Source organism: Camelus ferus, chromosome 11 (genome assembly GCF_009834535.1).
Source record: "Camelus ferus isolate YT-003-E chromosome 11, BCGSAC_Cfer_1.0, whole genome shotgun sequence".
NCBI lineage: Eukaryota > Metazoa > Chordata > Mammalia > Artiodactyla > Camelidae > Camelus > Camelus ferus.
The window spans coordinates 45,866,708-46,010,886 of NC_045706.1; the positions used below are offsets into that span (position 1 = coordinate 45,866,708).

The 144,179-nt window shown below is 36.5% G+C and overlaps 1 long non-coding RNA gene and 1 pseudogene across 3 annotated transcripts; both read right to left on the minus strand.

Moving 5' to 3' along the window:
* Positions 1–5,994: 5,994 nt before the first annotated feature.
* LOC102511290 lies at positions 5,995–8,963 on the minus strand (annotated as a pseudogene).
* Positions 8,964–12,588: 3,625 nt separating this feature from the next.
* On the minus strand, positions 12,589–120,574 carry LOC116667174. 3 transcript variants are annotated; one of them, XR_004323967.1, is made up of 6 exons: positions 120,513–120,574; positions 120,187–120,408; positions 80,924–81,070; positions 16,017–16,188; positions 13,564–13,745; positions 12,589–12,718 (listed from the first exon to the last, which is right to left on the minus strand). It is a non-coding gene; the product is annotated as an uncharacterized LOC116667174 (long non-coding RNA). The 3 variants fall into 3 exon arrangements; XR_004323966.1 differs by lacking the exon at positions 80,924–81,070; XR_004323968.1 differs by lacking the exons at positions 13,564–13,745; positions 80,924–81,070.
* Between the last annotated feature and the right edge of the window lie 23,605 nt (positions 120,575–144,179).

Here is a 144,179-nt window from a genome sequence, read left to right on the forward strand (position 1 = left end):
TCCGTTTAATTTATACATCAGAAATACTTAAGCATAAAGGTTAAGTTCTTCTCTTCTAAATCTCAGGTGTGATTAAGATCTTCCTTTACAGCAGTTTCTGTTGGAGAGTGCTTCAGCCCTCCTGACATACCAGGATACCATTAAGTAAATTACAGATACCTAGGTGTCATTTAGTTCAGTGAAGCAGCAATTTACCCTCGGGGCCTGGAAGAACATAAGTCTGACTACTGGTCTATCTAAACTGCAAGTGAAGTGCTGGGTAATGAGATATCCCGGAAATGGGTTAGACTACTTTGCAGTAATGTCAGGTTGATAAGCTCATGATGAAGGACATAGACTGGTACTATATATGCTTACTCTTGGAGAAAACATATGGTTATGACTGCACTGTAAGCTACTAGGTCTGAGAGAATTTTTATGAACCTCTTCTATATAGGGATCCATCCTAAACTTTAAGTAAAAAAGACTTACTCAGAAATTAAAACATAAATGTTAGAAGAACCAAGATGTAAAAAGGAGTAATAGTATCTGATTCTGAAGAGCATGAGGGAATGTCAGTAATTTCTTATATTACTAGTAGGGTGTATACATCTATAGCCTTTTTAGGACAATTGGAAAATTGTATCAAAAGCCCTTAAAAAAGGTGCTTTCTCTTTGACATAGAAAATTTGGCTTAGGGGAAATTATCAAAAGGAAGCAGTTATATATGTAAATATAATTGCACTATGATATTCCTAGCAGCCAGTGAAGTGTCCAAAATATATTTTAAAAAAGATTTATTAAATATATTATGTTAAATTTAAACAATAGATTTTCATGTAGTAGTGGAAAATTATGATATATTGATACTGAAACAGTTCATAAAACACTTTTTTAGTGAACATAGTTTAAATAGCTTGTGAAACAGTAAAGTCTGATGATGATAATAAACCAGGGATGATAAACCAAAGATGAAGAGTGATTATCTTTGGGAAATAGTCATATTCATGATTTCTCCCATTATTTTGTATTTATGTGTATAAACAAGTATTAGTAAAAGTGAACTATGAAATGGACACGATACTATATTACTGTAAATCTCAAGTTATGTTAGAAAGATGTGTGACTTTTTACCAAAAGTTCTGAAAAATTAAGCCACAAGTCACCAGTGAACTGTTTTCCAATCTTTTTCTTTTTACCAGAGAACAATTTCGTGTCATGCAGTAAACATGTTGTGTTTTAATAAACAGGAAGCTTTCTCTGCGGTTCTTCACTTCTTGTTCTGAATGACAGTTTAGTTTTGACAAGGATGTATTATTTTGCCACTCTTTTAACAATTATTAATGGATATAATTAGCAGGTTGGCCACTTTAGTTTTAGAAAACCTCTTAGACATTTTCCTTTAGGTTTCATGAAAGGGCATTACATCAGTGACAATAATGAAATTAATAATTCAGAGCTGAAATGGCCAATTCATACAAATAAGTCTCTTGGGTTCTTGTTTTGCTGATAATGTTTTTATGTGAACTGCTTTTCTATCAACTGACAACTGGTTTAGTATCTATATGTTACAGGCTTACTTATTTTACTTAGATGATGTAAAATTAATTTAATTATGCCCCTTAGAAGAATTCTGAAATTGGTATTTGTTCTGGATATTTTAACCAAAACATTTGAGTTCTCACTTATCACCCAGTCTTCTGTAAGTCCTTGATTTCTCCCCTACTTTCCTATAGAAAAGAGAGCTAGAGTTTTCCCTTATTTGAAGAGACCAGGTTGTTTTGTGGTTAGAATATGTGAGATCACTTCATTGGCTTGACTTGAAAAAAATCTTTCTTTTAGAGAACTGCTGGTACCTCCCCCAACCTAAAAACATGCCATTTAATTTAAAATTGCTGTTCAGCTGAGTAAGGGTGACCTGCCTTTCAGTTATGCTGAGTTTCTTTTTTGTTAAAGTGAAAAATGTTGCTAATTGAATCTAACCTGAAAATTAGCACCTAGTACTTTTAATTACTGAAGCCACAGTGTAGGGTACTGACCTGATGGGATCATTCTCACTGCCCTTTCTATCAAGTTCTGTATAAGCCACAAAATAATGAGTAATATCTTTCTCTATTCTTGAGCAAGTTACTAAAATAAAAGACTAAAGGAAGACTAGGAGAAAGATAAAAGATATATTTTATTTCTTTAAAACATATACCAGCAGCAGCTTATTATAATAAAAATACAAGCGTAAAATTTACACAAGGTAGTAAAAAATGAGCAGGAGCAAAATCAGAAACCGCAAGGAAGAAAGGAAAGAAGAAAGTCTAAGATGATTTCCCAAATCAGACTTTATATTTATCCGAATCTTTCTGATACTTGGAAACAAGGAAGCATGACAGATGTTCACTGTCTATTGAAGAGAAGGATTGCAAATTTTCATGAAAGGGAGTTTTGTTTTGCCTTTCAATCTAGGAAAAGTTGTAGTCTTGATCCACATTTAAAGGATCTTGAATAAGTGACCCAATTCAAATGCCACCTTTACCAGGAAGTCTTCTTTGATTTATCTCCCCTCCCTTTCCAGTTACAATTACTTTTTCTTTGGTACTTAATTTATGGTGGTTTTAAAACATTGATAATATTTTGCCTTTAATATTGTTTATGATTATATTTTTTCATCCCTGTTAAGCAGTGATTTATTCTGTTGTCCTCAGCACCACCTTTGTTCAAAAAGTAACTAACATTTGTTGAGTATTTCTTACTATGTGGCAGGTACAGCCATAGCTTTTAGGTACTTTGTCTCATTTTATCTCCACAATATCCAACTTCTATTCTTTTCATTTTAGAGCTTTTATTTATTCTATTTTTATTGAGATATAATTGACATACCAAATTGAATAAGTTTAAGATATACAACATAATGATTTGATATATTTTGAAATGTTTATAACAGTAAATTTAGTTAACACCCATTACCTCACATAGTTTTTTGAAATTTATCAAATTTATTTTTAAATATATCTATTGTTACAACAGAATATAGCTATTCAATAAAAACTTTTTACAAGTATACTCTATTACCATCTCAAAAGACATTGCCTTTTTTTAAAATACAAAACTCAGGCATAAACATTTGTTTAGCTTAAACTTATGACTTTTAAGATTTTAACTCTAGAAAAAATGCTATGGCCAACTAAAAGTCTATACTGATAAACTACATATATTATCAAATTATAATGCAATATTTGTATACAGTAAACTATATATACAGTTCTCTTATATGATTGATGTATAATAGTTACTGTCTTGAGAAATATGGTTTAATGAAGGTTCAAACTGAGTAAAAGATCAGTCTCTTAAATACATTTCTTTCCCTGCTAATTAGAGAGAATCCAAGCATTCTGTGAATATTGAGAAAGTCCCACAAGGTGTTTTCTGGGAATTCCAATACATTTTAGATAGAGAAGTTGACCATGAAGTTCACTGCTGTGCTCGTTGGTAAAGTGGTAAAGTTGGGAGGAGCTCTGGTCCAAAGGAGGAGACTGCGCTCCATCCACTGGCCTGAGTGCAGCTCAGCTGGAGATCTGACCGAGTGAGTGAGTGCATCCTGGCAGCTTGGGAGGCCTGAGTGGAGGGAGGGGAACAGCACGGCTTTAACATGAGGGCCCACTCCTGGGAAAGGGACCATCAGGATTTGGTGCTTGGTCCCCTGGCTCGTTTGTAAAAGCCCCTTGTGATGTGCTGATTCTCATGACCTCCTCTGGGAACTTGAGCACTTTCAGCATCTCCGCCATCTCTTCTTGAATAGACTGCAGGGATCTCTCTTTCTTCAGTTCTTGAATGAGAAAATTGATTTCCTTCCTTGAACTCAGGTTGACCGTCATCAACCTTCTGTAAGCGTTAGCAAGGCTGGGTTTATTTACTGGCTCCTTCGCTAACCTGGCATTCTTTAAAGTTGTCTCCATCCTGGCATACTTCTGTTTAGCCACATGAAGCTGGTCGATGAGGTGGCACTTCTTTTCGACCTGGGCAGCCAGTCTTTCTGCCAGCTGCTTTTCATATCTTTGATAAAGGTGACTTCTAACAGACTGAGTAAGTCTGCAGGTAAATAAGATACCCACCAATGAGGTGAGGACAGGGAGACTCAACACTGCCTCCCACTGGAAGCTCTGGAACATGAACTGAGAAGACAGGCTATAGGGGAGCAGCGACACCAGGACCGCACTCAGCTCCCTCAGGATCAGCACAAAGCCAAGCTCCATGGAGGACAGCAGCCCCTCCGTGGCACTGACCCACCCAGGGCTCTGCCCAGTTACCATGGAGCCACCAGCCACAAGAAGCCGCAGGGGACACCCCAACATTTCACCTGGAATCCAGCCAGCAACTAACATCCCGAATTGGTCAGTTACCCTGTGTGTGGGGGAGGGGCTGTGTCAGAGGGCAGGGTTGTAACCAAAATGTCATTCTCTCCATTACTGTCCAATGGTAATTTTTCTTACCTCTTTCTTTTTGTGTTTATATCTATATACAGTAAAAAATATAGTGAAATGTATCAATGTTAAGTTATTGATTTCACAAATTTTTCAAATTCCTAACCCTCAACAGTATCCAAAAAGTCAATGTATGAACCATATATTTGAATCATATCCATTAACACAGAATATACACCTCTGTCACATTTCAACTGAAATGCACACTCTGACAACATGCATCCATCAGTTTGATAGTGGCTGAGCTTGATAAAAATGAAATAAATTACACTGTACACTTTGATGTCTGTCTCTTTTGCTCTAAGTAATATTTTTAAAGATACATGTTTTTAATTAGATATGCCATTCATTCTGTTTGTAGGGCTGAATAATTCGTTCTTGTAAGATTATATCACAAATTAATCCATTTTCTTCTTTTTTTTTCAAATAGACTTTTATCTTTCAGAGCAGTTTCAGGTTCACAGCAGAATTGAGCAGACAATACAGACTGTTCACACACAGCCCTCCCCACCCACACATACATACTCCCCTACCCTCAACATCCTTCATCAGTGTGGCATATTTGGTACAATCGATAAACCAACATGGGCACATTATTATCAACCAAAGTTCATAGTTTACATTATGGTTCACTCTTTATGTTGTACATTCTGTGAGCTTTGACAAATGCATAATGACATGTAGCCACTATAGTATCACACAGAATAATTTCATTGCCCTAAAAATCCCTTGTGCTCCATCTATTCCTCCCTCCCTCTTCCCACGATCTTTTTATTGTTTCTGTAGCTGTGCCTTTTCCAGAATGTCATTTGGTTGGAATCGTACAGTTTGTAGCCTTTTCAGACTGGCTTTTTTTTTTTAATTTAGAAATTTATTCTGTTTAATCCACAAGCTTTATATAGCTTTAGTTTAAAAAAATCAAAAATAAAACAGTGAAAACAAGACACTATTTCAAGTCTGGGCCCTTCCAGCCTTCCAAATACAAGAGCTCTGAAAGCTGTGTATACCAGTTGGAAGAACAAGACAAAATTATGAATGGAGCCATGACATTACATTAAACAAAATTTTATATAATTGAAGGATCTTTCCTGGGACTAGTTAATTGCCTTAAACAAAAAACACAACAGAAAAGAATGAAATTCCAGTGTTCCAAATCAAGTTGTTACACATGAATATAACCCACAGCGTCCTGGCAAACAACATGCTTTCATTTTCTGTTTCATCCTAGAGCTCGAATCCTGATACATTTCAGCAGAGACTCCACAGGCAACAGGAAAGATTGTGGCATTAAAATATTCATTTATACTTTTGTGGTAGTTCAATAGTGGTCTTATTTCTGGGCAAGCTTGCAAACCATACAAGGTTGGAAGCATCATAACTTAAGCGGGTGCTAGGACTCAAATGAGAGAAAAAAAAAAAAGAAAGAAAAGGTAAAAAGAAGGAAGATAGAAAAACCTCTGGGAATAGCCAGGGGCATTTAAAGGAGCTATATGAATGACAACAATATTTAAACCCCCTTTTTTAAAAGGAGATTTTGGGGGGGGACTTAATATAGTTCACGCTAAATGAATTTATGTCAGCTGTCAATGAAAGAATGTCACTAATACACTGTGGACACCTTTTGCAATGTAAATCCATGCCCTTTTTTTACATGGTGAACTTCAACGTAGCAATTATTACGACAAATGTTCTAGTCTGAAGCTCAAACACATTTTAGCAATTTTGAAATTGAATTGCATACAAACCAAATAAAATTTACATCATAACAAACATTTCCACCTAGGACTGTGGGGACACTTGAGCCTTCCACATTGATCTCAGGGCCTTTTCCCACAGGTGTTTTTCTAAGCCTTCAAGGTTACCTTCAGCCTCACTTTCAGTCTTCTTCTTGGGCTCCGGCTCTGCCTCCGGTTCCTCCTGTGCCAACGCGGTTGTGGGAGCAGCGGTGGCTGCAGGGGCCACAGCTTTCTCCTTCTTGTGTTTTTTGTACTTCTTGTGCTTCTTATCCTTTTTGTATTTCTTGTCCTTCTTTTTCTTTTCACGTCCTTCTGGGTCTGAATTCCTTGCCGGTGATGGACTTGGTGTTGGGCTTTTAACCTTTTTGACCGGTACCGCTGGTGACCAGTTGGTAGAGGGTGACTGAGACTGGATAGGGGATGGAAGTGCTAGGGGTTTTTAGCTGCTGGCTCAGGAAATCCTGAGTCAGATAGGGAAGATGAGACCCTCCCTACTGACTGAAGGCTTGGTGAGGCAGCTTTTTCTATCTTTTTGGGTTCTGGAGTCCTGCAGACTCTCCTAATGGGCCTAGAACTTGGAGATGGGGACTGCCTTCTTTGGGGTAATGACGATGCTCCTCTTCGAACAGGTGGAGGACTTGAGGAGGTCTGAGGTGCTCGAGGCTGTGGTGAGGGTGAATGGCATTTGTTTGGTTGTGGCGACCGGGCCTGCTGGGTAGACGGGCTTGGGTAAGACCCCTTCCTATGCTTTGAAGACAATGAAGGTGAACGTCTCTTGGTGACTGGGGAGCTCCTTTGTTTGGGAGATGGCGAGTGGGAGACCCGACGCTTTGGTGGTGGAGACAGTGATGCCCTTCATTGAGGAGGAGAGGGTGAAGCCGTTCTTCTCTTTGGAGGTGGAGAAGGAGAGTATCTCCTCTGCTTTGGAGGAGAGTATCTTCTTGGGGAAGGTGAGCGCCGACGTGGGGGGAGGTGAAGGAGTCCTTCGTCGCGGTGGTGGTGTGGGCGACCTGTGTTGTCAAGGAGGAGGAGCAGGAGAAGGAGAACGTCGCCTTCTGACGGGTGGTGGGGAGGGACTTCTCTGTCTACCACAAGGAGAAGTCTCTTTCTGGCGTTTTTCAGGTGATGGAGAGGCACTCTGGAAAGGGGAATGTCTCCGCTGCCTGCCTACCTCACCGTTCTTCACATGGGACCTTTTGGGTCACTCACCTTCTGAGGAAGAGGGGGAGCCAGAATCAGATGAAGACTGCTGGTTCTGGCATCTGTGCTGCACAGAATCGGCTGCAGCCATTTTGCCACTTTTATCTTCTGATTCAGATAACTCTACTTTTCTAGGCTTGGGTGCTGGTGAAGGGGGCTCTTTTCTCAGTACCTTCATGTTTTGCCACTTTACCTGAAGTTCTTCCTGGAGAAACAGAAACACGACTTTTCCTTGTATGGTTGGACTGCTGGGGTGTTGGGGAATGACAAGCTTTTGGCGGTGGAGCTGCTGGAGGTGATGGCCTATGCCTTCGCCGCGGAGGACTTGCTGAAGGAGATAACCTACGAGTTTTTCGAGGGGGGCTGGATGTCCTTTTTGGAGGCTTTGGCGGTGACCGGGAACACGATGAAGATGAAGATGCGCTACTCCCAGGCAAGGATGCTGATGAATGTTGCCTTTGTCTCACTGGAGACCTACTCCTTCTATGCCTTGGTGGAGGAGGCATTCGTTTTGGTGGAGTTCTTTGAGGAAATTGCCGGCTTCTTGGGCTTGGCCTCCTTCTAGGTGAATGTGATCTTGATCGGAATCTATGGCGCCATCTAGGTCGAGTATGAGAAGGAGAACGAGAACGTGTCCGGGATCTTGACTTGGAACGTGACTGAGATCTTGGCCTGGTCTTCTCCTTTTCCTTTTCTTTTTTGGAATTTTTCTCTGGAGAAGGTTCTTTAGGCTGTGGTACAGATTCAGGCTTGGGAACTTTCAGAATGTCACTAGTAGAAGTGGCCTCTTGTACTGAAGTTTCTTTTACTTTCACTGATGGTTCTGGGAGCTCTGGAGTTTTTTTCCTTTTTCTTTGGAGGAGGGGATAGACTCCAGCTCTTGGTTCTGTGATGAGGAGATCGAGAATGACTGTGCTTTCTCTCTCTCGTGACAGGGGAAGATCGTCTTCTAGGGGAAGGAGATCTGGATTTGTGTCTTCTTGGATTCTGAGACCGCTCCCTTTTTTCTCTGCTGCTTTCTTTCTCTTCTTTATTCCTCTTATCCTTGTCCACATCTTGCTTTTTCATAGATGCCAACTTTTCTTGTTCAATATGTCTCTGCTTTATTTGTTCTTTCTTTAGTTCTAGGAAAGCAGAAGGGATTCCAGTGATGTTTTCTTGTGCGCTTAAGAGCAAGGGCCACAGATCTCCCATAAATTCTCTAGCATTTTTTCCATTCAAAAACCCAGTCAGGTTGATTTGCATCGTTTTGGAGTCTGGATTCTTCACTTCCAGCTGGTTGAATATAAACTCAATCACAACATCACCTTCGAACCCAAGGATTTCTGTTACTCGTTTTGTTATCCAAGGCTTTATAACCTCCAAATTTATTTTGCTCATATCTACCTTTTTTTTAGGCATTCTGCAAATTTCAGCTGCTTCAGGAGCTTCTATTTGTTGCTGAACCAATTATCCTATTCTGCACTTGTTCAGTGGAAGAATCCCGCTTCCATCTTGCTGCTTTGCTCGGAAATCAGTCCCTATCCTCAGACTGGCTTTTTTCATTTAGTAATATGTCTTTTAAGTTTCTTCCTTGTCTCTCATGGCTTGATAGATCTTTTTTTTTATTGCACATATATTTTGAAAATTTACCTATATGTACTGTTCATTGTTTCTAAGAACATTTAGAGCTTTAGCTTTTTAAACTTCCATAGTTATCAAAGGAATAAAGGCAACCACAGAATAAGAATTAATTCAGAAAGATACATACACCCTGCTATTAACAGCAATATTATTTGTTATTGCCAAGATAACAAAGCATTCTAAGATGTGCACATCAATAGTTGAATAGATAATAAAGATGCAGTGTGTGTATGTGTGTATATATTTTATACACACACACACACATAAAATGGAATACAACTCACCCATAAAAAGAAGGATATTTTACCATTTGCAGCCCTTCATTCACTTTTTTTTTTTTTTTACTTCAAAAACCAGAAATTTTTAACTGGCTAAGACAGTTCTATTACATCAAAAACAACAAAATACCTAGAAATAAACTTTACCAAGGAGGTTACCTATACTCCAAAACTGAAATGACACAAAGAAATGGAAAGATTTCTTGTGCTCTTGGATTAGAATAATCAACACTATCAAAATGGCCACACTGCCTAAAGCAATCCACAGATCCAACACAATCCCATCAAAATATTCATGACATTCTTCACAGAACTAGAACAAACAATCCCAAAATTTATAAGGAACCACAAAAGACCCCAAACAGCCAAAGAAATCTTTTGTAGGTGGTCTGTCTTTTTTTTCCCCTTTCTTCTTTTTGTTCTCTTTTCTTATGGTTTGGTGACTAGAGAAGGTCCTTTAACATTTTTTGTAAAGCTGGTGCTGAAATCTTTTAGCTTTTGTTTATCTGTGAAGCTTTTGATTTCTCCATCAAGTCTGAACGAGAGCCTTGCTGGATAGAGTATTATTGGTTGTAAGTTTCCCCCTTTCATCACTTTATCTATGTTGTGCCACTCCCTTCTGGCCTGTAGAGTTTCTGCTGAAAAATCAACTGATGGCCTTATGGGAGTTCCCTTGTATGTTTTTTGTTGCTTTTCTACTGCTAATTTTAATATTTTCTCCTTATCCTTTGTTTTTGTCAATTTGATGACTGTGTGCCTTGCTGTGTTCCTCTTTGGGTTGATCCTGTGTTGATCCTTACCCAGAAGTGAGATCTAAGCACTAACACCACCTTCTCCTCTAAACAGGTCTCTCTCTCTCTCTGTCCCATACAGTTCCTGTCTCCCACTTGTCCACCAGAATCTTAGCATTATTAGTTAGGTCCACTCAACACAAGTAAACGATTTTTAAAAATCTCTCTGTCCATAGTGAAGTTCGTTGTCCTAAGGACTCCTCTTGCCTCACAGACATGAAGAAAGTTGAGACGTCCAACAGTGACACTTTCTTCACATACACCAGATCCACGGCCGGCGGTAGGAGACAGCACTGGGCCGCCCCTCTCAGCAGAATCTGATGTGCGATCATGGTGCACTGAAGGACATCCCTGACACTGAGGGCAAGAAGTCCTTCTATACCCGGAGCTTTACATCTTGTGACGTTTGCCAAAGCCTTAGACAGAAACAGAATGGGAACAGCACACCAATGTCTACTTGTCATTCTCTGAATAAACTTTAATAGGAAACTACCTGGTATACAGAGAGCTCTCTGAAAGTGCATCCATCAACGGACCAACAGTAAACAGAAAATTCTGGTGAAAATGGGAGAACTCTTGTTTCACACAACTCCAAAAAATGGGTAACGCCTTCTTTGGTCAGGATTTTGTTTCCACTTTCAAACATTCTTTTACGGATACACAGGTGCCAGGATGGGTGACAGAGCCAGCATCCGTTTCCCTCTGACACTGCAGATTCAAACAGATTCTTTAGCTTTGGTAAAACTGGCTTTGTAACATGTATCTGATTTCCTTCAAGAGTTTCCATAATTAAAATACAGTTTTCCCAAAACTTTAGAACCTCATCTTTTTTCCTCTCAGACCAGCAAAACAGACTTGGGCCTGCTGTAGGTCAGAAAGGTGAGGAAATGCAGACTGCTGCAGTGATTTGTGTCACTTCGAAGAACAACGTTGAGATGAGGTTCCCCAGGTTTTTCGGGCTTTCTGGCAGTGACCTCGCATGTGCTGCCGCTCCTGCGGGCCTCCTGGTCCTCCAGTCGCTGCGGAAGAAAGCGCAGTGTCTCCATGCGCTCCGTGGATGCCTCCCCTGCACAGTGCCCCAAGCAGAGCCTGGGGGTCCCGGCTCTGCGCAAGCAGCGCATCTGCGAGCATCCACTCTTTTGCCCCGTGCACCGCCAAGGCCAGGGCAGGCGCCCCCAGAATTTTTTTCTTACAATGAGAACTTTTAAGATCTACTCCTTTAGCAGCTTTCAAATATATAATATAGCATTGTTAACTATAGTCACTATGCTGTACGTTGTATCTCCAGAATGTCTTTATGTTAGAAATAAAGTTTGTGTCTTTGACCCCCTTCACCCACTCACCACCCCCCGCCAATGGCAAATACAAATCTGTTTTCTGTTTCTTTGAGTTCAGATTTTTTTAGATATCACATATAAGTGAGATCATAAAGTATTTGTCTTTCTCTGACTTATTTCACTTAGCAAAATGCTCTCAAGATCTTTCCGTGTTGTTGCCAACGGTAGCATTTCCTTTTTCATAGTTGAATAATATCCAATTGTGCGTGTGTGTGTATATATATGTATACACACGTATATCATATATATAACATGTGTATCATGTATATCACATTGTCTTTATCCATTGTTCCATCGATGGATACTTAGGTTATTTCCATGTCATGGCTATTACATATAATGCTTCAATGAACATGGGGGTGCAGATATCTCTTAGAAATAGTTTTCCTTGAATAATTACCCAGAAATGGAATTGCTGGATCATATGGTAGTTCTATTTTTAACTTTTTGAGAAACTTCTATACTGTTTTTCATAGTGGCTGCACCAATTTACATTCCTATCAGCAATGTGTAAGGGTTTCCTTTTCTCTGCAACCTCACTAACATCTGTTATTTCTTGTCTCTTGGTAATAAACGTCCTAGCTGGTGTGAAGTGATATCTCATTGTTGTTTTGATTTGCATTTCTCTAATGATGAGTGATGTTGCCACAGTACCTCTCCCCACAATACTGTTACTATCGTTGTTTTACTAATAAGCAAACTATGGTTTGAAGAAGCAGAAAATAATACGTGACAGGAAACAACATGCCCCAAATCTCAAATCTGGTAACTGGTAGATTAGAATACATGTTTGATTAATTACAGATTAATTAATTTTGCTTGTTTTTAAGGACTATGTCCAATTCTAGGTAGCGCTTTCATCAGTTTTTTTTTTTTTTAAACAGAACCTATGGAGTTATTCTGTATGTGTATTAAAAAATTAAGTTTTTCATTCCAGACTGCAATTTGTGGTGCTGAAAGGAAGGGGTTTGGACGAAGTAGTTTAGATAGAGGAGTTTGAATGATGAAGTCATGATGAAGTAGTCAACCATCCTGTATTGACTTCATAAAGTCTTGTCTTTGGACTGTCCTTTAGGAATCCTTGGAATACATAAATCAGGATTTTTTTTTTCTTAATGGTCAGATGATGCTAAATTATGCCACAGTTAACAAATGACGTAAAGTCTTAGTAGTTACAACAAGAAAGGTTTATTTTGTGTTTGCACTGAATGTCCCTTGTGGGTTGGCTCTGACTCCACTTGATGTTATCATCATCCCTCTACTCAGGCTGACAGAACAGCTTCTATTTGGGTCTTTGACAGGCTGGGGTAGATAGAAACGAGACATGGTAAATATGAGCTAGCTCTCAAAGTTCTTACCTGGAATTGACATGGATCATTTTTGCCCACATTTGACTGGCCAAAGCAAGTCACATTGACACTCCTGAGTTCAACAAGGGGTGGATATACAAACCCCCTACATGACCAAACCTCATGTCTGTAGAGCAAGATACATAGTCCTCTCTCAGGGAGGTAGACATCAGGGGCAGAAACTTATTTTTTTTTTCATGATAATACAATCTATCATACCTCCCATTGCCTGGGTGTAGCAGGCCTAGGTATTCTTGTTTAAAGGTTTATTTTAAGTGGTGGCAAAGTCATGGCTGTCCTGATTGGGGAGGGCAGGGACTAAAATAAAGGCATGGTAAATAAATTTCACTAAAGAGAATAAAAGAGTGAGCTGAGGTCATCTTTTACTGTTTCTTTCCATGTCTGTCTGTAAACCAACCCAGCCCTCCATGGACATATAATGTACAGGATCTGTACACTGAAGTCCACCAGACCTGGGCTCAAATCCTGACTTTACCACATTCTGACCTGTGAGAACTCAAACAAATCTCTGATCCTATTTTCTCAGATAATCATAACTGCTCAATGACTAGCATTAATTGACATTGTAATACTTTTCCTAGTATCTAATTCCCACATCTCTTATTATAATTTAGCTTATTTCCTTGTGCTCAGTACCAGGGTCATTTTGGTAGCTTTTCACATATTTAGAAAGCATTGTTTTGTCACCCTACCCCTACAACCCCCTCCCCTCAATTCTCAGGTTCTTCAAACCATGGAACCATTAGCCTGTTTTCCTTAATTATTATATTCACTTACCTTCAGATTCTTCATTCTTTGAACAAGTGGTCCAAAGGAATATATAACATACCCAGGAAGATATGAGAAATATTAAGCACAGTGGGGAGATTGTTTTCTTGCTCTGAGGTTGATACGTGTTTACATCAGATTTTGCTAGCCATATTGTGTTGCTGAATTACTATTTTTTGATGTTCCGGTTACTGAAAGTGGGAGGGAGGGGGAGAGGACAGATAAACAGTGTTCAAGAACCAGAATTTACCTCCTTGTTGACAACTGCCTTCTCCCCAGGACTGGGGGCCCCTGGGAGGCCTACCATTTGTTCAGTGGGGAAGTCAATCTGCTTTTTGTTCCCTGTTCAAGAGGAAGTATCAAAGGCTGGAAACACGATTCCTCTGACAACCTGGGGGTTTGCTTATCTTGCTTGGGAGAAGGCTCCTCTTTGTAGATCCCTTGTGTGTTTCATAGAAAGAGTCATATACTGACTTTTCAGTGAGATAGATATTAGATGCAGACAATTCTGTGATTAAACAACCTTTTTCAAATGGACAAGAAATATCATGTCTTAATACTCAGGGGTTTAGAGGTAGGTTGTAATATTTGCTCTGGTTTTTTTTTGTTTTTGTTTTTTGTTTTTTTTTTTTTTTTGGCTGTACATTGCTATATTTATTGAGCAGGTGGGAAAAATAATGTACCCTGAGGTAGATCATCTTTTCTGTTAGCTGGATAAATGAGTGAAATTATGATCCTGGGCCCACTTTGCCGTCCTGGGTCACTAGGCATTCAGTTTAAGGTAGTGTGAGTTGCGAGGGATGGATAATTGTGAAGATTTTTCAGACCATTGAACTAGCAAAATTGGACAAAACATTAAATCTAAGTAGGTAAGAACAGAAAGAAATGTTCATGTATCTGACTGAGCATAAATATAAGCAAGGTGATGTTTTAATGTTTGTCATTGATATGGATCATGTGTCTATAGGGAGTGGAAATGAGAGATTACTGTGGGGAAATAGAAGCAGTTGATGACATTGGTTTGTAAATTGCCTTTGGGGAGACCCAAAACTTGGCCAGTTTTAATGTATACAGGACAGGCATTAAAATTACCTTCTCTAGAAGGCCCCATTAATAAGACATTCCCTGTCTTCTTAGCTGAATTTTAACTCTTTGAGGTCTCTTAAAGTCACTGTGTTCCTGGCTCACAACCCAGTTATCACTGGGTTCTTTTGACAACAGAATGCCTACTAGGCTACAAAATGTGACTGACAAGAAACCTTTGTTTTATTTGAGCTGGTTAGTTTGGTTGGTTTAACCAGTAGTTCCAAATTCAGCTGAAACCAGGGACTTTTTAAAAATACATTCACTGCAGCTCTACCTGGGATTGCTGGCATCAGAGATTCTGAGGCTAGGGAGTTGGAATCTGTTTGTAAATCTTCCTGGGTGATTTTGACATAGTATCTCCATGGAAGGCTTGGGAGCCACTGGAGAAGAGCATGTGGCTAAAGAGATTTCTCTGCTGAAAGACCACTTCATTGATGAATAGAGAATTAGCAAGCAAACCAGTATACCAAAACCCAGTAAAATAGTTCCCTATTTCTGAACTAACACAACTACTACTAAAAGGGAAAGCACTAGCAGAACAAATAGATACATTTTGATTTGTGGTTACTATTGACTATTAAAGAAAAATGACTATCTCTGAACAGGATATTTTGGTTTAGTTGAATATTTATTGCCTACAATTTGCCAGGCACTTTGCTAGTTTCTGTGAAATATAAACATAAGCTTTGATTTTTCCTTTTGTAGAGTTTATAATTTAAGTGCTGTTTTAAGAAGGTCTAATGACACTTCTGGAATATTATGGAGGTGCTGAGGTTATAGGGTCAAGACCTATTTTCTTCAGATAGAATAGGTCAAGTTACCTTATTTGGTCTGAGTGGAAGTAAGAGGGATCAAAAACACATTTGCTAACATAGTTATGACAGACAGTGTGGATACTCAAAGCCATGACCCTGTTTTGTCTGCCTCCCACTCTAGACCCTGGAGAAGAGATATCTCCTGCTGCTGGACATGGCCGTGTGACCCAGTTCTGGACAATGAGAGGTAAAGAGAGATTTTTTTTGAAGGTTTCTGGGAAAGAGGGTTTTCTTACAGATCAGAGAGAACTTCACAAATTGCTCTGCACCACCTCCTGCTTCTTGACTTCGAGGATATTACTTAGAGTTTCTTGCTGCCATCAGGAAAACTAAGAGAACCTCAGAGTCACCAACCCAGAAAGGTGACACTGCTAAACTTCTGAATCAAGGCCAAAAATTGCCTACCTTCTCAGTAAGTAAAATGAATCTTATGTTAAGCCAGTATTTGGTTATTTGATACTTGCAGTCAAAAGAATTCCTAACAGATACAGTATAATTCAAGGCATGTTTCAACTGTTGGCTTTATTTTAACCTTTATGTTTTTAGAGAAAATGTCCTTACCTTCTTTTTCTGGTACAGGATATGGAATAAGGTGGCATTGTGGTGAAATTTGTTGTTTTTGCCTGCTCGATTTCCATTTCTCCTTCTTCTGGTGATGTTATCCTGATTTCTCCTGAGTTGCTGCTCTTCCTCTCACTCTCGAACCTTAGGGTTTAGTGGCACTGACCCCACCCTAACAACAGGATCAAATATGAGTGTTGGGTTTGGCAGATCACTTTTGCATATCAGTGACATTGTGACTGGTTCAGAGATAGGACCAAGAAACAGAGTGAGAGCAGATCCTGATGGCAGTAGTCAAGCCCCTTAATTGAGAAATGCCTGAAGCCTGGTCTAAATCCAGAAATTAATAGATGGGAATATAGATTCTTTTTGGCATGGGTAGTTTGAGTTAAATTTCTGTTACCAGCAACCAAAAGAGGACTGACTTCTAAAACTGTGCCACCAGAGCCACTGCATTTTCATCATCAGTGGCATCTGTTTTGGAATGTTCTAACAGGAGCTTGGTCACAGATCAGGGATGTTATAAAGGGAATTCTAGCTCTGAGTAAGAAGTTAGAGTAAATTACTGTTAAGGTCTCTCGATTCTCAAATTATATGATGCTGTAAACAGCCCATGTCTGTAGGGAGAATATGGCAATGGGAGAATCACAGTGCCTCAAAGGATGGTGAGCAGCCTGCTTTTGTGCAGTACATCCTTGATAAATGCTAGATGAATTAAAAGGACTGGGGATTTTGGCATTTTGGAAATAACACCAGGCTGTTAGTCTAGAAGTGTAGATTCTGATTCCATTTCAGAACTGGGTCCCATTTTTAAACCTTGGCTAGCTAGATTGATTTGAGCAAGTCCGTAACCCATTGGTGACTCAGTAAAATCATTTGTAAAGTGGGAATGTAATTTCATGGTTGAAAGGAAACTTTGGGAGAAGAAAATGTAGTGGCAGGGAAATAATGTTTATTGAGGATCTACCGTGGGTTAAGCTTTGTGATAAATGCTTTATCTTTAATTACTTTGTTTAATTGTTAAACAAACTGCAGCACATGTTATCATCCCAATTTTTCAGATGAAGTAATGGAAACCTTAGGTAGGTTAATTAAATTGAATGGGGTTATACAGCTTATGAATGGATGAACTAGGCTTTAAAAGTTGTTTCTGAGATCAAAGGCTGAGTTCATATTTGCCATACCAGTCTAGTTCAAACTCCTTATTTTACAGACATACTTCAGGCTGAACAAGTGAATGGATGACAAATCTGGTACTAGTCCTCATGCTTCAAGGCTTCCATAGACTCTGATAATGTTATCTGCCCCCCCCCCATTTCATTGAATTATTGTTTGAAATCAGACAATGGCTAGGAAAGTGATTTGAAAGGTGTAATGTGCTGTGTAATATCATTTAGAATCCTGAGCTTGAAAGCTCTTAGGTCTCTTTCTCTCTTTTTTCTCTCCATCATTAGAATTTGCTTCTCTCTGTGGGCTTTTCTCTTTCTTTCAGACCAATTATCTCTGTGAGACGGGCACTACAGCAGCTCATGTAGGCTCATGTCTTCTCAACTTTCTGCACAGAAGAATTGGCTTAAACGAATTTAGAGGCTTAGTTGTCTCACATGACAGGAACTACAGCTACAGGCAACTCCTAGAATTGACTCAGTAGCTCTAGGATGCCAAGGAAAGCATTTCAACGATTCACTCCTGAATTTGTTTAAGCTGATAGTAGTTTTTCTGTTACTTGGAGCTGAAATGATGTTGCACCCGGCTCAAGCTGATCAACTGAAGGACTATAGTTATTGGTCCAGGCGTGGGCACTTGACCCAAGTCAGGATAAACAGAGCCCTCCAGGAACTTTTGAAAGCGAGCTGTAAAGAAAAACAATTTCCTCCATGTCACATGGCTACACTTAGCTGCAAGAGAGGTTGAGAAATGAGTATTTAGCTCTCCAGCCTTTAGGGTAGAAGATGTTGTAGGCATTACCAGTGTCCACTATTACCCAGTTCTCTTCTACCTCCAGGAACACTTCCCTACCTCATGAAGTTAAGTGTGGTCATATTGATAGTTTTTCCCAACAAGGCATATACAACATGTATCATTTTCAGGCCAAAGCATTCAAGAGCTATCGTGTGAATCCCTACGCTCCTTTCCACAACACAGGTTATTCTGGGGTTGCCACAGCACCAAAGCAGCCCTGGATCACTGAGCCCTAGCATGGGTGACAGATGCCTCAGCGGGTTGCTTGGTTGCAGAGAAGACTTGCATAGGTAGGAAATAAGGCTTTCTTATTTAAATCACTGAAATTTGAGGTCATTTGTTATCACAACATGACCAGACTATCCTAACAGAGAAAGCAAGGGAAAGGAAAAGAGGTTTGGAAATACATAATGTATGAGCTGACTTACAGTGTCTGCCAAAGGTGGATCATTAATTAATTAGAGCATGTGTTAGAGTGAAGTAGGGGATGAAGGAATGCGTAGCAGAGATGGGACTACCATGACATTGCTGTGAGCCTAGCTACCACATACTTGAGTATGCTACAGCTGTCCAATGAATTCTCCTTTGTGTTCACCCAGAATATATTAAACATCATTCCAAAGGCTCTTTCTAGGTACTGAGGACATCATGGTCAATAAGGTAGACATAGTCCTTGCTCTCACAGATTTTCTCTTAGAAAACTTGGCTTTTCAGTAATCAATTACAAGTAATGTTAAGTGTATCAAAAATGAAAGTGTTGTTGGATAATGTAGGCTTGGAGATCAAGAATGCTTTCTGGAGGAAATGATATTTAAACAGAAATACAATGAATAAGAATATTAGCTAGTCTCACAAATAGGAATGGGAGAATTCTGTGGGCTGAGGAAACAGTAAAGGTCCAGCCACAAGCTGAGAAACTTTATGTCACATTCAGGAATGGAGTAAAGACCAGTAGGAATAGAATATAGGAAACACAGGGAAAAGAAGGATACATACAGGCTGGTTTTAGTGTTTGATTCATTTGGATATTTTCCTCACCTCCTTACTCATTTCTTGGGCTTCCTCCTCCTGCATCCTGTATTCACCTTCCCCATTTCCCTAGTAAAGCTGTAAGAACCTACGTGCACACACTTTCCTTGGCTGGCTTCCCAGGGTGTATTCAGCCCTAGGCTGCCTGCCTGTTTCCTCACTGTAACTCTTCCATCTCCCTCTCTCTTTCCACCCTTTATTTCCCTCTCTAGCTAGCACAGTATTCTGCCTGGGTCTTTGAATAACACCTCCTTATGTGAATCCATCCAAAAATTTGTGTTCCTTTTAAAGAAATTCCAATCCAAAGAAATTTTACTCAGGGGGCCCTACACAGCCTGCTGGGAAGAGCACTTACTACTGGTGTTGAAGAATAGCTGTGGGCTGCCCTCCTTTGTCTTGTTGGCTGGATCCCTTAATCCTTCCAACTTTACTCTGTTGAAATTCAATAGTGCTGGATGGCTGTAGTCTTTGAACCCTTTTCTCACAATGCCAGATTCAATAACATCACCTGGCAGAGCCAAACCGCCTATAAGCTTGTTTGGGTTCTTTCATTTCATAGCACATATTGCTTCTGTTTGTTTGATTTCTTGTGGAGAATTTAATACCGGCTATAATCTGAATTTTGCAAAGAAAATTGACTGAATTCAAATTACTTGTGTGTAACAAATACTGTCACCCTGCTAAATTGCTATTTACACCAGTAAATATAAACTCAAATGCCTTTGCTTAGGTTGAGTGCAATAATTTTAGAACCCTCACCTAACGTATAAACTAGAGAACTTAAATTGAAAACTGAAACTGTGAGGAGGGTGAGACAAACTGTAATAAGCAACTGCTCAGACTCCCTCTGTTTTCTAAGCAAGAAAATGGTCAATAATACATTACTTGCATCGTCTACATAACATTTCATGAATTGACTTGGCCACTTGATTGACACATAATGGGCTTCCTTGAAGAGAAACTATAGCACCCAACCCAATCGATCACAGTCTCTATTTCACCAGGGGGTGGAGAGAATCTGATATCAGGTTCAGGAAAGAAAAAAAAAGGAAAAAGCCAGAGCTCAAATGCTGTACTCTCAGAATAAAAATATTCCTTGGAAAACAGCATATAAAGGAGTCCCAGTCAACTTCTGTGCCTTATTATAGGAAATCTTAAAGATGTAGGACCTATTTAAAGCCAGGCAGTGCTTCAACCATTTGACAATATTATCAGAGCAAATAAAGGAGAATTGTTCCTCTACTAACAACTTAGGACACCAAATGTTTGGGTTTTCCACACCAAGAAAATTTCTAAGTTTGTGCAGACACCAACTGAGAGTCCTATAATTTAGTTCAATTTGGACACTAACTACCTGGACTTAGTATTAAAACCCGTAGGTTGAGGGCTCATTACTAGAAGATTGCCTCCTACTTCAGACACCAACTACAAGTAGTGGGTCCCCAGGTTACCTTCATTTTTGTCTGACTTGGCTACAAACTGGGGGTTTCCACAACTCCCTCCTCAGGTTCAGCAATGTGCTGTAGTGGCTCACAGAACCAGGGAAATACTTATGTTTACCAGTTTATTATAATGAATATGACAAAGGATACAGATGAACAGTCATATGAAGGGGTACTAGGCTGAAGTCTGCAATGGTCCTGAGCACAGGAGCTTCTCTTTCTGTGTAGTTGGAATGCACCACCCTCCCAGCATGTGGATGTGTTCATTAACCTGGAAGCTCTCTGAACCCCATAGTACAGGATTTTTCATGGAAGTTTCATCACAAGGCATGATTGATTATTAACTTAATCTCCAGCCCTTCTCCCCTCACTGGAGGATGGGAATGGATTGGGCTTTAAGTTACAAGCTTCTAATCATGGCTTAGTTTTTCTGGTAACCAGCCCCATCTTGAAGCTGTCTAGGAGCCCACTAAGAGTCCCCTCATTAGAACAAAAGATGCTCCTCTCACCCAGGAAATTCCAAGTTATCTAGGAGCTCTGTGTCAGGAACCAGGGTCAGAGGTCAAATATATATCTTATTATATCACAGAAGGACATTCTGAATTCTTTTTTGGTCTCACTACCTAAGAAAGTCTTCACTCTGTTTAATCAAATATTCTTACTTTTTTTCCCCCTGTATATTCTTATTCTGATACTGTGGTTTTCAAACTTATTTTTATTTAACTCCCAGTACCCCTACCTTTTTTTTTTTTTTTTTTTTTTTTTTAATGAAGCCTCCTCTGTTCTAATATATACTCTGGTTGGAGTGTGATTGAAGGTCTGGTAGCCGCACTTCCACAGTCCCCTTACCTTTCTGTTCTTGCAGTGGAGTGCTTCATGGAATCCCTAATGTCTAGGGCGGAACATTTTAAAAACTACATCATAAATATGAGTGATTCAACTATCTATTGGCTAAGGGGAGCTTCCTTTCCTGTAGTCTGGAGAGATTACTTGTTTTTCTTCTTTTTGCTCCCACCTCTGCCCAGAGTGTTAAAAATGTGTCTGGAACACCCTGGATGACATTTCTGGTGACATCAAAACACTACTTAGATTCCAGTTTTATATCTTCCTTTTCACGAGCTGGTCAAGTTCTCCTGAGACGTGTTTACCAGAAAGAGCCAAAGGCTGAGTAGCAGTTAAAACCTGACATATTAAAAACCAAAGGAAACTCAGGTAGGAAATGTCAGGGTATTGATTGAGCCTTGAAATTTGTGTGTATATCTTATGTCTAAATTTTTGAAAATAAAGTGAAGGAAATGAAAACAAAGATCTCTTAAAAAAAAAAAAAACAACTGAAAAATTGCCCCCCCATATCAATCAGGGTAATTTTCATCTAGATGTTAAAAAATTCAAAATACTAACAAAATTTTCAGTGTGAACTGGATTCTTGCTTTGTATAATAACCTGATTCCTCTGCACTTGAAAAAATATGAATGAAAACTCTTCATTGCATATCATTGGGACAAATCCTGTCCCATATTGGGAGGGGAGTACTGTATTAAAATTGTGGGAAAGTAATGCAGGGCCATACGCTTTATTTCACTCTTGCTTTTTTTCACTCCTCTCAAAACAAAAGCAGAGCAGTTTGGGGATGATAATAGGTGAATAGGCTTTTCTTTTGAAACCTAAGCTGCCCCTGGGTATTCATTATTCTACTGTACCAGAACCTTGACATCATGGTAACAAAGGTCATTCAGTCTTATAACTTCATTAACTTAATACCTAATGAAGTAGATGAATGTTTTTGGCAGCTTTTGTGTTTTGTTAAGCACTAAACACGGAAGCATCAAAATCCTACTTAGCTTTGTAAGTAATGGCATAGCTGTTCTTTTTCCCAGGATGCAAATTTGTGATTATCTTCTAAACACTCCATCTCAGAAAATATTCCAGTGTGGTAACATCTTATTTTTATTTTTTTAAGTTTTCTTTTTTCGTGCTGGAGAGATTGTCAGTAGTCTCAGAAGGCTAATCGACTTTCTCTGCATGAATGGACTTAATCTTCTGACGTTTAAGCTGATTCCATTCCAGGAAAAACTCTGTTTCCTGTCTACCTCACATTTGGACCTGTATGAAAGATGCAGCCTTGCTGCCAGGAAAAGTTTTTTCTCAAGGTGAATGTATTCAGTGAATTAAGTAAATTCATTTGAGGTACTAAAATAAAATTTTGGTTCATTCATTTTTTTTTTTCATTCATTGAACAGTATGTGTTGAACTCCTGATCATGTGCTAAGTGCACTATAGCATTAAAACAAGGGTATTTTATACCAAAACATAGTTTAACAAAAAATTTCCTTTGCAACTATGTGCATTGTCTTATGATTAAGAGAGTGTTTACATGGAAGACTAGATTAAACTGTGTAAGCATTATGATTAATGTCTAATTATTACATGATATTACCATATTTTTTTGAATGTTTTCTTACTGATTATAAATCAGTTTATGTATCTGACTCCTAATGGTAGAGGATGAAGTACTCTGGTTACAGGACTGATGTTTGGCTGGTTGGCACTTGTATAGTTATGTGGATAGTTCGGTTGTGTCTGTTTTGATTGGTGCATTCTCCTGCCACAGTGAATGTTACATATATTGAATATCATCCCTGACTGTGAATCATTATCTTGGATCAGGAAAAGTGTAAGAGTGATGCGGAAGGCTCTTGGGCCAATGTTAATATAAGGAAGTCATGTTTTATTTCAGGATATTTCCTTTTAATGGCAATTTAGAAGAATGTAGGACAGCCATACTTTTTGAATATTCAGAAGAAATATTAAATCTCACATTGAAAAAAAATAAATTGGAAAATCTTCTGCAAGACTTTTTTCTTAGTCAGACCAGGTTGATTTATTCTGCTTTGTCTGTAAGACCTCTATCTTTATTCTTTCAATCTCCCTTCTGCTCCTTTTTCACCAGCTTTCTTCATTCCTTTCTAGAGAGAAGGACCCTGAACTTGAAAAGGAGAAAGTTTGCCTCTCTGGGCTTCAGTTTCTTCCTCTGTAGAATGGACGTGGATGTTCTAGCTTGGGATTTTATAGACCATAGATTCAGGTTTGCATAGACTATCATTTCATTTTTCTATTAAAAAATTACTTTCCATTTTAGGTTCAGTACCACTTGGTTGAGAAAATTTAATCCCGCCACTTAAGTACTTTGGTATTGTGTCTGTCATTTTATGCTTATAAGTAATGAATTTAAGGTTTTGGTCTCTTCTTCCTCTTCCCAGAACTGGTGGTGGGGTAGGTATTGCTTATGTGCACTTAGGCATTATGAAGCTTGCAGGGGAGAATATAGCTGTTGGCTTTGAGTGAGGTGTTAGCTCATCCTGTCTGTCCTTAGTTGCTGGCATCCAGACAACTCTCAATCAGATTCCCATGGCCTCCACTCTGATTCTTAGTCCACTCCGGCGTCTGTGCCCACTTCCTGCTCGTCTTGACCATGAAGTCTCTTTGGATCCACTCACTCTTTTGGCACCTTCTGTGGACATCGAAGGGTTTTGCTAAGCTACTGTTGATAATTAGAATATAAACATTGACTTTTACCTTCAATATTTTACTATGGAAAATTTCTAACAAATAAAAAATAATTAGAAGAATTTCACACTGAACACTCATGTACTTACTACTCAGATTCTATAATTGACATTTTACTATACTTGCTTGGTCAAATATCTCTCCATTTCTGTATCCCTCTGTGATAGGCAGAGTGCTGGCCAGCCCAAAGATGTCATGGTCTAGTCCCTGGAAGCTGGGAATATGTTACCTTACATGGCAAAAGGAACTTTACAGATGTGATTTTGTTAAGGAACTTGAGATGGGAGATTATCCTGTATTATCCAGTTGTGCTCCTTGTGATCATAAGGATCCTTAGAAGAGTCAGAGAAGGCAAAGTGACAGTGAAAGCAGAGTCAGAGATTTGAAGATGCTATGCTGCTGGCTTTGAAGATGAAGGAGCCAGGAGTCAAGGAATGTGGGCAGAATTTAGAAGGTGGGAAAGGCAAGAGAATGGATTCTCTCTCAGAGCTTCAAGATGGAGCACAGCCCTGCCTACACCTTGATTTTACCCCAGTGAAATTCATTTCAGACTTCTGATCCCTAGTTAGATAACAAATTTTGTACTGTTTTAAACCATTAACTTTTCTTTACAGCAGCAATCAGAAACCAGTACATCATCCATCCCTCCATTTATCCATCAATCCATCTTTTTAAACCTTTTATTCATTTGAAAGTAAATTGCAGACACCAGTACATTTCCTTTCCTAATACTTTCGCATGACTGCCACCACCAAGAGTTCAATATTTGTTAATTGTTAAATATTTTTTCTTTTGAGGTAAAATTACCACACAATGAAATGAACAAAATTTTTTTCATGAGGTCCAAGAAATGCTTAAATCTGTGCAATCCAAACCCCAGTGGTGATAGGGGACATATAACCATCACTCCAGGAAGTTTTGTCTATTTCTTCACAATAAACCCTCCCTCCCCACTTAGGTAACTATTGTTCTTAATTTTTGCCTCTTCCAGAACTTTACATAAATGGAGCTATGTATTATGCACTCCTTTGTGTAAGGCTTCCTTCTCTCAGCATAATGTTTTTGAAGTTCATCATGTTGTTGCTTCTGTCAGTAGTTTGTTACTTTCTATTGCTTGGTATTATTTCATTAGATGAATATACCACTTTTATTTATCCATTCCCCAGTAAGTGGACACCTAGGCTGTTTCCACATTTTGGTTATTATGAATATGGCTGATATGAACATTTTTGTACAGGTCTTTTTGTGAACATATGTTCTCATTTTCTTGGGTAAATATCCAGGAGGGAAATTGATGGGCAAGTTCAGTTTAGTTTTATAAGAAACTTCTAGAATTTCTTCCATAGTGGTTGTATAATTTTATACTCAGTTGCTCTACATCTTCTTTAACTTTTGATCTTGGCAGTCTTTTTAATTTTAGCTATTGTATAGGGTATGTAGTCATATCTCAGTGATTTTAATTTGCATTTCTTTGATGACAAATGATGTATGCCAAGCTTTGCATTGTTAAAGCCAAGGAGCCCAACTTCTTATAAATTAAAACTTTGTCTATTTAGAAATTCAAATGATTTTTATATCCTTAATACACAAAAAGAGTTACCTGGTACTATACAAAGAAATGATGAGAGTGAGTTTGTAGAGGGGGAGTCAGTCCTAGGTTAACAGCTCAGGGTTTTTTCCTGTTGCAAGTATCTATTCTCCCTAGCTTATAGGCTCAGTGTGAGGAGCAAATGAGATGATGATTAAAATGTGAGCTGTTATTGTTTCAGTCTTACTAAAATAAAGACTATGATTTTTTTTTTTTTTCTTTTTGGGAAATGTCTCTTAAATATATGATATCACTGCCTTAATCCTGATTTAGGGACCATTCTGGTTACCATAAATGGAGAAAGAAAGGAAAATAATCAATGCAAGAGAGCACTAGATAGTTAAAACTGTCAACATTTTTAAAGGTGCATTTAGAGAAGCCTATCAGAGCAGCTTAACTGAAGAACAGAATATTTACTAGTGTGTTCTACAGAATGAATGTATTGTTTAGATGTGGGAGGTATTTATATTTATTAAAATTCTCTAAGACCTCCAGTTTGGAAGGGATGTGCTAGTTTGAGATTCCAGCCATTTAAGTGAGACCCCATTCAAATGGGAGAACATTTTTGTTGTTTTATCAGTATCAGACACACGGTTCCTTCGTTTTCTTTTTTTATTCTCTTTGTATCTAGATTTGTCATGACCCTTCTGTACTACAGAAACTCAGCTCCAGGCAAAGTTTTACAGCACAAAGTGTTCACAAACCAGTTCTATCTCCTGCCAAAGTGAAGAAAAATCTGATTTTTAGAGGAAAAAAAGATCTATATCTGTCTCCCTGGAGGGAGAATAATGCATTAGAAAGAATAGAAAGGTGTTATTTTCCCTCTTTTTCTGACCCCCTCCTGTTTTTTTGTCTCAGCTTCTCTTTGAACTCAACAGGGACTTTTCCTTAAACCACAAACAATCCTATATCCTTAAGGCCCGCCTCCACCTCCTCTGTTTAAAGAAATACATTTCACATGTTGAGGCAAAAGGGAAGCCAGTGTTGTAGTCTTTTCCAAAATACTTAAAGGAAAATGAACTGTGTATACTAAGAGGATTTTTGCTGTGATTTCAAATCATTAGATCACACTGCTTGGCTATGAGACCTACGTTCTTACTTCTTGGGTGACAATTTGAAACTTTTTGGTTAGTTTTATGAGTGTACTATGAGAACTCCCTGTAACATGGGCCTGTGCTACAGCCCAGCATGTGAAATAAATTTACTATTTTTAAAATCTTCTGTCACATTCTGCAAATCTCTTCTCAGCTAAAAAATCTGACTTTTGATCAATAGCACATTTTTTAACCTTTCAGTCTTGACTTATTTTTGTATGATGCATACTTAATTGGGGTGTGTGTGTGTGTGTGTGTGTGTGTGTGTGTTTGACAGTAGTGGGGGGTAACAGCTGGGAAGATAATATGCATTTTCCTCTCAATTATTTTTAGGTTGTTGAAGATGACTGAGCGAACTAAAAATTTCAGGAGGGGGAGACCTAGTAAAAAATGTGACCTGCTTAAACTAAATGATTAAAATTTCAAAATTGGGACTGAATATAAATGCTAAATATTCTCCCTTCATTTTGAGAGCTTTCTGCCAGATAATGCATTGCTCAGGAGTCTTTTTTTTCCGGAATGGATGCCTCATTGAAGCCAAGTTAGAAACATCTAAATGTAACACTTCTGGGAATTCAATATTTTGGTTGTTAATTTACAATCACAAACAAAAGTTATACAAATGCTCTACAGATACATATTTATGAATTGATATACAAAATACCATGAGCAAATTTCTGAATTTAAAAATGTGTATATTCAAGTAATAGTTGTTCTGTCATGTTTTGTATTTGTATGGAATATGAAAAACAATGTATTATATGACATTATTCCAGTTTCAGCTATTCTGGTTAGTTGTCTCAATAGGCAAACTAGTATTTACTAGATTATGGCATAGGCAACATATTGTGGTCAATTGCAAATTAAGAAAAAAAGTAAGGGAAATAAATTTGTCTTCTGAGCTTTCAACTGCAAATGAAACCTAATGGATCAGAGCAGAGAGATGCCTTCCCCTCACAGAGGTGCAATGGCTTCTGGCCAGAGGGATACTGATTATTTGATTGACATTATTAACGTTTCATGAGAGACTGTTTATAAACTTATGTTTGCAGCTGATACAAGGCATCGTTTTCCTGTAAGTCTGTTTGCATTCTGATTTGAGCTCCCATTTCTCCCAAATGGTAGAAACTTAATTTCAATTTGTTCAGATAGCTACCTCCCTCTTGTTAGCCAAGGAGATGGGGACAGGCACAGGGCACCTTTGGGGACAGACCGGCATCTAATATCTTGTGGATTAGTGTTCTAACTCCTCTCTTAGCCCCAGGCCAGGCTAGGAGTCTGGGACAGATGTCCTGCTCTTACAGCACTGTATTCTTCCGAATCTATCGTCTTGGCAGGATTCTTCTCTCTCCCCACAGAGCCTGAACCATTGAAACTCAAAAATCAAGAAAACTTTTTCCTTTGGTATTCTGCTGTGTCCTCCCATCCCCAGAGGCAGTGACTGCAGAATACCTAAGTTCTTGAGTATGGGATACCAGAGAATGTTGGGGAAAATTCACATACTAACATTCCAAAATACTGTCTTGCCACTTGTGTAAACAGTGGGTCAGTGGGTTGCTAGGAGGGCAGTGTGGAAATGGCAGGGAGAGCGTCTGTATTGGCTGTGGAGGGGCTACAAAGGAGAAAGACAAAGATCTGAAGGACTCCCATAAGATGATCTGGTCCCTGAGCAGCTGTATCTTCATTACAGAGACAGATGCAACATTCTGTCTGAACCTACTGCCCATAACCATTTAAATCACAGAACTAACTCCCCCTATTTTGCTTTTACTGTTACAGGTAACCTTCAGACAACTTCACTTTCCACAAGCCTGGTTTTCGGGGAGACAGTGAGCCAGTCAGAAATGTGTAAATATTTGCATCACCAAAGATATGGTTCTTTTAAAAAATTTTTTTTAAATTGAAGTACAGTCAGTTACAATGTGTCAATTTCTGGTGTACAGCACAATGTCTCAGTCATGCATGTACATATGTATATTCTTTTTCATTAAAAGTTATTACAAGATACTGAATATAGTTTCCTGTGCTATACAGAAGAAACGTTTTTTTAAATCTATTTTTATATATAGTGGCTAACATTTGAAAATCTCAAACTCCCAAGTGTATCCCTTCCCACCCTCTTTTCTCAGTAGCCATAAGATTGTTTACTGTGTCTGCAAGTCTTTCTGTTTTGTAGATGAGTTCATAGTGTCCTTTTTGTTCTTTCTTTCTTTCCTTTTTTTTTTTCTTTTAAGATTCCACATATGAGTGATATTATATGGTATTTTTCTTTCTCTTTCTGGCTTACTTAGAATGACGTTCTCTGGGTCCATCCATGTTGATGCAAATAGCATTATTTTATTCTTTTTGTGGCTGAGTAGTACTCCATTGTATAAATACACCACAGCTTCTTTGTCCAGTCATCTGTCAATGGACATTTAGGTTGTTTCCATGTCTTGGCTATTGTATACAGTACTACTATGAACATTGGGGTGCATGTATCTTTTCAAATTAGAGTTCCCTCCAGATATATACCCACAAGTGGCTTTGCTGGATCATCTGGTAAATCTATTTTAATCTTCTGAGATATCTTCATACCATTTCCCATAATGGCTGCACCAAACTACATTCCCACCAGCAGTGTAGGAGGGTTCCCCTTCCTCCACACCCTCTCCAGCATTTATCACTTGTGGACTTTTGAATGATGACCATTCTGACTGGTATGAGGTCATAACTTCATTGTAGTTTTGATTTGCATTTCTCTGATAATGAGTGATATTGAGCATTTTTTCATGTGCATATTGGCTATTTGTATGTCTTCATTGGAGAATTGCTTGTTTAGGTGTTCTGCCCATTTTTGGGTTGGGTTTTTGTTGTTACTAAGTTGTATGAGCTGTTTATATATTCTGAAAATTAAACCTTTGTCCGTTGCATCATTTGCAAATATTTTCTCCCATTCTATAGGTTGTCATTTTGTTTTGCTTATGGTTTCCTTTGCTATGCAAAAGCTTATAAGTTTAATTAGGTCCCATTTGTTAATTTTTGCTTTTGTTTCTATTGCCTGGGTAGACTGCCCTAGGAGAACATTGGCTAAGAATTATATCAGAGAATGTTTTGCCTATGTTTTCTTCTAGGAGATTTATCATGTCTTGTCTTATATTTAAGTCTTTAAGCCATTTTGAGTTTATTTTTGTGTGTAATGTAAGGGAGTGTTCTAACTTCATTGATTTACATGCTGCTAACCAATGGATATAGTTCTAATTTAAAATGAATACATTGGCTTTCTACTTTATATACATTACAAGCTCCATGGGCAGTCCTGTATTTCACATTCTTGATTTCCTGCCGATCCTTGACTTTCTGGGGTAAGTTGTGATTTGGAAGAGAGCCAGGAGCCTCTACAGGGATTCTTATGGAGTACCTGGTGGAGAAAACACTAGAGTGGCTGCTGAATTGATTTCTTGTGTGAGTAAAGTTCAGTTCAGGGAATTATAAATGGTTTATATTTTGTGTGTGTGTCTTTAGACTGACCTCCACTGGCTTTTGTTCCCACTTGCTCACCCAGGACTTTAGTCCCCCTACTTTTCTTCCTCTAAGGCTTCAGGAAATTTCTAGCTGTGTCAAAGTAATTTATAAATCATCCAGTCCATTACAGCATGGCATATACCAAGCAGCTTCTCCTGTCAGGTACATTCACTAAGTATACTGGCTCTTAATTTATACAAAACATCCTATTGCTGTTCATGCTAGCTAATGGTTGTGTAGTGATTATTATATAGCAGGCAAAATGTTACTCACTTATGCACATCAGCTTATTCACTTCTCACAAAAATACTGTTTTATGGGTTGAATTGTGTCCTTCCAAAAAAGTAGGTGGAAATCCCAACCCTAGTACATCAGACAGTGACCTTATTTGGAAATAGGATTTTTACAGAAGTAAACAAGTAAAATGAGGCCACTAGAATGGACTTTAATCCAATATGACTGGTGTCTCCATAAAAGGGGGGAGATTTGGACAGAGACAGATATACACCGAGGGAAGATGTTGTGAACACAAAGGGAAAGATTGGAGGGACATATCTTTGAGTCAAAGATGGCCAGCAAACCACCAGAAACCAGGAGGGGCATAGAACAGATTCTCTGTCACAGCTCCCAGAAAGAACCAACACTGCCAACACCTTTATTTTGGACTGCCAGCCTCCAGAACTACAAGACAATACATTCCTGTTGTTTACATTATCCAGTTTTTGGTACTTTGTTATGACAACCTTAGCAAATTAATACACTCTGAGGGAGGTATTATTGTTACCATTTTGCAGTTGAGGAAACTGACGCACAGAGGAATTAAGAGATTAAACCAGCTGGTAAGTGATTCAAACCCATGCACTCTGACTATGGTATCTGTGCTTTTACCCATTTTACTCAATTGCCTTTTGTCTTTTTTCTGGTTAAGGACCTTCTTTTCTTAAGAGCTTTTCACATTCTTCCAACTGACTTTGCCAGGCAGCACTGCACACATCCTTTCCTCTGTAGTCTCCCATAGGGCACTGTGGCCTTGACTTGCCCAGAGCTGCACTGTGGGCTGCGGACAAAGCCTCCCATGGTGCTGTATCCTACTCTCTTGTCAGCTTTCTGAAGTAGCACTGCCTGAGCCCTGGGCTTGGTAGAGTTTTTAGGGAGGCACTTTAGGATTTTAATTCCAGAGCTCACTCCCAAGAATCTGGACGTGAATCAGTGGGGAGAGGGTGTCTAACAAGGATGAATATGAGTACTGGCTCCCATTAAACTCTTAATTTCTCCTCACCATGTTCACTGAGCTATAACTGGGCCACATATGTGTATGTCAATCATGCACGTGTGTACATGGAGAAAAACACACATCAGGTTGTTGGATTAGAGAGGTATGTGAGAGAGAGACAAGAAAACCTAGCTATCCATGATGAGAACTCTTTGTTGGGTGTCAGCATGTTTAGTTAAAATTATGGGTTTGGATAAATGCTGGAGAGGGTGTGGAGAAAAGGGAGCCCTCCTACACTGCTGGTGGTAATGTAGTTTAGTGCAGCCATTTGGAAAACAGTATGGAGATTCCTCAAAAAACTAAAAATAGACTTACCATACGATCCAGCAGTCCCACTCCTGCGCATATATCTGGAGGGAATTCTAATTTGAAAAGATACATGCACGCCAATGTTCATAGCGGTACTGTATACAATAGCCAAGACATGGAAACAACCTAAATGTCCATTGACAAATGACTGGATAAAGAGGATGTGTGTGCGCGCGCGCGCACACACACACACACACACACACACACACACACACAGTGAAATACTACTCAGTGATAAAAAAAAGAATAAAATAATGTCATTTGCAGCAACATGGATGGATCTGGAGATCATCATTTAAAGTGGAGTAAGCCAGAAAGAGAAAGAAAAATACCATATAAAATCACTCTTATGTGGAATGTCCTAAAAAAAAAGGACAAAAATGAACTTATTTACAAAACAGACAGACTCACAGTCATAGAAAATAAACTTATGGTTACCAGAGGGGAAAGGAGGTGGAAAGGGATAAATAGGGAGTTCGAGATTTGCAGATACTAACTACTATATATAAAATAAATAAACAGCAAATTTATACTGTAGGGAACCATATATGATTTCTTATAGTAACCTATGATGAAAAGAATATGAAAAGGAATATATATATATGTATGAATAAAACATTATGCTGTACACCAGAAATTGACACAGCATTGTAAACTGACTACCTGTCAATTAAAAATAAAATTATATCTTAGAACATTGATTTAAAAAAGTAAAATTATGGGTTTATACCCACGGAGGTGTATATAAAGATAATCACTAAAATATAGTGATAATTGCAGGGTCATAAAATTTCAGGTGAACTTTTTTCATCTACATTTCTGCAGGATAAAGAGTAGTTACTGTTTTTCTCATGATAGTGGCGGCTCCCATGAGGAGCACAGAAATGATAAAGATAGTATTGTTTCTTTTATGTTGGATTCATGAATTAGCTTGACCACAAGGTTTCTGAATCTCCTCCACTTTGTTTCTGTGATTTATATATTTCTTTTTCTTTAAAATCATCTTGAAGATTAGAAGTGCGATACACAGGATAAGTGCTTAGAAGAGATCTGAAAAAGTGGCATTGAAAGAATCATCAGGTGAAGAAAATGGAAATGCTCTTAAAACGTCACATGATAAGGCACTCTCCTGGTCTCTTTCATTTGGACAGGCTGAGTGACTCTGTGATGTAGAATAAGATCCACTCCTTCTTCACCCATTTATTTGTGTTTGGCCATATGGATCATAATGACTGAGGCAGTCTGTTCAGTAACCTCTGCCCATGTTACCGGGCAACATATACCAGTCTTACAACAAATGAGTATACTGGCATGTTGTCATCATGATAATAAGTCCATGGTCGAAAGGGAATACAGTTGGTGCTCTTAATGAACAGTTATGGTACTGTTTTGCAGACCGAAACTTCCAATATCTAAAAACCGTCACGTTGTAAATATTCCTCCATTTGGTATATAGAGTTAGAGCATCCCTCACAACTATCTGGCTTTCAAGGTCAGTGAATGTTGTAGACTTCTTTGCCAAGTAGCTGCTGTGATATGAATAAATTTACGTGAAAATGAACACAGCCAGCTAGTTATTGAACAAGATTTTTTAATGGAATGTACTGACAGGAGAGAAGAAAAGGCAAACATAAAGGGTGAATAATAACCTAATGAAAAGAACTATTTTTTTCCTTCAGTTCAGGGGGAACGGTAATCTATCTTTTAAAGACAAATTTTCAAAAATCAAAAGGGAAGGAAGATGGAACTTCAATTCCATTGAGATAGAGGAAATATGTAAAGCATTTCCAAGGAAAAAGAATTATCTGCATGGATAAAACAAAACAGAAATAAATACTTGAATTGTTTAATTTTTTTCAAATACAGGAGAGTATGAACAAGATGCAAAACAAAAAAGTATAAGACACTTTTAATTAAAATTTTCGTAAGTTCTGTTAAGAACTCCTTTAAAATACCCAGCTGCAAGAAAAATAAGTTTCTTAAAGATGCCAAGTTTTTAAGGAAAGGAAGTAATTGTGCTTCAAGTGGTGCAAAAGGAGAACAATACGAGCTACCTAGTTTTGTGACAGTTTCCTGCTCCATCTATTGTCCTCCAAAAATAAAAAGGAGTCTGGTGCTTTGGGGTGATAAAAGCTCAGTATGTCAGACTAGAAATTGCATTTAACCTGTTTCATTAAATGAACTTTTTTTTTTTTCTTTTTTGGTGTGAGCTGTCCAAGAATCTCGATCCTTGTTTCAAAGTTCAAAGTACTCTCCAAGATTTTGTAAACTGCCTAGCTGCTTATATCCCCATGTCCCCTCTACTTCTGGGCTTTTACTTCTCAATTGTTTGCATTTATCTGCCCTCTGTATTCCCAGACGTGAAACTTAGCCCCTTCTTCATCACATGCATGTACACACACACACACACCCCCCTATGCATGGAGGCGGTGTGCTTTAGCAAAAGTGTGGTGGTACTCATGAAGGTTGTGTTTGTGAGACAGAAAAAGAGTGATTTCAAAGTAAACCTTAGCCACTCAGATTTTTAAGTGCTTTTGACTGTCCCCAAGAATACACTTCTCCTGGTTTCTCACTCTGCTTAGTTGAGATCTCATCTGTATTCTTCTCATCTGCCTCAGCCCTGTCAGCTCCTGTTCATGGATCACTCCCAGGCACTCCAAGATCTTTTCAGTTCTCCTTTACTCCTATTCCTAACGTCTGCTCCTGGGCAGTTTCACCTAAACTCAACTCAGTGTGCTACAGAAGAAAAGGGCCTTCAATTTAATGTCTCCCTACTTAGAAAGTGGATGTGACTATAAATTCAAAGATAAAATGTCATAAAATAAAATGTACTTTATTTTATTTGCTGTGTTTCAAGTCAGTAGCAATGGGAGATCCATTCCTTAGTCCCATGGGTTTTAAAGTAGGGACAGAACTTTGGATCCTCCCAGTTACACAGCTTCAAGGAAATACAATAGTCATCTTCTCCCTTTTCCATTTCCTTTGTAACAATGCTTTGCAGTAAACACATTGGGTTCTTGAAAACAGTTAGGATTTTGGCCAGGGTTGAGAGGTGGGATGAGTAGAAAGAGGTGATATGGAGAAAAGTGGGAATACTAACCTAATTCTTTATTATTTTCTAATCTAAATCAGTGCTTACTACATACTTCAATTGCTGGCATTTATTGCTGCTCTTAAAACGGAAAAGTAATTACTAGGGAAAATTAAATTTACTCTTACTTTATTAGTGTAATATATTTGTTCTTTGGAGCTATCTAAAACCAGCATCAAAGATATCATGCCTCCTTAATAATAAAAAAAAAATTGGAAAAGCTGAAGAAAAGAAGACAAAACCAAACACACTCTTAGTGGGGAGGGTACAGCTTATTTAGTAGAGTGCTGGCTTAGCATGCATGAGGCCCTGGTTCAATCCTCAGTACCTCCATTAAAAAATAAATAAACATAATCAACACCCTCCAAAAAACAAAACAAGTAAACATACTACCATATGATCCAGCAATCAGACTCCTTGGTATTTACCCAGAGGAGTTAAAAACTTATGTCCACACAAAAATCTGCTCATGGATACTTTAGATGGTTTTTTACTAGGTAAATGAATAAACAAACTGTGGTACATCTAGACAATGGAACGTTATTCAGTACTAAAAAGTAACACGCAATCAAGCCATAAAAAACATGGAGGTAATTTAAATGCATGTTATTAAGTGAAAGAAGCCAATATGAGAAGGCTACATATTGTATGAGTCCAACTATATGACATTCTGGAAAAAGCAAAACTATAGAGAGAATAATAAGATTGGTGGTTGCCAGGGGTGAGTCAGGTGGTAGGGAGGTGAATAGTCAGGTCGTAGAGAATTTTGAGGGCAGTGAAAATAATCCATATATTATAATGATGGATACATGTCATTATACATTTGTCTAAACCCATAGAATGTACAACACCAAAAGTGAACTCTAAGGTAAAGTATGGACTTTGGGTGATGATGATTATGTCACTGTAGGTTCATCCTTGGTGAAAAATGTACCACTCTGGTGAGTGATGTTTATAATGGAGGAGGCTATGCATGTGTGTGCATAAGGACCATATGGGTCATTTTTGTATCTTACCCTCAATTTTATTGTAAACCTAAAACTGCTCAAAAAAATACTCTTCTTTAAAAAAGCATAAGTTTTACCTGTTTTTTTTTTGTTGTTGTTGTTGTTGCTTCAAGACATTAAATGGTGTCCCCAGGAAAAAAAAATGCATAACTATAATAGCATTATCAAACCTTAAAAAAAGGAAGGTAAAAGAGACATTATAGATTTTTCTTTTTAGTTAGCAATGGGCCAAATGAAAAGAGAATTATTAAAATAATTCATTAGAGAGATTATTACAATGTATTTTATAAGATACTGTCTGTGACCATTCTCTGTTAAAATTATATCAATAGGCCCGATCCTATGCAGGATTGAACAGACATTTGTCCATTTTTAGCCCATTCCAAATCAGAAACAGTGTCCTCAGTCTGAATTGCCTGGATTGATAAGTCTACTGTAAAAATGCTTTTCTGATAAGTATTATTATCAGTTTGAGGGATTCATATCCCAAAACTTGACAGGAGCTAAACTTCCAGGAATTAACTTGCAGGCCACTCTTTTGGCAGGAGATCCTGTATTAGTGTTTTTTGAGTGTTTCCTTCAAGCTTCAATTTCCAAATTTTTTTTTGCCTGTTTAATTTTTGGACTAGACTACTGGACCTCAGAAAAAAATTCCATTTCCGAAGTCTGCTCGTATGAATGTCAATTCCTGGGCAAGCATTTTATCAAGTGGCCTTCCTTTGCTCTTTCAAGGGAAGCTAGGGCAGAAATCCCTTTCAGGTTATGTTACTAAATGGTCATTTTTTGGTTATTTGCTCCCAAATACATGAAATCATTCTCTTGAGATTTTCTCCTTCAGGTCTGTCAGTTGGCATCATCATGTTGATGATATAAGTTATTCCAAGATTTCCTTAGTTTTTTATCAGTAGTCACTGTGGTTAAAGTACTTTATATATTTTATAAGGGAGTTTCCTTTTGGATTATTGTGGTTTAAATCTTCACTTTTATGGTATAGATTTTTCTTAAGTATCTGAAGATCCTTGGCTTTCTGTTCATATTTAGGAACCAGGCCTTGAAATACTGGTGGAGAGTGCTGTGCACATAAGGGCGGTTTGTCAGCTGATAAACCTAATATTATTGAACTGGGGTACCCCCAGATGCCATCATCTGTGGTTGCATCCCTGGAAGGAATTCTCCAATTTTCTTTGTCTGAACATTATATATTTGGCTGCCAGGGTTTTCAAGGACCTGAGCTGGGAGAAAGAGCTGTGGTTGGTTGTGGGTGGGCTCAGGGTTTGGTTTATAGATGCTCAGGTAATCCCCTTTATTTCCAGTGCAGCTCTTCACTCCCATCTTTCTTTATGGTCAGTATCTCTTAGTGTAGAGCTACAGAGCCTCCCTGATTCGACTTATCCTGAGACAAAACCTTCTGTTTTCTGCTGGAGTGAATGGAGTGAGTAAAGTGCTCCTTTTCCTGAAACATAAGAAGGCTATTTCTCTTTTGGATCTTTAATTCATTTGTAGTTTGTCTCTTTGTAGCTTCAATTCCTGGTTTTTCTCTTTTTCTTTATATAATCATTTAACCTAGAATCATTTTTTATTCATCAGTCGCATCAAATTTTAGAGTCCTTTTTAATTAGTTAGTATCTTAGTTCCCTTATCTATAAAATTGGACCTGATTTGCTAAGGTCCTTTCCAAATCAGAACTTCTGATGTGGTAGGAAGCAGGCTAAAAGGGCAGGCACTGGAGTTAGACACCCAAATTCATATTACTGCTCTGTCACTGGACAGTCTGAGTTCTCTGGTTGTAAGCAACAGAGACCAACTGGGCTTCTGTAAGCATGAAAGAAAGTGAATTACAGAATCTGTGTTAAAGCTGGAAAGCCAGTCTCAGAGAATGGGCAGAGAACCAAGAGAAGCAGGCAGTAGGGAGTGAACACAGTCAAACTCCAGGAACAACCTGATGAGGAAGCTACTGCTGGTGCCACTGCCACTGCCACTAGATATTTGCCACCAGCACATTCTTGATGTCACTGCCATGCCTCCTTGAATGATTTCTCAATTCTCCCTTTATCTTTGTGATTGGTGTTCTTAAGTCTCAAGGGATAGGAGAGGAAATTTATGTCCCCATTTGTATTAGGGGTCCCCAGAGAAACAGAACCAATATGATATTTTATTTTAAGAATTGGCTCAAGTAATTATGGGAACTGGAAAGGGAAATTTGTAGGGCAGGCTGGTGGCCAGAAAATTAAGGTAAGAGTTGATGTGGCATTCTTGAATCTGAATTCCACGGGGCAGTCGTAGGGTGGAAACTCAGGTAGTTTCTGTGTTGCAGTTGTGAAGGTGAAGTCCTTCTTTGGGAAATCTGTCTTTGTTCTTAAGGCCATCAACTGATTGATAAGTTCACTTACAATACAGAGAGTAATCTGCTTTACTTTAAGTCAACTGATTAAAATGTCAATTATATCTAAAAAATACCTTCGCAGTGACATCTAGACAAGTGTTTGACTGAATGACTGGGCACCATAGCCTAGCTAAACATAAATTTAATCCTCACACCATTCAATGTCTGTAACAGGATCCCTCTTCAAATATTCCCTAGTTTAGGATGCTGGGTAGGGAGATGACAAAAAAAAAAAAAAAAAGATATCTGCCCACCATAGCCGCTTTACTGTGTGACCTTGGGCAAGGCTCTTCTCTCTGTTTCAGAATGCAATACTGTAAAATGGAGATAATTATAGTAACTACACATATGATGGCTGTGGATGGTAAAGGATAAAAATATATGTAAATCACTTAGAGAAGTGCTTGGAACAAAATAAGTGCTCAAAAACTAGGTGCTATAATTTTTTACCTAAACACTGCAAAGGAATTTTGTCACAACTTATCTACCCAGCTTCTCAAAGTGTAGCATACTTGAGGATGAAACACCTGAATCTGATGGAAGGAAATGTGATTTGTATCCATAACCAAAGGTCTGTAGTTTGCACACTCAAACAGTGATACTAATAGCTATAATTTTTTGAGCCCTTACTACCTGCCAGGTACAATACTGGATACTTTACGTACATTTACTCATATAACTGACTCACACAATAATCCAGTGTGGTTTGTGATTCCTCCTTTTATAGAGAAGATACTGAGATTTAGAAAACTAATATCACGCCCAGAATCACACAACCAGCCCATTGCAGGGCCTGCGTAAGAACTCAGGATTTTCTTATTCTAAAATCGTGACCTCTCAGCTGCTCCTCTGTGCTGCCTCTACTTTAGTCCAGACAGAGGGGTCATCTCCTCTCCCAGCTTCAGTTCCTCAAGTGTTACCTCAGCTTCATTGGTCTGGAAAATGAGAATCCTGAGGTCTGCCCTAAACATCAGATTCAGGATGTCAAACCCCTGTGAGGAAGATCTTAGTCCTTTTTATTAACATTAGTTTTTTGTTTTTTGGTTTTTTTTCCCGATAGTAGCTCTACTTCAGCTTCCTTTTAAAAAAATGGTTAATGAAATTTTGAGATTTAGAATCGACTCATGGATGTAGAAAAGAAAGAAAATAGGATTTTAAAAAGTCTCCTTTCCTACAATTAGAACAATGAAAAATTAAAATAAAATTCTTTCATATAAACTATTTAAAGCTATTTGAATAAATTTAGGGTGCCACAGAAAATATTATTCCATATTTAGAAAAGACAGTGTTAATTTTCAAATATTACTTAAAAACAGTTTTAAATATTTGGTAGATGGAACACTTCATAATATCCACCATAGAAAAAGAAAGATAGAAAAAAATCACATGCAAGCCTTTCATGTGTGGACAAAAACATCTAAAGGCTATGTGTATCTGACAACATTAAAAGTAGGAATTAAGCCTATTTTCCAGAAGAAATTTGAATCTTAAACATTTTATTCTAGAAGTCAAGTCTACAATCAGTTGAAACGGAGAGCACAGGAATTCACTGGATGGTATAGATTCAGACCAGTTCTTCTCAAACTTTATTGTCCACATATTCCACGTAGGGATGGTTTCAGAATCCAGGTAGATTTGAGGTGAGACCTGAGCTTCTAAATTTCCAACAAGCTCCCAGGGTTACTAACACTGTTGTCAAGGGATCACATTTTTAGTAGCAAGGGCAGACTACTGATTTTGGTAGTTGAGCTGAAAAGCCAAACACCATTCAGTAATCAGAGCGCTTCGTTATTTATTGTTGTTAGTCATTAATAGCCAATATGGTATTATGCCTTTGGTAGCCAGAGTTAAAGATGGCTTTGAAGTTAACTAGAGACCATTCTATCTAAATGTCTGGAGGTGAAGGAGGGAAAGGATATTGATACCTGTTGGTCATCGGAGGTACTCTTTGTACTTAACATGAAATGTCTCGTTTCATTTCTGTAACAATTCCAGGTGAAGCCTACACAAGAGCCCCCTTTTACAGATGAGAAAGCAAATTTTAGAGAAAGTGTTTGGTGTGGCTAGTAAGTGGTGGAGTCAGGGTTTGAATCTCTGTCTATCTGACTTGATAGCCCCTGTTTTTTCCAATGTACCATGCGCCAGTCACATTAGATGACCTTACTGCTATTGTGTTTTCTTTTGACAACATTGGCTATCCTTTATTTTGAAAGTTTTCTTATAAAAGGGAACCTAATCCAATTTTTAAAAAATCTACAACAAATTGTTCATTAAACTTGCCTCTTATGTCTTGTTTTCCTGTTTCATTCTGTATGTCACAGTTGTTCTTTACCCTGCAGAGGCCTTGATGCTTTGTGCTGAGCTGACTGACGAAGCATTATGATTTAAAAACTGATTTAAAAAACATCCCATTCCTCTCTCCACAAAGCCCCAACCTTTGATCTTCTCTCAGGAGCAATTTCCTTTCAGCCCCTTTTTCAAAGCTAGTAAATGGTTAGAGTGCAGTCCTTTCCCTCTCCCCAAAAGGAGAGGTTGAAACCTTCAATTCCCCACTGTCATTACTGTTCTATTGGAAGTCTTGGTGTAGGATTTGGTTTTCTATAGTGAAGGCAAAATCAAATACAGTGAACCTCATGCTCTGGCTGTGTTTATTATACACTTTTGAACTAAGTGAGGTTTTGACAATTACCTAGTTCACTTGATCTATGCAGGTGAAGCCATATTATTTTAGCACTTTTTATTATTAATATTTTTGTTTGACCCTCTTTACCCAGAAGCATTGTTAGCATGATTTAAATTAATTGGATAATTGAAGAACCACCATTTTACCTTGTGATATGAAATAGTAAGAATTCTTGCAGTCTTTAATAAGGAGACAAATGAATAAATTAGTTACCTAGGACTTTTGAAATTCTTGTGGTTTTTTTTTTTTTTTTTTTTACTATTCAGCTTTTCCTTAAAGGCAAGCCAAACTGTAGAATCAACGAGATTAGGGCTACTTGGGTTGGATTTGGGGTGGAAACTTTGAAGCCTCGTCTTCTCATCCCTCTTATTCTGGGCATATTCTCCTGAGATAGAATGGTTCATTGGAATATGGTTACATGGGAAAAATACAGACTGTCAAGTTAGACACACCAAGGTTCAGATTCTGACTTCTAAAACATTCTTAGAGCTCTGATCGGTGACTACTGGCTTAGGCCAGAGCATTACATACACTTTTATCTCAAGACTAATTATTTATCAATTTTAACTAAAATACATGACTTTTGAAAAATAACTAATATCTATGAATAATTAACAACAGTATTTGAGTATTTCTGCAAATACTTGAATTTCCTTAGCTAGCATTTTATTCAGAGTCCCAGATTTAGCTAATTCTGCTTCCTAAAATCAAGTTATAGGGTCTTGAGTTAATAGGAATTTTAGAAGTGAAGCATGGAAAGATATATGAATTTTGAATCTGCTTTTTGTTCTTCTTTGCTGGGGCCTCTATTCAGATCAGATCTCTAGCTGTAGCCCACACAATCCAGGAAACATGTCAAATGACTATGTGGCTCTTGAGGTCATCTGCACATCAGTCACCTGCAGAGCTTATTGAGGGGTAAAGGGATGTGTCCTGTGTGGCTATCATTTTAGAAAATTTTAGGGTTAATTCTAATGCATAGTCAGGACTGAGAATTGCTGGATAAAGCCATTGAACGTTAGTCCTTTTATTCTGGTCATTTTTGTAAATGGAATCTGGATGCTCAACAAATTATAAACCTGGGTTTTTTTCATATCTGTAAGTTCAAAGCCAGAATGGACAGTGATAACACCACATGGTCTGGTCTTCCTGTTCTGAATACATATGGCATAAGATTTACCCAGTCTTCTTTAAATCCAGTAACATTAAAAACAATGGCTATAATTTACTGAGCAACAAGTATGTATAGGTATCATCATCATTATCATCATCACTACCACATCATCATCAGTGCTGAAATTTACTAAGCACTTGCTAAGATGTTCATGTATATAATTTCTTCTAGTTCTCACAAAACTCTGTGCTATGAGCATATACTCCTCTTTTTTTATGGGTGAGAAAAATGTCACAGAAGTGTCCAGGCTACCGATTCAAGGCTACCCAGCTAAGACGTGTGAAGTTTTGGCTCCATATCTTTATACATCATCTCTATCTTTTACAACAACCCTGTGAGATTGGAATTGAACATGTATCCTCATTTTAAAATTAAATATAAGTATCTAAGATTTTAAATAGTTAAGTAACCAATGTTAGATGTTGGAAAGCAGTCTGAAGTCAAGGCCAAGTAATAATTATTTGTTGTGCATAAAAGAATACCTTTTTCTTATCCTGTGAGGGCTTGAAGAGCCACATGCAAATAGAATTCCTCCTAAACCAATGTTATTTTGCAAAGAAAAGGCTAGTAAACTTTGAGTTTAAAAGATTATATATATATATCACAGTAATTGAAACTCCTGGATATGGGCTTTGAGGATTATAGAGAAGGTGAGCATGGGAATCAGCCTATATCCCTTGCTTTAAATTTCTCAGCCAACTTTATTTTAAATGTATAAGTATGTTAAACCATATAATTCCCTGGATTATTTACATTCTAGTCAAGGTGACTATTGAGAAGGATAGTATAATTACAAAGTACAGTTTCCAAGCTGAATGAAATTGCTGTTGTGTAATAGGTCTTTTGGGGACTGACCTCTGAAAATGCCCAAAACATATACTTGTAAGTCATGGTTAAAGGTAAATGATATGCAACCCCTGAGTTAATATATATGAAGTGGGAGGAGCTCTTTGATTTGCGTAGAACATTTTCTTCTGCTATTTGTCAAACTCAGAAAAAAGATGAGAATCAGAAGTACAAATTCCTTTTTGACTTTGTTTTCTATTTCTCAGCATGGCTACTTTTCCATCATCTTCATGAGCACATGAGGAATAACTCTTTGAGCAGCAGGATGAAACATAGCTGTCCGCTAATGTCCAGGGTCTGTGAGATTTATTATCTGAGCAGAGAGCAGTATCTCCCAGTTCTGCCTCAGTTAACTCTAAAGTACCATCCTACTCTGCTCCATTCCAACATCCACCTACTATTTCTTTCTTTTTTTTAATTGAAGTATATCTGATTTATAATATTGTGTTAGTTTCAGTTGTGCCACAACGTGATTCAATTATATATAGATTACTTTCCATTATAGGTTATTACAAGATACTGAATATAGTTCCCTTTGCTACAAAGTAAATCCTTATTGCTTATGCTCATCTATTTTATGTCTAGTAGTTTGTATCTCCTAATCCCAAACTCTTTATTTATCTGTCCCCTACTCCCTTTCCATTTTGGTAACCAGAAGTTTGTTTTCTATGTCTATGAGTCTGTTTCTCGTTTGTATCTAGATTCATTTATATTATTTTTTAGATTCCACATGTAAGTGGTATCAAATTAATGTTTGCCTTCCTCTGTCTGACTTACTTCGCTAAGTGTGATATCCTCTAGGTCCATCCACATTGCTTCAAATGGCAGTGTTTCATTGTTTTTATGGCTGAGTAATAATTCCATATACACACACGCACCCCCCACATCTTCTTAAGCCAGTCATGTGTTGATGGGTACTTGAGTTGTTTCCATGTTTTGGTTATTATAAATTGTGCTGCTATGAACCTTGGGGTGCATGTATCTTTTTCAATTAGAGTTTTCATCTCTGGATGTATACCCAGAGTGGGGTTGCTGAATGAGATGGTAGTTCTATTTTTAGTTTTTAAGGAACCTCCATACTGTTTTCCATAGTAGCTGTACCAATTTACATTCCCAGCAACAGTGCACCTACCGTTTCTTAGCTGAACGTCAAGAGAATATTCAGTGCGTAGTGGGCAGCTGGCTGAGGTGTGTATGGCAGTGTTAGGTATTACATGCAAAATATCAGCACAGGATATGCAATTACAAGAGAAATCTAGCAGTGGCAAAGATGTTCCCATGTCCTTGCTGATTTATCTTTCCTCCCTGTATGAAATAAGTTATTGTGTACAATCAGTGCTTATTATCTGGCCCTTCTTCATGTGATCATCACTTCTATAATGTAAGTAAGTATATCATTTTGTGCTGAAATGAGATCTTTGATAAATTTATTTTCATTTTGTCTTCAATCTGTAATTATATTTTTCTTTGCTTCTTCGTTATCTCATTCCAGTCACTTCTATAAGAAGGATGGAGGAAGGTTCACAGCCTAAATTCTTCAGTCATTTGTTCTAGTTATCTATTGCTTCACAACAAACTACACCTATAATAGTTACCACATCCCATTATTTCATGGGTTGGCAATTTCAGCAGCGCTCATCTGGATGGAGTTTTTCTGTTCTATATGATGTTGACTGGAGCATCTGGTTTGATCTGGAGGGTCCAAGATGGCTTCACTTACAAACCTGAAATTTTGGTGTCATAGCTGGAAGGAGTGCTCAGCTGGGCTGGTCTCTCTCTCCATGCAGTCTCAGGGTCTCTTTATGTGGTCTTTCCAGTAGGATATCTTACATGGTGGCTCAGGGCTTGAAGAGAGCAAGGTGGGAACTACCAGTACTCTTAAAGGCTGGCCTAGAATTTTTCATAGCATTACTTCTGTTGTACTCCAGTGGTCAAAATCATCAGAGATCAGCCCAGTTTCTAGTAGGGGGGAAATAGACTACACCTGTCCATGGGAGAATTATGAAAGCATTTGTAGCCCACATTATCCATTAAAAATAAAACACTAACCACTTGTCCTCTAAAACCAGGAACATGGTGGGGCAGGAAGGGAGTCACATAAGATGAGTACATCAGGATTTCTTCTTCTAGGCTTAAAGAAATCATGTTTTGAAAGTATACCAGAGATCATCGATTTCTACTTCCCACTTTTACAGATGAGGAAATGGGGTGACAAAATTTAAGAGACTTATTGAGCAAATGAAGTGAATTACATGGGGTTTGAACTCAGGGCTTCTGATTCCCAGTCCGGTATTTCTTTATAGACTATCACCTTAATGTTCATGTTATGTTAGTTTGTCACCAGAGCTAAGCTCCCCATTTCCAATTTGGTCTCAATTGAAAGGAATTAGTTTTGATTTACTTTATGGAATACTTTCTTGGCTCTAACAAAAGCAGGGTGAATTTGCAGGTTACCTCAGGAACCATAGTCTTAGATTAGAGTACACATTAAGAGATAAGAAAAACAATCTTTTGCTTGTAAACCTCAAATTCAATTCTTAACTATGAAGTTCTCAAATTATGTTTTTAAAGTTGTGGTAAAATATGCCTACCATAAAATTTACTATTTTTACCATTTTTAAGTGTATGGTTAATGGTGTTAAGTACATTTATAAGTTGTGCTTCCCATTTCCAGAACTCTTCATCTTATAAAACTGAAACTCTATACACATTAAACAACAATTCCCCATTCTCCACTCCTCCCAACCCCTTCTACTTTCTGTCTCTATGAATTTGACTAGTTTATTTGAGTGGAATCATATGGTATTTGTCTTGTGACTGGCTTATTTCACTTATTTTCAAGGTTTATACATGTTATAGCATGTGTCAGAATTTCTTTCCTTTTTGAGGCTGAATAATATTCCATGGTATGTATATTGTCACATTTTGCTTTTTCATCCATCAGTGGACACTTAGCTTGCTTTAATGTTTTGGCTGTTGTGAATGGATGTACAAGTCTCTCTTTGATATCCTACTTTCAGTTTTTTTGGATATTTGCCTGAAAGTAGGATTGTTGAATTATAGCATAGTTCTGTTTTTAATTTTTTGAAGAATTGCCATACTATTTTTCATAATAGCTGTATACCATTTTACATTTCCACAAAAGGTTTCATTTTTTCCACAACTGTGCCATCTCCCTTCCTTCCTTCCTCCTTCTTTCTTCTCTTTTTTTCCTCCCTCACGCTCCTTTATTTCTATTTATTTCTAGTAGCCACCCTGGTGGGTGTGAGGTGGTATCTTGTGGTTTTGATTTGCAGTTCCCTAATAGTGATGCTGAGCATTTTCACATACGTTTTGTTAGCCATTTGTATGTCTTGTTTCGAGAAATTTCTACTCAAGCTTTTTGCCCTGTTTTTAATTGAGTTGTTAATAGAATTGTAGGAGTTCTTACATATTCTGGATATTAACCCTGTATGAGGTATATGATTCACAAATATTTTTTCCTATTCTGTAGGCTGCTTTTTTTCACTCTGTTAATTCTGTCCTTTGATGGACAGAAGTTTTTAATTTTAATATAGTCCAATTTATCAATTTATCTATTTTTATTTTTGTGGCCAGTACTTTTGGTATCATATTCAAGAAACTGCAAAATGCAATGTCATGAAGCTTTTCCCCTATGTTTTCTTCAAAGTGTTTTATGGTTTTAGCTCTTACATTTAGGTATTTGCTCCATTAAGAGTTACTTTTTGTGTATGGCGTAAAGTATGAGTTCAACTTTATTCTCTCATGTGTATATTTAGTTTTCCCAACACTATTTGTTGAAGAGACTGTTCTTTCCCCCATTGAATGGTCTTGGCACCCTTGTTGAAGATCACCTGACCATATATGTGAGGGTTTGTTTTTGAAATCTCTTTTCTATTCCATTGGTTTCTATGTCTGTTTTTGTGGCAGTATCACACTGTTTTGATTATTGCAGTTTTAAAATAAGTTTTAAAATTAGAAAGTGATATGTCTCCAATTCTCCTCCCCCCTGCTTTTTCAAGATTGTTTTGGTTATTTGGGATCCTTGAGATTCCACATTAATTTTAGGATGAATTATTCTACTTCTGCCAAAACCACTTTTCAGCTTTTGTTGGGATCTTGACAGGGATTGTGTTAAAGCTGTAGATTGCTTTGGGTATTACTGACGTTGTAAATATGTTGTCTTCCAATCCATGAGCACATGATGTTATTCCTTTAAATTGTGCCGAATTCTTAACATAGATTATAAACAAACAAAAGTAATTAGGTCTACTGTGTATAGGAAAGAAATTCAGTGGTTTTGATTTTCTGCCTTAGTGAAAAGCAATATTTGCAGTAGTAAAATTAAATAAATCTCTTAACTTTATTCACTGATTAAAAAAAAACTTTTATGTTAAACTTATTTAAAAGATACTTCTCATTAGATTACAATTTCTGAAATGCATAAATCTCTACACCTGGCAAATAAGTGTTTTCTGTTTCCTTGTCATTTTCCATGGTTCCAAAACTGTCTATCAATGGACATTCTGAGACTTCTCTTGATAGAATTATAAATGGTTTGCAGTAGAAGACTGTAAACTCTTTGAGAACAAGGACAATATCCTTTTTATCTTAGCACCTTCCCCCTAACTCACATATTTCTTGGTTAATGGAACCAAGGGGGCAAATGAAATTAAGTGCCGACTACCTAATCATATCAGTAGGTCGACCATCAACAAACATTGTTTTATTGAATCTTTCAAATCCACATCCAGTTTTAACAGAGGGGTTTAACCTTGTTTCAACTTCTGTTTCAGGGAAAAAATTCACGTCACCACTTGAGCGTCCCTCCTTATCTTGGGCAGCACTGAGAGCTTGTTAGCAGTGACCTTTCTTGGCCTATAGTAGAATTTTCATCAGCAGTGTTTCTTCTCATCTCTACTTGTTGTGGTTGCTTCATGTTGCCCGTTGGCCTTGAAGGAGTTTTTTTTTTTTTTTTTTTTTCAAGTGCCAAAATTGTTTGGTTTACTTTTAAATAATTAAAGCACAATTATAAGAAAGAAAATGGCTTAAAGAATTTTTTCATGTAATATTTCTAGGGACATGCATAAACACTTTTGAGTTATTATGGGTACAGATAATGACAGTGCATTAAGAGACCAGGCAAGCAGGAAATTTCAGATGAAGAAAAATGAAGCTCTCTAACAAAAGCTCTTGTACTTCATCATAAATTAATAATGGAAAGAAACAAACTCAACTTCTTCCATATTGGTTATATTCTAGAAATTCTTTGGAGACTTTTTTTTTTTTTTGCCAAAATTGTATTTCTCTTTTTTCATTACATCATGCAGTGCACACAGGGTAGGACACATAGAAATTTTGAGCCTCTTGTAGAAAGATTAACCTTCTATTCTTAGACAGACTTGAGGAAGCAAAACTTCTTTCTTAAGATTTTCAAGATAAAGACATTTTGCTGATTTTACCAGATAATCAATAAAATATGTAAATGGCACCAGTGAAGTGCTTTGTTCCTTTCCATTGCTTAGAGATGCCCTATGTAGGAAACTTGATTTTTCAGATACCTGCTGTTCAACTAGACGAGGCTTTGCCATCTTCAAAGTGTCAAATAAAATGTCTACTGGAAAATGTGTTGAAAACAATATTCTAGGATATTTGCTCCTGCCTTTGTACACAAGTATGAGTCCCTAAATCGTAGTATGATATTATCAACTTCAACAAGTACACAAAATGGCTCTAGCTAAGCTTTTATGCTGAGTAAATGTGAAATGCTTTACATTTTAAATTTCATCCAGTAAATTATTACAAAATATGGACCTTTTCCCGAATTTTCTAATTTGCTGTATTTTTTTCTGGGGCCACTCATACATTTCTAAGGAATGGAAGAACTTGAAATTCCAGTCCTTCTGTAAACAATTAATGGGAAAGAATGTGGAGTGAAGGGAGGCCAAAGGAAGGATACAGAAGTGGTTAAGGAAATAAGGGGCTGGATGAAACAGAACTGGAGAATAGAGACATGCTCACCACCTGCAGAAAAACAGCCATTCTGCTGCTCAGTCTGAAGTTCTACTTTACTATCAAAATCTCAGTTCTTTGTTTAGTCTCTACAACTTATGGTATATAAATTCACTTGCAGTCAAGGACATGACTCAAGTTCATGAAGGGTCTAGTACAGAGAGGCAAATTTACTTTATCACAAATTCTAGCCTGTGACTTGACAGCAGCAGTCTAACATATTGTGTTGAGAAGGATGCTGATGTGATGTCCAGACTCTGCATAAACGAGTACTGTGACTAGCAATATCTGCATAAGTGAGGGAAGGTGGAGAGGTGTTATGCATGAAGGTATTTATTATCCTTGGTTCAGAGTTTCATGTTAGCAGTTTAGTACCAGGGAGGAAACACTCTGAAAAAGCTAAGTCCATTGAGAACAAACACTTTATTTTGTTATTTCCTGTAGTATTTAAATATATCTCCCCTTAGTGTGTTGACAACACTTGCAAAGAAGTTAGGGAGGCTGGAATAAAATTTACTTGTCTAATTTTCAAACTCTTGAGGTAAAAAATTTTAAAAATGCATTTATTTATCCCTCAAAACCACTTGGTTTCATTTTCTTTCATAGAGATAGTAAAAAGCAGCCTGTGGGGCTTGGGGGAACATTTGGTACAGCCACCTTGTTTCATACATATTCACAAATTCATTCATGACAAAGTACATATGATGAATGATTTTACTTTCATTTTTTTCAAAGGACAAATCTTTATTTCCACATAATTAAATCTAATGGCTTTCAATTGCAATCCTCTTAAATATCAAAGAATTGCCTTCACCTTGAAAGTTCTTGAACTTTGTTGAAATTGCCTTTTTAAAAAGGATCATGGGGCGGCTGCTGTAAGGTTTTCTTCTCGATTTACAACTCAGTCATAGATTTAAGGAGAGTGTAATTACCAGGTACAATCCCTAAACAGAACTGAATTGCTTCCTGGGTGCCAAGCTTGTTGCAGACTGACCTTCAATAGAACAAACAACACTGCAGCTCTGCTGTGTCCTTGTTAGATTTCAGCAGGATCTGAAACTTTTTTTTCTTCCTCTATGGGAAAAAAAAGGACAAAGAAACCCGGTGGTGCCTGTCCTTTGATAACTTTCACCCACTTGGTCAAAGGATCAGAAATTCCAGTTATCATTGCTTTTCCTTAAAAACAAAACACAACTTATTAAAAGCAATTCTGAAAGATCTACCATAAATACTTGTTCTGAAAATTGAACCAATCCAACAGCCTCTAAATCAACCACCTACTTGTTCTTTTCTGAAGAAAACAGAAATCATTTTTTGCCCATGACATCACAGTGGGAGACTGACCAATGGAAAACCCTAAATCAGGAAATAGGATCTCTTCTCTTAGGTTAGTTGACATTCCAGAAATAGTCAAGTATAATTCCTCTACTTCACTCTGTGAAATAAGATTTCTTCTCTGAGTTTTATTCCTCACCAATCGCTTCATGGACAGTAGGCCCCCTTACCTGTGGGGGGTACGTTTCTCATGTGATGCCTGAAACTGGATAGTACTGATTCCTATCTATACTATGTTTTTCCCTATAAATACATACTTAAGAGAAAATTTAATTTGTTACCAAAGGCAAGCTCATGTGCCAGACATGAGGCCATGAGGCCAAACAAACGAAAACATCGGAGTTTGGAGCAGAGAAAGGTTTACTGCAGAGCCGAGCAAGGAGGATGTGGTGGCTCATGCCCAAAAAACCCCTGAACGGTTTTAGCAAAGCATATTTAAAGGGCAGGTAAGGGAGGGGGTGTCACAGGGTACCTGATCAGTTCATGTACAGTTCTCTGATTGTCACTGAGGTAACTGGGTGGTCAACACTATCAACCCCTAGGCACCAGGAGGCCTGGGGGCCACGTGCTCTCTATCTTCAAGTAGTTAATTCCTTTTCTTTGGCTGTGGTTTTTAGCATCTGAAAAACTCAGGAAATATACATGAGATACTATTATCTGGGTACTTCAGAAAGGAGCTACAGCAGAGGATATAGGGAAGAGGTCTGACCGTGGAAGGCCCCACAGGGTCCTGCTCGGTTACAGATTTATAAATTAGGCATAGTAAAAGATTAACAACAATAACTAATAGTAAAATAGAATAATTATGATGATATACTGTAATAAAAGTTATGTGAATGTGATCTTTTCTTCTCTCAAAATATCTTGTTGTATAAATTGAATGCTTTTCCATCTTAACTAAACCCTTATCATGTACTGTAGTCATAACTTCTGCAGTTTGAGGTGGGACGGCAAAACTAGCAAATTTCCTTTTCCCTTTTCACAATTACCTTAGATCTTAGCAACTTCAGCATATGATTCTTTTTCTTTCCTATTAAGCTGGGAGCTTTTACCCTTTTACTTAAAGGAAGCACTTTACCACTTCTTTTTGGCATATTTAAATTGCTTGTGCTTTGGGGCCATTATTAAGTAAAATAAGTATTACTTTAACACAAGCACTGCGATACCAAGACAGTGGATCTGATAACTAGCTGGCTGAAAGTGACTAATGGGTGGTACAAAGGGATATTTCGCATCCAGTGTGGGATGGAGTGGGATGGCACAAGATTTCATTATGCTATTCAGAATGGCAAGAAATATACACTTAAGGATTTTTTATTTCTGGAATTTTCACCCCCCCCCCCTTTAAATTAAAGTACAGTCAGTTATAATATGTCAATTTCTGGTGTACAGCACAATGTTGGTTGTGCATATACGTACATATATTTGTTTTCATATTCTTTTTCATTAAAGGTTATTACAAGATACTGAGTATAGTTCCCTGTGCTATACAGAAGAAACTTGCATTCTTTTCTTTAAGCTATTTTTATATATAGTAGCTAACATTTGCAAATCTCAAACTCCCAAATTTATCCTTTCCCACTCCCTTTTCCCAGTAACCATAAGATTGTTTTCTGTCTGTGAGTCTGTTTCTGTTTTGTAGATGAGTTCATAGTGTCTTCTTTTTCTTTTTTTTAGATTCCACATATGAGTGATATCATATGGTATTTTTTTTCTGGCTTACTTTGTTTAGAATGACAATCTCTAGGTCCATCCATGTTGCTGCAGATGGCATTATTTTATTATTTTTTATGGCTGAGTAGTATTCCATTGTATAAATATACCACAACTTCTTTATCCAGTCCTTTGTCGATGGATATTTAGGTTGCTTCTGTGTCTTGGCTATTGTATGTAGTGCTGCTGTGAATACTGGGGTGCATGTATCTTTTTGAATTAGAGTTCCTTCTGGATATATGCCCAGGAGTAGGATTGCTGGATCATACAGTAAATCTATTTTTAGTCTTTTGAGGGCTCTCCATACTGTTTTTCATAATGGCTGCACCAAACTACATTCCTACCAGCAGTGTAGGACGGTTCTCTCTTCTCCACAGCCTCTCCAGCATTTATTGTTCATAGACTTTTGAATGATGGCCATTCTGACTGGTGTGAGGTGATACCTCATTGTAGTTTTGATTTACATTTCTGTGATAATGAGTGATGTTGAGCATTTTTTCATGTGCCTATTTGCCATTTGTATGTCTTTACTAGAGAATTGCTTGTTTAGGTCTTCTGCCCATTTTGGGGTTGGGTTGTTTGTTTGTTTGTTTGTTTTGTTACTAAGTTGTATGAGCTGTTTATATATTCTGGAAATTAAACCTTCGTCAGTTGCATCATTTGCAAATATTTTCTCCCATTCTGTAGGTTGTCATTTTGTTTTGCTTATGGTTTCCTTTGCTATGCAAAAGCTTGTAAGTTTAATTAGGTCCCATTTGTTAATTTTTGCTTTTATTTCCATTGCCTGGGTAGATTGCCCTAGGAGAACTTTGCTAAGAATGACATCAGAGAGTGTTTTGCCTATGTTTTCTTCTAGGAGATTTATCATGTCTTGTCTTACATTTAAGTTTTTAAGCCATTTTGAGTTTATTTTTGTGTATGGTGTGAGGGAGTGTTCGAACTTCATTGATTTACATGCTGCTATCTAGTTTTCCCAACAGTACTTGCTGAAGAGTCTGGAATTTTCCATTTAATGTTTCTGACCACTTTTGACCTCAAGTAACTGAAACCACAGAAACTGAAACCCCAGATAAGGGAGCACTACTATAATAAGTGTCAGGTTGCTGTTTTTTCTGTCCCTCTGGAAGAGGAACATTTTGTTATATTCAACATTCTAATCAGTCTTTAGATAATTAGCTGATGGTGTGGCCAGAAAAATTCTACAGAATTCTGTTGAGCAGTGGAATTTTCAGGCCAGCCCTTTTAAATGCCTATACACGCACGTGCACCCATGCGCACACACACACACACACACACACACACATGCACGCACGCACGCACACAAGTAAATATGCTTGCATATATATTTGTGTGTACATGCACACATAATCCTCTGGATTTCATTATATTACACAAAAGAGCCAAATAAAATACAATGTCTATTCTTATCAAGGCTTCTAATTGCTCTTCTGAGGCAGAAAATGAGGGCAGGGAAGGCATTTATTTGTAGCAATCAGAATGGAGAATGCTAGTTTACCTGCCCTTTCTTAATTACAGTCATTCTTGCATACCTCCTTCACCTGCTTACCCCTCCACCATCATGGCACCCCGTGTCATTCCATACATGTTTATAAAAGTAATCCACCTTGTTCTTTTTGAATAATTATTTTCACTTCCTTATACAAATACACAGACATACACACTCTTAACAACTTGCATTATTCATGACAAAGTGTGCAACTAGGCACTTGTGAGGAGGATTTTCAAACACATGGTGAAGTAGCAAATTAGTTCAAATGTAGGCATCACCATATAATCCAGGAAACCATTCAGAGATGCAGGTTATGACAATTCTGATGACCCATTCTCATTGGTCAGTTGGTTCTGTTCAGAGTGAAATGCTTTACCTTGTGACATTTGAAAAAAAAAATTATAGCAACTTTGTATTTTGGTAATGAAAGGTGACTCTGGAGATTAGAAAGGAGTCTTTCCTACAAACTCCAAACACTACATCCTTTCTGGCACTTGCATTGTTTTCTCTGGGCAACCAGCTACTCCTCATCAACCTTTGTCATAGGTTAATAAAGGCTCTTCACAGGTTGGCTTCTGTCCACCTTTCCAGTCCCACCTCTTTCCACTTGGCTGTAAGCAGGTCGTGTTTCACTAGTGTTGATTCACTCTCCAAATGGGCTGTGCTAGTTCTTGTCTTCTTCTGGGCCTTCACAGATGCAGTTTGCATTGTAGGATATCATCCCTGCCTTTCTCAATTGGAAAATTCCTAGTTATCCACCTTTAAGTGTTTCTTATATTACTGTCCTGTGAAGATTTCCCAGATTCACATATCACCCAACACCAGTGTGGCGGAGAGTTCCGTTTGCCCATGATCCCTGTTCCATGGTAGTGAAAGTGTTTTTCTGCTCACCTGCTTCCTTACATTCTGAGTTCTGAAAAGGAAGCAGCAACTTATCAGCTACTCCCAGAGTTAGAACAGGGTCTGGTGCAATTAGATTGTTCATAAACATTTGTGGGGAAAAAGTTATAGATGATTTCATATCTGTGATGAGATTTTAAGTTTCTTGTGGGTCAAGACCATGTTTTATTTAATTTTCCTAGTTGTGAACCAGCAGGGTGACGTTTATATAAGTACCTAATTAATGTTCTTGCCTTTAGTTGTGAAGAAGTGGCAAAAATAGAACCAGGAGTTAAGAGAATAGGGTTCTTGTCCCTTCTTTGTCAATAATTCAATAGGCAAATCAGGATAAGTAATATAACCTTTCTGAACATCAGTGTCCTTTTATGAAAAATGGAGAATGACCACGTTTCTTATTCACCGTGCAGGCCTCAAACGAGGACCAAACACATATTCTAGTTTGGGAAATGCTTTGTGAAGCAAGAGGCAGTATACTTGAGTGAGAATGAGATCACGCTCTTGAGTCAGACTGATTCCATTACTTCTTGACTGTGTGACCTTGGGCATGTTAACTAACATCTCTGAGCCTCAGTTCCCCATCTGTAAAATGGGGATAATGATGGGATCTACCTACCAGGTTGCTGCGGAGTTTAAATAATTTGTATAAATTTAGTACAGTAACTATAAATAGTAACTCCAAACAAATGCTAGTTTTTAAAATTATGGTTTAACAATTTATGTAAGTACAAGGTGTTGTTAATACTCATTGATGAATTCTTGTTCTTTTAAGACAGTAGAAGGAGAGTCTCCCACATCTGGAAAAGAGGATGCCATACTCACTCTTCCCCTTTCACAGCCTCTCCTCCAGCCTTTAGACTTAGTTGTCACAAGCAAGATAACCCAAGGCGGGTGACAATAGATTTCCTTTCCAGAGCGGGGGGAGCCATTTAGAAAGCACAGATTCCAGCCCTGCCACATTTCTCCTTGAATCTTCAGAAAATGAGAGCCCTGTGACATACAGCAAAAGTATATCTAGACAATTTTCAGGAGTGATCTATTTCCTTTTAATTTTCTGTTGCTTGCCATCTCTGGCCCCAGAAAACTTCCCTAGGCAGTTCTGACTTGTTACTTCTATAGGTTTCTTTCTCCTTTCCTTAACCTTGGAAACAGGTTTTTTTTTTTTTTAATTTTAATTAATCTAAAGCAAAAGCAACATCTCTTAATCACAGGGACTGATGATAACATAAGGCAGTTGCAACAAGAACACATGAAATTCACTTCCTCTGAAGTGAATTCCACTTCCTGTTTGCTATGACCCTTCATAAGAGTCCTCTATTAACCATCTCTCTCCTAAACCCAGGTGTAGGGGAAAGGTCTGACTTCTTCTTCTCAGATAGGAGACCCTTTGATCATGCCCCACTGCTCCTTAGAGTCTAGACTCCTGTTTCTTTGAAGCATACAAACCTGCCTATCATCTGGAAGTGGACTCATCTCCACCTGCAGGGTAGCGTGTACTGTGTTTTGTAGTGCAGTCTCCAGAACCTGAATCATTCAGTCCTAAAGACTGTAGTGTGTAGATCATTAGTCTAAAGTTATATGTTGAGGGGAAAAAGGCTCAGAAATCACAATTCTACCAAGGGTACCCCTCCTTTTTATCTCTGGGCAAAATTCGTATCTACATGTCTAAAATGTCTCATTCGAAGTTGTCTGTTCTAAAGTAAAGGAAAGGCCTTAACCTAAGAACATATTGTAGCTTACTTTTAAGTGGACACTGCTTATGACCACTATACCCTCTCTGCCATGTTGGAATAAAGATTCAGAATCCGTCTCCAGGAATAGGAAAAGGTACTGGGAGCTTTAGGCGAGCAGTTTGTCCCTCCTTTATTCCTCTAGGAGGATGGCATTTCAAGAACTAGGCAATGTTAAGCAATTAAACCTGTCATCTGATTATGAGTTCAAAGACAAGCTCAGTATCAATTATTTGTTCATTTATTCATTCTTACTTAAAAATGATTTTAGATGGTCCTAAGATGAAAACAAAAAGAATGCCAAAGAAATATTTTCACTCCTGCCATTTTAATATGCCAGAAAGTCCTTAAATACAGGCTTTTCTCTGCTACTCTGGGGAGTTTTTAAACAGCTCTTGGGAAAGCTGAAAATAGTGAGATCTGCCAATAAAAAACTGTTGCTTCCCAAAGAAAGTCTTTACATATCAGAAGAGTACCCTGATGCTAACTTTATTGTCAGGGAGAGATGGGAAAATGTAAGTATATGACGGTTGTTGCCAGTGAAAGAAGATGAGCTCTGGTCACAGGAGTGGGGGTGGTGGGAGGGGCTTGGATCCATTACGAGCCTGGTGAACTTGAGGAAGTTATTTAACCTCTCCTTGCCTAAATTACTTCCTCTATAAAATGAGGATAATGGCATCACAGGGTTGTGATAAAACTTAAGACAGAAAGTACACATAAAGGTGATACATATGCTGGCAGGATGCCTAGCGTGAACCTCAGTGCTCAAGACGCCTCAGCTATTGTTGACATCATTATTGCTGCTGCTGTTATTAGGATAAGAAAAGAAATCTGGCCCTATAGGAAAGAAATTTATTGCTGTGACTCCTAAGATACTCTTCCTTTTCCTGGCCCTCCCAAGTCCAGTTCCACTCAAATTTCACAGGGGTGGAATGCCCTATAATGGGGTAAAAATGATTCCTTCTTTAAGGAACTTAACTTTCTTCCCAGAACGCTGGAAAACAACAAAAAGCAAAAGGAAAATAGCATGCCTCTTCTAAATCTTCTGGAATTGGTTCATACCACCTTGTGGGTATCTTCTTTAAGGTTCTACTTTGTAATTTTTTATGCCCTTTGAAGTTCATATAAAATCAATATGTAGAAATCAGCTTTATGAGTATTGAATTTCTGCAAAACATTTCTGTTTGGAATTCTAGTCTCACAAGGCACTGATCCGTGATTTTTATTACTATTAGAATAAATGGATGTGGTGTTTTATTATACTTGTTGAATAGTGGCTAAAAGACCATGAAAAATCCAAATAATCCAGGAACGGCTGTCTTAAATTCCCCTGGGAAGAAAAGGGATGGCTCGCTAAATGCCTTTAAAGACCAACAGGTGCTAAGAAATTTGTTTTGACCCATTAAATTTATAATAGCTTCACAACTTTCAAGACTCTCTTGCCGTCTGCCATCGCTGCTAATGGCCACAGGCTGGAAATGATTAAGTTTTCATGCATATGTTAAGTGGGTAGATGATTAAAATTAGAACAAACAAGTTACTGGATGGTTCCACCCTGGGTCTTGCATTGCTGCTTATTTAGTGCTGTTTATGGCCAGCGTTTTTGTTGTTTATGATAAGAACAAACACCTGAGAAATAGGAGTGGCATTTACCATTCTTGTGGAAGAGCCCTGGGGACTTGGGAGCAGTCCCTATGCTAGCCTTCCCCAACTAGCTCTGAGCAAGTTAAAGGTCACAAAGCTGTCTCCATCCGTAGCTTCAGCTCACCTCCAGCACAATGATGACATCCTGATGGGGAAGGCTGCTGGAGTAATGAAGCTACAGATGCGAAGCAGTAAATAAAGGCCAGAATTCCTGGGATGGGCAGTAAATCGCAGCAGGGCTAGAGGTGGCATGAACATGATAGATAGACACTATGCTTAATATGGGTGTAAATGCTTGAAGGTTTTTAATGCACAGGATAACTGGACCACATGCTTCCACTAGGGTAGCTAACTGTGTGCTGCATAAACCTTTGTCTTTACTGCTGTGTAACATGGCATGATGCAGCTGCTGGGGCCCTGGTGGCAGATGGCAGACTGTGGTCAAAAGCTTTTCAGGAAGCAGTACTGGGTTTGGAAAAATCAGAAAAGAGGTTTCAACAACTGTTGAGATGCTTTAAATTCACTCTTCCTCCAAACACAATCTCTCACAGAAACAAAATTAAACAGAGCTAGAAAAACTAGATAAGTGCATTTATTTTCAGTGCCAGGAGCCTAATTTATGTCCCCTTGGTGGGCACAAAGCATATTCAGTGATAGTGATATGATGTTAAATCTTGCAAAACATTTAAATAAATTTGTTTTCAATAAGACTATTTTTGGTGCCCAAAGTCTAACTGAAGATCCTTGGTGAATTTCTTGATTTGGAAAATTTATTAATGCCATCTGTCTTAGCCCTTTTGGGCTGCAATAACAAAATACCACAGACTGAGTAGCTTATAAACAAGAGAAATTTATTTCTCACAGTTCTGGAGGCTGGGAAGTTCAATATCAAGGCACAAGTATAATCCTGCTCTGGTCAGGAACTTCTTCCTGGTTCATAGCCTATGCCTTCACCCTGTGTCCTCATGTGGTAGAAGGGGCTGGGAACTCTCTGGAGCCTCCCTGATAAAAGCACGAATCCCATTTAAGAGGGTTTCACTCTCATGACCTAATCACCTCCCATAGGTCTCACCTCTTAATACCATCACCTTAAAAGCAACATAAGAATTTGAGGGGGACGATAGCACTATCTTTTCATCTTATAGAGAGTTCTGCCTTTCATGAAAGCTCATCCAAGGTAAAATAAAGTTCAGAAATAGGAAAGATGACAGTTAACCAAATAAGGTGTTAATTTTAGAGAAAAAAGACTTTCAAAGGACACAGTGAAGAATAGAAATAAATATACGTTTATATTTTAATTGGCCATGGACAATATTTATTTAATTTAGTATTGAGCTCAGAAATCATAGTGTGGTCACAAATCAGTCAGTGCTACCCCAGTCTTAGCCTTTCAGTTTGGACAGAATTGCCCATACAGCCAGTTGGGTTGGGGCTGGCCAGCATAACCCATTGGGTGTGTCCCATCTCCTAGCCACAGTGACAGATGAAGAGACTCAGTTCAAGTCAAACAGTTGCAAGAAAATGTTTGCTGGAATTCCCAGAAAGGAACTTACTTTCCTCATCCATCTCTTGTGAGAGATGCCTGCTTCTGTGTCAGCTGTGGTCTGATCATGTCAGGTTTCAAACTGCTCCCTGGATGGGAGCAAACCTTGAGGATAAAGCTCATTCACACAAGGACTGAGAGCTGAGAGCAGGACATAATTTTTTTTTTTTTTTTAACTTAACTGCATACCCTGGTAATGTGGGCTGCAATGGGACTAAACTTGCTCATTGTTATTTTAGGTGCTCTTATTGTCAACCATCCCTGATCAGCTTTTGAATAAATTCATTATTCATTTTTAAGGCAGTTTTTAAAGCTTAATAAATTCTGCTCTACTTTATATACCATTTGATTCTATAAAGCATTGCTGTATTCTCTTAACCCTCACAAGTTATTCACTAAAGCATCGAATTTACCCTTTTCATATGACATGTGAGGAAAGCTTAAAATGCAGGGGAAATCAATGGCTGAGAGGAAAAAAACAGATTTTCCCTTAAGTACTGTATCTATCTATCTATCTATCTATCTATCTATCTATCTATCTATCTATCTATCTATCTATATGTCTGTCTGTCTGTCTGTCTGTCTGTCTATCTATATATATCAGGACAAATCAAACCATTTGGAAAGTCAAGTCATTGTAAATAAGCTACATATGGTTAGATGGACTTCATAATAAAGGGAATGGTGTCTTTGGTTGTTTACTGTTCTTGGGCTCAATCTTCTTATAGTAAAACTAAATAATGGAATCCTTCAGTCCTACCCAATTCCCCCTTATACCTTTGTAAGTCTAGTTCCTTTAATAATTCTAGTATATCCTATTACTGATGAAATGACCAGAGCTCATTCTGGAAATTAGTAGCTTGCTAACAATTAGTCAAGCCAGTGTTGAAACATCTCTGTTCAGTTCTTTCATAGATTTCATGCCTTTCAGGCATTTATAAATGGAAATAAACGGCAGTTTTCTACAACATACTTAAAAGCTATATGTGATATATGAAGTCTAAACTTATATGCAAATTTTACATTTCAGTTATGTTTTTATTAGATTTTCTAGAACTTGTTATTTGGTTTCTGTTATTTTTCCAAATTACTCTGAAACTGTAGTCATGTATTAAAAAAAATCCAGTAAGCTCACTTACATTCTTAAATCTCATTTAATTTCAAGGCACCTCATAAATCCATACTTTTTAGTTTGTTCCTTTCCTAAAATTTTAAGACTTTTCAATTGACATTATTTATAGCAAATGTGCCTACTTATACATCAATTTTGTATTTGATTTAAACACCAAAAGCAAATGTTTAATTAACTTTTTTCAGCTCAGAATTGTTTAGGAAATTTGGAAATCTTGGTTAAAAATTTTAAACTCTAATACATCACTAAGATCATTTTCACTTTCAAAAGTATACCAAAGTATATTTATATTGCTGAATAAAATAAGTAGAGATCCATAAAAATAGTTACAATTTTTTAGGATAACTTTATTATTTATATTTATTTATTTTATTTTATTTTTTAACTTTTTTTGAGTTATAGTCAGTTTACAATGTGTCAATTTCCAGTGTACAGCACAATTTTTCAGTTATACATGAGCATACATATATTCATTGTTGCATTCTTTTTTGCTGTGAGCTACCACAAGATCTTGTATATATTTCCCTGTGCTATACAGTATAATCTTGTTTATCTATTCTACATATACCTGTCAATATCTACAAATTTTGAACTCCCAGTCTAGGATAATTTTATTTTTTATGAAGACCAACTGAAATGCTCACAAACATTTTATCAGGATTCATATCAATATGGACAGTGTTTTAAAAAATTCTGTTAAACCTTTTGATTCAAGGCAGGGTGTTAATTAATAAATGTATAATAAGATGGAGAAGATAACAATTGTTTTCATTGTGGGGGTATTCTGACCAATTACTAAGGGTGTAGAGTGAGACCTCCAAAAGGAATGAAATCTCTAAAGAGTTGCAGGTCGTTTTCTGGGACTACATTCTAATAGGTGGTTATATGAACTGAGGTTTTCTTCAGCCAAGTGAGCAACATTAGCTCGGAGTCTGGAATTGACTGGCTGGGGCAATAGAGGTCCTGTGTTTAGAAGATATTTTGGGGAAAGATAAGAGAGAACACTTGTCTCTCTCTGTAGAGAGTGCAAACACCTCTGATGGGGGAAATTTGTGCTTTCACAATGTGGCATAGAATATGACTTCTGTAAGCAAGCATCACAGACTCTAATGAAAAAGTAAACTACAAGAGCATTTACTCAGGAAATGATACTGATAACTCCAGTATTGGTGAGGATGTGGGAAGAAGGGCCATCATTAGTAGGAATGAGAATTGCTATAATCTTTTAAAAACTTTAAAATGCATGTATCCTTGACCCAGGAATCCAACTTTTAAAAATTCATTTTACAACTATAATAGCAGGTAAGGACAAGAATGTTTGCTGCAGGAAATATCTGAGATCTGAATTTCCAGCTTAAGAAGAACAGTTGAATAAATTAAAGGTTAGCAATACTAAGAACTACTATCTTGATATTAAAAAGAATGCATTAAATCTATACATATTGACCTTGAAAGGAAATTGTAAGTGAAAAAAGCAAGCTGTAAGTTAATATGTATAGCACAATCTTTTTATTGAGAAAAATGAGAAAAAATCCTATAAGACTGTATATGCTTGTCTGTATTTATGAACATTGAAAAGATATGGAAGGATTATGTTGGTTACCTCATGGGCATGGGATTAAAGATGGCAGAATGAGATTAGTAATAATTTTTATACACTTCTATATTTTTTGATCTATTACAATGAATATGTATTACTTTTGAAATAAAAAGTGAAAACAAATAACAGGTGAGCAGCAGAAGCTATTTAAAAGATCCAAGTCATAGCTTTGTTTCATACACATATTAGTCTCCATCAACTCACGTGACTTTGAGTTCTTGGAAATATTACAAAATAAAATAGGTTAGGTCTGTATAGTGACCAAAAATGGAATTAATGCTTATGACTCTGGATGCTTCCATATGTCTGGATGCTTAACTCCATATAGCTGAGATACTCAGATAGTGGCTGAATACAACAGCATATCCACCATCCTGTGACATCATGCAGTGTGGAAAAGAGAAACGCTATCTGCTTTCTAGTAGTTTGAACTTTCAGCTGGGCAATAGTGATGTGATTATACTAGTGAAGATAATTAACTGTTTTACAATGAACAAACCTGCTGTAGATTGAATTGTGTGCCCTCCAAAAAAGAAAAGATATGTTGAAGTCCTCTAATTTGCAGAACCTGTGAATGTTACTTTATTTGGAAATAGGGCCTTTGCAGATGTAGTCAAGTTAAAATGAGGTCATTAGAGTGGGTCTTAACCTGATGTGACTGGGGTCCTTATAAAAAGAGGGAAATTTGGACACAGAGAAAGACATGGAGGGAAAACTCCATACAACGATGGACGCAGAGATTGGGGTTAAGTAGCTGTAAGCCCAGGAACACCAAAGATTACAGGTGACCTCAGAAGCCCAGAAAGGCACAGAATAGATTCTCCACTAGAGCCTGTGAGAGAATGGCCTAGCCAACACCTTCTGTTTGGACTTCTAGCCTTCAGAACTGTGAGAAAACTAATTTCTGTTATTTAAAGCCACCCAGTTGGCAGCAGTTTGTTATGTCAGTCTTAGGAAACTAAAACAAAACCCAAATACATTGCCCAAAAGAAAAGGGGAAGAAACATTAGCCTGACTAATAAGATTTCATGTATTGCCAAAACTACATGACCATTTTTTTCAAATATTATACTTAATAACTTTTCCAGAGTAATGCTTATAAGAGAGGAGGAAAAAAGAAAGAGAAAACTACTTTAGAAAAATGGCCTCAACAGTTAATTATTATACTGGATAAGGTTTTAAGAAGAATATTGAAAACTTCAATAAGATGTAGGTTTGCAAAAAAACTTCAGCAAGAAGCAAGTTGATTGACAGTTTACAATGATCTGATGTTTGATAATCAACTTGCTTGCATCCAAATATTTCAATGTTATTTTTCTGAACCAATAATCTTGTCACACTTTCCATAGTGGGAAGGAAGTTTTTATTTAAGGAGGCAACAAAGTAGTGGGGCACAGAGTGGTGAGGAAAAAAATCATGGATATGGTGGTTGTCAAATGGCTGGGACATGGGCTGTCGAATTTTTGGAGGTAGTTTTAGAGAATACAGAATTTTCTTAAAAGTGACCACTTACTTCTTAAAAACATTAGCTTTGTGTTTTAGTTACCAAAATAGAAATGTATATATTATGTATTATTATTGTAATTTTTATGTACTAAAGTTACTGCTATTTGTTTGTTTGCTTGTTTGAACACTTTAAAGCCAGGGCAATATATGCTTTCTCTTGATAGTACTTCTGAATCTTAAGAGTACTAACGAGTAGTTCAGTAATGAAATGATCATAATTATATAAAAATGGGGTTGAGGGTAGGGGTGGTTTGTATCAAGCTGTTAATCAGGTAACTTGTTAAAATGCTTATAGAAGGTCATAGGCTGTCCACTGTGTACAGAGATCAACCTCATACTTTATGAAAAACTCTTAGCGCTGAATGTAGGAAAGCTAGTCCCATGAACACAAGCAGAAGTACCATGTGGCAACAAGAGTAAATTCTACTGAGTGGAGGGGAAATGTGCTTCTTGGATATTATCTATTGGGCCAACTCCATCCAGAGGGGGCTGTCCTTATCCAATTAGAGACTAAAATAGGCCGCCCACAAGGAACACATCTGCAGTCTTTAATTCTGTGAATATATAACTATTTGCACAGACTACTGGATTTCTTTCCAAGTCATATTCCTCCCCAGAGTCACAAGGCACATGAGCATAGCTTCATACCACAAATGAACCCAAATAACTTACAGAATATTTTAGCAGAGTTACTACCCAGGTGAATATAAATATGTAACTACTAAGTTTTTGGTGATGTGAATGTTGAACGTAGAGAGCCAAAGGGAAAAAAAAAAAGAACTCAAAAACAGACTATTATTTCTTCAGTCTTTAGCCATTCCCTATTTCCTTTGCTCTCTACTATCTTTAAATAATAGTTGATACTTATGTATCTTTTTCCTCATCATCAGCACATCACTTAAATCTGGCTTTTGTTTTTATTGCTTTAATTAAATGCCCTTCCTGATGGACCAAATGATTGCCTAGTTGCTCAATTCTGTGGTCTTTTCTAGTCTTCATTTTCCTGTCTTTTATAATACCATTTGGTACTTTTCATTACCACTTTCTCAAATTTTCTGCACTCTTAGCTCCTACAAGTTGGACAAAGCTCAGTCTCCTACAGTCTCTTTTCCTTCATCGTTCTCTCTCCTTCTCTAGCCCTCAAAGAGGAGGATTTTCTTAAGGTGGCCCTCAACTCTGGGATCTCCTAGGGACAGATGTGCGATAGCAGAAGGGAATAGGCCTCCAGTGAGATGAGTTCCAACAATCTGGCTCTGAAACTTACAGTTGCAGACAGTGGGAGAACCAGAGAGGGGAGGTGGGGATGGACAAAGAGAGGAATTTAAATAGTGTCCATCTTCCATTCACCATTTCTCTCCATAAGCATATGTCCACAAGTGTGGGAGCAATTAATCTGTTATCCCTTTAGTTGAATGTGTGCCCAGTCATCTCTCACACTGTGAGCATCCACTGCTGAGTGCTGTGTGTGGTCCCAGTGTTTAAATGATGAGGAAGAAGTTTATTTTTAAAAATTTAAAATGTAGTCCCTGTACTGCTCCATTTGAAGTTCTGTTAAAAGAAGCAGCAAACAGCTCAAGGCTTGGAGGAAAAACTCACTGGGTTGGACTCACTGAAGGCCAGTAATGTACTGTCTTAATGAATGAGTTAATGCCCCCCAAGGCTGTTTTTAACTCTGTAAGATATTCATTGACTTTAACATTTAACCCCCTGCATAAGATGAAATGTCACCGATCTTAGGTAATTTACTCAATGTCGCTGGAGCGGAACATGAAAATGCCCTTCCTGCAGGTTATAATCAGCTTATAATCCTCCCTTAAAACACTACAAAACATTCCACTGACTAGGAGAAGCGTTTTTTTGATAACCATCTAAATGGTTTTAAACTTTAATATTTTGGTGCAATTTTAAATTTACAGGAAAATTTCAAGTATAATACAAAGATTTCTCGTTTATCCCTTTATCTAGATTCTCTGTTAACATTTTCCCATGTTTGCTTAACCTCTCTAATACATGCATAGATTATATGTATATAAACGTACATATAAAGTGTATATATCTTCCCAATTCTGCATTCAGTTAATTCCCCTTGTTAGCCTGAAATTGGCCATGGTGGGAGCATTTATACTAGAGGAAATAAGCAAACACTACAAATCAGGGGAGGGGTTTGTTGTTGTTCAGAAAACTCATTTACCTGCATTACATCTTTCCTCTAAATATTTCATGCCTTTAAGAATAAGGACACTCTCATACCTAACTACAGTAAAAAGACCAACATAAGAAAATTTAACACCGACATAATGCCATTATGTAATCCAAAGTCTATATTAAACTTCATCAGTGGTTCCAATAAAGTCCTTTATAGCTACTGCCCCTCCTGATCCAGGATCCAGTCCAAGCTCACACATTATATTTAGTTGCCATGTCTTTTTAATTTTTTCAGAAAATTGGAATAGTTCCTCTTCCCTTCTTTGTCTTTATGACCTTGATATTTTTGAAGAACACAGGCCAGTTTTAGTTTGCCTGATACTTTATGGTTTGTTTGGCAGGAATATAATTTAAGGGACAAGGTGTCTTCAGTGCATGGTATTAGGAGGGAAATGATGTTTGTCCCAATATTGGTATGTTAATTTGGATCCTTTGGTTAAGGGAACATACATCAGATTTCTTCAGTAAAATTAACTATGTTTCTAATTGCAATTAATCATTTAATTGTGCAGAAGTATTATCATCTAAAATTGGATAGGACATGAAACATTTCTAGTGCATGAAATAAGTGACATAAATTATGAAAGGAAAGTTGTGAAAGAGTTGAAATGTTAGAGGTTTTTTGTTGTTATTAAAACAAAAAATTAAAATGCACACTGTGAGCAGCACGTCCGGGAGAGAGTTTTCATGTAATCAGAGGCTTCTATCTGTGAGGATGGAGGTATATGAGAGAGAATAGAAGCTACTGGGCATGCTGGGGGCGGGGTGGTTGAGGTACGCCTGCTCCCTACAGCACCCCCGGTCTACTCTGAAGTTCTGCTGCCAGTGCTACAAAGCAGTCTGAACTTCAGTTACCTCACCTGTCAAACTAGGATACTAGTTCTTCTCTCTAGGGAGGTGAAGGAGGTGAAGTGAGACAGTCATAGCTAAATGCTACGTATGTGCTGGACACTAGGCATGGGCTAGGTCGCTTGGCCCTCCTATGAGGAAGGGTACTGTTATTAACCTTATTTGACAGATGAAAAAAGTGAGGGAAAGCTCTGAGATGAGTAAGGCTAAGTCATTTGCTTAAGTTAGCACATGGCAGAGCCAGAATTTAAACCCAAGAAGTCTAACTCCAGAGTCCATGGTCTTCCTACTATGCGCTTGCCTGATTGTCCCCAGAATATGAATTCTCTTCCATTAATCTTATTTTACACACTTGCTAAGTGTAGAATAATAGAAAATCATGTATCAGAGACCAAGCAACTGGGACAGATTAGGACTTTTATGGGCTCATGTATCACATCCTACAGCCCTTTCCACCCCTCTAAAAAGTAATTTTTGATGTTCCTGCTTGCCTTACTGTCTAGAATACTGTTTCTCAGCCTTGCACTGTTGACATTCTGAACCTGATCATTCCTTTTGAGAGCTGTCTTGTACATTATTGAAGTTTCAGCAGCAGCCCTGGCCACTACCCACTAGATGCCAGTAACACACACCCTGCAAAGTGACAACCGAAAATGTCTCCAGAAATTGTGAAATGTCCCCTGGGAGGGCAGAATCACCCCCAGTTGGGAACCACAGTGCTAGGACATTACTGGTTATGCTTGTTGGGCCACCCAGGGCTACTGGTCACCCAGTAGCTCTGCTCTTAGTAGCTGTGTGATCCTAAGCAAGTCACAGTCACTCTGGGCCTAATTTCCTTTGCAGTTACATAAACTCTATTTTCTGACTCTAATATACATACCTCACATGGACTAAAGTGAGAGAGCAATTCAGAAGTTTTTAGCTTTTCTCTAGCTATTTGAAAAAGAAACTATTATTGCTTATTTGAAATAAGCAATATTTGGACTAGAGTCCAACCCTGACTCTGCTCTAATCCTCATTCTTCCTTGGTGCCCTTCAAGCCTCAGCTGTCATAGCCTTAAGGGTGGTGTCCTAAATCACAGGTCATAAGTGCAGATGCTGACAAGCAAGGCAGCAGTGTAGAATATGGAATCAGCTTAGAGGCCCATAGAGAACCAAAAGTACAGGCCTTGACTAGAGGCTTTCAAATCATGTTTTTAAAACACAGAGGCATATCTGGACTACATTTGGCTTCTGAACAGAGGGTTAGGTTCTCCTGAACTATAATTATCTCTGTGATCTCTTTCAGCTACAGAGTTACTTTTTATTTCTGCTAGTTGAAATACTCTTTAGTACTTTTCCCTATCAAGACCTTCTAAATTTGTAGGTATCTACTCTGAAAGGGTTCCAGAAGCCTACCCATTTATTTATAATTCAACATGCTAACAATCCAAGCAATGATACTGAAAGTTAAAGCTAAACGTGTTTGTTTTATTGACCAACCAAATAGCGCTTCTTGTAACCCCACGTGTGGTGAGTGTTTTGTACTGTTATTTAAAAGACGTCCATGAAAATACTTTCACAGTGAAAATACTTTAATGTGTTTATTCATTCATTTATCCCATCAATAGATGTTAATACAGCACCTGTTCTTGCTATTTTAACTGTGCTGTGATTTGGTAGTACACATGGAAGAAAAAAGACACGTAGAACGTACAACTAAACAGCTTGTTTCAATTTTGTGCGTGCCATTTCATTTTTCTAATAAGCTCTCCAGTATCATCAAAAACCAAACATAAATATTCATATTTTGTGAAAGAGCAAAAAAGGAGAGATCTGTAGCATCCCCACATAGGCCTTCACCAGAGGATGATTCCTGACTGTGCCAAAGTGGGAACCCAAGAGTTAATTTAAGAAAGCACTTAAAATCTGCTATTAGAAATTTCTCTCTTTAAAAAGAACAATATCCTGAGGCAGGCAATTATCTGCTGAAATGAAAACAGAAAGACAAGTCATAGGATAGCAGCTGAAACTACAAAAATCAAAAATATTTATCAGCGGTAATTTAAAAATAAAATACATAAAATTAATCTCAGGATCTTCTAGGATTTTTCTTTCCATTTGTTTCTTTTTTGGCAAAAATTCTGCCAGCCTGAGTAGTAGACAGTTTTATAAGTGATGCAGAAAATAAGGGCTGGTCATTTTCCCACTATTATTAGGGACAGTTGAGAGGTATTCTTTATTGAAAGCCCAGATACATTTATTCTGATGTACACCAACTTTCTGAAACAACTGCCCTTTCTGAATGCTAAACCCTAAAGAGTAAAAGGATAAGGAAGCTATAACTAATCATATGTAATTGCCATAAATTGGAGCTGCACACCAGGGTAGCAGGAGTAATTACTTCTAGAGAGTTTATCGCCAGGAATTTTATATCCAAGGCGACACCAATGAGGTCCGTTTTCCAGGTACAAGCACAAATGACTGGTGACCAGAGTTGATGACCATTTGATGGCTACTGGATAAAGCCTGGGAGAGGGAGAGCACTGTTTCATTTCAGAAATTCGTTGAACTGCAGCTATGTAAGGATACTTAGAGATCATATAATCCAGTCTCTTAAGAGTATAGAAAAGAAAACCAAGGCTCCTAGTGGTAAAAACATTTGGACAAGGCATAAAGCATGGTCTTCCAACTCCTTCCCAGTGTTCTTTCTTCTTCAGGTTGCTTCTTAAGATGGTCAATTGCCTATTCTCTTAGGACAGATTTACAGTTGTAATTCACAACCAGTTGGTTACTGATATTAATCTGGCATTCATAACACTGAGACTGGCATTCATTCACCCCGAATCCTTTCTAGGTCAGTTATCTGACTGCTAATTCATGTGGCTGCACTCCAACTGAAACATTGATTGGGTGGACTGGATTTAAAAATTTACTGTAACAGACAGAAAGCTGAAGTTTATTTAAGTGTAATCTTTCTGTCTTGAAAACATTTAGATCATAGCCTTTGGAACTTCTGAAGATATTTATTTAAAATTTTTCTATTTACTGAGTGCCTTGACATCTTCCAGACTGATTATGGAATTCAGCAGGGGTTTACTTTTTCCATCTAATCTCTTAAGAATCAAAGGTGCTCCCCTGGGTAGTACTCAAAGCATCATGGCCCACTTAGACTGTTGGACTTTTTTTCATAATAAAGTTTATCAATTGTATCTGCAAAACAATATCTAGGACTTGAAACATGCTTATAAAAACTGGAAGTTCACAAGATAATGTTAGATAAGTTTAGTCTGTTAATATAAAAATGTAGAATCTTGGGAACAATTTTTAAATTAGTTATTTATATTGAGTCATTGGGAAGTGTATGTTGAACACATTGGATAAACATATATTGAAATTTAAATGTCACACTGATTTATTCTAACCTCTCAAAGTCTCAAGGATTTCTTGTTTTTATTACATAATTATATAGTATAGACCTATTGTGGATGATTTTTCTAAATATTTTTACAGATATAAAATCTATGCATACTAACTAGAGAAATACGGAAAATTCAGAAACATATAAAGAAGTAATAAAAAATTACCCATAACATCACTACTTAGAATAAGCCAAAGTTATAAAAGATATTTAAAAATTAAATCAGCACATTTAACTTATTATTATCACCAGATTCCTGCTTATGTAGGAGAGGAAATCATGTATACAAGCTACAAATATATTATGTTAAGAAACTACTAGAAGTAAAACTTTTTATATATCCTGTTGTCTTGTAGAGGATTTAGGATGTAAGAGGGTTACATAAAAAGATAAAAAGATAGCAAGTGGAGTGAGTATTTAGGAGAAAAATGAGGATGGGGTGGATCATCAGGTGGAGGCAGAGAACATCTGTCATAATAACCTATGTGCTCACTGTTGGTAGCCACATATTTGGATCTAAGAGTTCTAGCTACTGAGCTGAAAAGAGAAACTTGGGTGGTTGCATGATTCATAAAATCCATCATATACACAATCCATAAAGTATATATAACCTCCATGAGTATGTCCTGAACAACTTCTTATGATATATGTAATGATAAACTTTTCTTTAAAACAATCTGTTGATAGAGATCATTGGTTTCTCACAAAGAAACAATTCATGAGAATCAGTTCTACTGGCAGTGATGGCAGATGGGGGGGGCCAATATAATTTAGTCTAGAAAATCTTCCCTTTGCTAATTTGGCTTAATTCTTTAAGAGTGCTAGGTTACCCCCTGGGGCAGACTAAGCTCGTATTTAAGGCACCAGCATATTATATGTATGTTGGAAAAGAAAAGGCAATTTCTGAAGAACTTAATCAGAAAATCAAGAAAAAAAGATTGTTTTTAGCATTCATTCATGTTTTGTGTAATTTTGAATATATTTTAAGTTGCATATAGCAGGAGGAAGCATCATAATCTCAATTCTTAAGGTTCTTAAAGTATTAACCTGTCCCTGATTTAGGAGCACATCTTGGACTATATAGAGAAAGGCAAAATACTTGTTCTTCAAGCAATTGTGCTGAATGGTTTTTTCTCTTGGTAAGGTTTGATAAACACTAAGTGGCCATGGGCTTGAAATCACACTTCTGGCAAGAACCAGGAGTATAGTTATCATCTGACCTACACTCCTTAAAAGACTTCAGAGCTTGGGACAGGATAGATGAAAAGAAAGTTTCTTTTCCAGTCATGCCCAACCTCTGCACTAAGGAGACCAGAGGAAGGTCTTAAGAAGGACCAACGTTCTCTTCAGATACTTTTTGAATTCACTCTGTAACACAGATGTGTGGGTGCTCTAGACCCTAAAGTGTTATTGAACAGAATGCATCCACTGCTATTTTGCACTAAAAAATTTATGGCATGTATAACTATAGGGTTAATGATGGTTACTTTCATGTGTCAACTTGACTGGGCCTTGGGATGCCAGATATCTGTTCAAACATTATTTCTAGATGTGTCGTGAGAATGTTTCTGGAAGTCATTATCATTTGAACTGGTGGGCTGAGTAAAGCCAATGTGGGTGGGCATCATCCAATCCATTGAGGGCCTGAATAGGACAAAAAGGTAGAGGAAGTTCAAATGCACTCTCTCCATCTGACCATTTGAGCCAGGACAGTAGTTTTCTCCTACCCTCAGTTTGAGACTTAAAAGTGTTCCTGGTTCTCAGACCTTCAGATTTGGATTGGAATTCACACCATCAGCTTTCCTGGGTCTACAGGAAAGTAGATGGTGGGACTTCTCTTAGCCTCTATGATCATACAAGCCAGTTCCTTATAACATGCCTCATTATATTATATGTACATATACATATAAATATAAAATATACAAATATATACATATATAAAATACATCCTGTTGGTTCTGTTTCTCTGGAAAACCCTAACACAATACCTACCTTGTAACAGCCAAAAATACACACCATATAGCATCCATAGAACCCAACAGTAACCCCAAGCAGTAAGTACCGTTTACATAGGTGAGACAAAAGAGGGACAATATATTTAACAAAAAGATAAAGGATTTCTGAGAATAAATGAATCATGCTATTGTTAGAGCTAGAAAGAATTAAGCTGGGAAGGCATTGTGAAGAATGCCAGACCCCGTATGTAGTATTACATTTAAAATGCAGTATTAAATGCTGAATGACTAAATGGAGATCAAATGTTCAGAAATTCTACTCCTCTCTGAAATTTCAAATGTGGGCCCACAAGAGCACTAGTACCAGACTAAAGGACATTTCTGGATTAGTACTTTACAGATGTATGTTTGTAACTATCCTCTAATCATGCATAAAAAGCACGTATTACTCACAACCTACTCTGAGAGAAAACTAAAAATATTAGCTCATTTTCTAGAATTAAGCAGGTTTTCCATTGTGTGTCTAAAACCACCTGTTATGTTGGAGTTAACATCATCTTGGTGTTAACATCAGTATTCAACTAATGATGCAGGACCTAAACAATTATTTGGGAATAGCTCTTTTTTTCAGAGAATCTACCTGGAATGTGTCCAGAGAGATGGAAAATCCTTTGTTAGTAGAGAACTCTATATTCATGATTCCAAAACAAAAAGAGACACTATTTGCTAGAATGTATCAAGACACAATGCAGGCAAATAAAGGAAAACAGTTTTCATTAGTACTCAAATTAGTCAGGTATATTTTGTGCCACTTGGGTTATGCATTGTCTTTACTGACGAGGATTCCTGCTGTTTGCTTAATAAGTTAAACTAGGATGGCAAAAGGGTGTATATCTTTGGTCATTTGTCAGATTAAGAAAAAAAAAAAGGAAAACAACTGAGTGGTTAATTTATTGTTATATTGTCAAATCAATTAACTTGAAAAAATTCCATTGTTAAGGAATAAACTGTTTGCTGATTTGAGGGTCACCATATACAGCAGAGCCAGAGCAGCTTCAGTGATGCAGTTTCATGGGTCATTTTATATTTAGCACTGTAATTGGCTTTTCTTCTTTCCCTTTATAAATGGTATGAAATTTGGGAAGACTCGGACTGCTGACTCCATTACACGCTGGTTTTATAGACCAGAAATTCCCATTTAAGAGTGACAGTATCTTTGCTCAGTTCATTATAGTTGTTTATAGGGTCAGTCTTACCTAATGGGTCAGTTGGAAGCCACTGAGGAGCAAAAAGAAAGTTCCATCATCCAGGGAGGTGGAAAGGACATGGCCTTTGTGTGATAATTTGTTTTATATATAGTAGGTGCTCAGTAAAGACTAGTAATTATACACAAATAATTATCATCGCACTAACCTGTGGCCAGTCCTAGAAAGGATGATCTCTGATTGAAATCCCTCTGCACAGTATTTCACATGTCTGCCTGAGCAGTCATTTACTTCCCTATGTCATTTAATTATATGATCCTTTCAACACAGCAGCAGAGAGGAGGATCCAAGGATGAAGTTAGTGACCTCAAGCAGAGTTCAGTGTTTGACCAGTATGATAAGACTTGTTGACAAGAAAAAATAGAGAATCATGGGAGAGACAGAGAGGCTAAAGGGGCTGACAGAAGTTTCTTTGTTTCAGGAAGCAGCTGGACTGTCACTGAGGAACAGGAACAAACTGCTGTCAATGGGTACCAGCTACTTCATAGGCAGTAACTTAAGAGGCAGCTATTGCTCTTGGTCCTTGAAAAACCTCACCATTGCAGGGCGTAAGAACAATTTAAACTTCAAGGCTAGCTAACTGAGGTCAAAATTTATTATGGACACAAAGTGGAAGGCACTGCTGCCTGTGAGGAATAAGGACTTAACCCCTTGCTAAGAGGGAAGGCAAGTGCCTTGTAAAGAGAATTTTCTTCCATCTCATAAGTGGTATAACACCAGCTTTGTCCATAAACTTGTTGTTATCCAGTTCCCAGGAATTAGATCCATATTAAAATATTGTTTCCATTATATTCTGCAAACTAGAAATTGTTTGAACAGTTCAGGTAAAATCAGCCATAATTTTGTTCTTTGTTTACTCAAGTTGAGAGTATTTTTCCATGTCTTCGTTTACAGATATAGGAATTGATTTAAGTTTTTCAGCTTCAATAACCATTAGCTTTCAGACAATGATTCGATTAGTAAAGAATGTGATATGTGGGGACCTTGGTAACAGGTAATCGGAGGTGCTTGTAGTTAACACTCTTCTTGGCACCCATCCTATAGACGGCTGGTCTAAGTGGTTAGTCCAGATATAAATCCATGTTTATCACTGATTAAAGGCAAAGTAGTGTTAGAAGCCAAAGGGAACAGGTTGGTAATCTCAGATTATAAACTGTCAGGTATTGTTATAGCCTAAAATATGTGATATGTGTGTATGCATTATGTATACATACCAGATTACAAATTACATATGGTGTGTGTTGTGTATACATATGTGTATATATGTTTATGTGTGTGTATATATATATGTGTGTGTATATATATAAAAATATATAAATAAATTAAAAATATATAAAATATTCTTTTTTGTTGCAGGCTCCTTGTGGTCAGGACCTGCATCATCTTTTAGCTTTGAGTGTAGTGTTCGCACACAACCAATTAACAAATGTTTGTGGAATGAATTAATTTCATCCTGCTTTTTAAGCAGTTAGTAAAAGTGAACATTTAGCCATAAAATGTTAACTATGTGCCAGTCACTATTCTAAATACTTTACATACATTAGTTTGTTTCAGACTCACAAAAATGCTGTAAAGTAGGCACTATTACTGTTATCCCATATCACAGTTGAAGAAATTGAAGCACAGAGAGGTCAAGTAACTTGCTCAGTTTTGCAGACAGTTAAAGCAGAAGTGGTATTTCAGCCGGTTGCAGTCTGGCTTAAGTGTGTGCTTTTAACTCTTTTGCCATAATACAGAGATACAGAATGTAATGCTACAGTGATGCTGAATTGGTTTGTAGGGGACCCCTGCAGTAGCCAAAGACAGTCAGTTTAGGAAACTCCAAATGAATAAAAATAAGTTTCTGGCTGTCTATTAGTTCTTCTTGTGAAAACACAAAGATGTCAAGTATGGTCCAATTGAAAATATAACCTGTAAGTCAGATACAAAATTCATTTTAGGAGTCCTGGGTGGCACTTCAAAAATTGGTTAGCTTCCAGAACAGCTAAAACTGAAGTACAAGGGGGATTTATACGGAGGTTGATACAAACCCACATGGCACATATAAAAGGACTCTGAGGCTGGATATGCTGGACATAGTGCTGTGATCTATATGCACTGCGTCATCGAAACACCAAAATATCAAGAAGTTGGTGTCATTATTTTTGTTTTTCAGTTGGGGAAACTGAGACTCAGAAGTTAAATAACTTGACCAAGGTCACAGTTAGTAATAGAGGCTGGATTCAAACCCAGTTCTATCTGACTTTAAAGTTAAAACTCTTAAACACAGTCACGCATGCACACACACTTGGATTTATTTGATACGGACCCCATCTGATACATTTTGATTAAGTCTAGGAAGAAGTGGATTAGTAGAAGAGGGAAGGAAGCAAACTGTAGAAGGTATAATTTTGGTGATAGGTGAGACCTAGTAGAATTAGTTCATGAAGATTCTAAATGAAAATCAGGTATCATTTTTAGAGTAGTCAAAGAGAATGTGGCCTGAGGCAGGGGAAGACTCTGGGATAACAACCTTCGGCTCACAGTTCCTAGGCCCATGGAGCCAAGTCTTCTAGCACCATTGCAGTGGTTTGGAACTCAGGAGGCTGATGGAGAGTAAGTGGTCACAACATCTTGGCTCTCAGAAAAACGGGACAACATAGTAGCATCTCAGTATTTTTCTTTTCCAATGGATACTTTCTCCTTCATTATAAGAGAATCAGGTGTAATGTTGGAGAGTAAGATCTAAACTTGGATCTGAACAAAATTCACTGAGGTTCCTTGACCCCAAAACAGCTACCGAGAAAATTGTCCTAATCCTGTATGCAAGTAGGGGGTATTTTCCACTCAGAAGTTGAAAGGTCTTTTCTATGCAAGGTTTTCCCAGCCAGTCTGGGAAGAAGCTTTCACTAGGCAACTGAGGACTGAGCAGTTACCCTAAGTTTGTTCACACTAAAAACAAAAAAAGTAGGGATAACAGACTATTGAGAGAAATCGAGGGGGTGATTTGGATAACCTCTGATCCTTTGTAATGGGCACCTTTACAAAATATCACAGGGTTCTTCCTTTAGAACTATGTACTTTCTAAATAATCCCAGAGTACTTTTTTATTGGTGTGTGTCAGGCACCAGTCTAGGTGCTGGAAATATAAATTCCCATAATGCTTGGACTTAAATTCAGATAATATTCTAGAGTTTATAGTACATTATTGTACATTGTCTTATTGAACACTGAACCAGTTCTGAGAGTTTGAAATGGCATGCATGTTTGATCCTATTTTAAAAAGTGAGGAAGGAGTATTGCCTGTGTTCAAGTTGTTACCTGTGTTCTAGGCCTTGTCATTCCTCTCTTCACTTTCCAAATTCATAAAAGTTTGGTGATAATACCTTTTTTTCTACCTTATTGGATTTTCGCACCATTTAAAATCAGGTGAGTGATGTAAAACTAATTAGTAAAAATAAAATTAATATACAAATCCAGCTCACTAATTATAACTAAATATTTACAATCACTGATTTTAAAACAATTTCCTATTGTCTTTCATTTTCTTTGTCTGTTTTTTCCACTATGATAGAGAAGACTGAACCAAAATAACAGATTTCCAAGTCCTGCAGCTGTATGTAGTAAAAAGTTATAACCAAATCACAGTGTTGATATAGAGGTATCATCTGAGTGTCATGTTTCTTTTTATCTAAATATTTAATTGGCCAACCTAAATTAAGAGGAACTGAAAAATGTGGGACCACACTATTGCACTAATCTCCAGGTGTGGAACATGATAGCTGTGTCTACATAAAACCAATGTCTAACATGTTTGAATACACAGTTTTGTTCCCCAACAGTATACTAGAAACATGAGCATTTGCAATGAAAAATACATATGCTTATGAGGCATGTGTGTTTACTCTGGAAACTCTATGGTTAGTGGATCCAACATTCAAGCTCCTGAAAAGTTTGCAGAGTCCCAAATGCAGCTTAGGGTTTTAAATTCTACACCTTCTTCTAGCTACCATCATATTTAAAAAGCCCCCTTTACTGTTATGCCTTTTGAGAGAGAAATAGAAACTACGTTTTTCCACTGCCTTGTTTTCCATTCACTCCTTGGTGAATTACAGTCTAGCTTTCATCCCATTAACCATTTTGCCAAGTATATATATTAATTCTTAGATGGTAAAGCCAAAGATCTGTATTTGTGATGTCCTGCAGTATTTGACACTGTCTATTCTTTTGAAACTCTCTCACCTTGATATATATTTTTTTCCTTTTCTCTTGATTTCTTCTCTAGATGCCCTAATTTAATCTCATTACTGAGCTCAACTTACTTGGCCTCTTACCCTTTAAAAGTTAGGATGCAAGAGACTCTATTCTTGACCTTTACTTTTTAAATTCTGTGCATGTTCTTATCTCTTCCCGTGCCTTCATTATCACCTCTACATTCAGTGATTCCAGAATTTCTACAGATCTTTGTCTTTATCCTAGACCTCTCTCTTACATGACAGACCTCTAGAGTTGTTTACTGAAACTGTATAGTTCGTTATTGAAGATTTTCATATCAGTATTTCATTCAGTCATTTAAAGGACGTCTATTTATTCATTTACCACAGTTTTTTGTATGTTCCATAAGCATCGTAAACTAACATGTGAAAACCAGACTCTTCACATAGCATCTTTTTCCCTTTTATTTTCTCTGTGTTGTCTGGAAATATCATTGCCTAGTTATATAAGTTAAAAAGCCTGGTGATGTATTTGATCCATTAAGCTGGAATCTTTAGCGGGAGAACCCTGCCTTGGGAGTTTTTAAATCTCTTTGGGTGTTTCTAATGTGCATCTAGGGTTGGGAGATCTGCCGTAGATCAGTGGCTTCACCAATCCTAGTGTGCAGGAGAATCACCTGGGGATCTTGTTAAACTGCAAATTCTGAGTGAGTAGGTCTGGGTTGTGGCCTGAAGTCCTGCATTTCTAATAAGCTACCAGGTGACAACAGATGCTGTTTGTGGGCAAACTTTGAATATTAAGACTCTAGATTATTTTGTGATAATACCAGTCTACCTGCCCTGTCTTAGGGCTTTCTTGGTGGAATTTGTGAAGCATTCCAAAGATAAAATGTGGGTTCTTTTACCCATATTTGTACCATTGCACCTTTTGTGCCTCAGTTTATTTATCGAGCTCTGAAACTTGACGCATCTCTAGATATTTTTTTCCCCACCATGAACTGGTTAGATTACACATCAAAATTAGAGTAAATTAGGATTAAAAATGAATAGAGCAACACAATGAGGTGTATTCTAATTGCTATATTAGTCTATTCCTTGATGGTTCACAGGTCACAACTCAAACTCCCTTTTTAATTTAAATTCTCAAGTATTTTGAGGTTCCCTGGTAGACAAAGTCCAGAGTAAAAAAGTCACAGGAGCTTTGGCTTTTTTTTAAGAAAAGGGGCTTAAAATGGAACAGAAGCTTTTATTTCAAAGTTTTGTTGTTGTTGTTGTTGTTGTTGTTGTTGTTGTTGTTTTGGTTTTGCCAAGAGAGAACAACCAACGTCTGCCCCGGGAATAAGAAATGGGTTCACTCATGATGGTCAGTGGTGCCTTAGCGACTGTCTTTACCCTAGTAACGTTCTTAGTCACGACATGTGGCACTTGACACACAGCCTGATGTTACTGAGCTTGGCCTGGGTGCCTCACCACATTTTAAACACTGCAGGTCACCATTAGCCTGAATAATTAAGAACTGGATAAGTCTTCCTCTTTCAAGATGCTGTCACGAACTTCAAGTTTATAAAGAATTGAAGTAATCTGGATAACTTTGCAAACTCTTTACTGAGATTGATCAGATTAGACTCTAAGCAAAGATACTTTTAAAACAAAAGATTCACAGGCAAATGAGTTTTCAAAATAGTTTCTTTTAGAAAAATCTTACAGCTAAACTTGGACCTAATCTTAATTTGTCTTATTCAAGATTTGTATCTAATCTTAATCTGTCTTATTCACAAAATCTATAAATGAAATAGATTTTAAAACTTCTATTCCCCTCCTTCACTGTAAGCTATTGGCAATATACTGGCAGTCACTTAATATTATCAAAATCAATATGTTCAGACAAAAGAGACTGTTGGCTAAGAGCCTGTGCAAAGCACAGATCCACTCAGAATGATACTTCATTTTGGGGGGGTGAAATTTAACTGGCTTGAATAGAACTGAAATGCATCTAATCTTTTTGTTCTTTTAAAACTTTGAACCACTCAGATGGTGACTTAGATATGGCTTTATGGTTTATCAGGTTCAGAAGATAACACTAATTTCAAAGCTTTAAAACCAGCTGGTTTTCTAAATATTTAAGGAAATAAATGATGCTCCATCACTTCATAGGTTTTACATGTTGTTGTACCTTTGGCTAGAAATGCTATCTTCTGTTGAGCTAATTCTTACCAAGAAAATAGCTGTGAACATCTTTTCTGTTATGAGTATAAACTCCATGAGGATAGAGTCCTTAGATATTTTTGTTCAAAGTTCTATTCCGACTGAAGGACAATGCCTGGTTTGTATCACTTAATAAATGTTGGATGAATGTAAACTATGAGAGTGCCTCCTAGCTCTCACTCCAGGGTACTATGGAAGTGCCAGTTGTCAGAGAACTCTTTAAGAGTTCAGCCTCCTTCATGGAACCAGTTCATTGATTTACAAATATGAAACAGAAAGAGCTTCATTTTTTTCTCTGTCTAGGGCTGGTGAAACGCCTGTTTAGAAAGAACTGCATTTTCAACTTTACTACAATGGCAGGTTCTCCCAACCTCCATTTTTTCCCTCAATATTGGTGGCTTCCCTACCAAACCATACCTTAGCTTTCAAGTTCTTCCAGAAGAGAGTTGCCTGTAAAACTCTCCAGACACATAAGTACAACTCTTCCCCATGTGCTCAGTGATCCTACCATACAAGTCTCTTTTTATCCACTAGTCTTCATTTCTCTAGATAATCAATTTGGTTCTAGAAATATCTTCCATTTCTTCCTCACTCTGTTTATGTTTTTTCTTTAAATATGTGAACATTTTGCTAGTAGCTATTTTACATCCCTGTCTGTCAATTCCATTATCTTTATTATTTTTGAGACTGTTTCTAGTAACTTTTCTTCTGGTTGTGTGTCATATTTACCAAGATCTTTGTACCTTTGACTGGGTGCTGTATATTGTGAATTTTATGTTGTTGGGTGTCTAGATTTTGTTTTGTTCTGTTACGTAGTTAGGTTACTTGTGGTCTAGTTTAATCCTTTTCAGGCTTATTTTGAATTTCATAAGGACAGATCTAGTGTAACCTTTACTCTAGGGATGATTTAGCCCCACTACTAATGTAGACCAGAAATAGGGTGTTCTTTCTCTTTTTCAAGCATGTTTTACCTTTGTTTCCTCAGGGTTTGATGCATTCTGATCTCTCTAAGTTAGTTTTGTCCTGTATATGCCTCCATCATACTCTGAACTTTCCATTTTGAAATTAAACATGTGATTACATACATAATGAATTTCATTTCCACTAGTCTGTAAACTCTATGACAAAGGAGAAATTAGCAGTGGGTAGTCATCTTTTCCCATTAAATGAAATGTATTTCAGGACTAGTGCAGAGATTATTTTCCTAATGAGGGCTTGATTAGTGGAAAGATGCGTCAGTCAGGCACCAACACACACTTACCAGGGTGAAGGTCGTAGAGATGCCAGTCATTTTCTCTGTTAATTATTTTTCTTTCCCCACACCTCCTTCTGAAATCATTGCTCCCATAGATCCGCTGAATGAGCGGTCATTCATTTCATCCCATCCTCATGGTTGTGACTGGCCAGACTGGGGATGGAGAAGTGTCATAAGGTAAGCCAATCATAATTTTTATTAAATTTATGATAGTGAAGTTGTGTTTTTCTTCCTTGAGGCCAAACTAGCCCCTCAATAGGCCCATTAGGAAATTGGCTGTCTGTTAGAACATGATGCTCAGAGGACGTGCTGATGTCAGTGAGGCCCAGAATGGGCTAGCAGCTAGGTGTAGTGGAGGTAAGCAGGCCAAGTGTGTCAGCAGAAAATATGAAGAGACACAGGTACACTGGTTATTGTTAGGCAGCTCTTGGCATAAGGTATCACAGGGTACCATGTCCCAATTACAAAGTGAAGAGTTCATGTGAAGACTTGAGTGCGCACTGTGATGGGTTATATTAATTTTCTGGGGCTGACATAACAAATTACCAACTTGGTGGCTTAAAACAATAGAAATTTATTTTTTCAGGGTTCTGGAGGCCAGAAGTCTGAAAAGAAGGTGTCAGTAAGATTGGTTCCTTTTGGAGGCTCTGAGGAAAATCCTAGTCTGTCTCTCTCTCTCCCAGCTTCTGGTGGTGCTGGCAATTCTTGACATTCTTTGGCTTGTAGGTATATCATTCCTGCCTCTATGTTCACATGGCTTTTCTCTTTGTGTTTTTTGTGTTTCTCCTGTGTCTCTGTGTCTTTCAGATCTCCCACTCCTTTCTCTTGTAAGTACACCACTCATTCGAATGAAGGCCCACCCACCGCAAATCCAGGATTATCTCATTTTGAAATTCTTAACTACATCTTCAAAGATCCTAATCCCAAATAAGTTCACATTCATAGGTATAGAGGCAGTTAGGACTTGGACACATCTTTTTTAGCGAACCCACTAATGGGTAAAAGCAAGACTGAATCCTAGGTTAAAATAAACAAGGGTCCAGATAAGACACCAACTCATAACTCAGGCACAGAAAAAAGAAGACACGAGTTTAACTGCAAGAATCCCAAATTCAAGGTCAAAATAGGACCGGTAGTAAATGGAATGGAAGCTTAGTTACTGGTCTAGGAAGGATCTTTCCATGTTCTAACATATTAGAAACAAACTGTCAAATAGCCTGGGACATGGAAAAGTTCATCAGCCACAACAGGAGAGCCATATTATTAATTCCTAAATGGAAAGATCTGGGAGCTACAGACTGAGTAAAATAAAACAAACACAGAATTTTAAAAGGAATTAACAATTTAACTTGCTTTGGGTTTAGCTAATAGTCCACACAAATTCTAACCAGCTCTTTGATGTTCTTCCTTTATGTATTCCACAAATAATTTTCCCCAGGTTAACACAAATTCTGACTTTCCTCTTTGCTTCAACCCCAAATTTAGGAAAATGGATGTACAGTCTTCAATTAGTTCCATCATGGAGTATGTAAAACAAAACTAGAAATAGCTTGATTAAACTTTAAAATCTTCACTGATTTCCTTTTAAGCTTCCTTAGCATTTGAATCACTTAAAAATTAAACTTTTGAGTATTCAATTTAAAAAAATATGTGTCACAAACACCATGAATCCTCATTTTCTTAGCAGACAGAAGTTTCCTGAACACTAAGCGTCTTATTCCATTTTTAGATTTCTTAAGTGATGATGTCCCACTTTTAAAGATATTAAAATGTGCTCTAACACACTCAGAAACATATGTCTTGTCATTCTAAATTGGGTCTTTTTTCCTACTGTCTCACCAAAATGGGAAAAAAATGTTGATGAAATTGAACAGCTTCATTTTTCTGTAAATGAGTAGTGCAGTTTGAAACAGACATGAGCATTAGTTATCATCTAAAGTCAAGGACTGCTAGGGCAGTGAAGCCTAATCAAAGTTGCAAAAATCACTTACTTCAGAATATGATGACATTTCTTCCATATCCAAGTAGTATGTAATGTGGCATATCACATCTGTTCAAATGATGGGCAGTTCTCTGTCTTTAAGGGCAAATATATTTCCTCATCTCTAAGTAATGGCTGTCATTGATTCTGTGTTTGATGAACCAAGGATCTGACTCAGTGTGCATAAAATGCAGTCATGGCTGAGGTTTTGGCCAGGTTCCCCACTGCCTCAGAAAATGACCAGTTGTCCCTCTAGGTAGCTTAAAGAAACAACTCTCTGATGAGTCATCGGAGGTTAACAACTCTAATAAAGTGCTACATCCGGTCGGGTTCTTTGGTGCCATCACTCTCCACGGGAAGGCAGAGGCTTTTAATCCCTGGCTACTGACAGGAAATCAAAGGGTCACCTTCCTCCCCCAATCAGTTCACAAGAAAACAACCCCACGTGGCCCTTCACAGAGCCCTTGCATTGTGTTTGCATCTTTTTGACTTTTTCTTTCACTAGATGCTTCAGAAAGCTTTTGGAAAAATAATTTAATCTATTCCAAAGATCACAACAATAAAAGTTTCTGCTCCAATGCTATATCCATGCTTGGCCAGACTTTAAAATTTCAATCTTTGTGGATTTTTTTTATATCAGCTGTACAGCAGTGAATGAAAATTATTGGTGTTCAAGGCTGCAGATGAAACAGGACAGACTGTTTCTCTATGTGTATTAAGTTGTGTGGAAATAGAGTTCCTGTATTTTTTGAACTGAAAATCAGTTCTTTTGTCTAACAAATATGAAAGATTTCATGTGAAAAATGGGATAGAGTATTTGTAATCAGAAATATTGTGGACAATCTGGGACATGCAGTTTCTGTGCATACAAAGGGCTTGACTTCGTTCAAATTTAATGAAAGCTAAATGACTCCTTGCATGTGTTTAGGTTCATAGCCTGGGTGGATGGTTACTGCATGTTATTGCTTTCTTTCCTTCTTAACAGTCTCTGAGTGATATTAAGAGTATAAAGTAAAAGGCAGCCTTCAGAGGTGCCACATTTCCTTAGCCAACCATTAATAATAGGGAAACACAATATCTATTTGTTATGAAATGTAATGAACAGGTTAATGAAAACACACTCCAAATTCCCCTAAGTAATGACCTTACCTCTGTCTCTCAAGTCACCAGAGATGGTTTGATAAGCATGTGGCTTAGGGTACTCAGTGACAGGAACTTTAGTTAATTTGCTGAGTTTCCTTCCTGGGGAAACTATGCAAACAGCACTTTTCATTTCAAATAATGGTCAGGTTTTCAAAACTCCAATGTTATGATAGGGGTGAGAAAAACAAACTGAGAGATAAAGAATTGGTGACTATCCTTGGCCCATCAGATTGATGAGAGAGCTAAAACCACTGGCGTTATATGGCGGATCCATTCTGATTATTGAGTTAGAACAATCAGAACCACCTTGACTGTTTTTGGTCAATTAACAATAACACTGACAATAATAATAACGTTGCTAAGTGTTTCTCGTGAGTTATTGCAATCAGTTTTCACAGTAACCCTGTGAGTTAGACTATAATGCTTTCCCTGGATTTGAGGCAATGAAGCTGGGGATCAGAAAGTTTAAGTAATATCTTCATGGTCACATGATGTATAATAAGAGGTGGAACCAGAGTGTCACACTGAAGTGCATGTTCTCTGAGCCTCTCTGGTTCTTAGGTAATCATTTCTTTACAACCAACACGAGGACTGCAAATAATTGTAACTTCTCCCTGCAAGATTTTCATCTTACTCCGGGTTTACTCTATGGCACACACTATACTTTGGTTTCTATTATACCAAGTGCTTTGCTCAAGAAGGAGCTCAGTAAATGTTAGCAGAATGAATTTAATTTTTTAATCTTAAGACTTTACATTCCAATTGTGTGCGCAGAAAGATGCAGACAGGTACAAAGGGTGTGCATGGATTAGATGAAGTTAAGCCCACTAATTTGGCTATGGACCCTGGGATGATTGTGTGGGAAACCTGCTGGCAAGTGCTAGTATCAGAAAATGGGCAGGTCAGGCAATGCTCTCTAAATGTGGATCAGCAGAGCAGCTTAAGAGCTCTTTACGGTCAAGAAAAAAGCCAGAAGCCTTCAGCTACTACAACCTTTCACAGCAGTAGGTGAGGTCAAGAGGACACAATAAACATTGTTCTTAGCTGTAAGAAATCTCTCAGTCCGAACAACTGTCTGAGAAGATTCCCGGAATCCCCCAAATCTAATTGTGCTAGTTAAATTTGCCTTCAGTCAGATTTAGAGGTAAAGTAGGTTAATTAGTTAATTTATTTATTGCTGTCTTCCTCAGAGACAGCAAATACATTTTTATCTTCACAACAAACTCATTCCCAAAACCCACATGAGACCTTGAGATTCATCAGCAGCTCTGATGTTTGTCTAGAAATAAGAACCTCAAATTTTGTCCATTAATCTCTCTCTTTCTGGATCTGGGGACATGTTACCCTGTGACCTACTATGGGTAAGATGTGCCCTATGTCAAATGACTAATCACTGAACTTAGTCACAGTTTCTCATTAGCTTAATGAAAAGACAGTTTCCTCTTAGAGATACAGAGTTAACCTGTCAGGCATTTTTTCACCAGAGCTTTGGTAAATTTTCTATTCCAAGGAGATATTTAAAAATTAGTGTTGGTAGCCCTGAGAAGTGAAGTTGGGGACATTACAAATTAAGGGTTAGAAAACAAAACAAAACACATCCTCTTGGTATTTCAGTGACAAATGTGCTTCTCATCTGGCAAGGGAGGTCCAGCAGGCTTGCCAGTGGGGTTTTTTCTTAGTTCTACTGTGAGCTTTGCTGCCCAGCCCAGTTGTATTGTGACTGTAAGAGTCTCTATTTCCCAGTGGGCTGTAACTAAAGTGCAGTGCCCGTATTTTTTAAGGAAGAAATCATGACAGCTGGCATGGCATTTAAGAAGGAAGTGGGACAGTTTTCTATATCAAGACTCTACTTATATACTTTGCTTATACTATCACAAAGAATAATACTAATTATAATAGCTAATCCTACTGAAAGTTTATTAGATACTAAATATAACCCTATTTGATCCTAACAATAGCACTAGAAACTAAATGCTTTTATTATCATCCACATTTGGATGATGCAGAAATTGAAATACAGAGTGGTTAAGAATCTTTACCAACTTCACACAACCCAGTAAGTGACCAAGTTAAGATGTGAACCCAAGAAATTTAGATGGAGTGAATATACTTTTAAGCATTACGCTATGTTGCTTATATTGACTAGAGAACTGCGTTATGCAACCAAAAGACCTCAAACAACAAGAATAACTACTGTCTACATTTATCTGCTAGTATAATGTGAAAGGTACTTTTCCAATCTTGCTATGCATATTTTTGTATTTAACCTCCATAACAATTCTGTGAGATAGTTACTGTTATTATCCCCATTTCATAGGTGGAAAAACAGAGGTACATGAAACACAAGTAACTTTCCTCATGTCACTGAGCACGAGTCGTATGACTGGGATTCAAACCCAAGTAAAGCTAGGCATTCTGACCCAAGTTTCTTTATTTATGTTTGTTGATATTGAAGAAACATTTTGAAAAATACATCCCAACTACTAGATTCCTAAATTCGATACAGAAGAATTTTCCTTATTTTGGATTATAAATGACCAATGTAACTCCAAAAAGCTTTCTTCTATAAATTAGGTATCCTCTAACATCAATTAAGATGGCTAAACACAAAACTACATAAATAGAATAAAATTAATTGTCCAGGAGAGACAAGTGGATCACTATCTTTTTGGTCTTTCCATAATGAAATTATAAAAGCATAACTTGAAAAAGAAGGAAGAAATCTAGCGACTGATGTTCTACGACCCATGGGCATGGTTTCAAAAAGCTAATAAAGATAAACTTATAACTTTATTCTTAATAGAGTTTCTTTATTTTTTAAATTTTTATTGACTTACAATATTATATTAGTTTCAAGTGGACAACATAGTGATTTGACATTTCATACATTACAAATTGATCATTACTATATGTCTAGTTACCATTTGTCATCATAAAAAATTATTACAGTATTTTGACTATATTCCTTGTGCTGGACATGATTATATGCCTTAGACTTACTTATTTTATAACTGGAATTTTTACTACGCTTAATCTCCCTAAACTATTTCACTCATTCCTCCTACCCACCTCCCCTCTGCTAACCACCCATTTGTTTTCTGTATCTACCAATCTGTTTCTCTTTTGTTATATTTATTTTTAGATTGCATATGTAAGTGAAAACATACAGTATTTATGCTTCTGTCTGACTTATTTCACTAAGCAGAATACTTGCAAGGTCCATCCATGTTATTGCAGCTCTCAAATTTTCCTTCTTTTTATGGCTAATTAATATTCCATTATTTATAAATGTGTGTGTGTATACCACAGCTTCTTTATCTCTTCATCTGTTGATGGATACTTGGGGTTGCCTCAGTATCTTGGCTACAATAAATAATGATGCTATGAACATTGGGATGTATATATCTTTTTGAATTAGTGTTTTCATTTCTTTGGATATATGTGCAGGAGTGGAATTGCTGGATCATATGGTTAGTTCTATTTTTAATATTTTGAGGAACATTCCTACTATTCCATAGTAGTAACATTCCCACCAACACTGTACTAGGATTCTGTTTTCTCCACATCCTCACCAACTCTTATTATTTGTTGTCTATTTAATGATAACCATCTGACAGGAGTGAGGTGGTATCTCATTGTGGTTTCAATTTGCATTTCCTTGATGATAAGTAATGTTGAGCATCTTTTTATGTATCTGTTGGCCATTTGTATGTTTTCTTTGGAAAAATGTCTTTTCAGGTTCTCTGCCCATCTTTAATCAAATTTGTTTTATTTTTGATGTTGAGTTGTATGAATTCTTTGTATATTTTCGGTATTAACCCTTTATCGGATATATCACTTGCAAATACCTTCTTCCGTTCAGTAGGTAGCCTTTTGATTTGTTTATAGTTTCTTTTGCTGTGCAAAGTTTTTTAGTTTGATGTAGTCCATTTATTTATTTTTGCTTTTGTTTCCCTTGCTGAGAAGACATATCCAAAAAATTATTACTAAGACTGATGTCAAAGAGTATACTGCACACATTTTCTTCTAGGAGTTCTGATCATAAGATTTTAGTCTTTCATTGTGTTAATATAGTATGTAACATTTATTGATTTGTATATGTTGAACTATCCTTGCATCTCAGGAATAATTTCTTTAAATATTTAGTAAAATTCACCTGTGAAACTGTCTGGTTCTGGTCTTTTGTTTGTTGAGATTTTTTTAAATTACTGATTCAGCTTCATGACTGGTAATCAGTCTGTATTTTCTGTTTCTTCCTGATTCAGTCATGAGAGATTGTATGTTTCTGGGAATTCATCTATTTTGTCTACGTTGTCCATTTTATTCTTTTACAATTGTTCATAGTAATCTCTTATGATCATTTGTATTTCGGTGGTATCAGTTGTAATTTGTCCTCTTTCATTTATGATTTTATTTGCCTGGGCCCTCCTTCTTTTTTCCTTGATGAGTCTGGCTAGTGGTTGATCAATTTTGTTTATCTTTTCAAAGAACTAGCTGTTAGTATCATTGATTTTTTTTCTATTTTTTTCAGTCTCTATTTCATTTATTTCTGCTCTGAACTTTATTATATTTTTCCTTCTACTATGAGTTTTGTTTCTTCTTTTTCTAGTTCCTTTTTTGTTTTTTTTGGTAAGGTTAGGTTGTTTGCTTTAGATTTTTCTTGTTTCCTGAGGTAGGCCTGTATCACTATAAACTTCCCTTTTAGAATTGTTTTGCTGCATCCTCTATAGATTTTGTATCATTGTGTTTCCATTTTCATTTGGTAAAGGCATATATACAGTAAAGGTAATAGATGAGCCACTTGTAAAGCTAGTAGGAAGGTTAAAAGACAAAAGTAGTAAAAATCATCCATATCTACAGTAAACAATTACAAATACAAAAATAAAAGATGTAAAATATGATATGAAAACATTAAACACTAAGCAGAATACACATTCTTTTCAAGTGCACATGAAACATTTTAAGTATAATGTGTCTTGCTGTAGACCTCTTTAGTTTTATCTCGTTTTGGGCTCTGCACTTTCTGGACCTGGATGTCCATTTCCTTTTCCAGGTTAGGGAGTTTTTCTGGCCTGCAAAGTTTCTGCTTAAATGTCGGCTGATAGGCTTATGGGAGTTCCCCTGTATGTAACTAGTTGCTTTTCCCTTGCTGGTTTTAAGATTCTCTCTTTATCTTTAATTTTTGCTATTTTAACTGTAATGTGTCTTCGTGTGGACCCCTTTAGTTTTATCTTGTTTTGAGCTCTGCACTTTCTGGACCTGTATGTTCATTTCCTTTTCCAGGTTAGGGAGGTTTTCAGGTATTATTACTTCAAATAAGTTTCCTGCCCCTTTTCTTCTCTGTTCTCCTTCTGGGACCCTACAATGCAAATGTTATTATGTATGATGTTGTCTCAGAGATCTCTTACACTGCTCTCATTTTTAAAAATTCTTTTTTTCTTTTTTCTGTTTAGCTTGGGTGATTTCCACTACTCTGTCTTTCTCTTCACTGATTTGTTGCTCTGCATCATCTAATCTACTATTGATTCCTTCTAGTGTATTTTTTATTACAATTATTGAATTTTTCAGCTCTGTTTTTTTTTTTTTTTAATATTTTCTAATTGTTCGTTGAAATTCTCACTGTGTTTATCCAATCTTCTCTCAAGTTTGTTGAGGATCTTTATGAACATTACCTTGAACTCTTTATCAGATAGATTGCTTATCTCCACCTCACTTAGTTCTTCTTTGGGGCTTTGTTTTGTTCCTTCATTTGGAACACATTTCTCTGTCTCCTCATTTTGCCTAATTCCCTGTGTTTATTTCTGTATATTAGGTAAGTTGGTTATGTTTCCTGATCTTGGAGAAGTGACCTGATGTTGGAGACATCCAATAGGGCCCCGTAGCACAGTGCCCCTAGATATCAGTGCTATATGCTCTAGGTGTGTCCCCATGTGGGCTGTGAGGGCCCTTCTGTTGTGGTGGGTAGACTACTGTGGGTATACATGAAGGCAGGCTGGGCACTGGCCTGGTTGGCTTCTAGGTCTTGCCTTGTGCAGTGGCTTGGGATGGTGGATAGGGATGGGTTCTGGCATGGCTAGCTATGGGACCTACAGGGGTCAGGGCTGGTGCCAGTCTGCTGGTGGTGGGGCTGGGTCCCCTCACTCATGGTTCTTGCTGGGGTGGAGGTACAGGATCTGGTGCCAACCTTCAGGTGGGCAGGTAAGCCCCTGGCCATAATAGTCTAGAAGGAGGACTCCAAAATGGTGCTTGCCAGCATCTATATCCTCAGGTGGAGTTCTGGTTGCCTCCTGCCTGTGTGGGAGGCTCTCCAAGATCAGCACGTGGATCTGAGAGCTCTCCAGTACACAATTCCACTGGCTTTCAAAACCAGACATTTTGGGGGGCTTATTTTCCTGGTATAGGACCCAGAGGCTAGGAAGTTTGATGTTGGGCTCAGACTCCCTGCTTTTGGGGGTGGACCTCCGCAATTGTGATTAGCCTCCAATTTGTGGGTTGCCTACCTGGAGGTATGGGTCTCCACCCTTCCTACCTGTCTCATGTGGTTCCTTCTTTATATCTTTAGTTGTAGAAAAGATTTTCTACTAGTCTTCAGGTCATTCTCAGAAATAGCTGCTACATAAATATTTGTAATTTTGGTGTGCCTTGGGGAGAAGGTGAGTTCAGAGTCTTCCTACTCCCATCTTGGCCATATCCCCTAATAGAACTTTTTTCATTTAAAAAAATGATTGTTTCTGTATAATCTTTGTTACTTTACTGGTTCAGTAGAGCTAAATATCAAATATATTTTCATTTATTTTGTGATTTACATTTCTGTGGAGGAGAACCTATGTAAAAACAGTTGTTAACCATGTCCCTAAAAAGATGCAAATCCAGCAAATTATAGTATGCATGTGTCTTCATTTTCAAATATATAATAAATACTGCTGCTCAAATATTCCTGTTTAGAAAAATGAAATGCATGAACATAGCTGCTGGCAAATATACTTGGTAATCATCAAACCAAACATACCAATCACTTCTCTCACTAATCACAGTATATGAATATTCTAAAGGTACATCAAGTGCTAAGTTAGGAGTTAATTACTGCTTTACAAATGGAATTGTACTAGATCTTGATTGTTTTATATATTATTATTAAGCTTCTTGGTAGGTCCAAAGGAGACACTTTGTAGCATATGATCAGACCTGCCACTTTCTTAGCATAAATAACCAGACCAATAGTATGATTGTATTCTCTTTCCAAATGTAATCTGTAGACATCAGACAAAGAAGTGTTGCAAGCAATATTCATGTTCGATTGTTAAAGTTCACTGGGTGACATTGTTAGAGACTAAGCTGGCCTGAGGGAAATTGGTATGGGCATTTAGGACCCTAGGATGTGGATTATTACAGTAAAATTAAAGGATGCCAAAGCTGGAAAGGTCCCTTCTTTGCTTTAAAATAACAATTATATTGATATAAATTCACATACCATATAATTCATTAATTTAAAGTATATAATTTGGTCATATTTAGTATGTTCACAGAGATAGTATACAATCATCACCACAATCTAATCTTAGAACATTTTGTCTTCCCCAGAAGAAATCCCATACTCTTAGCAGGCACTCTCCATCGCCTCCCTTTCTGCAGCCCCTGCCCAACACTAATCTACTTTCTGTCTCTGTAGATTTATCTTTTCTGGACATTTAAATATAAATGGAATCATAGTATGTGGCCTTTTGTGTGACTGAGCTCTTTCAGTCCACATAATGTTGTAACATAATGTTGTAACATGTATCAATTGTACTTAGTTCCTTTTTATTAGTTAGTTATAAGAAAAGGGCCCTTTATCTAATTCAACTGGCATTTATGACTGATGAGCAAATTTAAGTCCAGAGAAATTCATCAACCACCCCAGATCATCCAGAGAGTGAAGAGCAGAAAACAGGTCTAGAACTCAGATCTGTGGACTCAGTTTAAATAATCTGCTTCAATTGGAGGGCTAGAAAGCTCTGAATCTGAAGGTACCAACTTTACCTCCAGATCTTGTGTCTAATCAGTTCCCTTATCTTGGCTTATCAAGAGCGGACCCAAGATGAAAGCCATACATACAGGTTTTCCCATACAGCCTGGGGTATACTGAGGCTATGAATTAACCATGATGTGGGTTAAATGTACTGAAATTACATTATGAGAGACATGGTGCATGTAGATTTTGCCCTTACCAGTATGACTTTAAGAAAGCACTTTAATTTCTCAGGCCCTCATATTCCTGTATTTCAGTGATTAAGTTAAAATTAAATTTTATATGCAGTTACACTACTTTGACCAATTAAAAGACATTTCTTTGCCTTTGGCTGTAATTTTAAAAATACTCAGGGAGATAACATTGGTTACCTCATGTTACTAAAAAGTTCTGAATGGAAGCTGCATATAAGAATAAGTTATGAGCAAGAACTATTCTAAGTATTCATCTCATCTTTTCTTATTAATTGTATAACATGCTATTTTGTATATGAAAAAACTTGATCCCAGAAAATAAGGAAGTTGAAGTCATTCTGCTACTAAGCACAGAGCAAGGATTCAAAAGGTGTTTTATAGAACTCCAAAACCATATGAAACTTTCTTTTTGAGATAAACAAATAGCCAGTTGGCAAATAAAGGAACAGAAAGAAATGATAGTATACAAATGTCCCAAAAATAAAAAACTCTGGGTCATCCAATGTTATTTAGAATGAGGTCAAACTGAATAGCCTTTGAGAATTTTTATATGTCATAACAGGGCAAGATGATTGGTTTTCAAAATGATGGCCTTGAATCATCAGTGAAGGGTAAATTATGGTCTATACATTCTATTTAAGAGAGATCATAAAGTTCAAAATCAAATGTGTTAAATACAAGATTATTAGGAAAGCACAATTACTTAGGATGATTCATTCCTGGAAGGTTCCCAGTGGTAGAATACTACTACTAGAAGTTATTTCCATAAAATTATCCCTGCTGTTACTTTAGAGAGGTATTTCAGGGACTGTATTTTTTTTTTCAGGTGACAAGGTTAAATTTGAGGCTTAATCAATGGTCCAGTCATCCAAAATGCTACATCCTGCTTTTTCCTGCTGTACCTATTCATAGAGTTTATGAGTTGTGCTAGACCTTTAGAGTGGATGGCTCAGTTGAGCAATTTGTCAGAAGTGGGAGTTGTGTTGATTTTTCTTTGAGTTTAGTGGAATAATGGTCATTATTTAAACATAAGGATCAAGTTTCATCTAAATCGCCAAAATATTTTTATCACCTTCCAAAAAATTTGTTAGTGAATCTAAATGTGTTTGCTATAAGATTTTCATTTGTATGTTAAAAGAAAAAGTGAAACCATCTTTCTACAATGCTGATAAATTAGAGCCCTGCAGTTAGTTCTCATACAACCTCGGCTAAAAATAATAGAAGGTAAATTACACTGTGTCTAAAATTTCATCCTAGTTGAAAGCAGCAGCCTGTTTTGCCTCATGTCTATAAACCTGGTGGTATAATTTCAAATATTTACAGCTAATTAGGCAATCTTTGTGTTTAAATCCTTCATACTTCTTTAATTACACTTGATAGTTTTTGAGAAAACAGCTGGAAATTTCTATCAATGAAAACAGATTTTGTTTTATTATTAAATTTTTAAAATCTCTGCATGTCAGTAGGATGTGCTATAAATCATTTTAAAGACCTATAAAAGCTGGACATACTTACATTAAAATAAAAGAACATTTTGCTTGCAGATATTAAAGTAAAGTATTAAAGTTGATTTACTGACTAGTTTAGCATAAAAGACAGCTAAAATAAGCTATGAAAGTGAAAGTGAATTGGGTTATATTGTTTGTGGTTTACGCTGACTGGGGTAGAACTAATTTTACTTCTTAACAATAAGATAAAATGAACATTGACATTAATTGTCCTAAATAGTCAGTGAAGCAATGATGTGACTTCTTACAAAAATTAGTGCAAATAAAATTCACAACATCTCTATGGGTCTGTCCTTTGTGTAAAATCAGGCAAAATACTAACCTTTGTCGAGGACAAAGACATGTCTGTGTCCCTTGTGCTTTTGAAAGTCAGTCATTTAATTAACTCAAGATATAACAGGTCCTTAGACCAAATTTGAACTGCTATAGAAATTCTCTGCTAAGTCATTAAAAGGAGAGGAAGCAGCAGACTGGAGATTCAGAGTTAACCAAAGAAAGGGGAGAGGAAGAACTAATAAGAATCAAGCACCTAACATATACCAGGCATTGTTCATGATATTTAACATGGGGCATCATGGAGTTCTCCTGAGCCATCTGGACCAAATTATTATCATACCTATTCAAAACGCTATTGTGGTTAACTTTGTTTTCATCCATCTCGTTCCATTCTTCATTCCTCTGCTACACTTCAGGCATATCAGCCTCCTCTCTTCTCTGGAACACTAGAAAATGTTCCCTTTCTTGGGGGCTTTGTACATACTGTTCCCTCTACCTTGAACACCACTCCTCCCTTACTGCTACCTATAACCCTACTCTTCAAATGGCTAGCTGCTGTCATCTTTAAGCTCTTGCACCATTTTATTTTGGGGACAGAAGACTGAGAGTCTGTAATACTATGGCTTAATAATATGGAATTTTACTTATTTTTCATGTGAGAACCCAAAGATAGACTGGTGACCCAGGTTTGGTAGGCAGTTCAGCAATTTTCACGCATGACCTATATTTCTGAGTCCATGTCCCAGAGTGTGCCATCTTCCCAGTAGTGGGCAGGGGGAAAGTTGAAGGGAGTGCATGTCCAACTGCGCTGTACTGTGCACTTAAAAATTTAAGAAGGTAGATCTCATGTTGTGTATTTACAGAAACAACAACAACAAAACAATACCCAGAAATGGCACAAGTTGCTTCTGCTCACATCCCAGTGACTAGAATTTAGTCACTTGTTTATACTTAGCAGCCAAGAATGCTGAGAAATAGAATATTTAGCTGAGGGACCATGGCCCTAGTTAAGACCACATTAAAATGGAAAAGGAGGAGACTGAATTTTGAGGAATAACTTATAGTCTAGCATAGGATTTGGTTTATATATAATCTTTGCAGAAAATCCTCCCTTGATCAGTCTATCTAAATAAGTCTCATATGTTAGTTTTCTTTATCACTGAATCCTGGGGCTTTTCTTTATAGCAGTTAGAATATTTTAAGTTTATATTCATGGGGTTATTTTTAAACATCCTATTTTTAACCTTAAACTCCTTGAAAATACTACTGTGTTTATTTTGTCTTCCATTATATCCTTAATTCCTGTATGCCTGGAATACTTGATATGTGAAAGCCATATTTATCATGTAAAGATTTTTGAATGAATGAATAGAAATCCAAATATCCAGACAGGTAACACCTCCAATCAGATGGTTATATTGACTGAAAATTTGAGAAGTTCATAGGGGAGGCAACAAAATTAAGCTCAAAAGGACCAGGCAATACCCCTAGTGCAGTGGTATCTAAAGTGCTAGTCACTTATCCACTAGTGGCTCTCAGCATCCATTTACTGAGTCATAGCCAGCATTAAAAATAAAAGAAATAGAGTAGGATATAATAGACTACAGGAAAACAGAACAGAAGAAAATAAGCAGAACATTGTACATGGGTAGGTGTTGTTTCATACAACTTCAGTTTCAGTTATATGCATATGTGGATGTGTGTATATTCTGAGTCTCAAGGTAAACTGTGAACAATATAAAAAAAAGTTTTAAATCCACTGCCTAGTGCACTTAGCAGGTTAGGCTCAAAGGCAAGGCAGATATGGAAGGAAAAAAGTTGATCCTTATAGAGCTTAATGTGACCTGCCTCAGAGGCTAACAAAATGACATCAAATGGTGACTCATCTCTTCAACAATTCCATGATTTTTCAATTGCATCTTTTCCAGCAATGTACTATCAAAGTATGTTTCAAAGAAGAGAGAAGTGTGTGTTTCAAAGCATTGTTTCATCTTATCAATCATAGTGGGCTATTATCTAAAGTATGAAAACTTCAAAAATAACTTTGAATTATAGTCAACTTGAGAACATCTTTTTATTTTTGAAATTCAGATATACCTGGGGAACTCACGTACTTGCTCTGGTATTTGGTCCTCGTTAATTGATCAGTGGCCTTCTCTAATGCGCCTGCCTTTGAGGATCCTATGTTTTATTTAGAACAAAGGTTAGTTGTCTCCTTGGGGTTTTTTGCATGAATGTGATTTTGCTCTTTTTTGCCTTCCTATATTGGTAGTAGATTTTTTTTCCCCCAGTTCCACTTCCTTTCTTACTAGAGGAATCTGAAATAAAAGTAGTATGCATCTATTGGCCTTATTAAGATTTCAGTCTTGTGTTTTACTCTCTTTTTAAAATCAAGTGTTTTTCTTCTGGCTCCATCAATTTTCACATGAGACTTATCAACTCTCCAAAGTACTTTATAAAATGTGTTCAATAGACAATACCAGAACCAGAAGTAAGAGTGACAGTTCTTTTAATACATGCCTTATTCAGAACCTAACCTGCTATTCCACACATATAAGCATCTTTAAAATCAGTTGTGAATCATGTCTAACATTGGCAGGTAATGCAAAAAATGTGAAAATGATAAAATTTTTCTTCCTTCAAAATCAATTTCATTTGCTATACTACTGAGCAAGGACTGTTTCTCTGAAATCATTGACCTATTTGGATCCTGAAATATCTATCCAGGCTCCTGTAAGTGAACCGGACTCTCCCACTCAGTCCCCTGTACCACACCCCAAGTCTTGGCAGTCCATTGTTAGAATTCAGCCAGACCTCTACCAATTTATACATTCTTCCTTGCTTTCACATTTACTGAGTCATCAGCCCTTTTTCCTTCTCAGTTTTGCTGAGAACCTCATCCAGTATTAGCATCTAGTATTATTTAGTAGTTACTTAGTGCTTACTATTTCAGGCATTTTGCTAAGCCTTTTACTTGTATAATCTAATTTAATCTTCACAACAACCCAATGAGTTGTGAATTAATGATCTATTGTTGCATGACAAATAATCCTAAAACTTAATGGCTTGAAACAACAAAAATCATGTATTATCTCTCATGGTGTCTGTGGTTCAGGAATTTAGAAGCTTCTTAGCTAAGAAATTCTGGTTTACGTTCCCACATGAAGTTGGGGTCAGTCTGTGCCTGACACTGGGGCCGTCTGGAAAGCTTCTTCACACTCACATGCCTGGTGCCTGGACTTAGCAGCTGAGGCTTCTCAGGAATATCTCCCTATCTTTACATGGTGTCTCCAACCTGGTGGCCTCAGGATGGTTAGAATTCAAGGTGCATGTCTCAAGAGAGAAAAGCAAGCCAAAGGAAAGCTGTTTTACCTCTTCTTAGTCTTGGGTGTCATGAAGTGTCACTTCAGCTTCATTCAGTATTTTTCAGAAGCAAGTCAGTAAGATCAGACTATAGTCAGAACAAAGGGGATTACACTCTACCACTTTTTGAAAGGAATGTCAAAGAATTTATAGACAACTCTTAAAACCACGACATTCTGCCCTTTGGTCACAGCATATTTGCATTGCTCCCACATCAAATTTTCTTACTCCCTCTGTAGACCACTTTCCCCTCAAAGTCTCATCTATTATGGCTTTAGTCTCAACATGAGGTCATCCAAATGAGATCCAGGTACAGATGAGACTTATGGTCTGTATATCCTCAAATACAGCTCTTTGAGTAGAGTTCCTCTCTATCTAAAGACCTGAGACCTCAAGAGACAAGTTTTCTTTCCTCTACACACTCAGTATCTATCAGTGGAGCAGGTATAATAGAACTACTATAGACCCTCCTGCTCAAAAAGAGGGAAAATGGGAGGCACACAGAAATTCCTAGTCTAAAATCCTGTTCAGCTCATGTTGTCAGTTCCTTAATCAGAACTCAGTCCTGATATCTGGGAATGGTTCTCCATACTTTGGTTCTGTTTTCTGAGTCACATTTTTCCTTCTCCATAAATGTTTGCAGCTGAATAGTTTGCTCAGCCTGTTGATGCCATTCTTTTAAAAACTTCATGAGCCTCCTATGAATCTTGTTGGATTCACTCCATTGGACAAAAGCCACACTCTTAAATCTCATTGACATAATCCTTGTCCACTTTGGGCTTCCTCTAAGGTAACTATAGGAAAATATGCTTAAGATTATTAGAAACCCTGTTGTTTAATGAAGAAGATCTAGATGTCATTTTCTTTAGGTCATTGGCAGGGCTTTATGTTTCTCTCTTTGAGGCACCCATCTTAAATTTCCTGAGGTTCTAAAGTCAGACACTTGGCTATATCTTAGTTCACTTTTCCTGTTACCTCTGGAATTGATTTTTACCAGAAAGCCATTTCTTAATTTTAGCATCATTTGTCACCTGAAAGACTTGGGACTAAGAAACCATTTTATTTTCAACTCTAGAAAGTCCTAGCTCCCTCATATGCATTTAATAGTTATTTCTTTACCTTATCTTTGTCCTTTCACATTTTACTATAGGCTGAAAACACACACACACACACACACACACACACGGCACCTTCAAATACTTTGCTTTGGAATCCCCTTAGCTGATCATCCACGTCACTAGGTACATTTCCTATTTCCCACCTTACTGTAGGCAGCAATGCTGCTAAATTTCCTATCACTATAAAACAACTATACATTTTCCTTCAACTTTCAATAACATTAAAAAAAAACTTTTTAAAAACTCTCATAAACAGCCTCTTGGTTCACCAAGCTTTGACTAACAGTCTCTCTAAGTCATTCCATCATCTTCCTCTAGTTCTGAAGCCGCTTATTTTAAATTTTATTATATCAGAAGTCCATCTTTGAAACCAAAACTCAGTGGCTTAAAATAATAATAATAATAATAATAATAATAATAATAATAATAATAATAATAATAATATTATTATTATTATTATTATTATTATTATTATTATTATTTTATTTTTGCCCACAAAGCTGCACTTTTGGCAAAGCTTAGTGGAGTAACACACTTTTCCTGTACTCAGTGTCAGCCTGGATAGCACAAAAGCTGGGGCTAGAGGCAGCTGAAAGCTCCCTCACTCATGTATACAGCACCTGGACTGGGGACAGCTGGGAGTCTTCAGACATCTCTGTATCCTCATGTGGTCTCTTTATCTGGTTTCTTCAGCATAGAAGACTCAATGTATGTATGTGTCTTATTTATATGACAGCTCAGGACTTCATAGGCACCAATCTCAAAAGAGAGAGAGCCAAGGAGAAATTGTATCACCACATCATTATTTACAATCTGGCCTTGATAATCATACAAGGTCATTTCTGCCACAGTCTGCTCAATAGAAACCAGGCTGGCCTGTATTCAAGATGAGATGGATTAGGTTTAACTTTTTGTGGGAGGAATGTGAAATAATTTGCAGGCATATTTTAAAACTACCATAGTACTACTTATTATTATCCCCACTTTTATAGATGAGGAAACTGAGGAGTACAGATGAAGAAACTTGTCCAGCATTACACAGCCTGCAAGGGTCAGAGACAGGTTTAACCCAGTGCCTCCAAACAGACTTAATTCTCCAGAATTACACTCTTACTGCTCGTCAGTGTTCCCACAGTTCTCAGGGCCAATTTGACTGTGGACTCAAGGCAGTTAATTTAGCTAGATCCAAATTGAAATTTGTCATGTCCGTGATCTTAATTAAGTTCTCTGAGCCTTTGCTGTAGATACTTAACATTTTCTCCATGAATGAGTGGTTCAGGGGTCAATGAGAGATTTGGGCAGAGTTTAAACACAAAATTTGGAATTACCTTTCTATGGATTTCTCTTTTTTATTCCTCCCTCTTGCTTTGTTTTTATTTTCTTTTCCATTACGGTTTATTATAAGATATGGAATATAGTTCCTTGTACTATACAGTAGGGCCTTGTTGTTTATTTTATACATAGAAGTTTGTATCTGCTAATCCCAAACTCCTAATTTATCCCTCCCTGCCTTTCCTCTTAAGTAACCATAGGTTTTCTGTGTCTGAGTTTATGTTCTGTAATTAAGTTCATTTGTATCATCTTTTAGATCCCACATATTAGTGGTATCATATGACATTTATCTTCTTCTGTCTTACTTAACTTAGTATGATAATCTATAGGTCCATCCATGTTGCTGCAAAATGGCATTATTTCATTCTTTTTATGACTGAGTAATATTCTATTATATAAATATACCACATCTTCCTTATTCATTCATCTATTGATGGACATTTATATTGCTTCTATGTCTCAGCTATTGTACATAGTGCTTCTGTGAACACTGAGGTGCATGTATCTTTTTGAATTAAAGTTTTCTCTGGATATATTCCTAATATCAAGGCTGATATTATTGCCTCAAACCGCTTTCTTCCCTCTTGGCTAGCTAAGATTACCACATATTCAATATTATTCAATATTCGGCAAGTTTGGAATCTTAATGACAAAAGTTGTTTGGCCAGTTTGGCAAAGAGTAGTGAAGAAGTATTATTCCATACCTCAGGGTAGATAGTCATCAACGTCTTCATCATGCACATAAGACTTAAGTCAAGCATGGGAAGTCCGGCTGGTTGGTTATAGTACCAAAAGCAATCCTAAGTGTTCTGTCACTTTGGCAGTGACTACTACATGAAGATTCTTATCACAGACACCGTAAGGTAGGAGTTTTCTGACACCAGAGTAGAAGTCTTCTTACCTTACCTAAGCCCTTACCTAGGGCAACTTAAAGAAGAAATGTCTCTTTTTTCCCCCATTCATCCAGAAGCCTTTGATATGTATGCTTTGGATAAACTGTCATCTTACGTTTAAAGGCAATGTATACTCCAAGTCATTCAATGAAACTTGAGAGCAAAAAAAACTTAGTATAGAGGAGAAAATCCTTTCACATTAAGATTTTTATCTTCAGTTAGAATGTAAACTCTATGAAGGGCAGAGTATTTAATATTTGTTCACTGTCATATTTCCAGTGTCTAGAGAAAACATTCACTGTATAAATTTGGACAAATCTGCTGCATTATTTATACCTGGGCAAATGTTTGAGCCAGATACTAGACACTAGCTCATACACTGGAGTCACGTGTTTTCCCAGACAAAATTTCAAAGCAGTTACAATGACACTGAGTAGATGTCACCCAAGGGACATCTGAATAGAGTCAGGCAGGAGAATGGGTCAGAAACAAGTATAAGAGGCCTGAAATAGGATGTGATAATAGAAAGGAAAGGGATTAAATTAATATTTATTTTCCTCACTTTCTGGTTTAGTTAAATTAGTAACTTGATTGTAGTGAACATATATGACCTCTGACTTTAACATCTTTTTCATTATAGATTACTAAATATATTGAATATAGTTGTTCCCTGTGCTATACAGTAGAAACTTGTTTATTTTATATATGGTAGTATCTGCAAATCTTGAACTCCCAATTTATCCCTCCCCACCTCCTATTCCCCTGGTAACTATAGATTTGTTTTCTATGTCTGTGAGTCTGTTTCTGTTCTGTAGATAAATTCATTTGTATTTTTTTTTAAGATTCCACATGTAAGTGATATGTTATTTTTCTTTCTCGTTCTGGCTTACTTCACTTAGAATGACATCTCCAGGTCCGTCCACGTTGCTGCAAATGGCATTATTTTATTCTTTTTTTTATGGCTGAGTAGCATTCCATTGTATAAACATACCACAACTTCTTTATCCAGTCATCTGTCAATGTACATTTAGATTGTTTGTGTCTTGGCTGTTCTAAATAATGCTGCTTCGAACACTAGGGTGCATGTATCTTTTCAAATTAGAGTTCCCTTTGGATATATGCTTAGGAGTGGGATTGCTGGATTATATGGTATGTCTATTTTTAGTTTTTGAAAAATCTCCATACTGTTATCCGTAATGGCTGCACCAAACTGTATTGTCACTAACAGTGCCACACCCTCTTCAGCATTTATAGTTCATGGACTTTCTAATGATGGCCAATCTGACTGATGTGAAGTGATATCTCATTGTAGTTTTAGTTTGCATTTCTCTGATAGTGATATTGAGCATTTTTTCACGTGCCTATTGGCCATTTATATGTCTTCATTCGATAATTGCTTGTTTAGTCAACTGAACATTTTACTCCTGTATCTATAGGCATATCATGTAGAAAATTTTTTAAATGAGGTACAGCTATATGCCCAGTGAGGGAACATGATCAAGGTATACCATGAATAAAAACAGAATTGTAGCAACAGTAAACTCTAATATGTACACATAGAGTGAAGAAAAAAAAACAACAAGAGTATAAACCATATTATTAATAGTATTTATCTCTTGAGGAGTGTGATCTTGTGGAGGAGATTTACCTTTTCTTATATTTATGCATTGTTTGAATTCTTTAAACGCTTTAAAGTATATGCACTACATTTGTGATCATAATACATGCCTGCTGAAAAAAAAAAGAATTTAAAAATTGTACTTCCTTCACAAATCCTTCCTTGAGAACTGCAATCTTTACTGACATGTTTCTCCTAAATCCCCATCTAACTTGTACTATTTACCTCTAAGAGTTAGTATAAAGTCTTCTGTTAATTCTTGTTGTGTGTAGGTCTTGTTCCTTTCTTCAAGTTGCTTATTGTCCTGCTTGGGACAGATGCATACTAATTCTGAATCTTTTCAAATTCCTAGAAAGGATCTAAACATGGTAGGTTCTCAAAAACAAACAAACAAACAAACCAACCACGGCAGAACTGAGTTAGACACAGAGAGAACAGCCTTGGGGTTATGAAAATCAACAGTATTTTTCTGACTTCTTAACTGGCACTGGTAGTATGCTCCCTAAGTATAAGCACGATGCGACATCACAGACGATCAGAAAAGGTTGGAGAAAATGGAAAAGATAAATGATCCCTGAGGTGTTGCTTTGCAAGAATGGGTTTTCTATTAGGGGGAGAAGGCATTTTTCAGTGACCACAACATATACTAGGTGAATGCAGCAGAGAAAATGTTTTGGGTTAGTAAGTATTGTTCTACCCTCTGATGGGTCAGGAAAGGAAAGAGAAAGGGAATTTCTTTTGGGGAAAGTCCTTTCCTTTTCCCAAATTCTGAAGCACTGTCTATCCACAGGCTCTGTGTCTTTTTAAGTGTATAGACCTTCTTGCTTCACCTGAAATATATATGCCTATAACAAATTCCTATCCCTTTTCCTAGTCTGCCATCCTCCCTGGCTAATGTGGGATCCAGTCAATGTAGGATCTGTAAATTATGAGTTTAAATTCCATGAGCTACCTCCATCCCTAATTTACTCATAGCAGTTCTGTTTTTGGAAGCCAGTAATCTAAGAGCCTGAGTGAAAATTAACATCCTCATATACCAGAGACAAGCAGATGGTCTGTAGAGACAGGTATTTTGCACATTGACTTAAGAGTATGAGGGAATGTGATGTCAGGGTTGAAAATTCCATTCCAGGACAGGCCAGGTTAAAAGCTTTGATCTCCCTCTAAAGGTTTCATGCATGGAAAGAGAGGTTGTGGCTATTTTAATGTCTAGATCAGACAGACTTCCTTTTGACATGATTGCTGTTAAGCAGCTTGTATCTTGGAATTAGAACAGTCTTTATCTTGTCTTGTGCCCTTAGAAGTCTTATTCCCCCAGGAACTTGGACAAGATATATTTTCCCAGAGACTAAGAAGAGAGAACTCCCCACTCATGGGATCCTAGAGACTACATAGACATAGGGGTGTCTGTCTCAAAAATCTAGTATCTCTCTGTCTCTTTCTGTCTCTCATGCCTCCCCCCCTCCCCCAACCCTGGCTTTGGTGTGGTGAAATGTGGTCTTTCTAACTTTTCCAAGTTTTTAGGTCTCCCACTTGGATCTCTCCCATTTGAACCTGTCTGGCCATCACCGAATTGGGTGAAGGTCATCTGCTTAGCATTTTCTTGGGCAAGAATCTGACTGATTCAAGTATAAGATATACTTACTGTTTTTTTTTTTATTATTATTATTATCATCTCTTTGAGAGAGTATCAGACCACCCTTTTCCCAGAGTAATGACTTTATTTAGCATAAAGAACTTTAAATAGTCCCAGTGTTTTAGGTTGACATGGGAGGGAAGTTATGGAGTGATAACTTGGGAATGGTCCTGTGTAGGCAAGGAGAAAAGAAACAAATATTTGAGTCTGAGTGGGAATTTGTGAGTTTTCTGATCATGCTCATACTTTAAAAGGCTGAACTATCAATATGGTTGGGCAGGATGGAGGATTTCAAGATGTAGGAATAAACAAGTGACAGACTACCCAAGAAGGCTTCAGAGTTCTCTTTGCATCTATGAGGTGTTTTTATGTTTCAAGCCAAGCCTGATCAACAATTGTGTGGATTTATTAGCCAGTATGTTGGGTGAATTAGCATTGGTTTCCTATCAGTTGCAGAGTCAAAAGGTTGCAGAGAAGAAGACCACTATTTGATGAATTATTTCAGTCATCTTCAGCTTGGTTTATCTGCTCATGATTTGAGGTAGCCCAACAATTAGTTTAAGAAAAGATGAATTATTGTTGAATCATTGCTATGGAGAAAACTAGTTTGAGACTAACAATATTTTTCTCTTAGAGTTTTGAAACTTAGGGGCCTGCAAAGAATTCCAGGAAAAGTTTCTTCAGTTTCTTGGTCTCTTGGGCTTGCTGTCTTGGGATATTTTGTGTAATGGATCATATTTTTCTTAGTAAAAAAAAATATATTCAACTTTCCCTATTTGAGTTTCTTCTTAAGTGAATCACAACTGACAATGTTGTCAGCTTGCTTACTTCCCACTGAGGATTTTATTTTCTCAGACCTTGCTTCTTTTTAAAAATATTTGACTTTTTTTTTTTTTGACATAAACTAGTTTTACTAGCAAATTGTATCCTATTAAAAAAAAAAAAAACTAGCCCTTCCTCATTTAACTTCTTGTTCTCTCCTGTGCTCAACATTTTGTATCTGCTCTCTCCTTCTGAATCCTGAATAACTGAATTCCATTACCTCTGCAATTTGCATTCTCCCTCAGTTTTGAGAAAAATAATGATTTAGCTGAGGTAAGGCCATCATTTTGAATCAAATATAAAAAATTATTTTTGAAAAAAAAGCTAATTTGGCAAGATAAACTTAATTTAAAAATTTATTGTTTTTAAATTTAAAAAATTAAATTGTAATTAAATTTAAATTTTAATTGTATTTAAAAATTTTTTTTTAATGGCTACAATTTGCTAGTAAAATTAGTTTATGTCAAAGTTTTTGGTTTTAGAGGTGAAGTTATTTTCATTGCACAATTTTGGGCAAATCTTGGAATACTTAATAATGAAACTGTTATCTGTGGCAACCTCAAATTTCTATGGTAGTGTTATCACAAAACTTACTGAGTTATTGAATGAGAATCTCAATTAGATTTTTTTGACGTTCCTTCAAGACTGTCATTCCTCTATTGAAGTTTATTAATTTCCATCTTCAGTTACAAACATCCAACTTTTGCTAATTTATCTTATTGAATGGCAGTAATATTTCCTTGTAGCTCACATGGAATATCCCTTGGTGAGCTAGAGAAGGTGCTGACCTTGGAGTGAAGGAACGGGATAGACCTGGCCTTATAACTGACTGTTAGACCACTGTTTCCTTACTGATTTTCTATCTGGATGATTTGTTCATTGATGTAAGTGGGGTGTTATAAGTCCCCTACTATTATTGTGTTACTGTCAGTTTTTCTCCCTTTTATGTCTGTTAATATTTGCTTTATATATTTACATGCTCCTATATTAGGTGCATATGTTAATAAAAGTGATATCCTCATCTTGTACTGATCCCCTTATCAGTATATAATGCTCTTTTTTTGTACTTTAGCATAGGCTTTGTTTTTAAAGTCTACTTTGTCTGAGATGCATATTGCTACCAAAGCTTCCTTTTCATTTCCACTTGCATTCAATATTTAGTCCTATCGTCTCAACATTCAGTCTGTGTGTTTTTATCTCTGAAGTGAGTCTCTTGTAGGCAACATATAGATGGGCCTTTTTAAATCCAATCAGTTACCCTTTGTCTTTTGATTGAAACATTTAGTCCATTGCCATTTAAGGTGATTATTGATAGGTTTGTACCTGTTTTCATTTTGTTACTTGTTTTCTGCTTGTTTTTATAGTTCTCTGTTGTTGTCTTTCTTCCTTTTTTGTTTCTTCCCTTGCGGTTTGATTTTTTTCTTTAGTGTTATGTTTGTTTTCCTTACTCTCTACTTTTTATCTATTACAGGTTTTTGATTTGTGGTTACCGTGGGGTTCATGTATGTTGACCTATAACTACATCTGTTTTTTAAAACTGATAGTCATTTAAGTTCAGATATATTCCAAAAGTTCTACATTTTTTATTCCCTTCCTCCCACGTTTTTGATTTCATGTTTTACGTCTTCATGTCTGCTTCTTGTTTATTGTAGTAAGAGTTTAACAATTTTTGTCTTTTAATCTTTGTACGAGCTTGTTTGAGTGGTTGATCCACAGCCTTTTCTATGTATTTGCCTTTACCAGTGGGATTTTCCCCTGTCTTTATTTCTTATTTCTTGTTATAGCCTTTTCTTTTTCACTTACAGAAGATCCTTTAACACTTTTTGTAATGTTGCTTTAGTATTGATGAACTCTTTTAGTTTTGCTTGTCTGAGCAGCTCTTTATCTCTCCTTCAATTTTGAATCATAACCTTGCTGGGTAGAGTATCTTAGATTGTAGGTTTTTTTCCTTTCACTCCCTTCTGACCTGGAAAATTTCTGTTGAATAATCAGTTGACAGCCTTATGGAAGTTATCCTGTATGTGGCTTTTTGTTTTTCTCACGAGACAAGAGCCTGGCGTGGGTTAGGGAATGCTAGGGTGGTCCTGGCAAGCTGGCCAGAGCCCCACACAGTTTTCAGTCAGCTGCATCCAAACTGGCTCTTGCTTTTGAAGAGCTGAGTCTTGGTTTCAGCCCTCTGGTAAGCCCCACTGGTTTTCTAACTAGATGAGGGTTCTCATCTTCATGGTGGGAGACCCCAGTGCTGGTGTGCCTAATATAGGGCTTGAACCCCTCACTTCCCAGAGCCTGTGGTACCCCTCTCCTCCTCTGTGTTCCTTGCTATGGGTGTAGGTCCTGCCCAGATCGCTTCTCCTCCCTTTTACCTGTGTGGATCTTTCTTTGTAGCCTTGATTGCAGCAAAGCTGTTCTGCTAGCTCCTAGGTCAATTTCAGCAGGAGTTGCTCCATATGTGGTTGTAATTTTAATGTGTCTATGAGGGGAGGTGAGACCAGTGTTCTCTTTGTCCCCCATTTTGAGCTCTCCTTGTTTTTCAGCTATTTCTTATTGGCTTTCCAGTCTCCTGCCCTGTGTAGAGTTAAGTGTTTAATAAATACACTGAGGGAAAATCCATTATTTGTTGGTCTTATCTCTTTGTAGCTCTCTTCTTTAGGAAAACTTGGTCCCTCCAGTCCTGCCTAAATCAGCAGCCTAATCCACAGTTTTTATGTGCTCAGTTCTGAAATGCCTCCAAATTCTCTGATGGTTTTACAACAGCCACCCTCTTCTTGGTTTCTCAACCTCTCCCAATAAACAAGAAAATACACATGCCACAGGGAAAGAAGATGGACACAAAATACTTGATTCCTCTCACTGAATGTTAATCTATCCTGGATTTTGACCTCTGAAGTTTCATTTTCTCTACTAGCACTCCAATTTCTTTAAACAATTTTCAAGTATTTTCGCTGAATTTTCAGTTGTTCTTAAGAATAATGCAGGTCTGCTACATCTAGTATAATAGAAGTAGAAATCACTGCCCATTTTTCTTAACTACTTATTATTTTAGTTGATTTATAATTTATGTGCAGTAAGTTACTATCTCAAGTGTACACATGTGCTGATTGACAGATCAACTTTTTACTATGTAACTGAGCACCATTATTTTGTTTTATTTTGTTATATTGGTGGAATGCCTTATTTCACCTCCAGCAAACACAGTTTTTATGGAAATATATTTTTGATTCATCAAGTTTGATTCATATAAAGTATTATTTTCCTCATAAGCACATGAACTTTTTGGTCCTTGTCTTAAGGCGTTTACAACCCAAGATAGATAATTAAGGTTTATTCACAAATGTGAAGTTTGGAGAATTTTTACAGTGTGTTAATTCGCCCATTTCCCTCCATTCTGAGCCTCAGAGGTTTGAAACTAGGGCATCTAGCATCACTGCCTTCTTCTTTCTAGTTGGGGCTCTGATCAAACTTCTCTGTCTGAGTTCACTCCTGGAGGGCTTGGGGTTTGCAAGGCATGCATTTTTAATTTGGTAAAATTAAGTCTCTTCAGTTAAATCTACTGTGAAATTAAAACCTTGACTCAAACCTGACATTCAGCAGCATCCCTTTGAAATTGTCCTGATTTTATGTGAACTCAAATGGCCACAGTGGGCCTTGGGTCCCTTTAAATTTTTCAGGCTCAGCTGCCTGATGGGAGATGCAGGATTGTTGCAAAAAGACAAGAGTACATTTCCAGGTGTGGAAAGATCAGGCTAAGGTAGATATTCCATGTAATGTGGGGGTATTCTCTTCTTGTACCATAGGACCCTCTGTTAAGTAGCTTGGGTATTATTTAGTAACTGGTTACTGAACTATGTGCAAATGACTCTGTTACCACTGGACCCTTTTCTGATTAGTGGTATTACATTTTGTTTTTAACTAATAGTAGTGGCACTGAGCTCCTTTTTTCCCCCCCCTTTGGATTCAACATCATCCATCTTTAGAAAAATGCTAATTACTTTTGGTCTGATGTTCTTGTCTTTCTCTAGCTACAGAATTTTAGTATGCTTAAGGAAACACTTAATTGGAATTACCTGATTAAGACTCCATTTTCCAGGTAATTTGTTTAAGTAAACAGAAGGTTGTTTGATTTCTTGCCTTTATAACATTAAACAAGGCTAAATTTTACATTTTTGTTAACTTTAAGGAAGTATGTATTTTTAAAGGCACAGTTCTTTTATATCTTAAGCAGTAGATTATTTACATATGGAATAAAAGAACATACCTCAGTGAATCAAGACTTGTACCAATATTTTGTCTCTAAGGGTCCTTACTCCTAATTCCTAATGAGGTTAGAGTTGGGAGTCTGGGTGTATGCTTCTAGTGTTTTTCTTGGGACAAGCTTACCATAAAAAAATGTTTCTAAACTGTTGACTTTTAAAAAAAATAAACATTTTATTTTAGAATACTTTGGAGTTTAAAGAAAAATTATGAGAATAGTACAGAGAGTTCCCATGTACCGTGCATTCAGTTTCCCTTTGTACTAAAACCTTACATTAATATGGTACATTTTTAACAATTAATGAACAATATTGATATGTTACTAATAACTGAAGTCCATACTTTATTCAGAATTCCTTAGTTGTTTTTCCCTAATGTCCTTTTTCTGTCTGGATCCTATTTGGGATACCACAGTACATCAAGTTGTCATTCTCCTTAGATTTCTCTTGGCTGTGACAATTTTAAACCTTTGGCTTCTAGAGTTATGATTGTTCTCTCTCACTTGTAAGATATGAACCTACACTGTATGTGGCTCTTTCTCTATTTTTGGCCCTTGGATTTCAGATTCCAGTTTACATGCAGTCTGTCTCTCTTGTCTCTTTCTCTCTCTCTGGACCTTTTTGTTGTTTTTCTCCTCACTTGAGAGCCTCCCCTGTGGTTTTTAGATTTTTTTTTTTTTTTTGCTTCCTCCTTAGCTGTGACTTGCTTTTAGGGTTTCCCTGCATTTAACTTTTTCTAAGCTAAAGCCAAGACTAAGGAACCTACACGTCTATTTCTTGAGTAGACAGCTCCTTAATGCCTTTTTCTGATTTATACATTAATTTAGGATCTAGAACAGACAGGTATTTGCTGTGTGACTGAATAATTAACCTCTCTGAATGGACATTTTCTCTTAATAACTGTTAGAATTCCTGTGATGAGTTAAATGATGATGTAGTGCTTGCTACAGTGTTCCTTCCCTCCTCCATCCTTTCCTTCTACTCTGTAAGAATTGACTAATTGAACTAAAATACAACAACATGCTTGCTTCTGACAGTGACTTATGCTTTCCATTGATGATGACGTCAAGTTTTGTTAGACTAGAGAAAGCGAAAAATATTCCTATACATGCAGCATAAAGGAAGTGGGCTAATTTAATCACATTAGAAAAACCAAAGAAATGAATAAACTAACAGAATGATTTCATAAGTATAAATACCAAATGAGTGCTGCCTATAGTTTACCTGGAGACTCTTCTAAAATTATTACCTTGAAATGACTTAGTGTGTTAGCCTGGATCAGAGGGTAAGGCTCAGAAGAAATTAGTATAAGAAACTGGAGTTTAATTAAAATAGAGAAAAGGATTATATAGTATTGCAATGACAGACCAGATATAGAAAGATTTAACTTGTTCTGATGCATTATGACCCATTCATTCATTAGTATAAAGTCTATTTTGAATGATTTACAGCAAATAAAACTAACATTTTGGTCCTGTCTGTGAAAAACCACTTACAAGTGAAGCAGATTTGTGTGCTAAAAATTAATAATTCATCTGTCTCTCCATCACTTTCATTTTGCATCCTCTATCACCATCCAGTTGTGTTAATTCTACTCAAACCATCCACTGGGCTGCCTAATCTCCTAATTTAAACCATCCCTTCCCCCTCCTGAGAACTAGTGGAGAGAGTCTTTTTTTTTTTCCACTTTAACTCTGATACTATTTATCTCAAATTCAGTAAGACCACTTTTTGGCTCACCTGCCCTTTGAGGACCAATGTCTACTGCCATCTTCAAGTTAATTTACTTACCTGTCTTACCTTAGGCTGGTGGCCAACTCACCCGTTCTGATTTGATAGAAGTTTATGACTGATCACCTCTTTCAACAAGAGCCATTCAATAATATAAGAGCATTGATGTGGTGCCATTGCATAGATGAGATGGGGACATAATACTTCTGTATATAAGGTCTGTGAGATGGAAAAGAGGATGAGTTTACCTATTATGTTTCCCTCTTAGACATTTTGTCCATATTTTACTATCAATAGGCCTTCAACAAAATTCTGTCCACTACTTACAAGTCACAATAGGATTTTTCCTGTTGAAATTTATGTTCTCATTCTTATTTCTTGGAAGAGAGACATTAATCTTCTGAACAAACCCACAAACCATCTTGTTTTTCAAGTATTCCAGCATCTCTCCAAGGGTGTGAGATGCTTCCTTTTAGGCAGTTCATTCAGAATCTGAGTAAGCCCATCAGCAGTTTTCTCATTCCTGTATGTAACTGGACTGAATCTTATCTTTAATTAGATACAGAGATAATGAAGGAATATTTTTACATGGTTTTTAAAATTTATACTCATGGTAATTACAAGTTTATTTTAGGTTTAATTTACTTTTATTTTTGTCTAAAAATGGCTGATTCTACTAATAGTTAGTTATTTTCTGTCACTAATTGGGAACTTACTATAGGTTGTACATGCAACATCTAGTTTAATCCTCACAAAAATCTTATGGAGCAAATACTATGATGATCTTCATAAGAATGAGAAAACTGAGGATCAAGTAGGTTATGTATGTTACTCAGGGTTCTGTAGCAGTAAGCTTGAGAATTTGAATTTGAATCGTTGTGAATGATAGCTCCTTATCTTACAGATTGCAGTCTCTATCATGTGTCCATCATGACTGGGCTGCAGAGTACATGGGAGCTGTCTGCCCAGAGAGGGGCCCTCATTGATTCAATCCAGCTAAAGGAGATCGAATTCACATGTCATTATCTGTGCCTTGTTGTCTCAAGGAGGAAGTGAGAGAAAACTAAGAGGCCAATATTTAAGAGAACAGACATTGGTAACTTTGGAAAACAGAATAATTAGGCCAAATAAACTTGAAGGAACAGGTTGAGGCTCTGAGCAATGAGCAAAAGAAGTGCTGATGGGGTATTTAGCACTTGTACTATATGATAGGTGGCCTGAGTTCAGAAGCCTGGGAGCAGTCAGACAAGGAAATGTTTAGAAACTGAACTTTTATCATAGTTTTAAGTGACTATGCTGTTTGTATTTGGTAGATATATTTTGTTACTCATTCCTTTATATGTGCATGGTTTATGTATTTTACAAATTAACCTATGTCATCTTTGGGAGTTTCTTTGTCCTTATGAGGTAATAGGTAGAACATTGCTAGCTTTTTTTTTTTTCTCATGGGTTTTTGACTCTGAGGAGATTCTGACTTCTGTGATAGCATAATGGGTTTGGATGTCATCCTTTCATTCTCCCCCTTAATAAATAAAATATGGTTTCTATAGCACTTCTGACAAACAATCATCTGGTCTCTGTATGTAATGGGATAATGTAAGCAAGACAACCAGTATATACCTTAGTCAATTCATGTTAGCTCTGTTGCCTTTTAGGTGTTCATCTGTATGCTAAGCTATAATTTTTTTTTTATCTTTTACCCACTGGTAAAGCTTCTATTTCAGTTCACTTTAAAATAAAGTACCTACAGATTTTTAAAAAGTGCTTTTCTTAATATGTTGTGCTTCCTTTTGGATTTGCTTCTGCCCGTGGTTCTGGCTTATACACTTTGTGGTGCTGTCATATTCATGTCAGGTGGCTTCTCCTACCCTAGATGTTCAGGCAGTGGATTTGATAAGTAAACACGGTATATCTGTCTTGATTAACTGTTTTGTCAGTGATAGAATTTAGCAACAATGTGCTTTCAGTTTTCTTCCTAGAGAACCAGAGTCAAACACTTACTTCCTAGCCTTGAGTTCCCATTTGTCTGACTGATCAACTGGTTCCTATCGAGCAGAAGTGGAGCATCCCCAGTGCGCTGCCCCTGTACTAATGTTAAGGAAGTAATAAGATACATGACCTTTTCTTTTTGAAATACATACAATGTGATAGATATAAAATAAGAAAACTCAATTCAGCATAAAATGTAATATGAAAAGTTCCACAAAAGACAAAACATGTGCTATAAAGGTTTCAGAGGAAATGGGGGCTATCTAGGTGAGAGAATGAAAAAAGGATTCATATAGGATGTGGTATTTTAGATGGGGTCTTAGTGGATGGGCATGTAATGCTAAGTTTTAAGTGATAATTTTATAGAAGTGGAAAAAATTAACATTGTTATTAGAAAAGGTGTAGAGAAAAAAATACTTCCCTTAATATACTGTTGGCATAAGAGTACATTTTTATTTTGAAAGTAATTTAGCTGTCTCCTATTAGAATTTTAATTTGCATGCCATTTGACCCAGGAATCCATTTGTGAGAATGGATTTGAAAAAAAAAAAGTAGTAAGTTATAAAGGTTTACAGACAGATATTCATTTCAGCCTTCTTTGTCATAGTTAAAAAGGGAATAAACTGAAGGCTCATCTGTGGGAATGGTTGATAAATTAAAAGCTATTTATATTATAGAATATGAGGCTGTTACTAATATGAATGAAGGAAATTTCTATATATTGAGGTGAAGGATTCTATGTGAATTATATGAGAAAAGCTAGTTGCAGAATAATATATATACAATATTAACCTTTTATAAACCAAATCATTTGTCAGATGTATCTTTGTGCCTGTATTTTTTCATATAAAAGCATGTTTATTTAATCATGAAAATAATTACAAATTTTATCAAAACAGCCAGCAATTATTAATGGCTGAGTATGTTACAGAAATATGGACTATTATGGTGAGCTCTTATGTTATAATTAAAAACAATGTCTTCTGATGAAATAAATGTCATGAGGATGTAATATACAGTGTTGTGACTAGTTAATAATACTGTATTGCATACATGAAAATTGCTAAGAGTATAAATCTTAAAGTTCTCATCACAAGAAAAAACAATGATGACAGATGTTGACTAGGCTGACTGTGGTGATCATTCTGCAGTGTATCTAAATACTGTCATTATGTTGTACAGCAGATACTAATATAATGTTATATTGCCAATTATACCTTAACTAAAAAAAGCCTTCTATCTGTTGAACATAAAATGTATTTTAAGTGATTAAGCTCCATTTTGTCAAAAAATGCATAGAAGAATAAAAATATAGGGCCCTGTATACTTTTGCCTGTTTAAGGAAAATGCAAATAGCTATTTGCCAAATCAGTAACACTGGGTTACTTAATGATGCACTTAGAAAAAAGAGAGGTAGTTTTTTATTTTCATATATTTCTATTTTCAGTTTTAGTTCAACAATGCATTAATTGTCTAATAGAATAGAGACTTTGACTTTCAATTTAAATTAAATTATTTAAGAAATAATCTGCCTGAGTAAACCTTTAAAAATGCTAATATTTAAAAAGAATGGAAATAGAATTTGCCCAAGAAATGTGTTTTACCAGTTGAAATCAAAATAGAAAGCTATGATCATGTTTAGTCTCTACAGATTCAGACAATCTCAAAATAACTAAAACTGGGTAAGATAAAGAGCCATCAAATTCACATGTAAGCAAATGCCTTCTGTTCAAATCAGTTGACTAAATTCACATATTTTTTCCTCTCCATCTTTAGGCCCATAAATATATATTCTTCATAGTGAAAAATACTGTCAGTGCCCCCCAAAAATCAGTGACTATGGAGTCAGAGAAGTCCCATCATCTGCAACCTGGAGATCCAGGGAAGCCAGTGGAACTGGGCCAAGGGCAGGAGAAAACTCACGTCCCAGCTCAAGCAGGTGGGTGACAAGAAATAAAGAAGGTAAGTCTATTTTTAAAACCAAAAATAGAAATGTACAAAAATTAAAAAATAATTATGGGAATTCCTAGAGGGTGGTAGAATTAGAAAAGGGAAGGGGAACTTGTTATAAAAAGATTATAATTTGTGATTCAAATAACTGGCAATAAAAATATTTAAGTCATTTAGTGAGGAAGAAAAAGAATGAGCAAGTTGCTGGTAATCAAGTATGGTTTGGATACCAGGAAGGAAGGACTGGCTGTAGGTATGACTCCTGGGATAAGACGCAGGGACCAGTGGTGCAGGCCTGGGTAACGCATGGGTGGAGCAAAGTCTATGGAGGCAGATGAGACAGATTGAATGTGGCATGAACACCTTGTATTTTTTTGGTAGCTAATGGGCAGCAAGTGAAGCTGTTGGAGCAGGGGCATTACATGACTCTAGATGGTTTTGCAGGAGTGTTTTCCAGCCCTAGGTTCAGGGTAGACTGCACAGGGCAGAGCCTGGAAGCTTGTAGAGCCATTAAAAAGCTATTTGCAATACGTTAGGCAAGAGATAATGACCTGTGCTAGAGGGGTGGCAATAGTTTGGAAAGAGAAAAATGAAAATATATTGGACAGAGACTGCACAGAGCTGTCAACTTATTGATGTAGATAGTGAAGGAGGAGGACGAGTAGTCATTGGTGATTGAGAGAATCATGATATCCTTGGCAGAAAGAGAGGTGTCTGAAGGTGGCTTGGAAATTGAAGATGACAAGTGTGATTTATGGCAGAGTAAGGAAACTGAAAATTGCCACTCAGATTGAGGCTACAGTTCTGATTTTATGAGATTTTTGCATAGATAGAAGTCTGAGTGGACACAATTTACGAGAGAGAAAAGAAAAGGGACAGAAGGTAGGACTTTGATATTTACATTTTGACTCAAAAGAATTAAAGCAGCCAATGGGAAGGGGTATTCAAAACAGCTGGAGGAAAATTAGAAAACCTTGAGCGATGGAGTCCAACTCATATTTTGCTAAAATCTCTGTGTGCTTTTATTCTCTTTTATCTAAGTCAGTTTGAGGGGGATTGTGGTGATTCTACAACCATTAGAGGGGTGACAGAGGAACTTCATCATGGGAGGATCATGCTGACCCCACTTAAACTCCCAACCCCAGCATCACTTAAGGTTCTCTGACCAGTATGTTGTTATATAAGGATGTGATATAATAGGAAGTACACCATGCAAACCATAAAGAATTCTAGTCAAAAGGAAACAATAATTTGAACCAGAATCAATGGAGCCTTCAGAGCTGTCATTTTACAGGAAACCCAGTGGATATAGGATAAAGGTAAATCAATAGCACAAGGGAGTAATCACTCAAATGCAAATACTAGAAATTCTGTAGGCCCAAAGACCTAGCTTTACCAACATAGAAATGGCAGAAAAAAAGAGACTTAAAGGTCATAAGAATCCCCTACTTACCCGCCTCCTCTAAAGGAAAAGATTTGAGTAAGTGTAAGTTGGTTCAGACAGCATCACTGCTCAACCTTTCCCTCAGGAAGTATGGTCCATTTGGCTCAAGTATCCTATAGTTTCCACATGTCCAATTGGTTTCTTTCTTCCCTTCTCTTCCTTCGCCTCTTTTTAGGACCAAATTACTTTCTCTAACTTTAACACAATGCATTTCCATTTCTTAAACCTTTTAAAAAGTTTCCTTGCGTAAGAAAATGTTTTCCTTGTTAATTTTAGTAGTTTTAATTATATATATCTAATTAGAATTCTTAACTCTTAGAAACCTTAATTTCTACTGAAAACTAAGAATTAACTGTGAACTATTTGTTATACCAGTATTTTTTGATTGGCAAACTTATGAATATATTTCATAATCTCTAGAAACGTATTTTCTCATAGCATAATTTGTTTTCAATGTGCTACAACACATATTTCTAATAGAACCAAACATTGTTAGGTAAACTTAGACTTACTTAGCAATTAATATTTTAGTATTTTACCTTATTTGGAAATAATTTAGATATTCAATAAATTCCTATCATCTAACTTAGGAAAACTCTAAAGTTTTAAGTTACCAAAAGATCTTGGACGCTATCTTTAAGTCTTATCCCACGTTCATCAAGCTCAATCACTTGTTTCCCACAACTGTGTTTAGAATAACCATGAAAACTTCACGAGATTAGATGAAATCAACCATCATCCCAAGCTATTTTTCTTGCTGACAAATTTTGTAATAGACAACACAAACTTACTTGACTTTCAATAAATCTAGGTAGAAAAAATGCTTTATACTTAATGCTGATAACTCTAAAGACATGCCTACTTTAATTAAATAACATTAAATTTGCTTTGATTTACTGACGATTAATCCCAGATCATGTGAAATTGAAAAATATTGGGCCAATTTCTATTATATTTTTGAGAATTTTTATTTACGTGCCTACTTTAGCCAATTAAATAGAGCTCTTTGACAAATTTGACAATAACTTCTGAAGGTAAAAAATGCCCTATCTATAATACACACACACACACAGACAAAACCAGAGATCCCTTAGTTTTACTTTAAAATTTTAGTTATGAATCAGGTATAAAAATATAAAACTCACTAGTTTATAAATAACAATTGGAATAAGTTTATCTGCTGAGATGGCTAAGGCACTTTACTGTTTGTGGAAAAGACTTTAGAGATTTGTATTTGTCCTTGAGAAATTATCTTAATTAAGGAGGCTGTGGAGTTAGATTTTGGAAAAGACTCCTTCCTGCTCTCTTTTTTTTCTCTGATTTTAGGTTCTACCCATTGAGTTAACCAAGCTCTGTCTCAGGAGATGAGACTGTGTTTTGCAAAGCTCTACAAAATAAAAAATATAAGATAAAGACAGTTGTTTTCAATCCCAGAAAGAACTCGGCTGCTGACTAAATGATATCAAAAGGCTGATCTAGCCCTCCAACTAAAACACAAATCAAAAGATGTCTATGTTCTAGAATTTCAGAGTTCAATGTATCACACCTTCAAAATGTCTGCACAAAAGGCCCTCTCTCTTAACGCACAATTTAACCCTAGACAAATTCACCCCAGAGGTAAAAAGCCTCCACTATTGCCCCAATATTAGAACTAGATTTCACCTCACACTGTGTGGGCTCAGGCAACCCTATTGACTCCCTTTAGCATGTTCAATGAACATTGTCTGAAGGGTGGATGTGTATGTCTTGTCTTATAATATCTGGCAGGGGAACATTCCCCAGTGAGACACAATAGTCAGGCAAAAGAATGCAACTGAAAGCAGTTCTTTTGCTCCCTTTCTGTTCCCCTCTAACCTTGAGAGAACCTAATTATAGAAATGAGATCACTAAACTAACTCCTGACTTATGCTCTCCCCAGTGCACACCAAGCCTTGCCTAATCGTGTGGGCAAAATTACATCCAAACAGAGTCGGCCAGTCTGCACACAATAGAGAACGATGCAGAACCCAACTCCTGCCTTGATTCACTGAGATTCCCCATCTCCCATCCCTGCCTTCTTTTTCCCTTCAAAAACAGTCATGGTTGAGCAGAATCTTGGGAGTTGATCTCCCAGCTTGGGTCCATCTTCTCTCCAGATTGCTGGCTTTTCTGGTTAGAGCATCTTTCCTTTCTACTGACACTTGCTTCTCTATTACTAGTTTTTGAGCAGCAAGCAGCCAAACGTGAGTTCTGTAACACAACCACCTACATAAAACCCATTCAAATATACCAATTTTCTTAAAAACTTTCACCTCACTTCCATTAACTCCTATACCTCTAACCAGAGCTTCCACTAGGATCCCATCAATAAGTCTCTGACTTTAATACTGGGTAGGGAAAGTGTTCAAGACCAGAGATAACATCCATTCCCATAAAACACTCAGGCAACCATTGACATAACCTCTTCACACAGCATTCCAACCTTTATAATTCCAACCCTTGTTGCACTTTTACGTTTTCTCAATCTAATTATAGCCCATGTCAGGGTTCCACCCATGGGTTTTGGTACCACAGCTCACAGGGTTTCAAAATCAAGGAGTCCCAGAAACTCCTTCTTTCCACCCCCTGGCCATTTTATCCATTCCTGTGCAAAAGGCCTTGGGTCCCCTGTGAGGGACTGAGCCAAGGCACTCAGGCCCTTTTGTCAATCTTTAACTTGATTAATCAGGCTGTTGCCCCAAGTCTTTTCTGGTCAAAGTTCTCACTGTAATTTTTTGCCTTCCAGCTTTTAAATTTCTCCAAACTGGGGTAAACAGAGCAGAGTTATTTGAGGCCCTCTAAAGTTGTGACCAATAGGGAGTACCTTTGGCCCAAACAACTTTAGGTAGTGCTGCATTAAAACCTTTGTTTTAACTCTATAAAATGTCCATTTTATTCATCTCATTTCTTAATAACTATCTAAAAATTTCTATACCATTAGGGATGAGTCCCATGACTCTTCCCTTTATGATTCTTCTTTTTCTGTCTTTTTCAATATTTGCTTTACTTACCTTATTTCTTGATGAACTTACACCTTGCTGGGAACAGTCGACTGATTTTCCCCTCAGCTTCTTCCCATTCCCTTATTAATTAATGTAATGTTTTTTGTTAGCAGCTGTAAGACCCATGAGGGGAACTTGAAACCACTATTTGGTAAGACTTCCCAAGTCATTGTTATTTTTCCTTATTAAGGATAGCTGTTGTATTTCTTTGTATATACCTTTTAATTTGGTCTTTCAATACATAACAATAAATTGGTTATTTATGATGAGAGGTCTCTAAAAATTTATCAATTCAGAAGTTTTCCCAATTCAAAGGCTCTATTGTCTGGCCATCAATTAGTAGGACATATTAGTGACTAAAACCAGTAAACCTTTTTTATGACTTAACCACTGATGAAAGTGGCATCCCATGAGTTTTTAAAAGGATGCAGCCTTCACAAGAGCCAAAGTTTACACCTAGAAACAGTCTAAGAAAGTAAAGGTCTTCCTTGCACAGGGGACTAGCAAAGCAACGGAGGTCGAGATGGCAAAGGCCCCTGTGGACTGGGACCCCTTATGACACACTCCCCTGAGAGCTGGCACAGTGTTTACAAAGAGATGATAGTCAGAAGCCTAGGATGTTACTTGTGCTTCTGACCAACTGGATACAGCTGCTCACATTCCCAGTCTATTAAACTGGCTGCCAAATTCACACTGTATGTGTACCTTCCAGATGGCATACACCAGAGTTTTCTTACTGGTCAACAAGCCAAATTCTTGAGACACAGAACGCAACAAAAGGAAAACCTAGTCTGACCAGTGATTTTCCTCCTTATGGCAAATGACACAAAGAACAGAGACAAAGAAAAACAGTAACCATCTCTGGGAGGAAAAGAATCAACAAACTAAGAGTAAGCTACCAAAGTTCCCAATAGTTGCTGAGTCCAAGGAACTAGTTCCACAAATATTTTCTCCTACTGATTTAATTTTAGGAATAGAAAAAGGGACCCTTACCACTCTTGTTTCCAACTGATCTTGCAGGCAAAGATCTGGGAGGCCGACTGACATGGTGAGAATCTTGACTTTCTGCCAGCTTTTGTTGTTTGTCCCAGGATCTCTTAATTGCAGCAACCTTGGGATAGGTAGTGTCCAGACAGTAAAACTGATTCCCGCTGACTGCCAAAAATCAGGGATGAAGAAATTTTCCTTCTACCCTTCCAGATTTTTCTCTCTGGACTAGGAATTAAATTGGTATAACACAGGTTAATAGAAGAAAATTAAACAAAAATTTAATAATATCTATATACAAGAGAGAGACTCAGGAAAACTGAGTAACTCACTAAAGTGGCCAAATCCCTTTTCAGCTAAAGTTAAAAAAGGATGTTGGCATAGTGGTTTGGGACTTCAAAGGGAGGAGGGCAATTTAGATGGACATGATTAACAAATGTTTGCTGGCTCATGCAGAGACAGTGGGACAGAGTTCACTCTGGCCTCCAAGGCCCTGCTGAATTTCTCCTCACCATCTAGCCCATATCCTTTTCATACATCTCTGGTAATAGCTCTATTCTGGGAACAGGCCTTCTGACCTTCCTGCCAACTGCCAAAAAACACTTTGATCAAAGATTCTTCCCGAGTGTCTTTTGGGCCTTGATTGTTTTCAGCCCACTAATCCACATGCTAGAGAGACACACTTGGGGTGGCAAATTTTGCTCGCCCACAATGTCCCGGACTCTACACATCTTCTGGCATTCCTTAGGAGCAAAAGTAAATACTTTACAACATGATATAAGAACAAACCTTAATGCATTTTCAGGTCCAAGAGATTTGCTTCACACTTTTACTTTAATGTAGTTCCTTTTTCAAACGAAAAACTCCAATGTGGTTTTTTTTTTTTTTTTAATTTTTCTTAAAGAGAAGCTATATTATATAGTTTTTATATTCATTTAAATATAGAGGTCTTAAGGACTTAAGAACTTGAGTGAAACTCTTATACAAGTGTAAATATGTACTGTATGTATTTGTTACTTGCATTTATTACTTTTTGACCTTCAAAAATTTTAACTTAGTCAGATCTCTTAAATTTTGGTCTCATTTCTTTCTATTGAAAAGAGAAAGATGTTCTCTTTTCAAGTTTCTCTCTCTCTCACTCACACACACACACACACACACACACATACACAGTAACCATTTAAAATGTATCTTGTACTGTAAAATACATTTTTTCTCAATGTTGCTAATAAAATGTCCCAAGATCATTTAAAGTATAATCTTCCTGTTCCCTGTTGCCTCCTATAGCATACCACAAATTCTTGCATATGATAGATTTGTAGGCTACTGTTTCACTGAAAGCAAACTTTGTATTTTACCATCAGAGCTTATTTGACCACACTGTAACTGCTCTCTGAGAAACCTTGTTGGTACTCTTCCTAACGGAACTCCAGTTTATAGAACTCCTTTGGATGGCTATAGCTCAGTGAAAGTCAATCAGATCTATTTTGAAACCAATCCGGTACATTCCAACGAATTTTACAAGTTCATGGATCTGGCTCAATGTGGGTTACATTAGTTCATATAGACAAAGTCTGTCTCAAAATGTACCAAATAGCCCCATAAGAATAAAAATGAATTGCATAAGTATCAAAATTTTGCAGCAGATCCAAGCAAATTTAACAGTTTTTATTAAGCAAAAGTGTCATGTGCCATAACAACTCCCACAATCACAACACACAAACTGCAGACAAAACTTTCACACTCCAATGTGTATGTTTATGCCTCAGGATCTGCTAACACTTCTCAAGTGGGAAACATTTGCTGTTGAAACAAATAGTTCCCTTATAAATCTCCAACTGGGCTATGAAGACACTGACAATTATGTTCATTTCTAGGAATGATCATTATTCAAGCTTCATCTAGGTAAAAATGTTGTTTTTCCATAAGGTTGTATTATCTGAGTATTAAATTTAAGAGAAAACACATTCCTTTTATATAATCATTATAATGATACATTAACTGAATCATTTTTTTTTTTTTGCACTGTGTTTGTCTACTCTGTGCAAAGGTACTTGGGATACAAAAATGAGTAAGGAAAGGAAATAAAGGGTTTGGTATGACTTTACCCTCAAATAAATAGAATGAATATGAATAAGATGATAATACATATATTTATATTGCATGACATACTTACTTTTATATATTATAAATGCCAGCATAAAATGACATCAGCTACATGGGAAATGACTGATACAAATTCCTAGTAGAACTGTTTATAAGAAAATCAACAATGAAAGATATTTAGACAGTAATATTGAGATTTTTAATGGCTTTTGAATGAAGAGTTGGACTTAAAAGGAGTGTATTTCAGGCAGAAAATTGCAAAAGAAAAGACACATACTTAGAAATGTGTATGAAATGTTAAAGGGAAGATTAGTAGAACAGTATGGTTAAGGTGATTTGTTCATAGAAAAAGAAGTAATGTTGGACATATCAGCAGAAGCTACAGTGAAAAGTGTGTTTAGTGTTGGGACACTGCTTCACTGAGAATATTCGAGATGGAGGAGGCCAACAAACAAGGCGGAAGTGGGTAGCTGGCACCAATGTGTTTAGTATGGACTGGATGAGAAAGAGAAGTGGGGTCGTCATAGCAACTAAGACACCATAGAAGTGGTCTAATTATAACATTGTTTTTCTACTAATGCTTTCTTTTTGTTTGTTTGATAACATAATCTTTTTCTTCATTAATTACTTTTTCAAAATGGAAAAACTAGAAGCAACAGAACCGGCCCTTAAGATGCTAATGTGAAATAAGTACTGATTGATTGTAGACAATGCCTCAATGTAGTGAAGCCATCCAAATAGCAGTTATTGAAAGTTCAGATGTGAAAGTTACATGTTCTCCTTAATACTGTTACTTTTCTTAAGAACATATATTCAGGACTCCAGAAATTGACTTTAAGACCATATTTTCTAAAACTTAATTTCTTGATCTCCAGTTTCAAAGTTACTTGGTGATATCTGAAACTGCAGATCCCCAAAGACCACTTCATGCTTACTGAATCAGAATCCCTGCCAGTGGAGCCTAAGAATTTACTTTTGTTTAATAAGAAGGTAAGTGGTTCTTAAAGACTAGAGTGTGTATTCAAACACAGTGTTGGGGAAGTATTTTTTCTTTTTTATTTTTCTGCATAGTTTAAGAAATCTCTGTGCTATGTTATTGCTACTTCTTAAGGAGTTGTAGGAAAGTTGTCTCCATATGTGTGTGCTATTAAAGCAGTTTTTTAAAGCTTTTACATGCAGGAATGTAAGGACATTCTTAAAACTGCAGGAAATGTAAAACTGATAATTTTTGTTCATAGTGGAAGAGAAACCATTAAAAAAAAATTACCTTGTAGTGGTGTTCGTGTATTCTTATTTGAACCACACTGTTAATGTCCTTCATATGATAAGACTAACCTGAATGTTAGAGAAGTCCAGAAACTAGTCTTCTTATATTGCCTCAGGAGGTTCATAGAGTCAAATCACATCTCCCATCTTAAATGAACCGTCTCACAATCAGTCATTCTGGGAAGAAGATAACAATGAGAGGTACAAAATGAGGACTGAGGGCAACATTAATCTAACAAAAAGGGGATACATTCCTTTCTGGGCTTGATTCATCCTGATTTTTAAAGGTGGAAATGATTCAAACAACCTGTGGGTTAGAATTCAGCTGTCTTGTACCAGAGTACTAGTCTGAGAGTTACCCAGAGAGATGGCTGCTGAGGGACTCTGAGGAAGTGTGGAGCATCAGTGATTGCCAGAGGAGAACACCGGTGCCCAGTGGCAAAGCAGCATCTTGAGAAATCAGCAGAGGCAGGAGTGTGGTTACAGCATGAGCCAATGTTAGTGGAAGAACACGAAGGGCACATTTGAGTATGTATGAGGCAAGACTATGGAGCACACTGAGTAGAGATCTCTTTCTAATGATTATTTCTTGTTGGGGTTGGCACTTAATTAGAATTTTTAAATTACAGATTTAATTTTTAGCAACATGTTACTAAGTTTTATGATATTCGTTTAGACTTTATTACCCTGGTGTATAATATCATGACCCTGGTCAATAACTTCAGGATTATTACTTCCCTCTTTGACCAGTTCTGGCAAGTATAGCTCATAATATCTAGGAAGTAAACAAGTAGGTTTAGCACTTTTCCTCATAGCGTGTAAACAAGACTTTTAGGAGTGTTCCATGACAAAGATTCTATTTCTGTATGCACAGTACATGAGCTTTGCAGGTAGGTGCTAAGGAATCATTAAAAAAAACTTTCATTGCTTTAGTGTCTGTTGAGAACGTCTGTGATACCTAGAGGAGACAGTCATGGGGCCAATAGGCTCTCTTGGATAGTTTCCCTAGTGTACTTTCCAAAGTAGAGTAGGAAGGACAACTTCTAAATAAAGTCCCTGCTAGAGTTCTGGGGGTCAGGTAAAATTGTGAAACAGTACACACCTGGACCCTGACAACACGCTGCATTGATACAGGTAAAGTAGATTCTCTGAGAAGGCCAGCACTGAAGAGACTGCTATAAGGGATTATTCCAACTCAGCCTTATTGAAACATAGAAACTCATTTTTCCTGTTAAACTTAACATATAGGTAATACATTTTAGACACATCTAGTAAAATGGAAAGATTATAGGCCTTCTTATCACACACAATGCCAGCATAGCCTCTTACTATCCATGACCCATCATTTGTAAAACACTTGCAAATTAAGATAGGTATCTCCCAGGGAGGTTTTCTTCCCCCTAAAATCAATTGATATAATATATATAAAGACTATAGGGAAATCCTGGTCAGTAGAGTTTTTGTTGTTGTTGTTGTTTTTAATGCTAGTTTCTTATTCATCTTCAGAATTTCCCAACCAAAACGTCTGAAACTCTTCTTAAGTCAGTATTTTGGACTTGGCTAAAGATAAGAAGAACAGGATCTCAGTGAATAAAATAAATATATTTATAGGCACAAAATAGTGATGATATGGAATAGCATAAAATATAGAAAATAAAGTATTAGTAAGATTGAATTAACTTTTCTTAATAAAGGAAGCTACTCATTCAGTTTCCTTCTAAAGAGAAATGAGGATCAACCAAATGCATAAAAAGTTACTCCAGTTATAGATAATTCTACCTTACCACACTATTAAACTCAATAGGTTAAAAAAAAATGCTTGCAGAAAATCAATCCCGAGGAAGACAAATTACTACCCTAGTAAAAATGTGCAATTTATTCATTTAACTTCAAAAAGACTGGATACCTGGATTCTTTGGCAGTAGCCAAAGAAGGTCCAATTAAAATTTGCAAACAGATTGATCTTATTTCTGCTTTGGTTGATCTCTAACGTGTATCTTTCTCTGCTCATAAATAAGATGACACACAAAAAAGAACTATTGATTCTTCCATGATCTTTTGCTTGCCTTTTTCTCCCAGTACTCTCAAAATGATGTAGCCTATTCTCAAAATAAGGCTCCTAGGATAGGAAACAGTACACTGTGTTTGACAATTATCAGGTAAATAACTATAATAAACCCTATTCAGTTTATCCCAATAATCTTCAAACGTCTCTTCTCATTTCTAAATACCTAACAAAAATGTAAAAATTAAACTTGGGGTAAGTCACTGACTAACCATGCAATGAGCAAAGATTATGTGAACAGCACGGCTCCTTCTTTTAATAATGTGTCTTTGGGAAGAATCCTACTGAGAATGTACTTAAAATTTATGGGTAATTTCAAATAAGAAAATCTGTCTCAAAATTCCCAACCTCTTCTACACACCTCTACTCAAGTTTCTTGCTAACTTTAGGAACCAAATTCTCATCCCTCAAGTCTGATCTTACATGTAATACTAATGAGACAGGGAGGGAGGGGTGGGGGGAGAGAGAGGTGAACAGAGTCCTGAATAGGGAATTAGGAGTTCTGAAAATTAATCCTGGATAATCCTGGCTTGCTTTCTACTTCACTGTATCATCTTTGGAAAACACACTGAGCCTTTCTGAGCCTCAAACTTGTCATCTGCTATGTACCCTGGATGGACTTTAGCTGATCTTTAAAGTTCTCCTCAAATATTATATATATATTTACTTTCTTTATATATATAAATATGTTATAGCATACATATATATTATGTATATTTTATACAAATTATATAATATGTAATACAATGTTTATTTGTATGTATGTACATATACACTTACACTTAAATTTAATTCAAAAGCCCAATCTCTTCTTTACATAAAAAAAGCTTCACTAATAAATGATGAAGTACACTGAGTCATTGCCGAGTAGTAGGTTTATGATTGTAAGCCATCCTCTGCAGACTTTTGGTCTTGTCCAAATGTCTTATGGACATTTTGGATAGGACCAAATATCTGCGAACCAAGCCATCTCCTGGATTCTGATACACTCCTCACTTCCCAGATAAACAACATAATAACCCACAACAAATGTAATAGAGGATTTGAAGGCTTCAGAAGTCAAAGGATTGTCCAATTATGAGACCTGAAAGACCCATGGCTAACCAAAGTTGAATATGGTGGAGAAAGATAGCAAATGGTCATAAGGCAATATAATTATCAATATTATGAAATATTTAAGGATCACAAATACCTATCTATGTAGCCACATCAATCAGCTAGGAAAGATAAAAAAAAAAACAAAAAAAAAAAAACCACAAGAATCTAGACCAGACAAGGACTTCCATCCAAAAGACTGGAGAGAGAGAAGCAGCTGTGCAGCAGGCTTCACATCCCTGTAGCTGCTCCTTTATCTTAGATTCCTCTTACATTGACTTCCATGGTCACCACCACACTCTCTATGACCCCTCCCCAAACTTAGATCCTCCTGTTTTCCTTTTAACCTAAAGATTATTTCTTAAAATTCGTTTATGTTTATCCTGTTAGTACAGTAATATAGGATGAGATTTCAGAATTTTTCCCTAAATGAAGGAAGACCAAGGGGAAATGAACAGAATACATGTTATCCAGTTTATGTTAATACAACTTATGATGTATCTCCTCACCTTCTGGAAATTTCCTCAGGGTAAACAAAGCACAACATCCCCTGTACCATTAATACTCATACTTATCACCACAATAAGCTGAGAATTCATTTGTGAAAAGAAAATTTGATAAATTGATTATGAAGTGAAAAAAAAGTTTTACTTTAGGTAATATTATAGTGAATATGTAATACTTAGTAGAGCTGAATGAATATAATTATGAACCAAATAGTTTTATTAATACATGTTCTTTCATGGAAATGTTTAAGAACAGGTATGGGGCAAGAAAGAAAGAGGGTCTTACACGGTACAAGGAATGGTATGAAGACTTCAGGGAAAGAAATGCTTGGCCTCATTTTCCAGTTCTACACATAGACACCAGTAAAAATGACTTTCAACGTATCATATAAGGCTTGATCAACTTTTTTTTTTCTGGCAACCAATTGTTCAATTATAGGTTTAGAGTAACTAAAACTAAAATCATACAATATTTAAGCTACATTTTGAGGCTTTTGTGATATTATTGAAACTAACATAAGAAATTCATAACTGGAAAATCAAAACCAAAGATTATACAAGGTAAGTTCTAGACTAGCTGACTTAACTATAGATTCAAATAACTGAATTTTCCTTCTGTGACCAGAGACACTAAACCAATCAAAAGAGGAGGATGATGTAGTAAATAAAGAAATGTGAGTAGCAATAACCATAGGAACATGTACTGTCAGCTGCAGGCAAGGCTTTCCATAGAGAGACGATTCTAACGATCATTAAGTATCTGGGTTTTGGTCCTGTGATCCCCAGAGAAGCCTTAGTTTTTTAAGCTTTTTTTCACTTGTGGGAGCTAATTCAGTATCTTTCTAATAATTCTCCTTTCTTATTTATGCTCTTATGAGTTGAGATTTTGTTATTTGCATCTGAGATAATTTTATTTCACTTTTATAATATACATGGTTGCTTAAAGTATTTAAAATGTAAATGTTTTGAAAACTATAAAGTAGTTTATAAATGCTACTCATTATCTCATCTTAATTATCTTTATTAATATCAAAATCTAATGATACCAGTTCTAGTGTATTTTGTAGCTTTTTAAAAATCACAAATTACTATAAATGCTTCTCTATAAAACCTAATAGTAAGAGATAATATATTCCGTTTTTGTACAGTACAGTAGAAAAATAGAGAATTATGGCGTATGTGGACATACCTCAACGGAAACAATATAATCATTAAGCAGGTATTTACACAGCTTTAAATAACGTGGGACTGGACTGATGCACTTTTAAGAGATAGCATACATAGGGACTATATGTTCACATTAAGTACAACTTTTAAAAATTTTACATCAAGTGATGCAGATGCAGCTTATCTACTACTTAAGCCATCAATTTAGTAAAGAAAAAGAGTAATAAATGCCCCTCAAAATAAAGCCTCCCAATTAATTTCATGCACAATAATACATTAACAATACACACACCTAATCAATACTCAGTATGTTAGTAGTGACAGCAAAGAAAAATTCAACCTACACTGTATCAATTTCTTAGTCTGTACATGTTTCTGATGAAATAATAATATAAACTCTTTCAGTGTGCTGCTTCCTTATTTCGACCAGGGTCAGTTGTGTGCTGACTCAAGTAACTTAACTTACTAATAGCAACCTAAGGAGGTGAAGATCCAAAACTCAAATTAGAAGAGGTTTTTATGTTTATCTCAATCTCCACTTTGAAATGCATTCATAATTTTCAAAGATGGCATATGACTCTACCATTTTCTAGTTCTACTTCTGTATTTTACCCACAGTGCCATAAGTGTAACCACATAACATAGCAACTACCTACTAATAGTCGTATCAAATATTAGCACAAATTAATGTTCTATGAACATCTGGACATGTTTATTCATACCTAAGTAAGTAGTTTAATAATTTAATAACACTGAGGAAATCTGAGCCACAGGAATAGAGAAAATAACCAAAGAGGTTGAGTTTTACTCTAACATTAAAAATTCAAATTCAAATTAATGACATTTTAAATTGCCTGATACTTTCTAAATTTTCTAAATGCTCTCTCAGTGTCTAATGGAAACTCTTCTAGCTTTGATAAGGTTTTTATAACCAGGCAGTTATAGCATCAACCATAAATATAGATTCAATCAGCAAATAACTGTAATGCTGAGCAAAAATCAAACTTGAATTTTGCACTGCAAAGACAGGGAGATTACATTAGTGTTACCTAGATAAAGATGATTCAAGATTTTGAGAGGACAATGGTAAAGGTGAAACATGCAGAACAACGAAAAATCAAGATAATATAATGTATTGAGGAAATATTGCTCTTTGAATCTGTATTTTATGATTGTCTGCATGTCCAGAATATTCTGCCTGTGAATACTTCAATAAAAGATGGTTTGAAGGAAAGACATGAATAAGGCCATATTCAAGTACTCTTTCAGATATGTGAGTAATATTTAACAAGATGAGTCTTAGAAAGTGTCCATTCGAGTCTGAGTAGACAATTAAAATATCTAGGAATATATAGAAAGAATAAATGAAAAAAATAACAAAGAAAAGTACCAAAATTTAAGTATTCAAGTTCAAATGATTTAGATACTTTTGACTATTAAATTAGGAAACTACTTTGTGTTAGAATTTAACGCTAGAAACATGTCATATAAAGAATGAGAACTGTGACAAGATTGAGTTAGTAATGCAACTTCTAGGAATCTATTTTAAGATAAAACAATTTGCTTTTGTAAACATGCATGCAAAACATGTTCATTCTGATGATAACATATTTATCAAAAAACAAGCTGGAAACAGTCTCTGTTTACCAATTTGACAATGATCATTAAATTATGATAAACATACTACGACTGTCACACTATCTTTAGTGATGGCTTTTTAAAGAAATAGGTATTTTAGGACTAAATATTAAGTGAAAATACAAAATAGAAAGCATATATGTATTATAATATCTATTCCACATACACATGCACACACATACATTTCCAGAAAGAAACATACCAAAATGTTAATATTTTAAGATGACTTTTTGTTCATCTTTTTGGCACCCTTTCCCATCTTTTGTCTGACAGTAGAATCTTCATGACCTACAAGAACCCCATTCCCTGTGGTTCATAAGAACTTGATCCAACTCTCCTTTCTACCCTCAGTCACAGAATATTTCCTCCAGTAACCAGTGCTTAATGCAGAAATTAATACATTTTACAATTACATTTAAAACAAGTCTTTGAGACTTTATAGATGAATCTTAGAAAAGAGAGATCTTTCCTCTTAAATAATGACCTATAGATATGTAAGCTGAGAGCTATAATATACTTATGACTCTCTTATGTAAAGAGAATCATGCAAGAAAAAAGCACACGCTGAAGGAATCAGAGGTTAGGAATGGAGAAAGAGATAGAGCCCTAAAGACTTTGTCTGTAACCCTAGATCAGATGATGTCTAAAGTTATCACCAGCCTATTACTAAGAATGATAATAAATAAATAAATATATAATATATATATGTGTATATGTGTGTATATGTATATGTGTGTGTGTGTGTGTATATATATATATATATATATATATATATATAGTGGGTTTTTTTGTTTGTTTAACTTCTTTGGGACAGGTATTAGTCATCCAAAACCAGAAAATTTCTCAGTAACGTGGATCTGTTTAGGTGATCACATTATGAAGATTTGAAATATATATTTCTGTATTTTCTAATTGTTCAACAGTACATTTATGTTTTTATAACCAGATTAATCATATATATTTTTTTTAAAGTGTGCAAATATTATAGGAAGTCATTAAATCAATAATTGTAATAAATCTGAGTTGATACTCAATAGTGAGTAATATAAGTTCACAAAATATCCACTTGAGGGGTAAAATCAGACCACCACTTTAACCCCACATGTCAAGGGGCCACAGTAGTATCATCAGCATTCTTTTGTTCCATCAGTGTCTCAGAGAACTGTTTTTCCAAGTTAATGCAAACTGCTCTCCCTCCTTTGAAATTTAATGATACTTCTCAACCTTCAGTCCCTACCTTCCCTTTATGGATATCTCATCTCTTTGAATTTTCTGTACTCCTTCACTGGAAACCTTGGCATGAAGTTCATAATCTCACATTGGAAACATGAAATAGATTATTTTTAAGATTGGGGCCAGATAAAATTGCTAATGTTTAATATAGTTCTATACTATCTATGTATCTATAAATATAGTTGACATTGGTCAATACAGTAAGAAAAGAAAAAGCGTAAAGTAAGGAAAAGAAGGTTAAACTGCTGTTATTTGTAGATGAATCATCCATCTGGAAAAGTCAATAAATCAACATAAACTTTTATGAAATAAGAGATTAAATTAATTTTGCAAAATGCAAGATAGACATAAAACCTCTACTTAATTTCTTTATACCAACAACAATCCATCTAGAATATATATTTTTAAATTAGATATAATTAATATTAGCAATACAGCTATAAAATAATCCAACCAATATTTGTAAGTTGGTTTGGCTACATAAGATCCTTTAAAACCCAAGGATGAAAGATGTAGAGCATATCTGAATAAATAGAGAGGTTTTTGTAATATATTTAACAATGTAGTTGTTGTTTCTCCTCCAATTAATATATAAAGTAAGTGAAAACCAAAACCAGTATACTAGTTTGATTTTTTTTGAGCAACTAAAACATATTCTACTTTTATGTGCAGAAAAATTTCATAATAGCTAAGTCAACCTTAGAAGAGTAAAGAGGAAGTAATACTATGACATGCTATAACTAAGACACAGTAATAAGAATAATTTAGAATTACCAGAAAAATATTAAAAAATTAGGTGAACAAAATTGAGAGATCAGAGAGAGAAATAAGTATTCACAGGATTTAATATATGAAAATCTGTATCAAATCAATAGAAATGATAGATTGTATATAAAGAGTATTGATAAAACTGCTTCATTTAATAAATAAAAGTAGATCTTGACATCAAAACAATGTTAAGATGTAGTTAAAGATTAAAATATGAAAGATGAATCTAACAGTTAATTTTTAAAAATGAGAACATTTTTTTACCAGATGCACAAAAGGGATTCTTTAACAAAGCATAAATAACATGAATTCCAAGTAATACTGATAAATTTAGTGACATTTGTTCATGGCAGAAATAATGTCATTTGTTTAATGAAAGGTGCTTTTAAAAAAATTAAAAGATAAGTGACTGAATGGGAAAGCATATGAACTTTCATGAACAAGTAATTTCCAAAAAAGGAAACAAAATTCTGATTACATGAAGAGATTCTGAAAAGAATTTAGTAAACAGTAAAATGCAAATTAAAATACTGAAATATCACTTTGTACCTATTTGTCCAGAAAAATATATAGAAAATTGGATAATTCTGTATGTTGATACTTACTGGTATCGGAACTCTCATGCTCTGGCATTGCTTTGGAGAGTGGTGTGAACTCGGTGAGCCATTCTGGACAGCAATATGGCACAGTCAAGTCTATTACATGCACTTCTATGTCCCAGCATTCTGCTCCAAGGTATGCTGCCCAAAGAAATTCTCAGTAACATTCGTAGAGGAGATATGTGAAGGGTGGCCCTTATTGCACTATTTGTGGGAATGGAAAGTTGGAAGCAACTGTCTATCAGTAGAAGAGATAGGCAAAATGAGCTGCATGCACATGCTGGAATGTTTTGTAATAGTTAGAAACAAAAATTATACATACAACAACACATAATAATATAGATGGATCTTTAAAACTTAAGGCTTAGTTTAAAATGTAAGAAACAGAATGACGCATGTCACTATATGTACACACGTGTGCATACATATCATAATATATCCTTATATATAGTGAGATATAACTGTGAGAAATTTTGATATATGTGTATATATATAATGCACATTCATAACAGCAATATGAATTTTGCAGTACCATATACAAATAATACAAGACATTTTAGAAGATAAAACAGTTGTTTATAGCTAGGATTGGGGAAAGAAAGTAGAATATGGGAATTCTGAGAAAACCAGACTAACAAACCAAACCAAAAAGTGGCCATGTGTGGGACAGTGATGATAATTTGCCTTGAAGTAGGAAGTACAATTAACTCAAATTTCTGCCCCTGTGCTCCCAAAATAAAATGAAATATTCTGAGTCATCAAATTACTAACATCTTAATGATCCATGTAGTGAGTCAAAACAAGTAAAGTCAGTGCAAAAATATTCACTGTATCATATAAGTAATCAATCATTTTAACACCACAGGGTTCATGTCACCATTCATGTGTATGGCAAGAAGGTGATACAGAAGAGAGTGGGCTATAGAAAAAGCCAGAGTGTAAAATAAAGACCATAAAAACCAACGTGAGGAGAGTCAGAAAGATAGAAGGTGGCACAGAAGACAATATGACTTCTCTGTTTCTGCTTTTAAAAATCACTAGTTGTTAAGTTTGGCTGGATTTCCTTTGGAAAATACTGAATAAGCAACCTGATGTTTCTTGGTTCCAGATAAGGTAGGGCAAGGACACTGGTACCACAGCTGCTGTGAATGAGGTCAGTCTGTGCTATCTGATATTCTCGAAGTTGGGTGTGTGCACAGAAAAGACTAGTTAGACACATTTTAAAATACCACGCAATTTTTAAGTTAAAAATTTAATCTTTGGGTTTTTTTTTTGATAAAACTTTAACGTTTGACTTAAAAATTGAATTGCTTCACTTATAAATCAAGGGAATTTTAATATCCAATTTTAAGGAGACTTTGGTGAATGGTCTCACCTGTGAAACTTAATTAACTAAACCAAATTAATATTATAAAATAATTTATGAATTTAATATATTTGATTTCTTTTAAATTATTTAAATTGACTACCAAACTAAAACTTCCCAAGCACTAAGGTAAATCTTATAAATCATTTGCACTGAACTTACAAATAAGCTGATTAGGTTTCTTAAATGTTTCAACACTGCCTATTATAAATTTAGAACAATTTAAATACAAAATTACAAGTCTAAATCACTCAGTTATTGACTTTAAATTAAAATCAGAGATGTATTTTTCTAGACATTTTCATATGATACATTTTCTTAATCATTAAAAGTATTTAAAATATCAAATATACAGATTATTCCTTAACACAATAAATAATGCTATAATTTGGATTTATCATTCTAACAATGATTTTATATTCCTCATACTTAACTTATGTTTACCAACTAGGAGAAAATAAAATCTGTCTTCTCATGTTAAGCAAGTTGATGTTTCCATCCACTGCACTGGTTCCCTAACAGTTGGAAAAAACCCCAGCTAGAGCAGTGGTCTAGGTATTGCACACTAACCCTTAACAAGGAGGAGCACACTAAATCCTGTTATAAACATCATGAAAAAGAAATCTCATCTCTTTAAAGGGGGTAAGCTCTGAATCCTTAGATTCAAGACACATAAATCATCAAACTAGTAAAATTATCCCTAATGTTACTCACTACTCCAGTTGTGCTTGTATACTTTTGACTCTCTTCCTAGCTCTGAGGAAGTTTTATACTGACAAAATTTTACATAATGTCATCTGATTTTGTTGTTATAACTTGGGTAAAGTTATTCTACTAGGAATGTATGGCAACAGTCCTTTAGTCTTTGAGTGCTTGTTCAGGAGTGAAAGTTCTGGCTGGGATAGGCCAAAGTTATGTCATGTAACCAAGAAACAGCTGTGAAGGCAGTAAGACCAAAGAGAACCTGGCCTCTTCAACTTCATAACAGAAGAAGGGATAATCCCCCAAAATAGAGCAGAAGGGGTTTAGATTTTGGACAGTCAGAAATAACAAATGTTTAGCCTAGCCTCCCTACGTCCCATTGTGTTTCTTGATTATTGTTCCAGTTGTCTTTGCAAATTGTGTCCCAAAACTTGTGAGACTTCCTATGGAATGGATCCTATGGACTCCGGACAAATTCTTATCCTGGCTCTTATCTCTTAGCTTTATTTCTCCCTGCTCCTATAATGCCCAGATAGTCTGCTGAAATGGGATGATCTACCTTTTCCCTAACATGTTCCTAAAACATTGCTAGTGTCTTTTTTTCTAAATATTATGGATTGAAAATGGATAATCCAGTTTATTGCTTCTTTGTTTTCTAAAGCTGTGGCTTAACAGATAACTTAGAACAGGGATCTAAGGAAATTAGTGAAAAGAAATTGGAGTAGTTTAGGAAAGAGATGATCGTTACTTGCCCGGGCTATACAGAGCCCATGATGAAGTTTTCATTAACCTATTTTTTTTTAATCTGAAAAACAAGGACAATATAGTTAAATTATAATACAGTTAAATTTAACCAAATTAGACATACGAGCTACACTGTGAGACTATGTTTTTTGTCTGTGTGGTAGAGATGCCCTTTCTTTAAAAAAAATTATGATGAAACACAGATTTTTAAAAAATGTATATTTTAACACCTTCACTTAGCAAAAATCAAATTAATAAGCATTCTAGGTCAATTATCTCTTTTAAAAAGTTAGCTCTTCCAGAAAATCTAAAAATCCGTGATAATAGTAGTTAGTCTATTTCATAAGCTGAGAGCTACTGCCCTCTATAAACAGTAAAAACAAAATATTTCAAAACTAACAGTAAATCTTTTGAGGGGAGAAAAAAAGGCCACAAAAAGTTATTTTCAATTAATACTTACTTTGTTGTTTTGATTTTCTACTTGTGCCTAGAGGTGATTTTGTTTTAATTACTTTAGTCTTGTTATTAAGTAACTCAGCCTTTTTTAAAAATAAAATAAACAAGGCTACACATTTAGGGGATAGTTGGCCCAAGTTCTATATAGAAGAGCATATATATTTAATCTAAATATATGTCTGCTTCTGCAAACCATATTATGCCTTCCAGTTAAAAACTGAAAAGCAAATGAGCTAAAGAATTTGGATTGTGCTTGTGAAAAGCCTGCTTTCTAGCTATGGATTTGCTGCTCAAGAACTGAGAGACTTTAGTTTTAAGTCTAAATTTCCTTAGTTCTTAATAAATGATTATAATTATTATATGCTCTTCTGGTTTTTGTTTGGAAAATTTGCAAGAGTACTCACATCCCTCCTAGGGCTCAAAATGGATCGTTAGCCCAGTGGGTAGGTAATATGACAGTAGAAAACAGACATATCTACAGAGCAAGTGTGACTGCTATTCAGTGAGAGAAACAAAAGCCAGCAGAATCAGGTGTCAGATTTGAGATCATTATTAGAAAATAAGGTGAAGGAGCCAAAGCGTAGAGGATCAGGAATGCTTAGAGGGGTTAAAGGACAAAGCAGCGTTAGAACAAATATTTTCAGAAATAGGTGGTGAGAAGAAAAATGAATATTTTGTTTGCATTTGTATTTGTTTTGGTTGTGTGGTTCTAGGTCAGCTCCTTTGACTTAGGGACACAACTTGTGTGCTTCAGGAAATGCTCAAAGAAAAGGGAGAGAGGAGAATTCTCTTTTTATTTTCAGTGGGCAGAATTAAGCATTCTATTTTCCATCTATTTTCCCTTATACTAGACACTGTACAGGATACAGTAGTGAACAAGATAAAGTGTATGCCCTGAGACATTTGTAGAAAAAGTATCTGAATTGGGACCAGAATTATCAGGTTCATGATCTATAAGTTCAGTCTCCTAAATGAATATTCCAATAACTTTTATTTTCACCCCCACCAAATTATAAAACTCTCATTTTTTTCTTTATGCATATATCTTACCATGTAGTAATGAACTTAAAAACAGGATTGCTCAGTTTACTGTCTTTATATGTATGTGTGTTGATAAAATAATTTTCTGTTCATGAAACCTAATGAAAACAAAACTAATTTGGAGAAAATAACATTGAAAACTCAGTTCTAATTTAAATGTTTATACATAAACAAAGCTAAAATTCCTTCTACTTCAAATCATATGTATTCATTCCTATGTTAACTGAATAATTCATGTATTTAACAGATATCTCTAACAATAATACAAACTGGTCACTATATCACATGTTCAAGATAGTAAGTTGAGGAGCATATGAAACAATATTACAATTTAGAGTCAGACCAATATGGATTCAAATTCTGTTTTTTCCTCTAGTTGTGTAACTTTGAGCATACTGTTTAATCTCTGATTCTCAGGGTTTCTTGTCTACAAAATGGTAATACAATATGTGTACTTCATTAGAATAATTTAAGAATTAAATGAAATCATACCCCCCAAATTTAATATAGTATTTATCATTTAGAAAATGGTCAAAATGGAAGCTGTTGCTTTCAGTTGATATAAAAGATATGTATAGAATATCGATAAAGAAGTAATTTACTTGTTTTGAGTGTTACTTGTGAGGACGATCAAGGGAAAGCCATTGGTAGTAGACTCTATTTGAGCGGCTATAAAGATTGGTTATGGAAAAAGGTGTCTGCATTAGAGGGACTACAACGTGCAAAGGAAAAGAAAAACCAGCCTGAAGATTCTTTAGCTTACTCTATGTCTCCTTCCTATTGTTAATCATAATTACCATCTTGAAAAACAGGCATTGTTATGTTCCCTATTTTATAAATGGGAAAAAAGGAAGCTCTGAAAAGTTAATTAATGTAGCCCAGTGCTTCTCAAACTGTTGGACTGAAGGGCCAATAATTTTTACTTTCAATTTATCAGGTACCAACACTTTGTAAAAATGTAATAAAAATTACCATAAAAGTGAAATAAAAATAAAAACATATATGTTCTAATTGTTGTATCAGATTCAGTAGTAATAAAATTACAGTTTAAAAAATGTAACCAGAATAGGTAAAACAGGGGAAAATAAAATAATTATATACACTGCATATATTATTTATTGAAAGTATATATATATATATATATATATACACGATTAATATAGTCACTATTACACTTACAGTTTTTGTTATTCCTGTATCCTAAGTAAAAAAAAAAATGCTGAATTAAAAGCAATTCCTTGTGTTAAACATCTACACACATTTTGAATGAATGATGTGTATATCAATATTTTAAGTTTTTAATGTGACAAAGGATTTCTAAATGTTAATTTATTTAATTAGGTTGGATTGATGACATTATTTATATAGGCTAACATATTTAAATATATCTATGTTTAGTTTGAAGGTTGCCTTAGTCATCAGTCTTACAGAAGTAGCTTAATAGAAATGGAAGGAGACATCTTAAAAAAACTTTCAGCAAGCTCAGTATACACATCTTTAACTTTCATCAAAAATGATGCAAATGAGATTTTAAAAATTTATCTTCAGTTCTCATCAGTAGCCAGATTCACCAATTTATCTTATAAAATTTATCTCATAGTTCAATTTAAATTATATTTCAATGAGGGGGGTAGGGTCAAGATGGCAGAGTAGGAGGATCCTGAGCTCACCTCTTCCCACAGACACACCAAAACTACTACATACAGAACAGTTCTCTCTGACAACAACCTGAAGATTGCAAAACAGGTCTTCTACAACTAGGGATATAAAGGAAAAATCACATCAAGATGAATAGGAGGGGCAGAGACAAGATCTAATTAGGACCCATACACACAGGGCACAGGGACCCACAAACCAGAGAGCACTCCATAAATGCAGAGGTCCTACCTAAAAGTGAGGATTTCAAGCCCCACACTGGGCACCTGAGCCCTGGGAAATAGCACTAAGAAGACAAGCCCCATTTACATCTGGCTTTGAACACCAGGGCTCACCTCTGGGAGACTTAACAACTGGTGCTGGCAGAGGGAGGGAGGTAGGGGTATGGGTGAAATCAGTGAATGAGCTTAAGAGGTACAAACTTGCCATAAAATTATAAAGTTATAATTTAATATAAAATTAATAAGTCACTGTATTCCATGCACAGCATAAGAAATATAGTCAATAATATTGTAATAACTTTGTATGCTGACTTTAGGTAACTAGACTTGTCATGGTGATCACTTTATGACGTATAAAAATTTTGAATCACTATGTTGTACATCTGGAACTCATACTATTTTAAGTCAATTTTAGTTAAATTAAAAAAATAAAATCTGGATCCATGAATCTCCTATGTATGGATTTCCTTTTGATGGAAAATGGAGAATAAAATCAAAATGATAAAATGGTTAAAATATTAATTGACAGCCTGTTTCAAATGCCCAACAGTCAAGATAATCATTCACTTAATTCATAATTATTGTTAACTTATGAAATGTGTTATAACAATCTATAGATAGTAATCTATATTAACTTTTGTATGTTCTCTTGATTTTTCTGTCATTGGAAAACATGTTAAATTTCTTCATTTCAAGGAGTTACAAATAATTAAAAATGCCAAGTATATCAATCTGATAAGCAAGTCTGGCTCTCCAGTTCACTTCCTTATAAAGCTGTGATAAAACTAGTTTGTTCTGAAGAATCATTTAGAGTTTTTTTCCAAATTTCAAACATTCTCAATAGAATATTTTTCTCAATTAAATGTATTTCTACACATATCAGTAGTTTATGATCATCTTCCATACTACCATATAATTGAAAGAATATTTTAGAATATGACACAGCTTTCACATAATTCACATCTAAACCAATTGTATAGTTGACAATGATTGTTATTTTTTATTTTTTTGGCAGTACTTTCTCTGTGAACTAGTGCATCAATTTACATTCTGGCACAAGCTTCTTACTCTGATAACTTTCCCAGAGAACACACTTCCTACGCAAAACTCAAATTCCAAACCACACTTGTTCACAATCTGTCATAGTTTTACACAATTCAGGGCTAGTTATGTTTGTCAGCAGTTGATCTGGAAAAGGTTCTTCAATTATATCACTGTAATGTTTCAACTGCATAAAATCTAAAAGAATTACCATGTTATGCTATGAATTTGTTAAGTTGTAATAAAAATACTTTGCTTGCTTTTTTTCCTTTAGGTTGGTCCTCTGTATTATCAGACGAGTTTTGAATATGTCAATGTTATAGTTTTACTGTAAAGTGGTACTTGAGTCACCTGCTGTGCCACAGAAACATTTCCAGATAAACTCCTTGATACAATTGTTCCCTAATTTCTCAGTAACTGTATCTAGTGTTTTTATTCTTTGGAAACCAACATGCTATATTATACAAGCCTACAAAGCAGTAATGTTTATATGTGAAATATTGAACATCTGCTACTGCCAGCTTTTTATTTCATACTCCTTCTTTCAAAGAATTCTTGTGGGTTTGGATATATTTCTTTATGCTGTGTATGTAAATGCTACTTAAAATTTTGATGGTTTAATTGCTTCAGCAGCTAGTTCATCTGGGCAAATAACACACTCTTTTATCACTTCATTAACAATTATAGGTACAAAATAAATTTAATATATGAGGGATAACAGTTTTGAGTAAACTAGTTTGACCTCTTTTGGTCGTTATTTCTTTGATTTCCACTATCACTATTTAATATGCCATTGAAAGAAAAGAGGTATCTTTGGGAAAAAAAGTCCAGGGAATCTTCTTTTACCATGTATAAAGTGGGTTAAAATTTGTTCTTCATTCCTTGACATAACTTCTGTTATTACTATTTGATATATTACTACTGAGGTAAAAGGTGTATCATTTCTTGTCAAAAACTTTACAGCTGCAAATTAGGGTTAACATTTGAACCTTTAATTTATCCAATAATGATAAACAATAAATTTAAAATATGTCTGATAACAATTTAAGTGACCTTTAAATAAATAGCTACACATTTTCCTTTTATTTTTCTTGAATTTTTCTTGACAAACTAACCTTAAAACATCCCATTTGTTCTCCTGGTCCTACTGTGCACAACTGAAATGCAGCACGTGTCCTAAGTGACTCACCAGGCAAGTTAACATCACTTCGACTAGTCTATACCCCATTCAGTGAGACAAATCCATTGATCACAAATGTGATCTCACAGAAATGGTAACTTGATAAATAGTTTTTAAGTGCTTACACCTCAATTTTTGTTCTTGATTTGTTACTTTTTTTGGGTTCGGTTTGGTTCTTATTACAAATTTATGACAACCAGCTCACAGATAAGCATCATTCCTTTCACTATATTTGAGTAGCATTGATAGAGCCCCAATTTCTCAACTAGTAATTTCCAGGATTGGGTTTCACACCCAATCTGTCGTACTTCAAAGCCCATGAACTTCACTTCTGCACCATAATACATCTCTAAGCTATGGAGATACTTCACTCTGTACCAAATCAATTCTGCATTCCATCTTTCTATTCCCTTTTCTTCTCAGAAAACAGGGTCTTCCCAGTGATACCACCGTTAAGCTGCTTCCTATTAATAACTCTACTTCTTGCCCAAATTAGTGAAGGGCAACTAGCTATTTCTAAAGGAATTCTCAACATTAGGGCATGTAGGGTTAAGGAAGAGAGGGAAATGAAAAGGGACAGTCTCTAGGCCATTTTTTCCTTACATTAAATTGTGAAATAATGAAAACTCTTTCAAATTTAGAGAAATTGTTTTAATATCTGACTTTAAAAATGTGCTTTCATCCCAATTTCTTTTATTGTCTAGTTACCAAAGGATGAGTGAGATGATAGTGCCTTAAATTGGACATTAGTTTCTTAGGAAAGACTTCCTATCAATGAACAAAATAAATCCATTTTGAGTCATTTTTTGTATGTGATATATTTAGATAAGGGTTCAATTTCACAGGTGTTCAGATATTTACATACATACAAACTCAACAAATTGTACACTTTAAATATGTGCAGTTCCTTATGTATCAGTTATGCCTCAACAAATCTGTTTTTTAAAAAGAAGACAACATAGAATTTCCGGTCAAGATGGCAGAGTAGTAGGATCACGAGCTCACGTCTCCTTGGGACTACAATGAAACCACAACTGACTAACAACCATTGATTAAAAAGACTGAAACCTAGCAAAAAAGATCTTCTTCAACTGGAAACATAAAGAGGGAATCACAGTAGGATGGTAAGGGGGCCCTGCTCGTGATATAATCAGCAGGGTGATTATATCACCCTGGGTGGGTGATCCACAAGCTGAAGAATAATTAAGTCGCAGAGGCCCTTTCACAGAAGTGAGAGTTCTGAGCCCCGCATCAGGCTCCCCAGCCTGTGGTTCTAGCATTGGGAGGAGGAGGCCCCAGGATATCTGGTTTTGAAGGCCAGTGGGGTGGCTCCAGGAGCCCCACGGGACTGGGAGAAACAGAGACTTCATTCTCTTGGGAAGTGTACATGGAAACTCGCGTGCACCAGGTCCAAGGGCAGAGGTACTGATTGCACAGGAACCTGGGCCAGGCCTGCCTGGTGGTTTTGGAAGGTCTCCCGGGGATGTAGGGGATGGCTGCAGCTCATCCAGGGGACATAAAAGCCAGTGGCAGACATTCCAGCAGTGTTAATCTTCATGAGGTTTCCTGGAGACTGACATCTTGATTGGATCATTAGCACCAAGACCTAGCCCTACCCAACAGCCTGTAGGGGAGCCTCAGGCCAAACATATGGGGTGGGAACACAGCCACAACCATCAGCAGACCTCTTGAGCCACAAATGCCTCTAGACACAGACTACCCACCAGAGGTCCAGGACCAAGCTTCACCCAGCAGTTTGCAGGCACCAATTCCTCCTGCCAGGCAACCTGCATAAGCCTCTAATCCAGCCTCATCCACCAGGGGGCAGATACTAGAAATAAGGAAACAACAATCCCAAAGCCTGTGGAAGGAATCCACAAACACAGGCCAGAGTCTACACTGGGACCAACTAGACCCTGGCCCTTAGGTTACAAGAGAAGAGTGTAATGCTGGAACACACAGGACATCTGCCACAGAGGGTCACCTCTCCAAGGTCAAGAATTGTAACTAACCTACCTAAAAATACAAATAGAAAGATAAACAATATGAGGTGGCAGAGGAATACCTCCCAGGCCAAGGCACAAGATAAAATCCCAGAAGAAGAAATAAGTGATGTGGAGATAGGCAATTTATCTGAGAAAGTAATGATGGCAAAAATACTCAGAGAACTCAAGTGGAGTATGCATGCACAGAGCAAAGTTTTTAGCAAAGAGTTGAAAAATAAAATATCCAGAGTTGAAGAATAAAATCACTGAAATGAATAACATGCTAGGAGGAACCAAGAATAGACTAAATGAGGCAGAAGAACAGATCAGTAAGCTAGAAGACAGATTAGTGGAATCACTACTGCAGAACAGAAAAAAGATAAAAGAATGAAAAGAAATGAGGATAGTTTAAAAGAACTCTGGGACAACATGAAGCATACTAATATTCACATTATAGAGGTCCCAGGAAGAGAGGGAGAAAGAACCTGAGAAAATTTTTGGAGCAATAATAACTGAAAACTTCCCCACCTTGGGAAAGGAAACAGTCACCCAAGTCCAGGATGCACAGAGTTCCACACAGGATCAACCCAAAGAGGAACACACCAAGGCACACAGTCATCAAATTTATGAAAATTAAGGATAAGGAGAAGATACTAAAATTAGCGAGAGAAAAGCAGCAAATAACATGTAAGGGAACTCCCATAAGGTTATCAGCTGATTTTTCAGCAGAAACTTTACAGGCCAGAAGGCAGTGGCATGATATATTTAAAGTGATAAAAGGAAAAAACTTACAGCAAAGAATACTCTATCCAGCAAGGCTCTCATTCAAATTTGATGGCAAAATCCAAAGCTTCATAGATAAACAAAAGCTAAAAGAATTCAGGACCACCAAACCAGCTTTACAACAAATGTTAAAGGAACTTCTCTAGTCATCAAACCATAAGAAAAGAGAAGAAAGAAGGAGGAAAAAGACCTACAAAAGATTGCTTTGGCAGTTTGGAGTCTTTTATGGCTCCATAGAAATTCTGGAATTGTTCTAGTTCTGTGAAGAATGATGTGAGTATTTTGACATGGGTTGCGTTGGATCTGTAGATTGCTTTGGGTAGTGTGGCCATTTTGATAATGTTGATTCTTCCAATCCAAGAGCACAAGATATCTTTCCAT